This window comes from Primulina tabacum, chromosome 7 (assembly GCF_025594145.1).
Source record: "Primulina tabacum isolate GXHZ01 chromosome 7, ASM2559414v2, whole genome shotgun sequence".
Lineage (NCBI taxonomy): Eukaryota > Viridiplantae > Streptophyta > Magnoliopsida > Lamiales > Gesneriaceae > Primulina > Primulina tabacum.
Window position 1 is genome coordinate 40024971 of NC_134556.1, and position 124347 is coordinate 40149317.

At 34.8% G+C, this 124347-nt stretch overlaps 20 protein-coding genes and 2 pseudogenes across 46 annotated transcripts; 10 read left to right on the top strand and 12 right to left on the bottom strand.

The window, feature by feature from the left end:
• Nucleotides 1-1142: 1142 nt before the first annotated feature.
• Nucleotides 1143-3561, top strand: LOC142552033 (calmodulin-7-like). The gene is made up of 2 exons (XM_075661614.1): nucleotides 1143-1391; nucleotides 2945-3561. Exons 1-2 carry the CDS (start codon nucleotides 1316-1318, stop codon nucleotides 3316-3318), a joined length of 450 nt encoding a protein of 149 aa, XP_075517729.1. The 5' UTR covers nucleotides 1143-1315; the 3' UTR covers nucleotides 3319-3561.
• Nucleotides 3562-4434: 873 nt separating this feature from the next.
• LOC142552030 (ubiquitin-conjugating enzyme E2 22-like) lies at nucleotides 4435-8140 on the bottom strand. Of its 8 annotated transcripts, XM_075661606.1 has the most exons (8): nucleotides 7866-8140; nucleotides 7603-7682; nucleotides 6853-6985; nucleotides 6403-6547; nucleotides 6253-6330; nucleotides 6023-6135; nucleotides 5791-5894; nucleotides 4435-4920 (listed from the first exon to the last, which is right to left on the bottom strand). In XM_075661606.1, exons 3-8 carry the CDS (start codon nucleotides 6853-6855, stop codon nucleotides 4590-4592), a joined length of 774 nt encoding a protein of 257 aa, XP_075517721.1. In that variant the 5' UTR covers nucleotides 6856-6985; nucleotides 7603-7682; nucleotides 7866-8140; the 3' UTR covers nucleotides 4435-4589. The 8 variants fall into 8 exon arrangements, with proteins under 8 accessions (XP_075517721.1, XP_075517725.1, XP_075517719.1 ...); XM_075661610.1 differs by lacking the exon at nucleotides 7603-7682 and having other exon boundaries at nucleotides 7903-8140; XM_075661604.1 differs by lacking the exon at nucleotides 7603-7682.
• A 1655-nt stretch (nucleotides 8141-9795) lies between these two features.
• LOC142552031 (proteasome subunit alpha type-3) lies at nucleotides 9796-14986 on the bottom strand. The gene is made up of 9 exons (XM_075661612.1): nucleotides 14714-14986; nucleotides 14532-14615; nucleotides 13951-14024; nucleotides 12427-12513; nucleotides 12260-12344; nucleotides 12016-12062; nucleotides 11557-11622; nucleotides 10759-10849; nucleotides 9796-9980 (listed from the first exon to the last, which is right to left on the bottom strand). Exons 1-9 carry the CDS (start codon nucleotides 14855-14857, stop codon nucleotides 9909-9911), a joined length of 750 nt encoding a protein of 249 aa, XP_075517727.1. The 5' UTR covers nucleotides 14858-14986; the 3' UTR covers nucleotides 9796-9908.
• A 1035-nt stretch (nucleotides 14987-16021) lies between these two features.
• On the bottom strand, nucleotides 16022-18194 carry LOC142552035 (magnesium-protoporphyrin IX monomethyl ester [oxidative] cyclase, chloroplastic). The gene is made up of 5 exons (XM_075661621.1): nucleotides 17656-18194; nucleotides 17337-17401; nucleotides 16930-17257; nucleotides 16745-16843; nucleotides 16022-16450 (listed from the first exon to the last, which is right to left on the bottom strand). Exons 1-5 carry the CDS (start codon nucleotides 18121-18123, stop codon nucleotides 16187-16189), a joined length of 1224 nt encoding a protein of 407 aa, XP_075517736.1. The 5' UTR covers nucleotides 18124-18194; the 3' UTR covers nucleotides 16022-16186.
• A 277-nt stretch (nucleotides 18195-18471) lies between these two features.
• Nucleotides 18472-23175, bottom strand: LOC142552034 (histone-lysine N-methyltransferase, H3 lysine-9 specific SUVH1-like). Of its 4 annotated transcripts, XM_075661620.1 has the most exons (4): nucleotides 23045-23170; nucleotides 22515-22542; nucleotides 20040-22429; nucleotides 18472-18796 (listed from the first exon to the last, which is right to left on the bottom strand). In XM_075661620.1, the coding sequence occupies exon 3, from the start codon at nucleotides 22130-22132 to the stop codon at nucleotides 20090-20092; it is 2043 nt and encodes a 680-aa protein (XP_075517735.1). In that variant the 5' UTR covers nucleotides 22133-22429; nucleotides 22515-22542; nucleotides 23045-23170; the 3' UTR covers nucleotides 18472-18796; nucleotides 20040-20089. The 4 variants fall into 4 exon arrangements, with proteins under 4 accessions (XP_075517735.1, XP_075517730.1, XP_075517734.1 ...); XM_075661615.1 differs by having other exon boundaries at nucleotides 20040-22542; nucleotides 23045-23175; XM_075661619.1 differs by lacking the exon at nucleotides 23045-23170 and adding an exon at nucleotides 22997-23018 and having other exon boundaries at nucleotides 20040-22542.
• Nucleotides 23176-23779: 604 nt separating this feature from the next.
• Nucleotides 23780-26564, top strand: LOC142552036 (transcription factor IIIA-like). Its single transcript, XM_075661622.1, has 6 exons — nucleotides 23780-24015; nucleotides 24149-24280; nucleotides 25205-25481; nucleotides 25612-25847; nucleotides 26013-26156; nucleotides 26270-26564. Exons 1-6 carry the CDS (start codon nucleotides 23887-23889, stop codon nucleotides 26426-26428), a joined length of 1077 nt encoding a protein of 358 aa, XP_075517737.1. The 5' UTR covers nucleotides 23780-23886; the 3' UTR covers nucleotides 26429-26564.
• A 501-nt stretch (nucleotides 26565-27065) lies between these two features.
• Nucleotides 27066-32458, top strand: LOC142552037 (putative methyltransferase At1g22800, mitochondrial). 3 transcript variants are annotated; one of them, XM_075661625.1, is made up of 11 exons: nucleotides 27067-27227; nucleotides 27347-27427; nucleotides 27846-27976; nucleotides 28522-28663; nucleotides 28746-28815; nucleotides 28985-29049; nucleotides 29132-29210; nucleotides 30110-30197; nucleotides 31282-31346; nucleotides 31485-31574; nucleotides 32172-32457. In XM_075661625.1, coding segments are annotated over exons 2-11 (846 nt in total). In that variant the 5' UTR covers nucleotides 27067-27227; nucleotides 27347-27425; the 3' UTR covers nucleotides 32286-32457. The 3 variants fall into 3 exon arrangements, with proteins under 3 accessions (XP_075517739.1, XP_075517740.1, XP_075517738.1); XM_075661623.1 differs by having other exon boundaries at nucleotides 27846-27924; nucleotides 32172-32456; XM_075661624.1 differs by lacking the exon at nucleotides 27347-27427 and having other exon boundaries at nucleotides 27066-27227; nucleotides 27846-27924; nucleotides 32172-32458.
• Nucleotides 32459-33237: 779 nt separating this feature from the next.
• Nucleotides 33238-35528, top strand: LOC142552039 (E3 ubiquitin-protein ligase RZF1-like). The gene is made up of 2 exons (XM_075661629.1): nucleotides 33238-33770; nucleotides 34383-35528. Exon 2 carries the CDS (start codon nucleotides 34505-34507, stop codon nucleotides 35384-35386), a length of 882 nt encoding a protein of 293 aa, XP_075517744.1. The 5' UTR covers nucleotides 33238-33770; nucleotides 34383-34504; the 3' UTR covers nucleotides 35387-35528.
• Nucleotides 35529-35795: 267 nt separating this feature from the next.
• Nucleotides 35796-37908, bottom strand: LOC142552040 (nascent polypeptide-associated complex subunit alpha-like protein 1). Its single transcript, XM_075661630.1, has 4 exons — nucleotides 37760-37908; nucleotides 37073-37145; nucleotides 36435-36562; nucleotides 35796-36339 (listed from the first exon to the last, which is right to left on the bottom strand). The coding sequence occupies exons 1-4, from the start codon at nucleotides 37814-37816 to the stop codon at nucleotides 36007-36009; spliced, it is 591 nt and encodes a 196-aa protein (XP_075517745.1). The 5' UTR covers nucleotides 37817-37908; the 3' UTR covers nucleotides 35796-36006.
• A 397-nt stretch (nucleotides 37909-38305) lies between these two features.
• Nucleotides 38306-42548, top strand: LOC142552038 (pentatricopeptide repeat-containing protein At4g13650). 2 transcript variants are annotated; one of them, XM_075661626.1, is made up of 3 exons: nucleotides 38306-38462; nucleotides 38592-38729; nucleotides 39716-42548. In XM_075661626.1, the coding sequence occupies exons 2-3, from the start codon at nucleotides 38609-38611 to the stop codon at nucleotides 42421-42423; spliced, it is 2829 nt and encodes a 942-aa protein (XP_075517741.1). In that variant the 5' UTR covers nucleotides 38306-38462; nucleotides 38592-38608; the 3' UTR covers nucleotides 42424-42548. The 2 variants fall into 2 exon arrangements, with proteins under 2 accessions (XP_075517741.1, XP_075517743.1); XM_075661628.1 differs by lacking the exons at nucleotides 38306-38462; nucleotides 38592-38729 and having other exon boundaries at nucleotides 39717-39839; nucleotides 40316-42548.
• Nucleotides 42549-44090: 1542 nt separating this feature from the next.
• Nucleotides 44091-46331, bottom strand: LOC142552041 (pentatricopeptide repeat-containing protein At5g27110). The gene has a single exon (XM_075661631.1). It carries the CDS (start codon nucleotides 46325-46327, stop codon nucleotides 44225-44227), a length of 2103 nt encoding a protein of 700 aa, XP_075517746.1. The 5' UTR covers nucleotides 46328-46331; the 3' UTR covers nucleotides 44091-44224.
• Nucleotides 46332-49216: 2885 nt separating this feature from the next.
• Nucleotides 49217-52420, top strand: LOC142552042 (SNF1-related protein kinase catalytic subunit alpha KIN10-like). Of its 3 annotated transcripts, none has more exons than XM_075661633.1 (10): nucleotides 49217-49476; nucleotides 49818-50014; nucleotides 50140-50324; nucleotides 50427-50609; nucleotides 50685-50816; nucleotides 50900-51085; nucleotides 51281-51370; nucleotides 51446-51598; nucleotides 51685-51873; nucleotides 52148-52420. In XM_075661633.1, the coding sequence occupies exons 2-10, from the start codon at nucleotides 49825-49827 to the stop codon at nucleotides 52253-52255; spliced, it is 1416 nt and encodes a 471-aa protein (XP_075517748.1). In that variant the 5' UTR covers nucleotides 49217-49476; nucleotides 49818-49824; the 3' UTR covers nucleotides 52256-52420. The 3 variants fall into 3 exon arrangements, with proteins under 3 accessions (XP_075517748.1, XP_075517749.1, XP_075517747.1); XM_075661634.1 differs by having other exon boundaries at nucleotides 49217-49451; XM_075661632.1 differs by having other exon boundaries at nucleotides 49218-49456.
• A 2573-nt stretch (nucleotides 52421-54993) lies between these two features.
• Nucleotides 54994-61651, bottom strand: LOC142552043 (protein kinase and PP2C-like domain-containing protein). Of its 8 annotated transcripts, none has more exons than XM_075661638.1 (13): nucleotides 61310-61416; nucleotides 60920-61189; nucleotides 60430-60592; nucleotides 59305-59372; nucleotides 58934-59166; nucleotides 58029-58163; nucleotides 57835-57904; nucleotides 56946-57483; nucleotides 56540-56609; nucleotides 56244-56463; nucleotides 55986-56090; nucleotides 55748-55843; nucleotides 54994-55405 (listed from the first exon to the last, which is right to left on the bottom strand). In XM_075661638.1, exons 2-13 carry the CDS (start codon nucleotides 61022-61024, stop codon nucleotides 55211-55213), a joined length of 1998 nt encoding a protein of 665 aa, XP_075517753.1. In that variant the 5' UTR covers nucleotides 61025-61189; nucleotides 61310-61416; the 3' UTR covers nucleotides 54994-55210. The 8 variants fall into 8 exon arrangements, 7 of the variants coding, with proteins under 7 accessions (XP_075517753.1, XP_075517756.1, XP_075517751.1 ...); XM_075661636.1 differs by having other exon boundaries at nucleotides 55005-55405; nucleotides 60430-60596; nucleotides 61072-61189; nucleotides 61310-61651; XM_075661637.1 differs by having other exon boundaries at nucleotides 55007-55405; nucleotides 58934-59154; nucleotides 60430-60596; nucleotides 61072-61189; nucleotides 61310-61651.
• Nucleotides 61652-62057: 406 nt separating this feature from the next.
• On the bottom strand, nucleotides 62058-67579 carry LOC142552044 (CDPK-related kinase 1-like). The gene is made up of 11 exons (XM_075661643.1): nucleotides 66340-67579; nucleotides 65539-65669; nucleotides 65245-65286; nucleotides 65049-65157; nucleotides 64265-64343; nucleotides 63884-64180; nucleotides 63629-63741; nucleotides 63337-63444; nucleotides 63185-63247; nucleotides 62881-63048; nucleotides 62058-62525 (listed from the first exon to the last, which is right to left on the bottom strand). Exons 1-11 carry the CDS (start codon nucleotides 66829-66831, stop codon nucleotides 62388-62390), a joined length of 1740 nt encoding a protein of 579 aa, XP_075517758.1. The 5' UTR covers nucleotides 66832-67579; the 3' UTR covers nucleotides 62058-62387.
• Nucleotides 67580-72723: 5144 nt separating this feature from the next.
• LOC142552045 (auxin efflux carrier component 1-like) lies at nucleotides 72724-75619 on the bottom strand (annotated as a pseudogene).
• A 5487-nt stretch (nucleotides 75620-81106) lies between these two features.
• Nucleotides 81107-83584, top strand: LOC142552047 (uncharacterized). Its single transcript, XM_075661644.1, has 3 exons — nucleotides 81107-81594; nucleotides 82431-82660; nucleotides 83240-83584. The coding sequence occupies exons 1-3, from the start codon at nucleotides 81234-81236 to the stop codon at nucleotides 83516-83518; spliced, it is 870 nt and encodes a 289-aa protein (XP_075517759.1). The 5' UTR covers nucleotides 81107-81233; the 3' UTR covers nucleotides 83519-83584.
• Nucleotides 83585-87568: 3984 nt separating this feature from the next.
• LOC142551014 (mitotic-spindle organizing protein 1A-like) lies at nucleotides 87569-89553 on the top strand (annotated as a pseudogene).
• A 5444-nt stretch (nucleotides 89554-94997) lies between these two features.
• On the top strand, nucleotides 94998-98435 carry LOC142552048 (putative mediator of RNA polymerase II transcription subunit 26b). 3 transcript variants are annotated; one of them, XM_075661645.1, is made up of 9 exons: nucleotides 94998-96014; nucleotides 96275-96343; nucleotides 96466-96548; nucleotides 96873-96928; nucleotides 97021-97145; nucleotides 97258-97285; nucleotides 97394-97662; nucleotides 97761-97848; nucleotides 97923-98435. In XM_075661645.1, exons 1-9 carry the CDS (start codon nucleotides 95544-95546, stop codon nucleotides 98048-98050), a joined length of 1317 nt encoding a protein of 438 aa, XP_075517760.1. In that variant the 5' UTR covers nucleotides 94998-95543; the 3' UTR covers nucleotides 98051-98435. The 3 variants fall into 3 exon arrangements, with proteins under 3 accessions (XP_075517760.1, XP_075517761.1, XP_075517762.1); XM_075661646.1 differs by having other exon boundaries at nucleotides 97764-97848; XM_075661647.1 differs by having other exon boundaries at nucleotides 97027-97145.
• Nucleotides 98436-101875: 3440 nt separating this feature from the next.
• Nucleotides 101876-104943, bottom strand: LOC142552049 (tubulin beta-5 chain-like). The gene is made up of 4 exons (XM_075661649.1): nucleotides 104796-104943; nucleotides 103726-104150; nucleotides 103402-103624; nucleotides 101876-102731 (listed from the first exon to the last, which is right to left on the bottom strand). Exons 1-4 carry the CDS (start codon nucleotides 104905-104907, stop codon nucleotides 102049-102051), a joined length of 1443 nt encoding a protein of 480 aa, XP_075517764.1. The 5' UTR covers nucleotides 104908-104943; the 3' UTR covers nucleotides 101876-102048.
• Nucleotides 104944-105974: 1031 nt separating this feature from the next.
• LOC142552050 (uncharacterized) lies at nucleotides 105975-109867 on the bottom strand. The gene is made up of 4 exons (XM_075661650.1): nucleotides 109559-109867; nucleotides 107221-107836; nucleotides 106444-106720; nucleotides 105975-106229 (listed from the first exon to the last, which is right to left on the bottom strand). Exons 1-4 carry the CDS (start codon nucleotides 109713-109715, stop codon nucleotides 106179-106181), a joined length of 1101 nt encoding a protein of 366 aa, XP_075517765.1. The 5' UTR covers nucleotides 109716-109867; the 3' UTR covers nucleotides 105975-106178.
• Nucleotides 109868-111066: 1199 nt separating this feature from the next.
• Nucleotides 111067-114298, top strand: LOC142552051 (bZIP transcription factor 17-like). The gene is made up of 2 exons (XM_075661651.1): nucleotides 111067-113048; nucleotides 113687-114298. The coding sequence occupies exons 1-2, from the start codon at nucleotides 111149-111151 to the stop codon at nucleotides 114136-114138; spliced, it is 2352 nt and encodes a 783-aa protein (XP_075517766.1). The 5' UTR covers nucleotides 111067-111148; the 3' UTR covers nucleotides 114139-114298.
• Nucleotides 114299-114621: 323 nt separating this feature from the next.
• Nucleotides 114622-117424, bottom strand: LOC142552052 (psbP domain-containing protein 6, chloroplastic-like). Of its 3 annotated transcripts, none has more exons than XR_012821677.1 (4): nucleotides 117037-117424; nucleotides 115925-116241; nucleotides 114905-115125; nucleotides 114622-114811 (listed from the first exon to the last, which is right to left on the bottom strand). XR_012821677.1 is itself a non-coding variant. In XM_075661653.1 (4 exons), the coding sequence occupies exons 1-3, from the start codon at nucleotides 117335-117337 to the stop codon at nucleotides 114955-114957; spliced, it is 789 nt and encodes a 262-aa protein (XP_075517768.1). In that variant the 5' UTR covers nucleotides 117338-117423; the 3' UTR covers nucleotides 114622-114811; nucleotides 114928-114954. The 3 variants fall into 3 exon arrangements, 2 of the variants coding, with proteins under 2 accessions (XP_075517768.1, XP_075517767.1); XM_075661653.1 differs by having other exon boundaries at nucleotides 114928-115125; nucleotides 117037-117423; XM_075661652.1 differs by having other exon boundaries at nucleotides 114622-115125; nucleotides 117037-117423.
• Between the last annotated feature and the right edge of the window lie 6923 nt (nucleotides 117425-124347).

The following is a 124347-nucleotide window of genomic DNA, read 5'->3' on the forward strand; positions in this document are numbered from 1 at the left end:
TCACACAAAAATATGTCAATTAAGCACGTTGAAAGTGGTAACAATGAGATATATGACAACAAAAAATGTCAACTATTATGAGCCTATCAAAATCATACACAAAACAGTATTTTGTAATAAAAAAAGAGTAGGTTTTTTGTGAGACGATCTCACGAATTTTTATCTGTGAGACGAGTCAACCATACCGATATTCACTATAAAAAGTAATACTCTTAGCATAAAAAATAATATTTTTCATGGATGACCTAAATTAGATATCTGTCTCACAAAATACAATCCATTATACTGTTCACACAAATTTTTACCAAAAAAAATAGTTTAAAATTTTAGTCAAATTTTCAAATTTCGAACACATATATTATCACAATTTATAAAAAAATATGTAGCGCCACCATTTTGGAAAAGAAAACTTGGATGACTCATTCAAACTGGCAATTAGATTTGGATCTATTTTATATTCACAGGAAAAAATTAATATCTAAACATAAAATTTTTCATGGTTTAGATTGAGATTGATACCAGAAAATTGATCGATAAAATGATCTCATAGAACTTTTTGTATTATACAACATCTCGCTTCATGCATATCTTTAACGCATCATGTTTTGACTTCACAAAAAATTATACACAAGATTATAAGATTTAGTTCTGATTTGTGTCGAGCTAAGCCATGATCAATATCTATAGTACTTATATTTCAAAAGCACGTGTTGCATATATACAATATTTTTATATAGTAAATATTTGTATATAATTAGTATACATAGTAGTTGTTTTATTTAAGTTTTTTTATGGAATTGTTTATTTTAATGAATATAATTTGTTGTTTTTCTAATTGTTTTGAGAATCATCGATTTTTGTGGTTCAAGAACTATTTTGGAAACAAATAGATAATATATATATACGAAGAACGACGCATGCATCAAATCAGTTTTTCAAAAAGAATATTTTCAAGAAAGTTAATTATTTTAGTTTTTTTTAAGAAAAAGTCGTAAATTTATTTTGAGAAATGGAAGAATGGCAAAGCGGGAAGATCGTAGCGACAGAAAGCCCCAGCCAATCACGTCCGGACACAACGGGATATCATTATTATTTCCAAAAAATTTAGCAAGAAAATTAGCGGATCCTAATTTAATGTGCTAAATTTATCTCTGCCACTCAATAATCTGAGTCTTCTGTATCTGATATATTTAACGCTGATAACTGGTAAACCAGAGGCCCCATCTCATCGCTCTTTTCATTCTTTTCTTCAATTCAGAAAAGCCCACAAAGCAACAAAGGATATCAGAATCCAAGAAAATTTTGAGTTGAAGAAATGGCGGATCAGTTGTCGGATGACCAGATCTCTGAGTTCAAGGAGGCCTTCAGCCTTTTTGACAAGGATGGAGATGGTTCGATCATTCTTCTCTTCATTTTGATATTGAGAAATCTATTGCATTTGCTTATCTTTATGTTAAAAATATGGGATTTTGTGTGGATTCGGGATTTGTTTTCTATGGAAGATCTAGTTTTTCTAATTTTGTTTTGAATTAAAATATTCCTGATCTGAAAACATAGTTGCGGTCACTGTGGTCATCTTTTGGAGTTAAGTTGTCAAGAAGTAGTCTTGGTAGTTTGTTGCTCATCAAAAATAGTTAAAAGAGACTGAAAAAAGTTACGATAGGAACTAAATTCTCATTAAATAATTGTACGACTTCGTGCAACTTCGACTCTACAAATTTAGAGATGTACAGGGAGGAAATGAAACATACACCAGATTGGAAGAATTTAGCATGTTTCTCATGTTCTTCATAATCAAGTAATTTGGCCTTTATAAGGCTATAAAACATGAAAATACCACATTAGGTCGAAGTAAGCCAAACTTGAGCTAGGATTGTAACAAACAAGTGTGAATTTGATGTACAAGGATGTGCCTACATATAGTGATCCCTTCAACTGAATACAATTCTATTTTTCGGTAAGTTCTTTAAAAGAAGTAAATGCCATCTTTTGATACACATGCCCTGAGTAACTTCTTTTTGCAATTCAAGTTGCCGATTTTGGGGAAAGAAAGAAAGAAAGAAACGCATGAGTGTGGACCATGTTAGCGTAAGTGATACGATCATAAGTAATGTTGACATATGTCCCAATTTCAGCTTATTGGTTTTCTTTTGGTATCCTAAACGATATCACAATGGGGTAGCTACAATAAAATCTTAAAACCATTTTAATTCTTGTACCTGTCATCGAGGTTGCCTCAACACAAACTTGGAAAAGCCTAACATGCACTGATGTACACACTCGATCAAAAGATTGAATCTTGAGTACTTGTCTTAATTTCATGACAATCACTTTGTATTTAGAACTTATTCTGTCAGTTGTATCTATTTCATCATTTTGAAGTTGTATATTCATGTGGATTTTTCGATCTATTCCTGGATGATGATTTGGTAACATGTCCAACTTGTACTAGTAATTTTTACTCATGATCGTCACATCCATTAAATATTGTACTATACATAGTTATTAGAAACTTAACCCACAATAAGATGTATGGTTACCATAAGGGGGAACTCATTAATTATTAGTGAAAATAAATGCCTATTATTCTGCATTTGATATTTTTTATCTAAATATGTAAGGAGTGCCTTGAAAAACATGTTGAGCCTTAAGGTTTACTTAAGTTAGGGTTTCACAGTTAAGACGGACGTCCCAAGGAGTAGGTCTCACTGATCCTTGAGCCTAGATGGTTGGATTGTGGGTTTTTCTACATCTATGTACTTTATGTAATAATTTGTGTTTGATTTCTTGACCATCTGTTTCAATTACGTTTTTGGTTTCAATAGATGTGAAGTGACTGAATTATCACCATCTCTTTGGATGTGTTTTCAATGAAAGTACAGTTATGTTGATTCCCCGTATTTCTTACTCTTTTAGTTACCTAAATAGTGAAAACTATGTGCAGGTTGCATTACAACCAAGGAGCTCGGTACTGTGATGAGATCTTTGGGACAGAATCCAACCGAAGCTGAGCTCCAGGATATGATCAACGAGGTGGATGCTGATGGTAATGGGACAATTGACTTTCCTGAGTTCTTGAATCTCATGGCGAGGAAAATGAAGGACACAGATTCCGAGGAGGAATTGAAAGAGGCTTTCCGTGTCTTTGACAAAGATCAAAATGGTTTCATCTCTGCGGCTGAACTTCGCCACGTAATGACAAATCTTGGCGAGAAGCTGACTGACGAAGAAGTGGATGAGATGATTCGGGAGGCGGATGTTGATGGGGACGGACAGATTAACTACGAAGAGTTTGTCAAGGTTATGATGGCCAAGTAATGTTCCTACCTCCAAAAAATTACATGAAATTGTGAACGCGAAATCGGATAAAAATTCATCTTGGGAGAGAAGGATGAACATAGGGTGGAACTGGTGTTATCAGTTGCTAGTTTCCGTTTTTCATCATTTCTTTTTTCGGTTTTGAAGTTTTTGAAAAGATTAATGGCTTCTTGTGATGGTATCTAACTTCTATGGAAATATTCAAAGTACTGTGTGGAGCTTATTAAGAAACTTCCGTTGGTGGTATGATTTTTCATTTTACCAGCATATGCAGTAGCAGCGACCCAAGAGACTCATTGGGTGAGGCAATTTTATTTATTTATTTACTCCGTTCATGTTTAGTCCAAATATTTAGTTTGCCTTCAAGATTTTATAATATATCCTATAATATAATTGTATTCAATTTGTTTTCCATATATGATTAAATTAGAGTTGTATAATCTGTTTTCCAATAGCACTTTTAGTCTTTGTGAAAAAACAAAATGGACTATATAAATGTGATGGAGAGGGGTATTTTTTAGATGGTTGTCTCCTTGCTTTTTCACAGGTGTTACCAAAATTTTGGTTAAACTGAAATAACACTCTCTTAGCTTATATAGCTAAAAAATGATTTATTCGATTTAGTTTTGGTGATTTTCATGAATATCTGTAAATTGGATATACTAATTTTTTTTTTTACTTGGAAGTTGGAAGATTATAAAATTCAACTTGGGCCATAGAATCGGAAAACCACAAAATTTGGAATTGATAATATATTTTATTTAGAAAAAAAGTTTTTTGAATTCAATTTCGTATTAACTAATCAAATTATTCTCTTAGTTAATCGATTTTTAATTCGATTCAATTTGCTTGGCTTTAATGAAAATTTTCCATCGATCTTGTCCTTGCCTTCTATATGGGGTGGGTCTACTATAGACCTCACATGCTTGGCCAAACACAATACATCAAGGATCATTCACAGAAAAAGAATTTCAAGATATGATTTTTAGTTGGAAGTTGGATCGGGACGACTCAAATCTGCAACTTTCGTTTCACTAAACCAACTATTCCACCACAAGCCAAATTGATTGGCACGGCGCCAAGAAACGTCCTCCACTATTAGCAGAAACAAACAAATCGGTTGAAAAGGAATATCATATTACACAGGAAAAGCAAGAATGTAACATTCCACAGTTCCAACTTCAAAATGACGTGAAAAAAGCAAATCAACAATTCCCTTACGTCCATTTAAAAAGATAACATAAATGTAACATGGTTGATCCATTGAATCTTTATAATCTCTTCAGGCTTTTCTTTCTAGCATCCATCTTCTTTTTGCCTGCAGGAACTTTAGTCAGCCCCGATTCTCTCTTTTGTGTCAATGTAGCTAACCCACTAACTCCTGTCTCACTCGATGAAGTTAGAGCAACTAATTGCTGATCTTGGCCGTTTCCAGGTTTTGGGGCCAGTGGTGAAGGAGGTGCAGCAAATGATGTGGCATTCTTGTGGTCGACACTCTTTACTGAAGGATTTGTTTGGTCTACGTTTATAGTGGTGGACTCAGATATAGTTCCAGTTTTGAACTTCGGCTTCGGCTTGAGAGCATGAATTTCCGTGTAAACTCTGTTGATTTTAGAGAAGTCGGATAAGGAAAAGAATATCATACAATATGTGCTGTAATCAAAACTGTAACAACTAACCACCCTCCCAAATTGTACCGTGGAAAAATGAAAGCATCTATAAATTCACAAAATGAATTTTTCACGCATGTTAATCATTTTCATAAAACAATAATGGCTACAGATTAGCCGCTAGAGGAATTCATTTTACAGAATCTTGCCTAAGGTGCTTGTGAATAGCCGCTAGAGGAGTTCATTGGGGAGAATCTTGCCTAAGGTGATTGTGAAAGATCCCCCCAGACAGACAACTCTATGCATGAAGTATAAGCTTCAATAAGGTTAGAGTAGTGTTATTTTAAGGATGACGGCAGGAGGATTTCTCGCTTACGAAACATCCGAGTCTTGTTTTTCCACACAAATCCACATTACAAAGTGAATAGAAAATCTCACATATGTTAATTATTTTGAATCCTTCTATTAATTGCAAATCAGTAAACGAAAAGAAAATGTATGGGGAAAGACTGCATGAGGACTCTGTAGTTTTAATTTTTGAAAGTCTTTAACTTGAAGTAGGCAAATTACCGCCAAAAGAAACTGATCCTTGCATCAATCATCATGTGATTCTTCAACAGATTTTTCAAATTCTGACAGAGTTTTGTTGCTTTCATACACATCAAAGGAAAGGAAATGCTCTAACTTTTCTAGGCTTGTTCTTAAAAGAGAGTCCTCGAGTAAAATTTTAGTTGGCAAATCTAAACTTAGACTTTTCATTCCATTATCATGAGAGCACAGTACAACCAGCTGCATAGTTCATAATAAAAATACAAGTCTTTAAATAACTAAGGCAGTTTAGCAACAGGGTAGCACAACTTACCTAGCATGTTTAGCATACTCGTCATAATTCTCGAGTAGCATCTTGCCAGCCTGATCATTTAGAGCTGATTCTGGAAATGGCTCAATCAATAAGCATCTGATAACCTATCAAAAAAAGAGAGAATGAGATAGGAAAATAAAATTGCCCTGAAATGCACTAAACATTGATAAAAAAATCTCTAAAGTGGCAAAATACAAACTCTATGAAGAATCGCCGAATTGACTGAACTTACTATTAAAACATGACGTAAACCAAGATTTGGGTTCCAGTCTTTCTTCAGAGCATTGACACATATTTCACCATTAGTTGCAATATTTGGATGAAAAATATTGGTCAGAAAGTAGCCTGGATGTAAAGCCAAGAGAGAATAAAAAATAAATCAAAATGGTAGTATATAAAGTATGTCTTCTGATCCATGATTGATAAGAATGGAATGTGTATTCAGCATAAACGAAGACAAACCTTTTGGAGGGGATTGTGGGAAATCATGAGACAGAATCAACTTCATTCGAAAAACTCCATTTTCATATGGAGTCCCAGCTGCAAGATTACATAGTCACAAAAAGGAAATGACTTTCTGAAGTGCAAGAGGATCATGGCAAAGAAACATACCAGGGCCCTCAATGTCAGCGAAGATAACTGAAAAGTTATCATCATTCACACCTACTTTAATTCCTTCTGGGGGAGTTTCATCAAGGTTCTTCAATTCCTTTGCTAGTTGTTTAATGACGTTCGGTGGGAAATTCTCATTAGTTGCCTAAACAATGTAAACACAACAATTATGGAGTCTCTCTCTAAATGTAAAATCCACTGTACAATAAGAAAGACATAAATATCTCGCTCCCTCTCTTTTTTATTCTTGAAATGTGACACAGGGATGCAAAGCGTAACTGATATGAATTTATTTATTTAACCAACTTGCATAAATTTAAAATATCTGCAACTCCTTGCAAACCAAACACAGTAAATAGAGTAAATAGTTTCAAATTCAGTATCTTTTTTAACTCAATGTGTTCTTTTATTAGACATTCTATATCCACAAGAAAAGGAGGGTAACATTACCATAGCAGGCTGTGTAAGAGCAAAAAGTTCACTCTTAACTTTTGTGGAAAGATAAAGGTCCCTCAGCAACTGCTTTGAGAACTATTGTGCGTTAAAAGTTTCCAGAAAGATAATCGGGACACAAGGCAGGATCCTGCGTATCAACAGCATCAGCACCCCAATTCTATTTATATATAGTTTTGCACTTGGGAAATGAGATGAGTAAGATTTATACAGTCAACCAGCCATTTAAAACACAGGGTAGCTTCAAACACAAACTTGATGCACTATTTGTGTATTTCTCAGGAAACCAGTACAATAGCAAGTCACCTGATGAAATATTGGCAAAGAAAGCTCACAAAAATAGATTAGTATATGATGAAGACGAGCAAAACAATCAAAGAAAGGTATCTGCCATATGCAATGGAAAAATGTTTACCCGTCTTACTAAAGACCTAAAAGCAAAGAAACACAAGAACTGAGAGGGGTGATTATAATAAATTCAATATCAAACCATCATAAAAGAATATGGCTTTAGAACCAAAACGTTGCATATCACCTCGTAGGTACCACCAATTGATCCCCTTTCAACCAAAACTTGAGAGAAACTTTTGTTTTTTTTTTTTGGTCAGGTGAATAGGTAATACAATAATAGTAAAACGAATCTGATCTTTCTACAAAAGAAAATAATAACAGGAAATTCAGACATGTTAGCCTAACAAGAAAGTAAAGTACTTAACTAACAAAAATGGAGCATTAAAAGGGCCATACTTTACGGATCAGAATCAAATGAAGCAAAGCATAAACCCTACGAGTGGACGACTCGAGAACCCACCATAATGGTATAATCCCTTACACATTACCCAAAAAAACATAAACAAAATACAATCATTTCAAGAAAAGACAAGAAAACCTCTTCAGAAATATGTCCGGGAAACACAATTGCGCAATTTGAGATAAAATCCAATCTATCCCAAAATCACTTAACAAAAGGTACCATCAAGAAGCATAGAAACCCATGTGAAGAACATCACCTAAAAAGCAAGCGGGCGTAGAGGGGTTGCGACGTACAAATGTGGGTCGGTGCTCGTTTTTCTTGGCTTTCGCTTTCTCCGAAATTACAGATAAGATATGCACAACGCAAAAGACCGCAGATAGATTTGAGTGCGATCCAGTCCTGCAAATAATTGACGAGTGGATTTGAACATGCACCACAAGTGAATCAAAGAGTGGCCGCGATTTTGAGACGGAAATGTTGAATACAGGACGCTCCAAATTAATACATCAACCAACACTCTTTATGCTGTAACGTTACAATGTAGATCTTGGGAATTTGATTTGACCTATGAGTTTCATTTTTAAATGTTTATTGTCCTTGTTGTTATATTTTAATATTATTTTTTATATAAACAAAATATCAAACATAAATTGAATAGTACGTTAATATTTAGGATCCAAGTTTTTTTTTTTTTTACAAAGGATGCAAAAAAGCGAAATTTGTTCTAAAAAATATGTGGTTTAGTATTTAATTTTAGGCCGAGAGATGATTTTAAAGTTTTTTGAACATACGTAGACTTTATGCAAAAATTTAATATACCTAAAACTTATACTTTATATTTATTAAAATTTAATATATATGTACATATTGTGTGTCAAGAGATATTAATATTGTTTGTAGATAACAATTCGTTCAGAAAATCTATAATTTGTTTTTGAAAAAAATTCCATGTTTTTTTTTTTAATTTTCAATAGCAGCAAATTAGCCAAGGATATTTATATGTGACGAGAATGGTTTGGAATTCAAATCTTAATCGGGTGAATAGTAGTTAGATCAAATAAGCAACAGTTTCGAGGCGAGACCCAAGGCCCAACTCAAGAAGAATAATGGTGAGAGTATTTGTATTGGTAATTGATACCTATGGATGAGACCTACTATCCCTGGTTTATCTTTAGCCTACTTGGAAGACAGACTCAGCATGAGCCCATGTTATCTCTTATAAATATCAGGTTCAGATGTATAACTGATATATTTACTATATTATTTTTCAGCAGCACCGCTACTCTCCCTTATATTCTCAGTCTCTAACTTGAGCGTCAGAGGGGCTACGCTAGGACACCTTCCCGGCCCCCTTCTATTGGTCTCCTTCGTGATTTCAGGCTCAGGAGAAATTCGAAACCTGCATCTGGACTAGTATCACTTGCTGGAATCGGACCCTAAATTTTAAGTGAGTATCAGTAATCATAAGCAATGCGTAAAGCATGGCTTCTAAAATCCAAAAAAAAAAAGTAGGGTTTTATGACAATTTATCCTTTGAATTGGAAAACCATTCGCCTAATTGTCAATTGATTTATTAAACATGATATTTACATTATCATTTGTTAATAATGTATGGGGAGAGCAAAGTGTAGATGGACAGATACAACCACTGATAGTTGTTTCATCGTGAGTTGTTAAGATAGAAATTTGAATCGTAATTTAAACGATTTAAAGAAATAAAATGCTCTTGCTTTCAAGCCTCATAGGTAATTCGGTTTAGTCTGTTCGAATCCAAGAGATCCTCAATTGAAGGATTTTGGATTTTGAGAAAGTACTCGAAATAAAATTTTGACTCAAAATAAACACACATTTGAAATGACTCAAATTAAGTACCTATATATAAAAGAAATCAATTAATCCACAAAGAATAAACAGATTGCAACTTAAACGTGGAGGTATATTCTTGTATAGTAGTATAACAGAGAAGCTGCTGAATATACCTTCTTCGATACAGAGCTTCTGTCCTAGGATTTTACACTAGGCGTGTCATTTCATTAATAATTTAGCGAGTCATTTTATAATCATAAAGATTTACTTCTTTTTTCAATTGCAACTCATTTCATACATTAAAGCAAATATAACATGTATCAGGATAATATTTATCAAACTCACGTGACAATGAATTGGTTTGTTAAATTTGAAAATGGGACCTCGAGTATAAATTCATCTCTGAAATGCAAGAACAGTGATCAAAGGTTCCAAATTCAAGGTTATGAAGATTTTTAACGGCCCAGAACAAGAAAAGACTATTTTAAGAGATCTAGTCAGCATCCATTTCCTCAAGTGCCGCTTTGGCTGCTGCTTTGGCTTCTTCTAATAGGTTATCTGGAACCTGATTAACCAAAAAGACGAAGGAATATTATTCACCCATTCACATATCAATGAAGAATTCAGTTCAAAGCCCAGACATATAAACATCAAAGAACTGATACCTCAAGTCATAGAGGGGGAGGAGGGGTGAGAAATGCCGAGGAAAAACAGCAGAGTGAAACTGAGGAACATTCTAAATACTATCTATAACAAGGTCATTTGAGGACAGGTAGGGGTGTCAATCCAGGGATCTGGGAGAGGGGAGCGAAACAGGAGAAGGGAGCTCGCAATTCAAAGGATTTTAGTGGGCATATTATGCAGTTTTATAAAAATTACAGGTAAAATTTAAGAACAAGAGGAGTCGATTGCCCCCTTGCCCCTGAACTGGATTTTTCCAATTCAAGAGTCCTTAGAACCAGTCCAGCCATAAACTCCCTCTAATGCATATTTCAAACAACAGGCATACAAAATACAAAAAGTTTTCCATTCAGTTTTGGATCCTAAAATAGAGTTTCTCAAATTATTTTGACCAATCCTCCCATCAACCAAATCCATATTTGGAGGCTGGTCTGCTGGAGCTTTAAAGATTAACACTTAACAACATTTTAGCGGAGCATCCAGTTACTTTCGTCTCAGAGTTCCTAATTTGGATTTCATTCACTTCACTGACGCTGATGAAATATCTAGGAAATTAACATTATCACCAGAAGTGTCTTTAAGACAACAAATAACATCAATCAAATGCAAGTGGCAGCACAAAGGATTAGTACATCCAATATCTTAAAAAAATCAATGTTCACCTTTTGATGCAGGCGGTTGGACTCGTCACAGACCCAGCTCATTTCCAACTCAAATGCTTTGTCCTTTGCTTCATCATGTACTCCATAAATACTGCTTATGAAAATGGCAGCACATCAAAATATGAAAGATGGGACTTTATAAGTGACAGAGAGAAATATGAAGAAAATAGAAAAACAATATTATTTTGCACATGCTACCAGTCTCAAACTAAAAAGTAACGCTTCTATAGCTCAAAAAAAGGGGAAAAAATTAAATGGATGTAAATTACTTGGCAGTACCGTAAAGATGCTCGAATTGCTAGATAAAAACCTTGAAGTCATTATCAAAATTGAGACATCCCAATGAAATGAGTCTCGACATAAACTAAAATGCATATGTAAATAAGAGCGAAACTAAGATGATACAATTAGTACACTTCCACGCTACAAGATCCCAAAAAATTGTACATACATTTTTGAAGTGGCGGTCATAAAGCACAAAAATGAAGATTATTTATTACTAGAAAGCATTCAAAATGCTGGGAGAAATTCAAAACACATTTGTTTGTGTAAAAAGAAGTGATAACATTATTTTATGGTAGGTAGTAGATGCGTCGAGCCATATGAGAACTTAATACTAGAGTTTGTGGTATGCAATGATTTTTTATAGTTAACCAAATGTGCATCCATTTGACAGGTATTTAGGTATAACATAAACAACAAAACCGATCATAACAAGGTTAATAGCCAGGATAAAATTACACACAAAATAAATAAATATATGTAAATTCCAAACATAAATTAGAAGTTATAACTCACATCTTGGCCACCTCAATAATGCCTTGCCGACATGTCATTTCTGAAAGCTTTAATTTTTCAATCTCCCTGTCAGCACAACATGGTAGCTCAGAAGTTTCACACTATCAAATATTACTGCATAAAAAGAAATGTTAAATAACATAAAGATGTCTTGGCAAAAGAATAAGAGTGTTTTCATGAAAGAAAGATTACAGGTTATTTTGGCGGTGGATAATAAAAAGGAAAAAGAAAAAACATCAACCAAGGAGTCTTCAACCCTAGAATTCAAACAAAGCCAGTCTCATTTACCTCTTAAAGAAACTCATTACTCACATCATAATAACCAAACAAATACAGGGGAAAAAAGAATGTAAAGGCCCATTTTACAACTAAATATCTTCAGATTAGGAGGCTCCAACTATACTTTGTTCTTTTTTACTTTTCAAGTTCTATATCTAGGATGCAAAATATATTGCTCACGTTTTTGCAGCCTGCCTGCCCTTTCCAATGGCAGCACCAAAGTATCTCTGCATCAAAGAGATTATGCAAATGATAGAAACATACATAAAGAACCAAAATATTACAAATTTAATACGAAAATACATAGTATCCATTAAATAAATAGACAAAAGAACATGACACTTATAACATAAGTATAAAATTATAAGACTAGATCATTGAATGATATAACCATAATTTGATATCAATGCAAGAAAAAACTAACATAGGAAACTCCAGACGGTTCAACCAAGTACAGCTGCGGTCCATCCCTATCATAACCCCCCAAAATTACTCCACATCCAAAGGGCCTACAAAATTCAATTATTGGGTTAACGTGCAGAAAACAGACCAATGGAAACGACACGTGTGAAAGAAAATGCAAAAACAAACCTGAGCCACCAATAGAGTGTGCACAAATGCACATAACTAGCAACACGTTCTGCAAGTTCTTTCACAGGAATTTGTTCACCATACACACTGAAAATAAAAGGCATATAATAAGGTAAAAAAGACGCCCAATGAATTCAATGCCAGCACAACAGACATTTATACTGCAGCAAAAATTAGTCATGAACTGCTGCTACATGATAAAATCATCGGAAAATCCAAAAATTTCTGAAATTCACCAGGTAACGATAGCAACAAACTGCTAGAGCACTGGAAGAGTTATTCAATGATAGTATATTATATGGTTCATGCAGGCCTTTAGCAAGCTGCAGCCCTTTGTGAAATGTCATGCATAATTTTACATTCTTAATTAGATCAAGATAACCAGTACAAGCTCCAATAGCCGAAAGGCGTTCATGGCTGATTTATATTGTTTAAGCTCCTTCATTTCAATGAATATTGTCACTCTTCAACTAGATTAACCAGTAAATAATATTTTCATACATTGGCAAAGCCAAACATAGGCCAACGATTTCATTTGCTCCCCATCCACCATCCGGACCGGTCAACTCCAGACCAATGTTTCAGATTATCCAATTTTATTGGAGGCCCGACCAAGAGAACATTTGAAAAATCCAATTTTTCTGACGCCCTAGATCAAATTCCTAATCCCATATATATTGTTCCGCATCAAAACTAAAGCATGATCAGTTCTAGTTTCCCCAGGTTGACGAGGAACATGGAAATGGATATTCTGGACATAGTAAGAATGCTCACACAGGAGGAGTAAAGAAGGGGGAAGTATGGGGTGAGATTAACTGGGCAATGACATGCAGGCATAAAAGTTAAATACGGTCACGACGACCCGACCAAGAGAACATATGAAAAATCCAATTCTTCTGATGCCCTAGATCAAATTCCTAATCCCATACTAGTGCACCGACGCACGTGTTGCGTGCTTGTATAATATTTTTTATAATTCATTTGATTTACATTTAAATGATGATCAAAATATAATTATAAGAAATTGTGAGGGACTACACTGTAATTTTGATATATAAATTAAAAAATAAAATGAAAAATAAAAGAATAAAAAAATGAACTCAGTGAGAATTGAACCTATAACCTAAATCCAAATAAACAATAACTATATCCACTAAGCCACATATAACTTGCATTAAAATTTTAACATTTTATTAATATATATAATTAATAAAACAGACCATGACACCAAAGTTAGTTACTCTAAGTGTCTCAAACTTAATAAAGTAGTATAGATGTATTGTTCCGCATCAAAACTAAAGCATGATCAGTTTTATTCTCCCCAGGTTGACGAGGAACATGGATATTTTGGACATAGTAAGAATGCTCACAGAGGAGTAAAGAAGGGGAAAGCATGGGGTGACCAGGTGAGATTAGCTGTGCAATGACATGCAGGCATAAAAGTTAAATACTGTCGTCGAGTCCCCGTCATATTTTGAGCACGAGAAGGATGAAGATAATCAAGCAAGACATGTAAAAGCAAACCTCTCATAATTAGCTGCTTCAGATTTCGCCCGTGTTACAATTTGTCTGCCATCTGCAGCTAGTCCAGCAACAGCCTGGAAATGGAAGGTGCATTAACAAAGACACAATAAGAACTTAGACCGAATAGTAGAGAAATTAAAATAGTTTCCACAAATCTGCTAACATTAAATATGTATATGGATACATATGTATGTAAATATGAATACGTGAGTTCTAATACCAAATATCGGAGAGGGACTTCGAAAAGTTACTGTTTCTAAACTTACTGAGTCACGAAATTTTTTTCAATACCATAGGTCAGAACCCTCAATCCACCTATTAGCTTAGTTTTACAACTTCACCGAGCTTGTGACCAATTTTTTCCAATTCCAGTAATTTGTAATACCATATAGTGCTGTCAATCCTTCTCTCTGTCTGTTCTAGAAATTTGAACTAAGGTTGATTGTACCCCGTAATTCTAATCATAATGATGCACAATCAAAGTAACCCAAATTACCACACATAGGATTGAATCCGAAATGCCCCCAAAAAATAAAAACGAACAAGCATTTCATAAGGAAGTAAGAGTGATGAACGGATACCATGCCAGAGTGGCGGTGAACTGCATGGATCCTTCGATTAGACCCTGGCAACATCATCTTCGAAGCAATCAGCTTCTCCACTCCCTGTCATAATAATTTTTTTTAGAAAAAAATTCGAGTAATGAGACAAAAGCTCCAAACACAACAAAAAATAACCAAGCTTGAAACTTTCTCGCACATACCATAACCACCCCGTCTTTGCATCTGATGGCAACGACGGTGCCGCTGTTGTCAACCGCTTTGGCAGCGTACTCGATCTGGAAAACGCGGCCGTCGGGCGAGAAAGTAGTCACCGAAAGATCGTATCCTGTGCCTATGCTGCTCATCTTTCCTTCTTACCCTCTTCTGCTGCTGATTTATGCACTATGAGCTCTCTCTGTTGGGATTGCCTTTAGGGGTTAGTGAGTTTTCTTTAGTTACAAGACAGACCAGGAAGAGGAGATGAAAATGGGTCGGGTACGACCGAACCGAGTCAGATCTGCTTTATTTGGATTGGGTTTGTGCATCTCAATGGTTTTGATTTTTTCTAACCAGATTCGGTTGGGTCCAATAATGGGTTATAGGATCCTAATTTCTACCCATATCCCACTTTAACAAACCATATTTGTTATATCATGTGACCACAGCCCGAAGAAATTGTTTTCCACGATCGAAGTCGTTGAAATTCAGGATAACGTGAAAGTTATGGATATAAAAAGACAAATCTTTTTTGAAAAAACTAAGGATGGGTCATGACCAAAGCATCGATTAGACGGCGTATGAAAATTTTCACTCATTTTCAATTTACGTCCCGAACTACAACGGATCACGATCATATTTCGGTCATCCAAAAACAGTACATTCGGGTTCTTCTCACAAATATTTACTATATTATAATTTTGTATCAATATGATTAAAAAGGTGATTGTATATTTGAGTTGATATTATTTATCATTAAATATTTTTAAAATTAGTTGTACAATCTTGAAAATAAAAAAATGTGTGTCTAATTGAATTTATTGATGGTAATTAGATTTAAAAACAATTCAGGTTAAGGATAAAATCGACTTTTTAGCTTGATAATGTTCTAATTTGCTAATTTATAAACATTTCATATACCAATTAAATCATTTATAATAGTTCATGTAGCAATTTATCAATAGTCTGTCTATCTAAATAAATTTACTGTAAAAATTTGTATGAATATTGAAATAATGATAAATTTAAAATGAAGTGGTAAATTAAGTAATGACAAATAATTAATATATAGACAAACTAATAATTAATAATTACAGATTGGATGTAATAAAAAAATGATTATTAATCCATTCAAGCTAACTAAACGATATCTAATCTAAATATAAATTGATTATATAATCTCTATCATTCGACACGGAGATGTCCTTGCTTAGGAAATTTAGACTTGCCTTTTGTTACTTTCAATTCTAACATGCTGTATTTGATTTCTAATTGTGGTTGTGCATGTCTCAAAAAGTAGCCACGGAAACAAATTAACAAAGTGGGGAGGACTTCAGTTTCCTGCAATATTACTACTTAATCAAGCAATATATTGGTACAATAGTTGAAATCGATCTGACAAACTTGTTTGTACAATGAAAATGAGATAATTCCTCAACAAAGTGCAACTGAATTTCGGACTCCCTTGGAAACAGAAACTAGTAAACAAGCTGCGGTTCAAATTCTGCCAAGTCCACTGAACCAGATTCAACAGGTTTCATCAGATAAGCAGCGAGCAGCTCGGAAGCCAGAGCAGCAACAAGGGGAATCCTCTTCAAGTTCTTCACCAATGGAATATCATCACCCTCGCCTATTGCCAGTATTTTCTCGTTGATCTCCACCATCCGGTCTAACTTCCTCTTGAATTCTGGATTCTCAACGTCCAATACAGCCGGGAAAATCCTGGCAGTAGTGCGGTTTGTCTGCGCAAAGAGTCAGAGTTCGATGTTAAGAAAATGTTTGTGAAAGAGCCATCAAATGTAAGTATGCCAAATCATTTGTCCGCCCTTTTCGACATGAAAACCTGTTCAACATGGAGACCGATACTTGCTAAGTCAGTTGTAACTCTAATCAAAACAAAATCGAATCTATCTAACCTTTTGAGCGCAGAGGTCGATATTTGCCAAGAAAACAACAACAATAAGTAAGATAATGAGTTTATCACAGTCTACCCCTTGAATGTGGAATGATAGCAATTATTTAGATGGAACAGTCACCTCAATGATCACATGCATATCGAATTCTTTTGTGTTGAGTCCAATGCCCTCATAGAAATCTGTTCTTTGGCAGTCATTGAGATACATTGTCACATAGACCTGTAACATTACAAGTAACGAGAATTACATACCTAAAGGCACGAAGAAATGACTAAAAGTAGACATAATTGAAATCGCTACTATACCGAAAGACAGAAGAAACGTGACCACAACTTTGCCTTCCAGTCATTGAGGAACTGAGGTTGTGCCTTCATCAGTGCAGAGAAGAAATCGCCATGACGATTCTCATCCTGGCACCAGTTCTCAAAGTACTTGAAAATTGGGTAGCACTGGTACTCGGGGTTTTCCTTTAGATGTCTATATATAGTAATGTATCTCCAGTATCCAATCTTTTCAGACAAATAGGTAGCATAGAAAATGAACTTAGGCTTGAAAAAGGTGTATTTTCTGGCTTTTGTTAGGAATCCCAAGTCCAAAGCCAAATTGAAGTCAGACAGACCTTTGTTTAAAAACCTGTTCGAGAAAATACAAAACTGTAACATCAAACGGATTAGACTAGATTGCATCAATGAATCTAAAAGTTATAACATACCCTGCATGCCGGGCTTCATCCCTTGACATTAGAGAGAAAATCTCAGCTACAATAGGATTGGTTTTCTACACAAGTAACAGGAACATAAGTGGAGCTCAAACGAATTCTTAAGCGTTACTGCTGCTATATATGTAAAAAGTACACACCCACACACACTCTTATATTAATGTATGTGTACACTACATGGCTCACATTCAGTAAAACAAGCAAACTAGAAAACACAGAATCCCACAAACCAAAAACCAAAATTTTTCACAGGAATTCAGAAAACAAACGAAGGATAAATTAAAGAAAAGCGAGAAGTAGCTAAGCCCTGTACCTTGAGCCTCCTTCCAAGTTCCTTATATAGAAGAAAGCCAGAGAACTCAGCAGTGCAAGACCTCTCCAAGAACTCCACAAATATTTGCCTCAATGGTCCCTGTATCTTATCAGCAGCTTCCTTAAACTCCTTATTCCTCACAAAATGTGTCTGGTTAAAATCAGTCTTGAACTCCTGCAGCAAAGCCTCAAACTCGTCCATGTTCAGATTCTTGTTGATTTCGGTGTTGAAAAGCTGCTCCATTTCATCGAAATCTGTGGTGTAGAATCTTGGGGTCAGAAGGGACTCCTTTATCTCGGTTTGCTTCCCGCTTTTCTTCTTCATGGCCGCATTTGAAGGGGGGGAAGTGGTCGAAGATGACATTTTTATCGTGACGAACCTAATGTTTGGAAGTCTTGGATTCCCAATTCTTGGTATCGTGGTGCTGAATTTTGAAATGGGCTTTACTAAGGCCATTTCTGCTGCCATTTTTGAAAATTTTCTCTTAACAATGTTGGGAGTCGAAGGTTGAAAGAGATGAGTGGTAGGATATGTGTATTATATCACCCGGGATGAAATTTATCGGAGCCAAATCTCATCCGATGAAATCTTGGGGTAAGTGGGAGCATGACACGTGGTGTGCTGTGATTAGTTTGCTTGATTACATTGGTTTTACGCCAATTGGAGAAGAATTCTTGAGGGCTATATTTTAAAAACAAAATAAAAAATTGTTGGCCATATTTTTTCCACTGAAAAATATTATATTTAACAACAAAATTATTATTTTTCTCCCTAGATACATAAATCTCACAGATATCTCTTCTAAATCTAATAATCTACCACTACAGGAGTTTAAATAAAATAAATGAAATACTTTTAACGTCAGGACCACATAACGGGATAGGCAACAGGAAGGTTTTAAAATTACATGGAAGTGAGTCAGCCTAACCAAGGTTCCAAAAGTAAACTCTAACTATACTACATACCCTTGAGTTGCAACAAATAACAAAAGTACAGAAGAAACGATCAGTCCACGGGAGTACGGCCAAGAAAACAATTCTGATTCACATGAAAAATCCACTGATTCTTCTTTTAATGTTATACAATACAGCTATTTTAAATCGAGATCTTTCCTACCATCCTATACAGCAACTTTGATTAGCTGCAAAAGCCAACGAATGAACAATGGTCAGAGTTAGTTTAAAACACGACATGAAGCATACATTTAAATTCATGTTGCAGTAGAAAGGGTAAGTGAATGTGTTGTTTAACTAGTAGAATAAAATATGACACATTATCAAGCAACTTAACAGGGGGGAGGGAGATGTTTGGCGAAGAGAAGTTTCTTAGGTACGTAAATTTGCAGGTTGAAAAACTAAGCTTACAAAAAACTGAGAAGGCATAATTCCAAGTACCAAAGAATTTATAGACTAATAAAAGATTGAGACCACCGTTAATTAAGTACATTGTTAGCATAACAACCACAAAATTACCAGAGATTGGTGAAAGCTCCAAGGAGATTCAAGAATTTATGATGTAAACTTGAAAATAGAGGTATATTCTTCTCCACTCACGGGAAAGTAACATGGAAGTTCAAAACAGAGAGTACAGGTGCAATGATGAAAACAGAACCCTCCCTATCCATCACATTATCACGAGACATTGAAATTATCATAACACACAGCAGGAAAAGAGAACTGCAGATGTTAAGAAGTTATGGCACTCTAAGAAGATAGCATGGAAGCCTCGAGTTTGCTCAAAGCATAGCACGAGCTTCTACTACCACGGCAAGCTCAAGAAGCAGATAAAGCGCCCGGGAAGGGATAGTAAAGAACAGTTACAACCTCACACAATTTGGTACTCATTGATGCGAGATGCAAATGCAGTAAAAAGATCAAATGCGAGACGAAAATGCCATACATTTGATAAGACAATCAAATAAAGCAGCTCCTAATAAAATAAATTATCATGAGAGGAAGAAAAACACCAGAAAATAAGCAAAGAACCCACTTGAGAAACAAATAATACATCATGCACTCACTAGTTCACCAAAGTGTATACATGCTACAGATATTAATAATTTCAAATTTTAAGAAAGATTTTGGACATTTTTCCATTGTAATCCATGGGAAATAAGCCAAATAATTTTTATAACTAATTTACTAAGAGGAATTGAAAGATCTTATATATTGCTAATGCCTGCAGCTCATAATTTTAGTGAGATAGAGCTTTCCAAGGCGTGCATTTCATGATTCGCGAAAGTGGATAATCACATGCACACACTGTACATACCACAGAGATGAATCATAAGATTCCAGGAAATTAAAAATATACACGAGAATGACTTGATAAGAATAGCCAACATTTTTGCCTAATATATTTAGGGCAAAATAGAAAAAACTAACCTTTAACGGGATCAAGAACCAAATTTAATTTATCACCGAACTAAACATCATCAGTAAAAGAAACCCTTACACTTCACAGATCCACACAAGCACCTTTTCCTCCCCTGGTCCCCTTTCTCAGGCATAACCGTCCCATAGTTATATGTTAGCTCTTGCATTGGTGGAATATGTCGAATGGCAAAGAAGGCAATATGTAGAAATGAGTCACTGTTACTTTCATGTAAAACCGGCTTCCAGAACACATTTGGTGAACAGCTATGATTCATGAAACGTGCTACATTTCCACTGTTCTTTGCACTTATCACAAGGGGAAATGTTGATTTTGTAGAACTGGCAGAATCATCGCAAACGGCTTCTAATGGCTCATAGTAGCGGGTAGCATAAAAAATGTGATTGTCATCAGAATCAATAGAACTAGGTGCCTGGATGATATCGCCTGCATACTCACAGATATAACCCCCTGCACGGATTGGGTCCCAAGATCTAAGTCCCCAACCCCGGGTCTTTGTCTTGAAAACCTCAAGATGGACCTTTAGACCAGCTTGAGAAATGCGATTCCTGCAGTTTGGAGGGCATGTGCAGGATTGACCGCATTCACGTATCAAGGATTTGTCGGTGAGAAGAACCCCAGATGAAGTATATGGTAGCAGGCCTCCATTTTCCTGAATGCAAGAACAATTGATATCACCTGGTTGACATCCACCCTTGCATTGACAGCCCATGGAAGGTTTGGAAGTGGAAAAAGGTTTCGAGTACCTGAGACTAGAAGTATAGGTGAAATGAGCAGGCCCCTTTTCACCATCAACATCGTTCACAAGAGTGACAGGTTGACTCTCTGCCCCTGAGGCTAAATCGGATATAATAACGCCAGCCCGGGTAACAGTTCCTTCCTTCCATTGCTGAATTGATTTCCACAAAGAATAAGCTTCTGGCTGACCAGGTACTCTGACCAACTTATACTTAAAAACATTACACCCCGACTGATTTTTCTCAGCCCATGACTCCTGAATTTTGTATATGCCATCATAGATATACATCTTGCCGGTTATACCAGCTGCATCCTTCACACCCCTTAAGACTCTCACATCATTAGCACGATGCAGACTCTTTTCTAGAGCAAGATTCCCTTTTTCGAGTTTCTGATCAAACATCTGCCCGTCTCTCCTCTGCACTCCCCCATGGCCACTATAAACTAGCACGTCCGGATCATCACCTTGATCATCATATCCTCCAGATGAAACGATGCTTACAGCCACGGGTTCCTCATCTGCGGTAATTTTGACGCCCATGTAATCAATTCCAGCCATACTTGGAGAATGTAACCCTACAACACACAGCTCCATTCTAAAGAAAAAGATATCACCAACTTCAACACCAGTCACATGCCCGATCCTCTTACCATTGTTTGTGCGAACCCCTTTACTCATCAAAAGGTTGGCAGCTTTCAGATCCGGACGTTTAGTAACTGTTATAACCAAATTCTTTGATTCTTCAAGTTGCGTGAGCTTTCTCCGCAGCAAATCAAATACCAATAGTATGGTTTCAACAGTATCCTTGTCCCCGTTAGATCTTCTAAAGTCATCAAATTCCTTAAGCTTAAATGAAGTCAAAAGGCTATCGACTAGAGAGTCAACACCAAAATCATCACCCTTCCCAGCTCCTCTCTTCCTTGACTGACTCTTTCTTTTACCAGAATTAACATCTTCTACATTAGCAAACCCACTCAAGTCCCTCTTACGTTGAGCAGCATTCCCATTCGCTTTTGGTGTTGGGATTCTAAATGAATTAAGTGGTGTGGGAGCCGGTATGTTGCTACCAAAACCCAAATTACCCGGTTGGCTAGTGGCTCCAAAAGTTGCTTGCTGCGAATTATTGGAAACTAGAAAAGGGTAAAACGGTTGAACACCAGAAGGGAAAGGACCCGAGGGTGGAACACACACAAAGGGTGAAGGTTGGGGAGTAGTAACTGAAGACATGCCTGGTGGATTTGGGAAAACTGGAACAAGACATCTCAAGGGCTTTACACGTAAGATTTTAGATTTATCAACAGAACCAGAGTGAGGATCCGACTCAGATCCCAAATCTTGATCCATTTAACCACCAACAGGGCACTCTTATGACAAGTTTTAATCAACACAAAAATGTCAATTATTTGACGAACAAAAGGAACCAGAAACTACCTCAAAAAACTCAAACTGGCTTATTTAAATAAATGACTTTGTTTGACCATGAATTTGAAATCTAGTTTTCTCGAATTTTTCCCTTTGGGTAATCTTTGTATTTTTTGTATGTTTGAAGGTCATTTTGCAAAAACTTGTTGAAGAAAGGTCATAAATAAAAAAAAAAAACTACTGGTATTTTACAACAACAATTGCAAAAATTAGTTCCGCCTGCATGAAGTAAAACATAATATAATTCTTCTCCAACAGATCAATCAATCACAGAAACTGATCCTAGTTTGAACGGTAGGTTTACCGTATAAACACTTGTAAGAACCTGTTTCCTGCAACATACAAAAAGAAATCATCAACTGACTCAACATTTCCAAGGAAAAAAGATAATCATAAGCCTAATTCCAGGAAACACTAAATATTAAATCTTCAAAAAAGACTCGACACGTCAATCAAGAAAAAAAATCGGAGATGAATCGCTACGACTCCAACAACAGTTAACAAACTAAAAGACCCATGAACAAATTCAGAAGTAACTGAAATTCAAACGCACAAAGATACAGGCAAAGCCACGAGGAGTAAAAACGAACTCGCGAAACTGAATATGGACTGATCTTTTCGTTTGCTTTTGATTTTTTCTACGCTACAAAATCCCTCGAAAAGCTACCGAATGGTTCAAAAAATTGAAAAACGAGAAAAAGAAAACCCAAAAGAATGAACTTTTCGGATTGAAGCATACAGTTAGGTAAAAATAAATAAATTTAACCCATGAACAAACACAAAGACCTCAAATTGATGAAGGTAGGAGACAGATCTGGAAACAGGGAAAGATACCTCTCGGAGCCTTAGTTTCAGAGTGAGTGTGGGTTCGTGAGAGAGAGCTTCCTAAACTGGAACAGAGGCTTTGTTAGTGCTCACTGCATTCGATGCACGACTTTGCATCTAATGTTAGTGTTTTTGGGTTAATTATATATTGTCCGCTCAATCATCAATTTATCCCAATTAACCCATTTTTGAGCGAACAATATATAATTAACCCAAAAACACGAACATTAGATACAAAGTCGTGGGTCGGTCGACCCTACCCCTGCAGGCACTGTCTGCAGGGATCGATCCAACGGTTCGGATTTTTTCGAGCCAATGGTCGGTATTATCGCAAGATAAATTAAATAATCACCATATAGATAATTATAAATAAACATTTAATTTCTATATTTAAAATTTTATATTTGCTATAAAAATCATTTAAAATATTTAAGTCAAATTCAAAGTTATTAACTAAAATAATTTTTATATTTAAAATTTAAACAGAACCAAGTAAACTGTTCATCGAATAAACTCGATGGAAATTAATACGGTTAATGGAATGTGTTATTTTAATGTAAAAATCTGATACAATATATTAAATTTTAGTTTTTTTTAAAACAAAAGAAAATATTTCAACTCGTTAATTAATTAATTAAATGACATAAATACACCAAAAAGAATTTTCTGCATCCTGAAATGACAAAAAGATCCTTGCGTTTGCCTATATAAGCCCGGACTAATCTATTTTGGGGATCATCTTGCCAGTCGCGTAGCGCCGTGCTGAAATAGGGTTCTCGCTGATTCCCTTTGTGGTCTGTATTTATATGAATATATTGTTTTTGATATAAGTTCGGTTTTAAGTCTAGAGAATGGAGAAAGACGGAGAGAAAGCTCGAGGGCCGATTTTCAGGGATATTAGGAGGTATCATTGCGACTTTTGTGGGGTTTGCCGATCCAAGAAATCATTGATTTCATCTCATATTCTCGCTCATCACAAGGTGTGAATTGAAATTTTAATTTCGAATTTCAGTTATAAATCTTGTAATCCAAATCGTTGTTTGATATGCCGGAATTGTTATATATATTTTTTCGTGGGTGGGTTCTTGTGTGAAGTGGAATTGGCGATTGCAGGAGGAAATTAAGGAAACAGAAGGAAATAAAGAAAAAGTGAATGAGGAGAAACAGAATACTTGCGAAGATTGTGGATCTAGTTTCTCGAAGCCTGCTTATCTGAAACAACACATGCAAAGTCATTCTCTTGAGGTCGTTGTCTGTTTCAGTTTTTTCTGGTTGTTTATCTCCTCTGCTACTATGCTTTTGTTAACTTCTCGTCGTTTGATGTATAATTTGAAGCGTCTAGGAACACTAGAAATTAACTTGGAAGAACCGATGCTAACGGGAGGACCACACAATTCACTGTTTTTAAGGGGCAGTATATCTGAAAAGCTTTTGTGAAATTAGGCCTGAAATTGAAAGGATTTTTATAATAGTGCATTTTGATGTAATGAATTGTTGAATTTCTATCCTATCAAGTTCAGGTGTTCAAAAGTGTCTTTTTATTTGTTTCAAAGATGGCTATATTCTATAATCAGATTTTGATGCCTTAGATCCGAAAATTATAAATTTGAAGAGATGACGGATTATGGTATTGTTTGCAAGGTGTAAAGTGTGTCTTGGAGCTAGTAACCGGAATTGGTAGTGAAATTTTAAATTAGAGTAGTTTAGGATTGGATTATGACAATTATATATTAGTTTGATTTAAAGTTAAAACTTATCATCCTCTAGTTGAATACAGTTCTTTGATCACGTGAACAAGGGCCTCATCATTTTTTATGTTAAACGTTAAGGCCTTCGTTTATTTTTTTTTACTAATTTTATGTGTGTGCACTGGACTATTCTGATTATGAAACATTGCAGATTGATGATAATAAAGTGTGTTGGTTTTTGGTTGTGCGTGAGCATTGGATCCCACACTAAGAACTCCAAAATGCACGAGGCAACAATATTACCTTGAATGGATCAGTACCAGGTGGGGGACCACCTGAGAAGCTCCATCAAGTGAGCCTCTGTCACGCTAAGGTTTGGAGATTTTTTTTGTTCTTCTGGAATTTGTCTCTGGTTTCTTCAGATATGGAAGCCATGTGAATTTTTTTTCTTTTCCTCTCACAGCATATTCTTATGTTACAGAGGCCTTTTAAATGTCCACTTGAAGATTGCCAATCCAGCTACAGAAGGACGGACCACTTGAAGAGACATATGCTACAGCATCAAGAGAAGTCATTTGAATGCCCTGTTGAGGACTGTAAACAGAGATTTACATTTAAGGATAATATTAATCGGCACATTAAAGAGTTTCACAGTGAACATGCTTATGAGAAGCCCAAGGAATATGTCTGTGCAGAACCTGGGTGTGGAAAAGTGTTTAAATTTCCATCTAAATTGCGGAAACACGAGGACTCGCATGGTGAGTTAGTTTTTGCTGTGGAATCCTCTATAAGTCGTATTTCAGTACCACGCTGGAATTTTCTCTTATTTTCTATTTTTTGAGGTATTTGCTGATTGTTCCCTTGTGAAATTCTTGGCTGATAATGTAGTAAAGTTGGATTCGGTGGAAGCATTATGTTCAGAACCAGGCTGCATGAAATATTTCACTAACGAGCAGTGCCTCAAAGAGCATGTCAGGTCTTGTCATCGGTACGTTGTTTGTGGTGAATGTGGGATCAAACAACTGAAGAAAAACATTAAGCGTCATCTTAAGAAGCATGAAACTGGGGTTTCATCAGATAGAATCAATTGTGGTTTCAAGGGATGTCAGCTTCAATTTTCAAATGTAAGGCCTTTTTCATAAAAAAACAAATTCTTGTAGTTTGAGCTCAGTAGACTGGCTTCTCATCTACGGGAACAGTTAGTTGATCGCCCTTGTAGAACTTGCAATTTTTCACTTGCCTAATCATTGGATGTTTTTTTTTTGTGGTGTGCGCCTTCTCTTGTACAGACATCAAATCGGAATCAGCATATCAAAGCTGTTCACTTGGAACTTAAAACACATACCTGCAGCATTCTTGGTTGTGGCAAGGAATTTGCTTACAAACACGTGCGGGATAAACATGAAAAATCTGGTTGCCATATCTATATTCCTGTAAGTTTCGGTTGGTTTTACAATAATTTCAACTTCACGTCCCTTGACTTGTAGCGGCTCGTTTCGCTTCTAATGGTTGGTCAGTTACACAAATCTTTTGCATTTGTCTTCAGGGAAATTTTGAAGAGTCTGATGAACAATTTCGATCAAGACCAAGAGGTGGAAGAAAAAGAAAGTACCCAATTATCGAGACACTGATGCGGAAAAGGGTTATTTTGAACGAGGGGCCTGGATTCCTCTCATGGCTGCTTTCTGGCGAGTCTGAACATTAGATAACATATATACCATCTTTAGACATTATGTAAATTCGCCCAGTATGTAAATCCAACAACTGTCATTTTATTATACATTAAAATAATTTAAAGTTTGAATGTAAGAAGTTCGAAGCAATTAAAAAGTTAGAAAGAGAAGTTGGTGTGTTTTTTTATGTCTTAAAATTGTGTTACACATTAAAGATTGGTGGATTAAAATCTAATGGATAATTTAATTTGGCGTGAGCCTTCTTCCTTGGGACTCAGGAACCTGTAATTTGCATTATTTGAGATTGCATATTTATTACATATGCAACAACTTATTCTCTATCTCTGTGTGTGTTTCTGGTTTGACTTGGGATTTGATTGCTGAGTTCTAGAATAGCTACGTACTTTGGTGTCGAAATACCCCTCCCTTGCGTTATCATTTTTTAAAAATAAAATGAAATACAATAGAATAAAATTCCAAATATTAACTTAAATAAAACATAACTTAACCTTGCTGAATTTCACATAAAAATTTATTTTATATAAGTATTAAAATTTCAAATATTGTATGTCGCTCCCATCACTTTGGGCTGATAGCCAACCCATTGGAGGCGCATGGGCTATCATAATGGGCCATTTTAAACTTCATCGGGCCCAACGATTTAGTTGTCTAAGCGCACTTCCTGATTTAGAATTTTGGTCGAAAATGAGAGCTGTAGGCGAGCTTGGCCGGAGGATCCCGTGCAGTTATCTAAGGGGAAGCAGTAGATTCTACTGTGCGCAACAAGGTTCCAGAGTCAAAATCTTTGACCGTGATCTCAAGCGCAAACAAGTTAAGACTCGTCCACGTTATTTTTTTTTATTGTTATTAATTTAACGTGGAACTGATGCATTTAGTTTCTCGATTCTTTCCATTTTTTTAAAATTTATGCTAATGATTATCGTTTACAGAGGGATAGGGCTGCGTGGTTGATGCGTCCGAACGATTCTTTGCTGGATGCTGTAGCCGAAAATCTGCTGGATCGTTTGGATGTATATTTTGATATTTGTTTATGATCGCATGCTATATGTATTTTGTATGTGTTGACTGTGGAGCTCCGCTAATTATCCCATAAAGATTGCCTCATTGCTAGTGCCATCATGGCGAGAAAAGACTGATATAAACTCCTTTAATTTTTGGTTTTAGCTTCCAAGAAAGCAGTTGATTTAGTTGTCATTGCCTATACTGTTAAAACAAACAATTAATTCTCCTCCCGGTACTTTTTACTTGGTTAACATATGGATTGCGGAACATGTTTAAGTTTCGAAGTTTTACTGTAAAAGATTGTGTTTATTGAGAGGAAAATGGTTCCTGGATGCCATTTCTGCTTGCCTTAAAAGGTTTTCTGAAATTATAATGAATACATTTCGCCTCTTGCTGTTGTATTTGAAGTACTCCTGTTCTCTGTAGGATTGTAAAAAGGCTTTTCCCTCAACATTATGTTTGGGGGGTTCCTTGGAAGCAATTATGCGTCTGTTGCCTGGGCGTGGTGAGAGTTAACATTTGTTGCCCTCAATCTGTCTGTATTCTGTTAATCCTGGGTATGATTTGACTCTTACATTGGATTTATGAGAGTTTCTAAATCTGAAAATTTTTATGACCAAGATATCCAATGTGCTGATGGCATCAGTTGAGATATATTAATTTGATTTTCTTCTGTCTAGCAGTTCAGTTTAGCTTTAAATATGTAATACGATATTGATATTGGAGATGGTTGATTTGAAAAGAAAAATGCTGTGTGTTTTTGAGACAGAATAACTAGAACCGACAATCACTGCTATGCGTAAATTTAGAACGGGAAAGGGAATTCATTTATAAAATGGAAACGAGGATACTTTGTCTTGGTGATATTTCATAAAACTCTATTTTTTAGGTGAAAGGATGCATGCATAACACGAGATCTCATCAAGTGCACTTTATAAGGTCTATGGTTGAAATATTTTAAAAGATTTATGCGATAATACTGCTTTGAAAAATCATTCAGTTGATTGCATATGCCTTCTTCTCATATGCGTGCATCTCTCTCATATTCCAATTTATGTCTTATTGCTTTCTCAGTTCACTGTATTTTTCTTTTAAATATTAGGTGGTATCGAAAAGCTAATGATGATGGATACTTCACATGACATGGTGAAATTGTGTAAAAAGAGAGAACAAGAACTGTCAAACAAAAATATTGAGACCTCATTCGTTGTTGCAGATGAAGAGTTTTTGCCTGTGAAGGAAGGGTATATATAATATGAACGCCTTGCCAAGATTGTTGTAGAAAAAACTAATATTTGTTCTACTCAATTCTCCCTGCTTGTGCAGTTCTCTGGACCTAGTTATCAGTAGCTTGGGACTTCATTGGACAAATGATCTTCCTGGAGCAATGATTCAGGTTTCTTGTTGCTCATATTTTATCTCATCAGGCGTTTCCAATGGTTTTTACTCTTTCTTGTTCATTCATTTTTCAATTTACTTGCCAATTACCCTTTTCAATATCAAATAGAGTGTTATGCTATATTTGCATTATCAAAGACATCGTTTCATTTTCTTGCTTGTGGCAGAGTAGATTGGCATTGAAGCCCGATGGCCTATTTTTGGCTGCTATTCTCGGTGGGGAAACATTGAGGTCATATCTTCAAAGTTTTGTGCTGCACTTCTACTTTTGACATGTGATAGAGGTCTAACTGTGTTACCTGTCATTACTCTAGGGAGTTGAGAATGGCGTGCACTATTTCGCAAATGGAACGTGAGGGAGGCATTAGTCCACGGTTATCGCCTTTGGCACAAGTGTGTTCTTAACTATACTCTGTGGCATTACATTGTTCTCTGGAAATATTTCGAAATTTCGGCTGTTTTTATCTGGACATCTGATACAATGTTCAATTCTTATTAGAGGCTGGGCAAAGAAATTTTTTATTTGTTTAATTAATTAACAAATGATAAACAATCATTCTATTTCTGAGGTACAAGCTACAGACAGTTGGCTATATCACGATCAAATTCTATCATCCATTTCATTTTCTCTAATCTGTCAATAAGGCAACTGGCGGCAGGTTACACCTCTGCCAATCTCAACATAATTGGATCCAAAATAGATGTAATCTTAAGTTTTTGAGAAGCGACCATGATCTTTAAATTGAATTATTTGTGCTCCGTGTGCAGCACATTGGAGTTCTCCGAACGCATGCATTCTACTTATTTCAACCAACTCTTGAGGGTTGTATTTGGTTTGAGTTGATTTCATGATATCGGGATAATGGATGTTCTTATAGTCAGACAAGCGATGTTTTATAAGCAATACTACTTTATTACTCAACTCGTTGATGCTATAGTGTCATACCTCCCAGCTGTCCTTTTTTCTATGATTGACAACTTCACAGAAATGTCAAAAGTTTCTTTTGAGACCCTGTCTACAAATATTTAATAAAAGCAATACAAATGCACTTCTGTTACTTTAATTGACATTCACATATGTTTCATAGTCGGTGTTGACTTGCTTATCAAGCAAATAATCTTATGTTCTCTGATCATGCTGTTCACGAACGATTTATTTCTTTATGATTATTGTGATTGTGCTTTTCATGATGGATTTATCCAATAATAAAATTATTTCAGTGGCATTTTGTTGTGTTATGTCACCATTATTGCACTCTAAAGTTTACTAAATGGTTTATTATCTCTTATAGGTGCGTGATGCTGGGAATCTTTTGACTAGGGCGGGCTTTACACTTCCTGGTGTTGATGTTGATGAATACACTGTGAGATATAACAATGGTGAGTTATTAGCCTTGATGTGTTCTGATTCAAAGCTTCAAATTCAAAGGCATCATAAAATTTTCTTAATTGTATAAATTATATGGTGAAGTTTCAATTGATATAAACTTATAGAAGGTTTTGCAATCTCATTTTTCTAGCCTACTGTTTCTCCTTAATTAGACAACACTAGAAATATGACGCATGACTGGAGTGTCAAATCAAGCATGTGGTAAAAATATTTCATGTCCTCGTCTTGAATCTTAATGATTCCTAATGGTGCTACTTCTGTATATGGTGCTGATTTATAGTTTAATACGCGGGTTCAGTCTTTGTAATGTCTCCTTGAAGAACTCTGATGTACTTGTGGTTTTTGCGTCTAGCCTCTCCATCTCTGATTCTCTGTTCTTCGTTTTCGTTTGTGCTCCATATAACTGTTATTATTTATTTGCTGTGTGAATCTATTTCTGTTCTGCTAAAAGGAGGAAAATAATGTCCTAGAAAAGGCATAAGATTTATCAACAACACAAGAAAGGGGGTCTGTGTTTCACAATGTGTAGAAATTATGAATGCCTCTTTTATAACAGCATTCAACATTTTTATCATACTCTATAAAAATACGACCTCAGCAATTAGATCCCATACGAGAATTGGCTAGAGAAGCGAAGGTAAAATTTTAATGGGAATGCCACGGGATTATAAATGAAGGTATAATTCATTCCAAGAGAACGTGAATGGTTGGGGTGGCTTTGATGTGCGTATTCATGTCAAATATCATCCCACGTGTATGTGTAGTGCTTGACCCATTCAACCTCTGATGTTACCTCCTGCAGACCTGCCATACCCTTTCTAATTATTGCTAGAACAGATCTGGTTTGACATGCTTGATTCTTGCTTAGTTGAATCGAAAGGACAATTATGTCATCCGTATTAGTGAACATACTTGGATATACTTTTCTGAGATTGTAATACGATTATCTTTTTTTCCTTCCGATCACCGCGTTGAACACAAAGGAATCTAATATAATGATGGGATTTATTTCTTCAGTATGTAAAATGTGTTGTATTTTTTTAATGTAATGCATGTTCTCTTTCCTCAATGCAGCTCTGGAGTTGATAGAGCATCTTCGTTCTATGGGTGAAACTAATGCTTTAGTACAAAGAAGCAAAGTAAGACCTTTAGTTCTTTTCCATTTGTCTTTTGTGCTTCGATATTGATGTTTAGTGGATAAAACAGCATATAATTTTATATTCTTTTACTTACCTTTTCTCCTTCTCGTGACAAAATTTAATCTGAAATGGAATCAGGTATTGAAGAGAGAAACGGCCCTGGCAGCGGCAGCTGTGTATGAGTCAATGTTTGCTGCCGATGATGGTACCATTCCGGCAACATTCCAGGTGAATTTGAACAGACTGATGATTTTCCGGATACCAGTCGATTTGAGTTGTGTGGACCATGAGGGTTTTATTATATTCACCGCCACTTTTTGTGAAACATCGATTTTGCCTACGTTTGCTAATGATTTTCACTCCCCCTAATGTTTTCACTCTTCATCATCCCGACTGCTAATCAGATGGGTTTGGTTTAATATGAGCAGGTGTGTTTGTTCTACAAAGATGATCCGGCATGAACTTTTTCCAAAAAGAACTCCCCTTTTATGTCTTCTTATATTAATTTTTAAAATATTCCTACTTACGTGACAAAACTATTAATCGGGTAATATTTAACTAACAAAAAAATTTTTTTAGCATGTATTGTCTCATTTTTTTGTAATTTAATAATAAAAAATAACAGCCCGCGACGGATTTTGACCGAGCATGCTAGTTTCATGATAACCAGGTCCGGTTAAAATTGAGCTTGAACCCAATTACAGTTCCTGTTGACACCCCTGCTGGCTAGACCATTCACACATAATTTGTTTTATTAGATTTTGGATCGTTTTCGAAAGCTTTTTCGTCCGACCCGACTCTGAATGCATCACCATTTTTGTGTAGGTGATATACATGACAGGGTGGAGGGAACATACTTCCCAGCAGAAACCAAAGAGGAGAGGATCCGCCACAATATCCTTCAGCGACATCCAAAAGCAATTCGGTGGGCAGAGTTAGCTGCTGCCGTGCCTGTGATTTGTAAGCAAGCAAGTTCATGTTATTCAAGAAAATGTCATATTATAAAATTTTCAAACCAATATTTTCTAATTTACTTAATATTATTCGGATGGATTGGAGTACATTTTTGCTCATTAAACTTTAAATTGATTGAAATCTACATACAATCTATATGGTTTATAGCCTATATTTGACACTGATATCTTGAGCTTCAATTATAATAAATTCATTTCAATTTTTTTTAAAAAATGTGTCATCTCCTTCAACTGAACCAGCAAATCAATAGATGGATAAGAAGAAAATAGTAAGCATTTTTTTTTAATATCGTCTAAACATTCGTAGTTTAATATCGTCTAAACATTCGTAGTCTAAATTTGCGTGCATAAATATTTTAAATCGTTAAAAGTTTGATTCTAATTTCTACTGAAATTTATATATTTTATCTACAAATCTAGTTAGTATGCGGGATATATTTTAAAAAAAATTAAGTAACTGTTGTTAATTAATTGACTCACAGAATTCGTGGACCCTGTAGTAGGTTGAATCATTAGATTATGTGTATTCTCGACCAGTCACATGTACTCGTGCCAAAAATTTCTTATTTAAATTATCACTCATATGGAAATCGCATTACCCAACAAAGAATCCCCTTCGAGACACTTTAATGAAAATTGATATGAGGTACACTTTGTAATTTCTATGAAAAGGATCTTTCAAATTTTTGTCCATGTAATTAATTAATGAAAACAAAAGAAGCAGATCTTATAACGTATAAACTTTTTTTCATCCGTGGTTTATTTTAAAAAAAAAAAAGATATCTTTTTCAAGGTCCCAACTTCCATGTTTGGAAATTTTTTAATAGATTTAAAATAATTTAGGCAAATGACTTATGTGAAATTAAGATCTCAACTTTCATATTTGAGACGTAGTATCGAATTCGAAATTTAATTTTGATAAATCTCCCACCCTTCTTCTCCTACAACTTGGGAAAATGTTAAGAATTTATTCATAAGTGATTATTTATCTTCACATCATTAGACTAAAATGCACCTTGATCTACTAACATAGGGTCTGTTTACCCCATTTGTAAATGAATTATTAGACTGGAGAATGAGCAGAGATTTACATTTTTAAATTTACAAAGAATCACGACTTTATATTTTTTTTAATCAAATTTTTAATGAAATTTGTGGCTTCCTCATTAATCAAACAAAAATTGACAGATAAGGACAGCACACACATCAGATGACTTGTACATTGTATGTCACTTCTTTTAAACTAAAAAAGCACTGTTCGTTTTGTAAAATCAAGAAGGAAAAACACACACACACACACTAGTCATCTTGGCTACAAATCCTCCAATTTTCAGCGTTCGTTAACTTCTTCTCTGTTTGCATATCCTTTAAACCACTGCATTACTAACTTTTTTCCATTTGGGTCTCCTCTATTCTCTTACCATTTCACTTTTTATCCACTGGATCAAAGGTATGTTCATTCTTGCTCATCCATTTTCCATTTTTCTTGCTTTATTTCTTAAATATTGTTTCCCCTTTTTAATGGTCTCTGTTGCATTACTGTAACTTTAGTCTTTCGCGGAATGTAGATTCATTGATTTGTTGTTAACATGGGTTGGGAAAAAAGTCGATTTTTTGATATGATCTTTTGATTTAATTTGGATCATAATTTTTTAGAGCGAACGATTGTGTTGTGTGAAGTGTGAAATTATCTGAAGTTGAACGATTGCTTTATTTTTTGCCCTCGATCAGTGATAATTGCGACTGACATTTAAAAAAAAAAAAAGAAAGTAAATTCAGGTTTGAATTTATAATTTCTATGCGTTCTTTTAATGAGTTAGTGCATACTTCATACTTGGAAATCCACTTACGTTTTTTAATATATTTGGGTAGTCGGCATTGCTTAAGAGTGATGATGTTTCTGTATAGAAGGAAAGCCTGAAATCCAATATGGATGACTGTTTATTTTCCTTTTTGATTAAAAGTGAAATTATTATTACAATACTCGAATGTTTTGAGGAAAATGACTTAGGTTAATGGTTTCTTGATGATCCTTCTGCTATCTGCTTCCTTTATTTGTCAGCATTAGTTACAATTTGTGTTCTGCCTCGTGCAATTGCAATTTGCGTTCTCTCAAATCTTTGAGAAAGGTAAATTTTCCGGGTAGATTTGGATGTAATAGAAAAAGGGCTAAAGTGGGTGAAGATGTCAAGTGAGAGGGGCACCCATTGGTGTCATAGTTGTGGGGAACCAGTGACCCTGAGAAGACAAATGGTGGCGTGTCCCAGTTGTAATGGAGGTTTTATTCAAGAACTCGATGAAACATTAAGCATGTCTCCTGAAGAACACACCCAAAGACCAAGATTCTTGCAAACCATCTCGAATTTTCTCAGGCAGCAGATGTCTGTTAGAGGCGGAATATCTCATGTCCGAGGGATAACTGAGAGGGGCTCTCAAAATGCTAATCCTTGGAACACGGTCCTTGTTTTCAGCGGTGACATGCCAGTCAGGATGCCTGGTGGTGGCGGTGTCCTAGAGTTTCTTAACGAAGCTATTGGATTCAGACAAGACAATGGAGGCGATTACTATATTGGACCAGGAGTGGAAGAGTATGTGGAACACGTCACACGAGATGATCGACGTCCCCCTCCCCCAGCTTCAAGATCTGTGATCGAAGCCTTACCAGCAGTCAAGATTTCAAAAAAGCATGTTCGTTCAGATTTAATGTGTGCTGTTTGTAAAGAGACATTTGAACTGGGTTCTCAGGCAAGAAAACTTCCCTGCAAACATATATACCACCCAGATTGTATCGAGCCATGGTTAGAACAATGCAGTTCTTGCCCTGTTTGTCGCCAAGAGCTAAATGGTCAAAACTCGAGCTCGCGTAATAGAAGCAGGGGCCTGGAGTCTAGCAACAGCGACAACATAAGTGGCAATCGGGCAAGGGGAAGGCGTTGGTCTTTCTTGTGGCCATTTGGTTCGTCACGTTCCAATTCGCGCCAAAATGAAACGGTTGAACCAAGTTCAGTTCCATACCATCAACATGACAACCATACAGGATACTCTTATTGGCCTTTCGAATGTTGATGTTTCTAAATTACAAGCAAACTTGCCATGTTTTTAAATTCTTTGTGATTATAATGTTCCTCTGTTGAACAAATAATAATGTGTAGCGAACAAGATATTGGTTGGTGTTTTCTACCTTCTTAAATTTGTTTTTTATCTTTCATCCTTGTTGGATTGCATGTTCTGTGTTTGGAGGATCAAAATTTCATCGGTAAAATACCATCGTGTATCCAATAATTCAGTTTGAGATGATTTCATGTCCCCCCCTCCCTATCTCATTCTGTCCCTGCCATATGGACTATGGAGAAGATCATGACACCATGTGACGCTCTCGTCGGTTGTATCAGTCTCAAACCTTTTCATTGCTCTGGGGTACTATTTAAATTTTGCAGATTGTAGAAAGCAGCATACGTAAATATTTTCCATCAGGTATAGAAACACAGGCATCATGAATACAATACAAACTGCAAAATTAAGGAAATGTCAAAAAATGTAGAACATCCGGGACACTGATTCAGTGCACACGGCCTCGCAAGAAAAGAACAGAAAAGATTACCGCAAACCTCTGAACTCAAAATTCGGGGATGTTCAAATTAAAGCAGACATTGTAATAGGCATACAATCTAAATGCCAATATCTATCTAGTTTGTGAGTTCCATAATGGCCGAGACGATATCTCCATCTGCATCCTTAAGAGATTTGACTGCTCTGGCTCTAGAAACCCCAGCTTGAGTCATCACAAGCTCTACGTCCTTCGGTTCAACTCCAGTTTCATCTACATCCTCATCATCATGATGTGCAATTGTTGGCTCGATCTTCGGTGTAACATTGCTGATATTAGGAGCCTTGAACTGCTCTGCAGCTTGAGTCTGCAACTGTGAACTTAAATCCTCGATTTTAGCCTCGCCAAAAATCACGTATGTGTCTGAATTTGGGCTTTTGAAAACATCTGGCTTTGAGATGACAAATAAGATCTGAAACCAACAGTTGGAGAAATTCAATTATCTGTGACAATGTCCATTTGAATTCTTGGTTGGAATGGTAAAAAAGAAGTGCCAAAGAAACCAACATTCTTGCTCTTCTTAACAGTGACTCGGCTAACACCAGGAATACACTTCATTCCCAGCTTTAGCATTGCCTTGCGGCTCTTCTTCTCGCTACGGCTCTGCTTCGACTTACCACTAGCATCTTCTTGTCCTACAAAAAGAAATGAATACATTGTTTACATACGCTTAAGCTGATGCAAACATACACAGAAGGATTTCAGAATTAGAAGTGAAACTTGACCAAAATCGTATTCTTTTGGATCCACCACATCTATCTGAAACTATTTGTTAAATAATTAGCAATACTGCTCCAGCTGTAGTGATGCTCAACCAGAACTTGAAAACATTTACTCATCCCTGACTTGAAAAACAGAAACTCACAAATTTAGCAAGTTCAAAACCAAATAAGGTTACCGTTCGATAAATATTGTTTTGTCAACTACAACTGATGCTAGAACCTGTTGAATGTCATTTCCAAAATCAAATCTGATAATGAAAACAAAAAAACATGGAGCTTAAAATCTATGAATGAATGCCTAGAACCATAACTCAACAGCCCACTAAATTTTGGATTAAAAAGGTAGAAGAAAAGTGCATAGATCAGCAAGCAAATATCTTAATCAAGCAAACAACAGGGTCAAAATCAAGGTTGACCATCTACCTTCTACATCATCTTCATCCCCTTCGTCATCTTCCTCGTCGCCATCATCATCCTCGATCAAAGGCCACTCATCCTGCAAGAAGCAGTTGAACCCGATAAACAACCAATTATGATTGCACACTTTCCTTTTGTTTTATTTTAGGCACGTTAAGCTTTATTGTCCCAAAATCAAATCCTAACAATGACCACAGTCCACAAGAGTGGTATGGACCATTATAAGTTCACAAGTTGCCTAAAAAACAACGAGGGATAGAAACCACTTTAACAAAATCCAAGTTGGAAATAAATGTTTGACGTGATGATAAATTTGTATCGTAGACAACTCAACCCATCAATAGCTTAGAACGCGTGTGGAAAAAAAAAGAAAACAAAATTTAGATAGATGGTTAAAATATGACCCTTTTGCTTTCAGATAAACCCAAGATCAGAAATAAGAATATACAAGCAAATCAAAATTTAATTCCACGCTTCCTCTCAGTACCAGATACCATATTCAACATGTTTCCCCACACCGGTTATAGCAAAAAAAAATCTTAAACAAGCTACAGAACAGTGACAGATTACTTCAGTGAACTACATCGAAGAAAAAAAAACCCATTTCACCGCCAAAAAAAAAAAAAAAAACTCAAAACGCTAGCACGAATCCGACAAAAAAAAAACGTGGAGGTAGATGGAGTGATAGCTTACTTCAATCTTATGTTGCTCAAAATGGGCAACCAATAACTCTTCTTGACATTGAGTCATGATTGATTAGGATAGAAGAAGGAAATGGGTCCGAGTGTAAAACCCTAGAGAGATAGAAAAACAGCAATTACAGCCAATTCACCGTAAAATAGGGGACCATGTAACAAGGTTAAACCCAATCACAGCCTGCACGCTAGCAACGACCACACCCATCTTGTTGACTGCAGACTCTGCCTTGTTTCTTTCACCCCGCTTTCGCCAACATTCCCAGAGGCTATCCGCGAGCTAAGTGCGCAGCTCAGACCGCAGCGGCTGGTGATGATTCCGCTTGTTAAATTTATGTTCCTACTGTTCGATTTTCGTTGAGCGTTAACTGCGTAAAGCATACGCCACGTCCTGTATTTGTTCGGTGAAATGCCAAACCTGTATTTCTCCAACTGTTAGATGAAATACCACAACACCAAAATACCATTGTCCGCACTCATTCTCTGCCATCAATACGAATAATCCACCAGTCCATAAATCCAGCCACTCTCGAATTATCAGCAGAATCGCAGTCAACAAACACATGAATCTATCTTGTATTATTGGCACCTATACTGCTAATGAACCAGCGAACATGAACTAGTCAGCGGCTTCTAGCAGCATCCAGTATCGGCGAGGCCAAATGAGTTTCCAAATTCTTTTATTTTTAACGATTGTACAGGTCATTTCTCATCTTCTTTGACCAATGACTCTATCTTTAGATATACTTCATTCTCACATATTATACCAAAGTTACACGTATCATACAAGCATAGCCTAATCATGTTTAAATTTGCTGCTTGCCTGATAGCCACTCAAAACATATTTATGAGGATCTCAAGAACTTTGCCCTTGATCTCAATCAAGGTGCATTTACTCCTCGGGAAAGGATGGTCACTCGATACCCATAATGTTCATGCTGAAATATTGACAATTGCATTTGCTAAAGGTATTCTGACTTCTAGTCATCTTGTTTGTATGCTGTTTCTTGAAACTCCAATCATGCAGTGTTGATTCTGATGATGTTTTTGAGGTTTTTAAAGTTCAACCCATTTTAAACCTTTTTTATCTATTTGGTTAATTTTTATCATTGACAAAAGTTATATATTCTTGAAGTACCGAGAATTATATGTAATAAATTATGAACAAGAAGAATGATTAAAGTTGTAAGTAAGACAATGGTATTTAATCGCACTAAAAATGCAAACATCTGTTGTGACATTTGACATAAACATTACACAACAAATCAATAACATATAATAATCCCCATGGCCACAATTGAGTCTTGGCTTTTTATGGCGACCTTTTTGTGATGGATTACATTTAGTCGGAAAGCATACACTGAGTTACAACGTGTACAACTAAATCAAAATCTAAACTAGTAATGTTTCAGAAAACCTTAGGGTAAAACATAACATGATGGTAGAATGAAGGTGATACCAAAGTGAGATATCCGATCTTAATAAAGCTCATGGATCTTGTGGATCTAACTAGAACGATCAACCTCTGACAAGCTAGTAGACCTCTTGCTTTGATCTCATTTCCATTCCACTCGTGTTATGTCTACCCTATGCGACCTTTCGGCACTTTACAAACGACTAGATGTGATTGTGTTTATGATGCATGTTTTGTGTCTCCATACATAGTTTTGTACTACCAATGATGAAAGACAAAGAGGTCAATGCCAGAGGCAACAATGCAACAACTATAGTAAAAAATTAAATTTTATCAATTTGTTAATAGATAAACTGATTCCTCTATGAAAACACTTCAATTCAAGTAATAAAATTATTTTAACCTGGTAAACTTTTCGTGTACTTTATTTTGTAAAATGGTGAAAAAGAAACTGGATTCGGACTGTGGAAAACCATGTTCTGGGCTGTAGAAATTTTACCTCCTGGAAAAAGAAATGATATTTCTTGTGTGGTTTTACAGGTAAGAAGTTACATGCTGAAGCTTTTAGCTTATGCTCGCAAAAGTTCAAAAATAATGTCGCTCTGGATGAGGTTGTTGTGGCTAATGCCTTGAGGGCTTGCGGTGGAACTAAAGTTTCTGTTCAGTATGTTCAGCAGATTCATGCTAAATGTGTCCATTCTGGTTTCCTTGCAAGTCCACTCGTTTGTAATTCCCTAATAGATTTTTACTTGAAGAATGAATTTGTAGATTGTGCATTTCAAATTTTCAGCATCATGTACACGAGGGACAGCGGTACTTGGGTTGCCATGATATCAGGCTTGTCCCAAAATTGTTGTGAAGTGGAAGGTATTCTCCTTTACAATGAGATGAGAAAATCTGGAGTCTTCCCTACCCCGTACGTCTTCTCAAGCATTATAAGTGCATGCACTAAAATAGACTCCTATGAACTCGGAGAACAACTTCATGCTATAATTTACAAGTGGGGATTTTCATCAGAACTCTTTGTGTGCAATTCTCTTGTGGCGCTTTATTCTCGATGTGGGAATTTAACAGCCGCTGAACTGATTTTCATTGAAATGCAACAAAAGGATAAGGTTTCGTACAACACTCTGATTTCAGGATATTCTATGCTAGGATCAAATGAGAGATCTCTCCAGTTATTTGAGAAAATGCTGATGGTATCCTTGAAGCCTGATAGCGTTACTGTTGCTTGTATCTTGGCCGCTTGTGCATCAATGGGGGTTCTTCATAAGGGAATGCAACTGCATTCATATGCAATAAAGGCAGGAATGTGTTTGGATGTAATAGTCGAGGGTTCTTTACTGGACTTGTATGTAAAATGCATGGATGTTAAAGCAGCCCATAAATTCTTCTCCGAAACACAATCCAGTAATGTGATCCTCTGGAATGTGATGCTAGTAGCATATGGACAGCTGGGTGATCTCCAAGAGTCATTCCGTATTTATTCGCAAATGCAAACTGCTGGTTTGCAACCTAATGAGTACACCTATCCGAGTATAGTGAGAACCTGTACTTCTGTTGGAGCTCTTGATTTAGGAGAGCAGGTTCACACCCAAGTTATAAAAAATGGATTCCAGCCAAATGTCTATGCATGTAGTGTGCTTATAGATATGTATGTTAAACTTGGAGAATTGGGAACTGCTTGGAAAATATTCAAGCGTTTTAGTAAAGACGATGTTGTTTCTTGGACATCCATGATTGCTGGATATACACAGCATGACATGTTTGTTGAAGCTCTTAATGTTTTTAAGGAGATGCAAGAACTAAGGATTAAAGCAGATGGAATTGGATTAGCGAGTGCAATTAGTGCATGTGCTGGAATTCAAGCTCTCAATCAAGGACGTCAAATTCATAGTCAGTCTATAGTCTCTGGCTACTTAATGTATCTTTCGATTGGTAATGCACTTATATGTCTCTATGCTAGATGCGGTCGTATACAAGAAGCATACACAACATTCCAGAAAATCTGCAATAGAGATAATATTTCGTGGAATGGATTGATATCGGGTTTTTCACAGAGCGGACTGAATGAGGAAGCGCTGAAGGTCTTCTGCCGAATGATTCAAGCTGGAGAGGATGCTAATGTGTTCACCTATGGGTCTGCAGTTAGTGCTGCAGCAAATTTAACAAATATAAATCTAGGCAAGCAAATTCATGCTAATATAATGAAAACTGGTAACAGCTCTGAAGCTGAAGTATGTAATGTGTTGATTACATTATATGCAAAATGTGGAAGCCTACATGGTGCCCAAAGGATGTTCATTGAGACACCTGAGAAAAATGAAGTTTCATGGAATGCTATGATTACGTGCTATTCCCAACATGGATATGGTGGACAAGCCATAAAGCTCTTTGAGGAAATGAAAAGGTTGCAAATCATGCCAAACCATGTAACATATGTAGGTGTTTTGTCAGCTTGTAGTCATATAGGATTTGTAGAGGAGGGGTTGAGCTACTTTGAATCCATGCATGAACAGCATGGGTTGGTACCAAAACCAGAGCATTATGCCTGTGTTGTTGATATTCTTGGGAGGGCTGGCCAATTGCGACGTGCAAGAGCATTTGTGGATTCTATGCCAATTCAACAAGATGCAATGGTCTGGAGAACCCTCTTAAGTGCCTGCACAGTTCACAAGAACACAGAAATTGGCGAAGTTGCAGCAAAGCACCTTTTAGAATTAGAACCTGAAGATTCAGCTTCTCATGTACTCACGTCAAACATGTATGCTGTTACAGGGAAATGGGAGTATCGGGATCGAGCAAGACAATTCATGAAAGAAAGAGGTGTTAAGAAAGAGCCTGGCCGTAGTTGGGTCGAAGTAAAAAATATATTTCATGCATTTTTTGCTGGTGATAAACTCCATCCTCTTGCAGATGAGATATACACCTACTTGCTGGATCTGAACGAGCAGGTGGCTGCAATTGGTTATGTACAAGATCGTAACAGCCTATGGAATGATTTGGAATTGGAGCAGAAGGATCCATCAGCACATATTCACAGTGAAAAGTTAGCTGTTGCATTTGGACTTCTAAGTTTGAATAATAATATTCCCTTGCGTGTGATGAAGAATTTGCGTGTATGTATTGATTGTCACAATTGGATTAAATTAGTGTCAAAGGTTGTCAATAGAACTATCACTGTAAGGGATACATATCGCTTCCATCACTTTCATAATGGTGCCTGTTCGTGTAAAGACTACTGGTAACTAGGACACATGCAATATCAATTGGCTAATTCTTATGGATCAAATGTACATCTGAAACAGCAAAGCTCTTTCCGGTCTCTTGTTTGGATGCTGTTGTCATTGCTGTTAACATGTCGATTTCTATAATCAGAGGGTTCATTTTTGATAATTTTCTTCAAACTCCTGCAAGTTAGTGAATATTATTGGAGGGTGAAAACTTGTGTGAGACGGTCTCACGGGTCGTATTTTGTGATACGGATATCTTATTTGAGTCTTGCATGAAAAAATATTACTTTTTATGCTAAAAGTATTATTTTTTATTGTGAATATCGGTAGGGTTGACCCGTCTCACAGATAAAAATTCGTGAGACCGTTTCACAAAAAACCTACTCTTATTGGAGTGAGAAATGTTCGGAAAAAAGGTCCCTTTGAAATGGCCACCATTCGGATGATAAATGACACTAGATTAAATTAATGTTTACAAAAATTTATTTTAAGTGTTTTTCAACTTTTATATATAATTTTCAAATATTCATTGTCTAAAAGCTTGAAAACATTAAAATAAGTTATTACAAAACACTAAGTGTATCTTGTCAAATTTGTTGTTGTATCAATCTCGAATCCATTATAATTTATATCAAAATTATAATTAATAACAAAATGGAAATTGAATATTTTAAACTACAAAATCTATCAAGTTCTGAGATTCAATCATTGAGCCACTTATACAACTATAAATGTAAGATTGCGAAAAAATATTGAGGATTTCGATATATCATGCTTACTGTACAAAAAAATACTGTACATATCGAATTTAACGGTATACCATAAATTTAGGTATGATATAAATTTATATCGTACCAAATTTTTCTATATACCAAAATATCCAAAAATATGTATATTTTAAAAATATAATATAATGTTAATTTTGATATCGGCATGACATTAAAAAAAATTCGGTATTTCGATATCGGCATGACATTAAAAAAAATTCGGTATTTCGATGTGAATAAACCAACCTTTTTTTTAGTTTCGATACAGCCGGTATTATACCGATACTGTATCGAAATTTCGATATACCAAATTTTTTTGGTAAGAACAATATGGAATTTATGTCATACCGAAATTTGATATTGTATTGATACTCATTTTTCAGCACGATATATGATATCCTTTTAAAAATCCGGTATATCGTACCGAAATAGGCCTTTATACATGATACTTGGGCAACTGCTGGTTAGCCAGACTCAACAATCCCACTCTTGGGCAACTGCTGGTTAGCCAGACTCAACAATCCCACTCCCCGACATTATTCTTGCAACTCGTTGCTCAAGTATCAGCCACAATCTAATCGTTCAATTATGCAATTGAACCCAATTTTTTAAGTTGGATATTGAAGCACCATTCAAATTAGTATACCGATACACATGTTGCTTGCTTGTACAGTATTTTTTTTATAATTCATTTGATTTATATTTAAATAAAAATTAAAATATAATTATAAGAAATAGTGAATGATTACACTGCAATTTTGATTGAAAATAATTTTGGTTAATTTGTCCATAATAGAAGGGCAAAAATAAATATACATATTTTAGTGTCTTTGACGATTTTTATCATATCCTCAACTTTAATAAAATAGAATAGATATCTATGTCACGTAGACAGCCACACAAGGCAATTGCCCACACAAATCCAACAACAGTAAACAAATCCACGCGGATAACTTTTTTGTTATGACCATCTGAGGTGTCTACTAAGTATTCGCTGCTTATGCTTACCGTCAGCATACCCTACTAATTACTAGCTTTGCTTTGTTTATTTACAGAGCTGCTTGATTGACATTTTCATCCTTCTCCATGTGACTATACATCAAACTTAAACAGTCAAAAACAGACTCAGCACCGGGGGATGTGTTGTCCTCGGCTAAAAATGACCGGATTTCCCTATCAACTTCAATCCAGCTACACCCTGGATTCTTTCTCAACCCGACTTCTTTCATTTTCAATCTAATCTTGCGAGCTTCATTCCAATTTTTGGTTGCAGCATACATCTTCTCTAGAACCACATAAGTCGATATATCGTCTGGATCCTTCTCAATAAGGGAACTTGCAATTTTCTCCCCTAAGTTTATATCCCCATGCAAATGACAAGCAGCAAATAGTGTGCTTAACAACTCGACATCCTCTTTCATGGTAGGTGCATTCTCTAGCAGCTCATAAGCTTCATGTAGCCTGCCAGCACGTCCTAGGAGATCCATAAGACAAGAGTATTCAGCAGATGTAGGCTGGATACCATAATCATTAATCATCAAGTTAAAAAAATGTCGTCCCTTGTCAACTAAACCTGCATGACTGCAAGCAGAAATCACTGCAAGAAAGGTGACTCTGTCTGGCTGTATACTAGATTGTAACATTTCCTCAAAAAGTTTCAAAGCTTCGAATGATCGACCATGAGAACCATAAGCAACTATCATCGAAGTCCATGACACTAAATCTCTTCTAGATAACTGATTAAACACTCCTAGAGCTTCTTCCACAGCACCACACTTGGCATACATATCAAGAACAGCGCCCATCAATATAACATTCGAATCAAGCTTACTCTCAATGATATACTTGTGTAAATCTTTGCCCCGTTCTAGTGCATATACTTGTGAACAAGCTGAAAGAGTACTAGTGAATGTTATCGCATCAGGGCTTATTCTTGCTTCCCTCATGTTATTGTATATATTCAGCGCTTCAAAGTAACAGCCTGCTGATACATATCCAGAAATCATTACATTCCAAGAAACAATATTTGTTTTAGGCATCATGGTAAATACTTTCTCAGCAAGCGTGATGCATCCACACTTGAAGTACAGATCAACTAATGAGCTTCTGATGAAGACGTCACATTCCACATTTTTTCTTAATATGTAGCCATGGATAAATTTTCCGTGAAGGAGATGGGCCGATTTAGCACAAGACATTACCAGACTGCTTAGAGTTGTCGAATTCGGCATAAGTTTTTCTTGGTTCATCCTCACTAGAAGTTTAATGCATGAAAAACTATCCCCAACCTGACTATAACCTCCAATCATTGTATTCCATGAAACCAAGCTCTTGTTTGGAATTTCATTGAAAACTTCTCTAGCCTTCTCTAAGCATCCACATTTACCATACATATCCACAAGGGCAGCGCTCACATAAGCATCCAATGCAACCCCACTCCTCACCAGTTCTTCATGAATGCTTTCCCCCTTTTCCAAATCCAAAAGCCTAGCACATGAAGATATGGCTGTTGTAAAAGACACTGAATCGGGTTTATACCCCAAACTCCTCATCCTTTCAAAGTACTCCAAAGACTTTTCAGACTGCCCACTTTGATAGTAACATGAAATCACATTATTCCAACAAGCCAAATCCCTTTCGGGCATTTCATCAAATAACTTCACAGCTGCTCCAAACAAACCACACTTGGCGTACACAGCAATCAAAGAGCTAGAAATGACAACATCTGATAAAAGGCCAGATTTTGTCAAATCTGCATGAATCCTTTCCCCGAAATCAACTCTCCTCAATCCACCACAAGCCTTCAACACGCTTGGGTATGTGTAACTATCTGGTTTCAAATAAGGGAACTGAAGCAAATTTTCGTACAACGTAAGTGCCTCTGTATACATGAAATTCTTCGTATACGCTGCCAATAATCCATTCCATAACGTAATATCTAACGGGTTTTCTATGCTCAGAAAAACTGAATTTGCTGATTTATATGCTCTGCATGAGATGTAAAGATTAATGAGGTTTTTACATAAAGCTAAGTTCTTTTGCAAACCTGAAGAAATTATTTTCTGGTGAACTGTTTGAATTTTTTTCAATGATCTTGTGTGACTGCAAGAGTTTAGCAGAGAGAATAATATTTCTATGGTGGCAGTGTTCATGCCGCAAATTGGAGGGAATGTAATTCAAAAGTGCAGACTTTTCCCGTTAATAAAGGACCCACCCTTAAAACGGGCCGGGCAAATTTAAAGGGTCGGGAAAAACTTTGGGTCTTACAATGGGCTGGGCTGATCCAACAGACGAATCAGGCCCATGTAGGTATCATCATATTTTATTTTCTATACATTCTTATCATAGGTCAATGGTTTTTAAATATTTTCATTTTTTTAAAATTGAGACACTAATTGTCTAAGTAATTTAGACATTTAGTTTATAGGATTGATTTTCGACGCAAAAAATCCAAATACGATCTTATTTGTGTTTGAATTAAAATTTTATTGGGCCGGTGGTTCGAAGATCGATTCAAATCTCATAAACGAATTTTATTTAGATCTTGAATTTGATTTAGAACTCAAGATCAATTTATATCATATGAAGTAGATTATCAAGATGTGATATCTTGTTAGTCAATATTGAGCATATTATATATTGATGAATATTAAAATATTGTTAATGGTTTGATTTGTTAACTATCAAATTCATTTAGTCATTTGATTTTGAAATAAATTTGAACGTGTTAGAAATTGGCTCGAGTTCAATAACTTATAAGCAACAATATGAATCAGATAGATTCAAATTGGCTGATAAAACTTATGATATGTAGGCAACTATATGCTGGTCTTGAGGTAGATGTGTGCAGTTGTGGTGTTATTTTATATGCCATTCTATGTGGGAGACTCCCTTTTGCAGATGATAATCTTCCTGGCCTATATGCTAAGTTAAAGGTGATCCAAATTTTGATTTTTTTTGTTTTGTTTTTATAGTTTATAACAGTTGAATATAATCACTTGATTCAAGTCATTGAATGGTGGAGTGGAGTATACCCTGTTGGAAATCACTTGTCTGAGAGTGCTCAAGATTTGATTTCAAGAATACTAGTCGTCGACCATATGAAACGAATATTGATCCCTGAAATACGTATGCCTCCATGGTTTATGATGTGTCTTCCACCATTTATCGTGAATCCATCACCATAGTAGGTAAGTGTTTTCTTTTGGATAGTGTAGTACTCGATCCCGGTGTAAGAAAAGTGTGAATGTGTTTTCAAGACCATACAATATTGGTTTACTAACTTTGATTAATTATTTTTATCAAGTTCAGAATGAACACAAGGGGAGCCATTTTTTCCAACTTAAGGCTGACATTTTCTTTTAACTTTTTTGATATCGATGTCGTGAAAGATATGGTTCAAATGGGATTCGATGTTCGAGAAGTGATGTGATCCCTTCAGAATCAAACGTCAAAATTACACCTTCATAGATCTTCATTTGTAAGAAAACGTCTTCTGGCGTTTCAGGCCACTGTTACGTACTCTTTGTTGTTCCATAGCAGCCTTCCAGTACAAGTTTCTAACCATATTCTAAACCAAGAAAGTTCAAGCACGGATAATCTTCAGACATATTCAGAATCGGCTTCACACGGACAAAGTAATCGGACCCTTAAGCTCGAAGGTAGTATTTATCACTGACTTGGATATTAGGAAGTCTTTTATCAACATGCCAATTAACGTTCCATCGTTCTGCCTGTATGGTTCCGTCATGTTCCTTTAGTCTCAGGCAAGTCCAGGAGAAACGATAGCGGAAGATCTAGACGTTTTCCAAGGGTAGAATGTGAAATGGAAGAGAATATGAAGTTATAATATGAAGTGCTTGTGGTCACCACCTCCTTCAAGGTATTCAACATCTGCAAGTAGAGGAATTTGTATTGGATCTGGAGATGCTATTAAATTCGAAATCCAGGTGAGTGTTGGTTCATTTTTTGTATTCTAAAATCGAGATTCTTGGCTCAAAACTGCCCAGAGAGAGACACATGAAATCATGCAACCCAAGATTTGAACTTTTCTTTCTTTCTTTTTCCTGTAGTCATATGGTTTTGGACGATTTAATTCACGCTTCATTTTTCTGCTAAAATTTGATGCATAAGACAAAAAGTATGTGAAAATATATAGTAACGGTTTCCCAGCTGTAACAAGCGAGTGGAGAATTGTATTTCTATTCCTTGAAGTGTGTGCTGCTTTCAGAGCTTCGGTGGTGTCAATGTCATGGATGCAACTGTGGATGACAAGTAACTAATTTTGGCCTTCAATTTCTAGCTAGATTTCCTCTATATTGTACATCAAAACAGGTGGCGGTTCTGTGAAAATTAATGGTTAGTATTCGAGTTTTTTGTAATTCATGCAAAACATATAGTTCCATGTGTGCATTCAACACAATAATTTTTTTCATATATATCCATTATTTAGTATAATAAACAGGGGACAAGGCCGCATGAATCAATACTTTAATACAAAAGTAAGGAACAAACAAAAGATCAAATTTTCTTATTCTCCAACTAACTGTGTGTGTACCTGTACACCCTCAAAATCAGCTTTGGATAATTCCACCCTTGACGTTTGATTCGCCATTTTTTTTTATAATTTAATGCAGATCAGTATTATTCCTATTTAATGCATATAATAATCAAAGAATACATCCAATCAAAGGATCGGAGGCTTATACTGACCAATCACACAACCAATAAATTTCATCTTAGATCCGATGTTAGAGTTGCTGAAGTATATGAACTTCTAGCCGAATGATTTTGTAAGTTATCGGGGTTATAACAGCTCAATGTATCTTATCGACAAACAAAAAAAATCCGTTTTCTATCCGTAACTATGCAATTAATTTGAATAACACGGAATTTAAAATCATAATGAAAAAACTCGAGTTTGTGGAGTAATAAACCAATTCATCTGATTTCTATATATGACAAAAAAGTACAATTTCGCCTTGCTGTCATATTTTTCATAAGTTTGGTTTGATATGTTACTCCCACGAAGTAACTTTTGTTTGTTATAGATTCGTCAACGTTGAGTCCAAAGAACATTCACTTTGTTTAATGGTGTCCGAATCAACTCGCACTTTACTTGACGGAGAACACAACTCGAGTCTTCGTTTAATCAAATATATAATTCAATCTCTGCTGCTATTTTACGCTCACTATTATTACTTTGTAAATACATTTAATACGAACAAACAAACAAACAAAAAAAAAAACATCACTATAGCATGTGATTTTGTTCAAGTGAGGTACCGATCATATTTCAGATGTATGATTGCCGCATAATCTTTAGATTGATGATTTTGTCTATGTTTTCTTCAAGTTTGCATAAATTTTCTTGAATTAGCCTCATAATTTGTATAAACTATCTCGAGTTAGCATCTTTATTTTGTTGAGGATTCTATTGTGTGACTTTCTTACTTTAATCATAGCTTGGTTTAATCCGAAAACTTAACATGGTAGGTGGAACCGCATGTTTATGCTGAATTTAACTCGAAATTAATTAAGCTGAGGCTTTGATTAGTGTATGTGAAAAGTGGTTTTTTTTTTTTTTTTTTTTTTTTTCTGGGTATCAATGAACATTTCATCTTTATGCATATGTATTGGTAGTCCTAAGATGGATGGAGGAAGTTTCGGAAGGCGTGGCAAATCGAGCCGAAACGTTCTACCACGTTACAAGCTCGGAAAGACTCTTGGTATTGGCGCTTTTGGTAAAGTAAAATTAGCAGTACATACTTTAACAGGGCTTAAAGTTGCCATAAAGATTCTTGATCGCCAATCAATTGATAATTCTGAAGCAGAAAAAGGTATACAAGGCCTACTTTTTCTGTGCATTCTAGGTCATGGATTAATTGAATATGTCAAATTTGTGTTTATCGAGATTCTAACACTATGATTCTGTGTGTTTTTGTGCTTCTTCATTATGTTTCAGTCAGGAAAGAAATCAACATTATGAGACAACTCTTTCATCCTCACGTAGTTCGACTTTTCGAGGTGATAGATACACCGACAAAGGTTTATGTGGTGATGGAGTACATGAACTCCGGTGAACTGTTTTACTATATCACAGAACATGGTAGACTAGAAGAGGACGAGGCTCGCCACTTTTTCCAACAGGTATATAGGATTCTTGTAAAACTGGTATGAGGCCGTGATACTCTGTTGTAGTTGAGAAAGATTGTTCTAATCAAGACAGCATGTTACTTGATGTCAGAATAGATCATTTCAGGAGTCGAGTACTGTCATCATCACATGATTGTGCATCGTGATCTGAAGCCTGAAAATCTAATCCTTGATTCGAAACATAATGTCAAGATCGCTGATTTTGGTTTTGGAAACGTTATGCGTGATGGACATTTTCTTAAAACATCCTGCGGAAGCCCAAATTATGCAGCTCCGGAGGTTTTTCAACCTATGCAAAACTAATTCTACCTTGTCATAAACTTACTAGTTTATATTTACATTATTTTCTACTAGCTCATATGTAGGCAACTATATGCCGGTCCAGAGGTGGATGTGTGGAGTTGTGGGGTTATTTTATACGCCCTTCTTTGTGGGAGGCTCCCTTTTGATGATGATAATATTCCTGGCCTATATGCTAAGATAAAGGTAACTGAAATTTATTTATTTTTTTTAAAAAAAAATTACAGCGGTTGAAAGTTATTTCTTGATTCAAGTTATTTGATTGGTAGAGTGGAGTATACCCTGTTGGGAATCTCTTGTCCGAGAGTGCTCAGGATTTGATTTCAAGAATACTAGTCGTTGATCCTATGAAGCGCATATCTATCCCTGAAATACGTAGGCACCCATGGTTTATGATACGTCTTCCCCCATATATCGCGAATCCATCACCAGATTATTTAAACCAAACAGAAAAGGTAGGTGCATTTTCTTGGATAATCTTATATTGAGAAAAGGATAAGCACATCTAATAATACACGACCCGATTCAGTTTGTGAGAAATGTGCACGTGTTGCACGGGCCATGAGCCTGGAGCCTGGACCTTGACACACCTACTGATCTTATAAATGATTGAACTTAAGAATGACCTTTTCTCGTGACTTTTGGAAAAGGTCGATATAGATGTTGTGAAAGATATGGTTCGAAAGGGATTTGATATTCGAGAAGTCATTGGATCGCTTCAGAATCATCTGCAGAACGAGGTGTTGTAGCCGACTTAAACGTTGTAGTTTTTCTTTTATTATTTGGCCATAAGAAAACTTCTTTTGGCATTTCAGGCCACGGTTACATACACTATGTTGCTGCATAGCCGCCCTCTGGTTCAAGTCACTAACCATATTCAAAACCAAGAAAGTTTGAGCACGGATAATCTTCAGAAATATTCAGAATCAGATTCGCATGGACAAAGTAATTGGACTCTTGGGTTGAAGGTAATATTTGTCGTGGGGCTCGGATCTTAGAAAATCTTTCAACATGCTAGTTATCATTCTTTCTGTTAAATTTTGTTTATGTTCAGTCACAGGCGAGTCCAGGAGAAACAATGGTAGAAGTTCTAAATGTTTTCCATCGGTTGAATGTGAAATGGAAGAGAATTGGAAGCTATAATATGAAGTGCTTGTGGTCACCACCTCCTTCAAGGTGTTCGGTATCTGCCAGTAGAGGAATTTGTATTGGATCTGGAGATGCTGTCAAGTTCGAAATTCAGGTGAGTTTTGATTCATGTTATCTATTTGAACTGGCGATTCTTGGCTCAATGTTGCTTACAAGTAAATGAGAGATGGCACAGACAGATAGAAGTGGAGTATAAATTATAATAAACTTTCAAACGCTGCAACCCCAATCTTTTATTAAAAAAAATTCATTTAGTTAAAGAGAACTCTTGTAGTCCTATGTTTCCGGACAAGTAATGATCAAAACTTCATTTTTCTGCTAAAATTTTGTGCACAAGACAAGTATGTAATATAGTTACAATTTCCCAGCTATACAAAGCAAGTGGAGAGTTGTACGTATTGGATTTGCAACAGTTAAAGGGACCTCCATTTCTGTTCCTTGAAGTTTGTGCTGCTTTTAGAGCTTTGGTGATGTAGCTTATTACAATTATATGGATGTACCAGCCTCTGCCTGTGGAATATACATAATTTTGCCATTTCGATCTTTTTAGTGATATATGTGTATGTGTTGGAACTTATACTTTAAATTGTGACTTGTAATTTTAAGTAACCTATTGAAAGAAGTAAAAATTTTGAATGTTAGGATGCCAAATGCTGCAAGTATCTGTTTGTATTGCAGAACGTCACAGCTATCAGTTTGATATAGAGTTGTCACTCAAGATAGCACTAAATTTCTCTTCCTGATTAGGATGCAAACAAACCTAATTGCTAATTCCTTCTATTCATTTTAGAATATCTCAAAATCCACAATGCTGAAAAACATTGTCTTGTAATTGCTAATTACTCATAAGTAGTGCTTGAGTTAAACTCGAGCTTTAATTTATCAGGCTCGTGTGCTCCTCAAACAATCGAGCCCAGGCAATGAATATTATTAGTATTATCATTGTGTGAATCTGATTTAAATTAATATTTTTGTCGTTTGTCCACAATTACATATGCAGTAAAGGGCATTTTCGTGAATTTGTAGACAAGCTCGAGCTCGACTCATGCTCAATTAAACCGAGTTCAAAAATCTCAACATGCTCCACCTCGATTTGGCACCATGTGCAGATTCCCGACTGTTATTACCTATTGTTTTCTCGGTGAAGTCACCTGCATATGACCAGTACAAGTACCAGAACCAAAAGTATAAATGACAAAGGTGAAAAGAAAAAACATCCGGGCAGGTTGGTCATTTTTACACTGATAAAACAGAGATTAATGGACTATCAGAAGAGTTGAGAAAAGTTACCAGAAGGAAGAAAAGACTTTCAACATTTCCAAATTACATACACATAATTAAATGCTCTACAGCATCAGCTTCTAACTATACAAATGTTTCCGCGAAAAAGGAGAAAAAATTAGGGAACTAGAAATGTAGCAATATCATTTTCCCACTTGCCGTATCTTGAGCTAAAACTACCACCTCCCCTTTGCTCAGCAAACTCCTGAAACACTTCGCGAGCAGAAGTATCCCAAGTTTTAAGCATTTCTTTAAGTGGTATAGGCTGCGAGCATTTTCTAAGTGACAAACTGAAAATGGATTTTGCCTTCAACCAGAGATCTTTCCCTTCTTCATCTCCACTGTGAGATAAAGCACACATGTCAGACACATTTTTATGTCAGGCTGCGATAAAACCTTCATTTTTTATTGTGTTAGATATATCCTCTAGTCAATTTGTTTTGAACTCGCAAATCCATACTCATTTACGCCGTTATTTGAAAACAGGGAGGGTCATTAACACGTTATGGGACTGTCATTAGCAAGCAAATGAATCCCAACAAGATAAAGCTTTTACTAAACAACGCATGTAACAGAAAAACTTAGTCACAAAAATAATGTATAATAATTGGTTTCTCACCTAAAATCAAGAGGCAATGCTTCCGACACGACGGGAGAAGATTATCAGGTGTCACAATCAGTTCCAGAAGCAGAGTGGGAAACTGTAAGCATGGAATAATATTGTTTAACTTATTCACTGGAAATTCCAGAAAGCAAAGGAAGAAAAAGATCCAAAACGCGTTACCATCTTTTCTGATTTCATTAAGCATATGGTTAATTTCCTTGATCTCTTGTAAGATGAGATTACTAGGCTGTGATTATACATTACAAAATTTTAGATATTGGAGTACAAGATTATAATTTTTTCAAAATTCTGCACGCCAAGAAAATTTATTTTGATATGGGAGGTGAAAAATTAAAAGGATACCTCTTTTTTCAAAAACTCGAGTAAATGCAATCAAATTTTTTTTAAAAAAAAATCTCAAATACCCAACAAAATTTGATAGTGTTAGTTTTAATATCTTTTAAAAGTTTTTTGTTTGTACGCAAAAAATCTTGTAAGACAGTCTTACATATCACTTTTATGATGCGAGTTTCCAATATGATCAAATTCATGAAAAATTATATTTTAATGCCAAAAATATTACTTATAGATCAGATCGACCTGTCTCATTAATATAAGCTCGTGATCTCATAAAAGACTTACTCTTACTTTTAATCATTATATATGTATAATTAGGACAAGGAATATGGATGCCATATAAATGATTTTGATGATCTCCATAGATAGTTTAAGTTATGGTGTATTAAAATTTATTATAAGAAATATATAATATAATTTTGCGGAGAATGAGAAGTAAAAGTTCATGTTTATAGATAACAAAACAGAGCTGCTGATTTCTTTATATCTAAAGCATCGAAATACGTCAGATGATACAGAATTACCAGAACCCCTCCACCAGGCTTACACGACATCATGGAAGATATAATAAGATGAGAATTGACACTTGCAGAAGAATAACAATAACTTAGTTGGTCAGTTGCGAGTGTCCAACACCCATGAATTAAAAATATATAATAAAATTAATTAAGCATTTATTAAAATATATGTCAGACAAAATTTGAATGTTTTTTTTTCCCTTTATAATTAGGATTCGCTTAATTATATATAATATGGACCCATATGATCGACGAATTGCATTTCGATTAAAAATGTTCAAAATTTATTCGTCCCTACTACAAAATGGAAATCTTGAGTGGTTGAAAGAAAAAGAACATTGGGAAACATGGAGGAACCACTAAAAAAAAGAACATTGGGAAACATGGAGGAAGCATATTTATTGCTGTTTGCACCTAAACATATCTCATAACATATCCGTCAATTGACTTGTAACTCATCTCAAATTTAGAGAAAAATATAAGGTTCGAGACCCAACAATACAAAAATAAAATAAAAAATATCCTCCCCAACTCAAAATAAAAAAGAACACAACTTGTCCGCATCACCAGTAATTTATCATTCTGAAAAACTAGTTCGAATTCTTCAAAATCACCACCTACAGTTCATTTTTTACAAATCAAATTTACGCGAATAAAACATAATATCACAGCTAGTAAATTCTCTCTGCCGTAGATACTGGACGTAAGAAAACAACGATAACTGTAATGTTATCTTTGCTGCCTCGTGCTGCAGCTTCAGTCGCCAATCTCTTCGCGCACATTCCAGCCTCTTTCACCGTGTCTCTGATGATGCTAACGACGTCTGTGTTTCTCATGACATCCCACAGCCCATCACTGGCCATCACCTGCAAAATTAATTACACATATTATAATCAATAGAAAAGAAAAAAGATGTAAATATTTATTTAGGAGTGATTGGGAAAAAATATATATTATTTGGATATACACCATGAATTAAAAACCATTTTTCCTAAAAGTTTGATTTCACAAAAGTGGTCCGATAACAGCTTTTAATATGCCTCAGAAGTATGCATAAGACCAGAACACATTACACACACCAGAAATTAATTAATAGTTCCCATTACTTGGATTCTAGGCAACAATTATCTAGACTCTAGAGTTTAGGCAACAAATTATGTACACCCAAATATCTATTGCAAATGGCTTCCCAAATAAATATGACTTACTACATATTCATCTTCTGCCGATAGTAAAGTTTCATCAACCTCAGGTTCTGCAGTTACATAAGGCTTTAGATCATCATCGCCAATGGATCGTGTCACCTGATAAAAGAACATAATGACAAAAGACAAAGCAATATCGGATACAGAAATCACAAAACATTATAGAGACAAAATGCACATATTTATATCTTGTCCTTCATCAAAAAAAATTGTTAACACTAATTTTACTTAAGTGAATTACCTGGAGAGCGGCAGGACCAACCCTCCATGTATCAAGCTGCCATTTAACCTCTCCACCAGCACTAATGACTCGCTCTCTCTCTTCAAGACAACTAGCAACATGGTCCTACTATATTGAAGCCGTCCAATTAAAAAAAAAAAAAAGCACACACCTTGCAGAGGTGGACCGAGGAATTCTAGGGAAAGAGGGAAAAATGGGATTGAGGTAAACTCAAAGGAAATCAGGAGGACTTATATAATTACATAAATTCCAGCTCACCCTGGTTAAAGCATAGGGATTCCCTGTACGACATAAAATCACTCTGCAATCGCCGGCATTAGCAACAAATAGCTTGTTTTTCACTATAAGAGCAGTGACTGCAGTACAACCAGGGTGGAAGTCCTTTTGAATAACTCCAGTTAATTTACGCTGAGAGTTTATCTCATTCCTGAAGACAATATCGGTCCTAACAAAAGCTTCTACTAGTGCTTTAGAAGGACTGCACACAAGCCAGATACATAAAGATAAGTAACTCTACAACACTCAAAATTAGATTATAAAGAGAAGGGTTTTACCTGCACGCTGAAATCTGAGTCCTCAAAAATTCAGGTAGAGCCCCAGCTGAAAACTCAGCAGCAGCTGCACCTGCACATAATACAGGAGCTTGTATTTGTTTCTTGATGCCATTTGCACAAGTCAATTGCAAAATATTCAAAAGGTCAAACAGCTATAATAGCTGAACCTAAAACAAAATACTGAGTGACCAGGCAATTGAGAAATCTTGCCATGAGAAAACATTCGTTCCTCTTCCCCCAATTTTCAACCAGAAAGGCAGCTTTTGTCTCTGAAAGAGATATTTTCTAACCTTATTTTCTTAATCTATTTACCCTTTCTCCCCAAATGAACAGGAAAACAGTAACTCGAGAGTTAATAATCCCTAGAGTTTGCATTGATGTCATTAGAAAGTGGATTTACATATACCTCGATGACCATCAAAAATCCCAAAAAAATGGACATCCTTTTCATTACAGAAATTGGGTATTAAAAAATGTGAATCCTCCATGGTTTCTCTTCTTCCACAAGTTGAGAAGGAACCCCAAGAGAGAACTGGGTGGTACACCAAAGAATTGTTTGAAGAGTGAAACCACGTGCCCCGAACATTATGAGAAGTAAGCAAATCACTTGGTGAAAACCCTTTGCCATGGGCAAACCAGTTAATTGGTTCTTGATAACTTTGCATGGTTGTTTCATGGGTATGCCCACAAGATATACGAGAGTTGACAAAGGCGTCATCTTTATTCACTCCTTTTTCGCGTTCAAACATTACATCAAGTTCTGAAACAATCTCATTGAAAGATGGCCTCTTTTGAGGGTCTGCATCCCAACATCTCTGTATCAAAGAGATGAACTTGGTTGAAGCACCGGACTCAGGGGTAGCTAGAACCGGTCGCAAGCCTTCAGAAACCACAGCAGCTGTAAGTTGCTGCCCGGTGTAGTTCATTTCCAAGACTGTATGCGCCTGCCACCAGCATGTTAAATGTAATAAGCCCAGAAGATCAATAATGACCCACCAATATAAACAACAATTAAAAAGGAAATAAAATACAACGTGGCTGTTTAACACGAACTCAGTATGTTTGAGTATTATTTATCTTGAACTGCGTTTTGAGATTACCGAATTATATGATTCTGTTCTGTAATTAAGAAGTTCCATGACCAATACTAAGAGAGAGGCTGCTCAAAAGAAGACTGGAAGAAGTGTGCGAGGGCAAAACTCATGGGAATACAAGATGCAAGGATTCCTAACAAACTAGAAGTTGATAGTAGTCGATTTTGCAGTAAATACAAGGTAAAAAGTGCAAAATGTCACCATCACTGTACAAGCATCATTGATTTTCAAAACGATGTTTTCTCCTTCGCAACAGCGCAGGCAATAGAACCTGGCATAATTTGCAAAGAAAAAATATTTGATGCCAACTTATCCTTTCTATACAAATTAGCTGACGCTCTTTTTCTTCAAACGAGTATGCGTAAACAAAGGAAAAGGAAAAGGTAAATTTTTACTTTATTTCTCCACCTTCCACCACATTAATTTCCCTTTTTCTCCAGTATTCTTGGTACAAAAAAGCAAAAAAATAAGTGATAACCTGTGCCTCTGCTCGAAGATCGGTATATGGGATTACACCAGTAAGAAGCTCACTGCAACATATAGAGGTTCAAGTATCACAGAATTTGGGGACAAATAAAGAGGTAAAATTACATTTCAGTAATAAATTAAAAGAAGTAAAATTGTTCTCCAATTACGCAGGCCTATCGTATAGTTATTTTTATCGTTTTCTTCATGCTCAAAATTCATCATTCCTTAAACATGGTGCAGCTACAATAAGCAGAACCCAATCATAAAGTCTTGATATTGAGGGGCCGCTAGTCAAGGCTCTTAGAGGTCTCTTGTTGTACCCATTAGGCAACTGCAATAGATAAATTCACCCTAATCGCAGAACTTCAATAAATTTCATTTTTAAAGCCAAACCCGTAATTTCCACTTCATAACATTTCAACTCCACCCAACTAGACATCTACTTCTCAAGCAAATAACTAAAATAGATACAGCAAAAGGTGAGATCAATTTCTTCGAAGCATCAGCAGCACAAAATGCAAGGCTATATACCCAATCCCAAGCATCAGTAACACCTTGAATTGGCCAACAGCTCTTATAACTCAAGCTCTAAGTGAATTTTTTATTTTTATTTTTTGGAATCAGCTCACGTGAATTTTAATAATAAGAAAATGCCACAGATTAGACCTCAAACAAATTGTTGAAGCAATTTTGCTTCTCATGATTGCTAAACAACTATTATCAAAAAAAAATAATATGCTCCAGAGAATCATTTCAAGGAATTAGACGAGCATAAGAACAACATTCAATTTTCGTCAATCAAAGACATAACAAATCATTGGGAAGTTCTTACTTAATTGTGATTCCAAAACTATAAACATCAGATTTTTCGGTGTGTATCTCTTTTCTCAGCACTTCAGGTGCCATGTAAATAAGAGTACCGACCATATTTCTTTTGTGGAAGCCACCTGTTGGCTTGCCAGATTTCCAGTCTGCTGCGGAAACTTGTTTAAGATTATTCTTGTGCTCAGCTAAACCAAAGTCTGCTAAATGCGGATGAAAATTCTCGTCAAGCTGCACAGAACACTGCATAAATCATCATCTCATTCAAGATAAGTGCAACAGATGCCACATGCAAGTAAAAATATTAAAGTTCACAAAAAATTCAAATGTGTAGTTAGTGTTATAAGTTTGGATGCATCAAAAGATCGTCGAAGACGTTACAAGAATATTTGCTGGTTTCACATCCCTATGCACAATCCCAAGGTTATGAAGATATTGTAGAGCTTTTGCTGCAAACAGAAAACAAAGAATCTGCCATCTTGAAAAGGTCAAAAGAGAAGAAGAAAGAAAAATTAGATCACTGAATAGATAGTTCAGAAACCAGCCAGTCAACTCATCAAAGGATCAAACCATAATGGCATAAAAGAGGAGGATAAAACATAGTCGACATAGATCTCCAGTGAACCTTATTTTGGATCTACTTGTTTAGAAAAACAGTTGCAATTCAGGAGCACATCATCCACCCCCACGCTAATCTGCCATCTCATGTATTACATATTCGTCAAATAAATCCATTTCCATCTACTGAATTTGGCGTGCAAAACACAAATTCATTCAAATTTTATGGCAGTTTCGAGAAGAAAATCATATTAGAGGCAGCAAAGATAAACTTTATGATTTCTAATTAATGGCATGTCCTCTTCCAGTTCGACTACCAAATTTGCATTTGTTGATCTTCGAAAAAGAAGATAAAAAATGTACAGACACTCTGCAAAACTAGAAGTCAGATACCATAATAGACACGATACAATAACCTTAAGTGCAAGTTAAATTTGCCCACACCATGAAACTCACCTTAAATCCATCATTAAAGGAATAAATTCAGAGAAGTTATTGTTCGAATTAGCAATAATTGGGGATTGAAAGAATAAGAATCTGCTATGCATATTCATTTTAATTTGTGGTCACAGCATATGATAGAACAAATTTGCCTGACGCGTTGTTTTTACCAAGTTTAGTTATCATATGCACGTGCAAGAGTTACAAAAAATAAGAATATATTACAATTTCCACTTTGCTGATTGACGCTGCCAGCTATTTTTAAATTTTTTTAAAAAAAATGAATTATTAACCAAGATAGAACAAAGAACTTGAGGCAAACAACACTTAAGCACCAAATGTAGTTCAAAAGGCAAAGCATCAACCACGTCACAGTTAAGATGATACTCTATCATGCCATCAATTTCTGAGATAGTTAATGCCCCCCTGCTTTAATCATCAATATACCAAGAAAATTTATTGACACGCCAACTACTACTAAGATTCATCAGAGACGCGTGTCTGTACCTAAATAAAGGTTGATTTTAACTGCTTGACCAATGCTTGGACTCCATTCTTCAACGTGTAGTTTCTGGGCTAGATTTCCAGCCTCGTAAAATTCCAAGAAAAACATGTAGTTTGGCGGTCTTGCATGCGCCGCCACCAACTTTAATATTCCAGGATGATCTACCTTGCTTCAGCAATCATATCCCAAGAAAAAATTATAGTGCGCCAAAAATATTGTTTCTAAATACAAATGAGCATTACATGATAATCACAAAGACTATCAAATTCACTCTACACAAAGGATTCTAATTTTATCCACGGGAGCTGAATTCCACTCAATCGCATGCATTCATCTGTATAACCAAATCTTGCAATATTTGTGAGTTTAAAAAGTTGTAGACGGTAAATCTAACAAGATAACCAAGGTCTGTCATAATGGAGGCAAAAATGCTAGAAGTGACAAGACCAAGCAAAACTACATATAGAAAGGAATTGTGTTTAGGGAATTGACCTCGAAACATGCTGATACCGCAATACCGCGACCCAGAAGCTCAAGAAAGAAAAATATGCCAACAGTAGTTTTAAGCTCATACAATATTCGGAATTTTTTTCCCATAACCTGGTGTTTTCCCGATAAATATCATAAGAAGAAAGAAAAATAACCAGAGTATTTGCAATTCTTTGTGGAATTTGTCGAGGTCGTCGGAAGTGGATAAAATCGGTTTCTTCACGGCCACTTTCGTACCATCAAGAACGGCTCCGTAAACCACACTCTCCGCCCCTTGAAACCAAAAATCCAGAAAATCCCAGTTGATATTTAAGCAAAAAGTATACTCATAGCTGATATACGAATATACGATCCTCGAAAAAATAATGTTGCGTGGATTATTTCCACACATACCTCGGGCAATTGGGGAAGCAATGGAGTAAGAAGAAGGGCGGAGATGAAGAGGGATCGTCTGACTGTGGCAGCAACCTCGAATACAATTGTTTGGTTCCATAATTTCCAATACCATTTTCTTTAATCTATGTTTCTTGAGGGATCACCAGGACGTAGAAATGGAAGCCAGTGAATTTCTTGAATTAGCTACACCACACAATACGCCATAAAACAGAAACTGGAATTATCCCCCGAAAAATTCATAATCCAGTTATCCCAATTTGGAAACGGAACCGAAATAGCTGTGATTTTAGTCGGTGAACAAGATCGAAATCAAGCCAAAATGGAACAATATTTTTTCGATGGAACATATTGTATATGACTTATCTAATATGTTTTAATTGACTGATATGGTTTATATGATATTATATCAACTACCATGGTTTACCAAAAATAAATAATAATCGTCGTCTCACACTCTAGTAAACTACATGATGATATATTTTTATCTTTATAATTTTATTTATGTCATGTCCTCATTATGTCGCGTATAATTTACTCCTTGTGCATTGTTCGTAGCGGCAAGCTCTTCAAGGGTTTTGGCGCCATGTTCAGATGGACAATTCCGTAAGATTAAGTTAAATGTGATGTTGCATATTTTTTTGCACCATGTTTTTCTGAATGTGTTTATTTCGATCTATAGCAAGAGTTGGCAATGACTGATAAATAGTTTTATATGAATTAAAAAGTGGTAAAGCAACATCTGATAAATGTGCATAATCATCACAACCATGATTTATTAAGAAACTAAGAACATAAAGAAGACATGGGAGTACACCAAAAGATACTAAAACCACTTCACATTTCAACTTTTCTCTAACATTACATACACATCTGGTTATCTAATCTCATCTGTACTATCCTCTACATCTCATTTCATTGGCATCAAATATATTGGAGAGAAAAAAATAAGGGAATGATTTCACAGCAAATGGCTACAGCTTCGAAAAATGGCTAACACCTTCGCGTCTGAGCCTATAATTCTTGGTTCTTGGAGATGTTTTCCAGGCAACAGCCGAGTAGTTGGATCGCATTTCATTCATGCTTTGTGGTATGCACGAGAAGAAACTCCGTGCAGAAGTCTGATGAACCCCAAGAAACTGAGATTTCCATCTGAGTGTCGAATCCAGTCCTGCAGAACCACATGGACAGGTACGGATGGACCAAGTCCAAGCTCCTGTCAAAAGGCGATAGAGACATGAGAATTTGTAACATCGTCGATTAACTATTGAACCAATCTAAACAGGGGCGGATCCAGAAATTAGGGAGATAGGGGAAAATGGAACAGACATGGCAGGCTACATGGATTTTGAGGAGCAAAACTTGCAATTTTATAAAAATTAGATACAAAATTTCAAAAAAAATTCTGAAATGAGGGGAGGATTGTCACCCTCATCCCCAAGCTGGACTCCCCCCTGTATATAAAGTCTTGAAACAACGATACAGGAAGATCTTTATAATTTAAAGAAGGCTAATTTAGTCCCTAATTTGTTTCAAGCAGAGGTAAGGGCATAGAACAAAGGGAGGAATACCGGGGCAAGTTCCTCTATCTTTATGGGCCTGTTTCCATCCTTCTCAAACAATTCATAGGCAAGGCGTGCGTGTTGCTCCCAGGTTTCCATTCCTTCCAGCTGATGTACACTTGTGGCTGCTGCACAAAATTCTTCAAGATCCAATTTCCCAAATTGAAGAGAACTCACCTGATTGACACATGAAAATATGATTTAACCATTGTCATCACCAGTATAATATCAAGTCTTGTAACTATATATGATATGTCAAAAATCCATGACAGAACTAACGTTTGAAAGAGAAATGAGTTACCAAGAGTATTACCATATTGACATAATCCAGAACCCGTGAGTCCTTCATTGCATCGGTGGAGATCTTTGACATAGCCTGCGACCAAAGTAATAAAATCAGCGAAGTAAGATAAGATGATTAAAAATACTAAAAACAGATACAGAGGGCGGCGAGAGAGAGATGACCGTTTTAAAGTTCTGTGGGTATATGAATCCGCTTTTACCCGGTCCTAGCAATTGGAACTGTTCCCTTAGATAGGTTAACTGAGGTACCGACAACGTTCTTGCAAGTGCCTGTTTCAAGAACAGGTTTCTTAGTAAATCATATCTGCAACGAGTACCATTTTCACTGAAGATAAACTTGAAATGAAAAAAGATGGTACAAGAGACACAAATTGTCCAAGGAATTGACAGAAAATATCATAATTAATAGATTACCAGTGAAAGTTATTTCTTATTACAGTCAAAATATACATACCCTTAAAGCTGTCTTTCTCAGAGAAGAGGAACATGTATAAGCTTTTACTAGCTTATACACAATCATATCCAGCGGGATGTTCATAGTGTGATTGCCAGCTAGCCATGGATGACCTATAAATCAAAAACTTCATCAACATATTTGGGTACCAAGTTATTCCACTAGATTTTCTTGGTGGACTCGCTGGAAAGACCAGTTTAGAAATCCCATTTTGGATAAAACAGAATCCATTATAAATATTTCCACCCGACTTACAAAGAGCCTGAGCTGCTGTTAGCCTTTTCCGGTAATCTTTGTTCAATAACCTCTTCACGAAATCTACGGCATTAGAGGACAGAGAAGGCCATGGATCTTCATCAAAGCTGGGGTCAGCCTTTAGAACATCGCGGAAGATTCCAGACTCTGTCCTTGACCAGAACGGTCTGCTTCCGCAAAGAAGAATATACGCGATTACACCGATACTCCACATATCGGCTTCCGTTCCATATGATCTATGCAAAACTTCGGGCGCCACGTAGTAAGCACTTCCAACAATATCATTCAATCGTTCATCTAAATTATCAATCCATCTAGATTAACACCACAAAAACATTGAAAAGAACACAAAAAAAAGTATTTCATACCAATAAACTCAACCTGGCTTTACATAATCGGACAGTCCAAAATCGATGGCTTTCAGAGTGGAATGCTCGTCATTTGATGTGAATAGAAAATTCTGAGACAATGTAAAATTTTCATTTTAGTTGTATCTAGTTATCATATTCTCCACAAAAGCAGGAAAAAATATTCATGAAGCGTATACATTGAATTGTACGAGTGCTTGTGTTTTAGCTGATATATATTTCCTGGAAAATGGAAAACCGACAATTGCACAGACAAGCTATCAGACTATCTAAATGATAATCATGGCATTCGTGGAAGAAATATTATAAGTTCAAAGATCAGTTGATTAATTAAAGACACTCGAAGAATATTTGTGCAATATAAGTTAAAGTTCACCAAATAAAGGAAGCTCCTGTTAGAGTAGTCCATAAATCAAAGAATATTTTCGAACATATTTCACCTATATAAAGAGGTGATGGTTGTAATGCAAACTAGTAGAGATTAATAGAGTTCTAGCAGTCAGATGTGAATGTAGACCTTTTATGGCACAACCACGCTAATCATTAGTTATACCGCATTCATTCATTGATGTATTTTTACTACTTTAGAATATAGCCCTTACCAGAACTATGACTAAAGAAAATAAGACCAGAGTTCTCAATACATGGCTTGATGCGGCAAAACTAATAGATTGATTAAACGGAATAACTTTCCTTCAGGAGTGGGCAAATGAGACTATTTAATGAAATAAAGGTATTGCACTATGATATATTTGCTAGAAAAAGGCTTGTATAATAGTGTGTGACAGTAGATGTACCTCGGGTTTTAGGTCACGGTGAACCACACCTTGGAGATGACAATATGCAACCACGCTTAAAATCTGTACCATGACCATTTTAGCATCTTCTTCCGAGTATTTGCCACCCCTTGATCAAACAAACGGAAAATTACATAAAAGACCAAGAATGAAGAGAGACTCATAAAAATGGAAAGGAAAAGGAATTAAGCTTTACCTAGCAAGAATTTTATCCAGTAATTCTCCTCCTTCACATAACCTGCGGTGAGGAAAAAATTTTAGGAGGTCAATATTCAGATTTTAGATAGGCCGTGGCCGAGGTTCAGAGGGGATTTGAAACATGGCAGTTGAATGAGACCACAAAATGCCACGAAAAAGTAAGATTATATATCTCTCAGTGTCTAAAATATACTTGAGAAGATCGTTTCTTATAAATAAATAAATAAATATATACTTGAGAAGAGCCTTAGCTTTGCCACCAAGTTAATTGATGTTAACAATCCAAACTTACTCCATTACAACATAGACATTTTCTTCATCCTCGAAGGCATCATAGAATTGTACTAAGTTCTTATGTCCTGTCAGTGCACGGAGTATCTTTACTTCTCTTCTGACGTCCTCTATGGCAATAGCTGTTGTCATCTGCAAAATAATATTTAGAAGATTTGGTCAATAAATAAGAGCTTCAACTTTTTGCTCATCCTTTACATCAATTTTTTTTATCATACAGCAAGTATAACTTTTCAAATGAAAATCTTGCATCGCTTGAAAACCATCAAAATAGTGGTATTTCCGTCAGAAACTTGACGAGAAAACAAAATCTTGCAAGCCAATACAGATATGATCGCCACAAGCAAAAGGATAAAAAGCTCAGGGTCTATCAATTAAACACTCGTATAGACCAAACTCAAAAGAGAGAAACCTGGCCACGGAAATTTAGTAAATATTTGAATTTAATAATTTTCAATATCTACTAAGTGTTACAAATTACAAAGTTCATGATACAATTGCTTATATACATGCGAAGATCATCTGAATTAACAGAAAACTACTCGCAAGCATTAACAGCAAATAATCTATTGATTTGATTAGTAATATAATGTTATAACTGTATCTTGATCCAAAAAAACCAATATCAAGAAGACAAAAACATCGAAAACATCTCCATAAACAAATATGTCAATTTATGGACAATACGACATACATCCTGAGATAAATAACTAACAATTCGAGATTAATTCGCTTTAAACACACAAACTTCTAATAATTGATAAAAGCAAGAGATGGATTTTTTATCCATTTCAGATTGTACCTTTGATTTTGGAATGACTTTGACAGCCACATCCTGCCCTTTCATACTACCCTTCTTCCCCTTAGCAGCGCAAGTGTAACCAAAATGACCTCTGCCCACCTCATCCTCAAGCTGGTAGTGGCTGTTAAAATTTTTTAATAACCCAAAATTCTTGTCTAATCCAATGATCTCACACTCACTACCCTCTGGTATGGTGGCCTCATTAGGCTTCAAAGAGCCATGCCTTCTTGCAAGCAAGGCTTTTATGTGCTTAGCTGGCGATGGAGGTGGAAATGGACGCTTAAGGAAGCGCAAAGGAGTTGAAGGAACACTAGTGGAATGCGCTGGGGAATTCTTGTATGCACTAGGAAGTGGACTCGGGCTGTAGAATGAGAATTTGGGAGTTTTCCCAGTAAGGGAATTGAGTGTGGAATCATTGTTATCACCGGGGAGTATTGAAGTTTCAGACAGATTTTGTGGCGGTTCAACGGGTTTTCCATGGCAAAGTCCCATTGAATCAAGAACCGTATATACAGAAGATTGAATACGTTATAACTTATAAGTGAAGCAAGAGTGGAAAAGAGGGTAACTTGTGATCACAACGGCATATTCCAAGGAAATTTTGAGTTCCAAAGGGAAAATAACAAGAACGGTACACTAACAATACTCAAAGACTCGATCTTTTCGCATAAAACTAAAGAAAAAATTTTAAAGCTTGATCAGCAGAACCCAGAAAGGAAAACAAGGGAACTTGACAAGAAAACGGAGTCCAAGACAAACCGACGTGGAAAAGAGAAGCATCAAAAGGGAAAAAAAGGCGAAATAAAATATACCTTCTTGAGACAATGAGATAATGGGAATGGATTATACTTTTCCTTTCAATGTTGAATGCAAGAAAGATATGCAAAAATAAAAAAGAAGAATCGCAGGAGGGAATAAACTAGCTGAAGACGTGTGTGGAGATAAGAGCTTTGGAATCACTCAAAGCATGAAATAGAGAACACCCTATAGTAAAATATGCCGCAAAAAAATCAATAAGGGAAGGAATATGAACCAGAAAAAGAACACAAAAAGTGAGAGAAGAACTAATCAGAGTACGCAAGAAAGCAGAGATAAAAGGGTCGCTGAGAAAGAAGCCCAACGACTTCTCTTCCTTTGCTTTTTCAAGCCAATTTGCGATTAAGAATTCACCGATTTAATCTAGAAAATTTATCTTTTATACAATTGAATTAATCATAATAATGGGATTTTCTTGATCGTTTTGTTTTGGATGATTTGAGTGAATATTGTTAGGAGGGGGCCAACAATTTAATTAATGAAGTTATAATAATGGGAGTGGGGTTTGAGTTTGGATGGTTCCAGCCTGTCCTTTACTGAGAGAGACAGTGTGTGTGAAGATGGAGAGGGATCTGTAGACATCTTCCAACAACTCAAGCTAACCACCATTTCTATTTCCTGTTGGTTTTTTTAGCTTTGACCGACTTTTCTACATTTTTAGACTTTTTATTTTTGGACTTGTGTTTAACAATATTTATTTGGTGGAAAGTTCTTCTAGCTCCAACTCCACAATTAGGAGATGGAGGTGGATGATCTAATTTATTTTTTTTTAAAAAAAAAGATAATTTTTTAAAAAATTAAATTTATTTTTTTATATATGCTTTAATTTGTAAATTTAATCATACGAATTTGTATCAGATTAAAATTACTTTCATTACATCAAATACTTTATTTCTATATCAGTTTGGCTTATTTGCTCAATATATTCTTTATTACAAATTATAAATGTATATCAATATAACTAATCAATTTCTCACGAACGAATTATAGACCACATAGTAAAATTGAATACAACAAGAAGAATTTGTGTCTTGTGAGACGGTATCACGTATCTTTATTCGTGAAGCGGGTCAACCATACTCATATTTAAAAAAAAAAATCTGACAACCATACCGAATAAAAATATTTATCTCGCAAAATTCATATGTGAGACTGTCTCACGTAAATTTTTATGTAACAATAATTAATACATCACCTAAAATCTATGTGTATTATTTGACAGCAATTAAACTCCACATGCCCATATTGCATTATGTAAGTACTTAGGCTCGTATAATTTACAACCTAGCTACCCATATAATTAATTATCAATGCCATGGAAAAGAATTCTTCGTATTTCCTACTATATTTAAACATTTTATAATTTTTTTAGAATCTGACATATTCAAAATTATCAGTTTTCTCGAGAGAAAATTATAATTTTAGTTTGATAAATTGATATGTTTTGAGTTTTAATCATATAACATGTCCATGTTTGATTTTCACATAATAATTTAGATTTTTTTTGTACTTTTTTGCCAAAAGCCAATAAATCATCGAATATTGTTTATTTAATTTTGCTGGTCTCCTACTAACTCGTGTAACGAGAACAAACATTACATATTACAGATAAATTTAAATAAAAAAAACAAAGGGAAACAATAAGATAAAACGACATTCAATATTTCAAACTACGAAATAATAAGTTTGTTGTTTTTTTTAATTTTTGTTTAGATGGATTTTAATGTATATAATATATGTTATATTCTCGTCGCACGAGCTATTTAAAAGAGCATCGATGTCAAATAAATAATATTTTGTGAATTTAATGGCTTCAGAAAAACAAACAAAAAACAAGTTATTTTACAAAAATAAAACATAGACAAATTAATCAATTTACAAGATTAAAACAATAATTTTTAGATTTTCGCCATTTTTGACAATGTAAGGCCATGGTCATCGTCAAGCACATTTGTTTACCTTGAAAAATACATGTCTCTAATTACCTTAGTCACACGAAATTTCACTTTCGAATTTAAAAATGACTTTTTTGGTGAGAGATTTTAATATTATCCAATGGGGTTACACGTTGCTAATAATCAATTGAAACTATTTTATTTTTATTTTCTTTGGTATAACGACTATATATATGTGAGAGGAAAATGACTACATCTTCTCCTCGTGGAATTCATCGGTCTGGCATGCTAAGTCGATAAATTCCTTGTATTTTTTGTAAGTATGATATTAAATAATTCGATATTCCTCCTCTTGCAGTGATTCGTATTTAAAAGTAAACTTTAAAAGAGTGATGCTTTGGAATTTATTCTCCATTATCTAGACGGGAATTTGTTCGATTCTCCTAACTTTTCGAGCATCACCGCAGATTGATCCAACGTGAATTTCAGCACATATTTATGCACTGCTACTGGCTATGGGCCGTAAGTTGGTCCAGCAGGAACCGTAACTCATGTTCATGCATTGCCACTCGTTGAATATCTCACTTTCTGGAAAGTGATTTCTTTCACCTCTTATAACAGTTAACACAGAATTTTAAGACTTAATTACCTAGATTCTTAAAGTGTTGCATGACTAATAATGATGCATGAGTGAGTTGAGGCTCACGTTGAGCCCTCCTACTACTCATTGTCGTTACAAAGTCCGTTTTTTTTTTAATGATTTGTGGAGATATCTATGGATTCTAATGCGATTGACAAAATCAAATTATTCATGGTACAAGAATTTTTAACTAATTTATAAAATAATAAATTTTGAAATTTTGGATAGACGGAAGGAATGTTTAGCAAAAGAACTTTTAAAGATATATGAAATTATGATCTTATGTATTTCATTTCACTCTGACGCAAACAAAAAAAGTTAGAAAAAGACAGTGCTTTATTAGTTTTATATCATAATATTCACATTACCTTCTTTCAAAGGCGCCTCCGCTTACATGTTAATTAATATATTTTATGTTTATTTTTTAAGTTCGAATCGATGAAGCAGATTAATATTTTGTCAATAATTATAAAATTTGGTTCTCCTTTCAATATTTTTTTGGACGAGTTTATTGCATATGATTTGTCCAATGTAATTTATCTGACTAACGAATTTGATGACTGCTGTATTAGTTCGAATATTATCTAATGTCAACCAAAAAATACACATCGTAAAATTTATTTATTATTCTTTTGAAAAAAAAATGTATCTTTTTCTTAATCATTGCCCTCTTTTCAAGGTCTCTATGCTCAAACGCTAATCAAATATTTATTATTCTTTTGAAAGAAAAATCTCTTAATCATTGGAATGGAAACAAAATTTTCATTTACTCCTTTTGTCTAGTGATGACATAAATAAATCTTTGATTATATAATATATGTGTATATATAATTTAAAATTGATTAATGAAACTCAAGTCCTTTGAAAAAATTGTATTTATAATATTTTATTTTCGACAAGGACTCTACTATTTGTCCCCTCTTTTGGCATAATCGAGCTTCGTGTCATGCACACAAAAATAAATTAATAAATTAATCTTATTTTAATGCCCTTCTCTCCTATATTTCTTTATTTTATAAGGAATATAGTTAATTTATAAGACTTTTGTTCTCGTATTTATTCTATCGGAATTTTATTTTATAACTAAAAAAATTTGTACATGAACATGCATGAACATGGATTACAGATGTTTTTTCCCTAATCATTACAAATAATTCCTTAATAACCGCGAACATTAAAAATAACAATAATAACAAACAGACATGCATTTTGGCCAATGTTTATTCATATTCTTTTTATAATTGAGAATCCCATGGAAATTTGGGGAGCCAATCACCATTATTTCCACTTATTTATTATTCATTATTAGTGTTTAACTGTGTAATGTACGAAATATTATTTTATATAATTAATAATTAAAATTAGTAAGTGTAGTGTTCAAATAATTATTAAAATTATTGATAAAATATAATAAATATATTTAAATTTAATTATTATTATAAAAACTATTATATTAAAATATTTATATTATTTTAGATGACACTTAAATATTTTATTTAATATAATAAAGAATAGTGATAATTAAATATATAAAAGTAACACAAAACTCAAATATCATAACTAAATTAAATGAAATAATATAATCAATGTAGACATTTAAATATAGTTTATATTTTTTTAAGAGAAATTAAATTAAAATTTTAAAAATAAATTAAAAATCTTGACATTTAAATACATATTTAGTTTCTATTGTTTTCAAATATTTAATGTAACACTTGGATAAAACCTGTATACAATTATTTTTAAAAAATTGAATAAAATATGAATCCGTATGAAAAGGGCAAATTGTATCGTAAGACTTAAACGCCTTTAAACATTATTGAATCATCATCAATTATGACTTTGACCTAGATTTTTATTTGTAGAGTTTCACGGATTTATATCATCAATAAGGACAAATCGGCTAATTCATTTTTGTAATGCAAAGTAGCATTTTTCGTATAAAAAATAATAATTTTTCATGGAACGCATCGAACAGGAGATATGTTGACAAAATTTATCCGTAAAAAATAATCTCATAAAAATTTTCGTCTTCACCTAATGTGTCGTCCTTGGTCAATAGAGTTGATGTTTTGAAGATTGGGGGTTATCGGGTCAAAATGACCAATATGGGCTCCCTTTTGTGGCTGGCTCTTATGAAAAATGATGCTGAATTGGCTCAGTCCAGCTTCGTAAGGAATTATTACGATTACTAGTACTACATGTAAATTTGACATCGATTGAAAATAACAAACAAAATGTAAATTTATGCTTTATAATTAAATATTATAATTTTTAAATTAAAGTGGTGAGAAAATTAAATAGATTATGAAAGAAAACTGAAAGAAATTCAAATCAATTAAATTCAAAGAAAATTATGGAATCTTCGAGTTGGTAAAATTTGTGTGAGACGGTTTCACGGATCGTATTTTGTGAGACGGATATCTTATTTGGATCATCCATGAAAAAATATTATTTTTTATGCTAAGAGTATTACTTTTTATTGTGAATATCGGTAAAGTTGACATGTCTCACAGATAAAAATTCGTGAGACCGTCTCACAGATAAAAATTCGTGAGATCATCTCACAGGAGACCTACTCCTTCTAGGTTTAACTTTTAAAAATCAACCCCTGATCCTTTTGGGGTTGTTTTGGAAAAAGATTTCATTGAAAAGATGATTGGGAGCTCTGGGATTTATAAGTTTGTTTTGACGGACTTGGTACATCTTCAACCCGTTCCATTATTTAATTGCATTCTAAATTCAAAATAGCACAAGTTTGCATACCATCAAATCTAAAAAGAATATTCTTAAAATATTTCTTATTATTTTATTTGTAATAGTTATATTATCTCACAAATTACTTAATTATATATTAAATGTAAATTTTATTAATTTATATAAATAATTTAAGAAATATCTTTAAATAAATTAGATATAAAATAATATTATTAAATAAATTGAAATATAATTATTATCCAGATTCCCAAGCCACGCATGACACACCGCCACCCATTGGTGACAGGAGGGTGGAGTATGTCAACAAATGTACCGACAACTCAGTAAAACCTTGTTTTTAATACCTAGCTGTGCTTGTCCCCTCGTAGGATACAACTCCTTAGCCTATAACATAGGAATACGGGTACATAGGCTGTGTAATTTTGTTCGATGAGCTTTATTTAATCTAGAATTGTTCGACATAGATTCAAAGTCAATTTCTAAATTCTTAAAGAGAAACGCGAGACGCTGACATGAATAAAATATAGAAATCAAGCTAAACAAGATTGCCCTTTTCTCCTCGCAGCTAAATCTTTGCAGATGTGAACTGTTCGGTTAAACTCCTAAATTTACCATTGCAAAAGGGTTGGTTCTGTGTTGATTTCTGATTCGGTTCAACTGCTGCAGCTTCAACAGTTTGGCTTTAAAGTCCCAGCAAGATGTAGTAAACTAGAGTGATTGGTAGTGCTATTAGCATCCCGAATATGACACTGCAAAAATTTCATTCAAAAACTACTAAGTGGCCGATTCTTGGTTCCTGTTGTATTATATCTGCTGCTAGATACAAGTGTTTTTGTCACTAACCCGGTGCTCAGTATATCAGGATGGACATTGTATTCCTTCGCGAAAACAAAAGGGACGATTCCCTGTGGAAGCGCCGCCTGAAAATCATCAAAACCACGGTATTCATCAGCCAAGAGTGGAATGTATCGACTTGGCTATTATAGCAGGCATCTCAACATGCCACCTGCAAGGATCACAAATTTTAGATGAGATCCATGAGTTCAAGAAATAGGCAAATAATTCGATATATGAGTGAATCGACCTTACTTGAATGAAACCAAAGACCATGTAAGGCCGAAGAGGCTAGAGTAAGTATTTGGATTCCTAATTAGCTTTCGCCACACCATAATCAGTATGAGCCTGGTCATTACACTGGTTGGTGGCATAGTAATTTTCTTGTCTTCAACACTAGTTTTCGGATAAAGCACCGAAGTGGAGCCTGAACCGAGCTTGGACAGAACCGGTCCTCTTTGGTCTGTCCCACTCGGACCCTTTTCATTTCGGAACCTAAAATTTTCTCCTTCGTGGTCTACGACATCAAATATATGAAATCATCGATCATGCAAAATTATAAGAGTGAGAACTCTATATACCAAAATTTCAAGCATGTTTTATGGACAAACAAATAGCAAGAATACGATGCAACAAACAAGACACGCTTAAATGAAAAGGAAATAAAAGTGTCCAAAGTTCAGGAAAAGGTCACCCTAAATAACAAACAGTTACACCAACAGAGGATGATTTGATGAAACATGAGTCAGATATTACACATGAAATGAAGCTATTAAATGAATATAACCTAACGAGGACGAAATTAGAATCCACGAGTTCTTCAATAATGGTGTGAAATCTCATTTCTGGTCATATGTCATGCTGAAGAAAATATTCAATTTCGAAAAAAAAAATTAATATGGAAGGAGGCGGCTACAGTGTTCGCTTCATCTGTATCTCAAGATTTAACTTGTAGAATCGTGTAAGAACAGCATATACATGATTTGACGACGATAAACAAGTGCCCAAAAATACCTTTGGAGTTAGCTCCAAGGTGAAGCTCATTCCCACAGTCACCTCCTCTAAACACATGAATACCACCTTCAGAAACTGGTGAAGCACTAGAACTCCACACAAACATGTGAAGATCTCTACCACCCTCGACACCATTGATCTTCTTCTTCAACAAAGGCCCTGCAACAGGAGAGAATAATCCAGCACTTGAAGGTGCAGGGTAACCCCCATTGGTTCTTGATAAATTCCCATGCCCATTCTCTTCATCATATCCCAAATGACCATAATTTGACTCCCGTGGACTAACATTGCCAAAATTCTTCCCATTAACAACTGAATAAACATCATTATTATTAAAATTTGAACCCCTAGGAGTTGGATTTCTTGATGACTGCACAGAATAAATCTCTGCATTGGTTAAGTTCGACGGTCTAGGAGTCAAAGAAGCACCGGAAATGTTGAGCCCGTTTGATTTTCTGGAAAAGATTTCGGACATAGAACTGGTGGATTTTCTTACAGTCACGTGAAGCCTCCCATTTTCACCAACCTCGGCTTCAGTTTCCAAGGGCTCTTTCCCATCCAAAGAAAGCACGTCAGAATCAACTCTAAATGAAACAATGGAGCCTGCAGTGTCTGGAAACTGCTCACTGATAAGTGTTCTTGCTCCTCTATACTCAAACAAGAAAAGCATCAAAGTGTACCAAATGATACACCTGAAGCACTACAATCTGAACCATTAAACTTCCCGAAAAATTACCATACATTCCTTTCAAGAGAGGGATCCCCATCACTAGAGTGTTAGGCAGTGTGGAGATCGAGAAAAGAGTTATTGACCATTCAAGGGATCCCGTGGAGCTAATCCTGGACCAAAGGGCAAGAACAAAAAGTACAATGATTTTTTGAAGTGTGTCAGCAAAAATGAACCTGTAGTTCATGGCATAAGGATTGTTGGAGGAGATGAAGTGAAACGAGAGGAGAGGGACTGCAAATAACGCCACGAATCTGTTGATGCCTGAACATTGATCTGCGCTGAAGATTTTCCACCATTTCACTGAGCCATAGGCCAAGATCATGGCCACATAGAGTGGAACCACGGCTGTGAGAACATGGTATAAATCTGTGATTGTGATCATCTTTTTTCTTCGTGTTCAAGAGGGTTTTTCGGGGGTTTTCAAAAATCACAAAGATGTGGTTTTTAATTTACTTTATTTTGCTCCAAAAAACCAGTTCCTTCACAAGAAAAACTGTTGCTCGACGCTACAGCCTAAGCTGATTTTTCAGTTAATGTTTCAAGGTTTTATGAATCATGACACCAGACAAAGCTAAAGGAAAAATAAAGTGGTATTTGCCTGATTTCCTGACTTACTTTGGGAGAGAGGGACAAACTTGGTTTTATTTCGAAATATTGTTATCATGGAAGAATAAATGGCAGACAAAGAAGTTGAGATCTTTTTGTATGTGTGTGTTTTGATGTGAAAGGAAAGGAAGCAGGGAAAAGAGTGAGCCGATGCAGACATTTATGCATGCAGCTGTAGGCTATGGCTATGCCAAAACATTATTTTATTCTAACAAAAAAAAAACAAAAAACAAAATTATGGTTTGGTCTAACTGAAAAAACTTATTGGAATAAAATACAAAACAAAAATATTATTATATTATTAAAAATTATAACTTATTTGCTCTAATTAATATTTTTAAATAAATAAGATTGAGATAAATCTCATTAAATTGAATCGCGAAACGATCGTTTATGAAATTTAAACGTTAGATCGAACCAAACGGTCCAATAAGTTTTATTTGTATGGCTCAATTAATAGCTTATAGTTTTTCAAAGGCACATGATTATTTACCCCCTCTATTTTATATTCTATATTCTTTTTATAAATAGATATTGTATTTCATACAGAGTGTGACTGATATAATAAATGGGAGTTTAGATCATATTTATAGTTTAAAAATGTCCTTTATTGGCCTCAATTATTTTCTTTTTTACTAATTGAGAAGAGACACCGCCGCTATCAAACATGAATCGGATCATAACACTACTGGTTTCCCAATATATCAAAGTAAAGCATGCGATATATATTATATCTCACAAAGTATTCCACCATTTCGTCTCAAAAAAATTAGTCCTAAACTAACCTTTCATAATTGTACATCTCATACTTTTAAAGCACTTTCATAGATTGGATGCAACCACAACAATTCAAGCCATAAAATTTCATTCTCCTTTTCTCCATGCACGCACCACCGGCTGGCAGAGTATATTTGAAATTTATGCTCATCCCTAGATCAACCTCCAATCTAGCATTGCTTCGGTAGGGCTTTTTACGAAACACATGCTTTGCATGTACTACGAACCACTAGCCGTGTGTTATATAAATACGAATTGGATGTAGAAAATGACAGAGAACCAGCAGCTCCATCACCATCCACGAATAAAAAAATATATGTCAACCAGCATATCTGAGGAATGAGAGAGATGGGAGTCAGGAGGAAACAAACATTCACACACAAAAATTGATGGACTTGAAAAAATTCTCTCCCACTTTGTGTAATTTCAACATTTTAGGCCAACATTAATAACCAATTTTCATTTCAGATATTTCCATTTCTCTCAGACAAAAGATTTTCTCTTTTATGCATGGTCGCATTCGCTTTCCTAAATTCACGCGTATCATGATGAATAAATTATAATTATCCATCAGTCAAATAATAAAAAAAAACTTTGCTTTTTGTGTGAATTTAACATGGGACGTGCACGTGACTTATTTTTGTGACATTTGCACCATTTTGCTGTTACTTTAGGTGACTAAAAAATTTTTTTTAAGTTTTGGTGGTCTAGCTAAAATGAATGAAATACTAAAATACTTGAAGAAGACTCATGGCCCGTAGGCCTTTGGTCCAGTGACATATATCAACGTCTCAATATGTATCGAATTTGAGAGAGAGAGCTTGGCAATGTCGTATTCGTGCTTTCTTTAATACTAGGTATAGGGACCTCAAATTTTTTGAGGTTTTGACCCAAGGTTTTATGGGGTAAATGATAAATGTTGTTAGGTGTTTGTCCAATTTGGTATATGGTAAATGGTAAATTTTGTTTATAAGTAAAAACGCTAAATATGTATTCATATTTGTATATATGTATTTATATAAGCCTTTTTTAAAATGGGTGACATTTATATAAGTTTTTACGTTCGTTAAATAATGGAAGTATGTAAAAAGCTTTGTAGGTACCTAAAGGATTTTTTTATGTATTTATAAACCAAAAGTTTCATTTTTTCATTTTTTGTGAATATTGATATTTTTAGGAAAGCTAAGTGACAAGCTATACGTTATTGAATATTGTTATCGAAATATTAATAAAGTTTAAACATCATAATAGCATGCTAATTTACATAAATTCGATGTACTATATTTAGATAGCACATGCCTAGGAAAAACAAAAAGCTTAGTTATGTTTCTATTACTGCAAGATAATTTCATTCCTGGTTTCTGCTCGTGGGATTGGACCTGAAGAAAACAAAGACAGAAATAAGGTGAGTTAGAATCGAGTTTATTAGTTGGTGTGTATTCGTAGAAATTTAATCTATCATAAAAGAAAAAGGCTAGAAAATCTATTCATACTATTTTAGATTAATAGAAATAAACAGCTGGTGAAAATGTGGGGGATTTGATTAAATTTTTTTCCCCCTAACGAACAGAAATTATTGTTCGTAGGTAAGATTAAGCAACAATATATTTGCAAAAGCTATACCATATGTTGAGATTTAGTCGGCATAACTATGACTGAAAGGTTATATATGTCATTTATTGACTAAAAGTATAAAGAAGCGAAACAAATTAGCTAGTAGTTAAGTCATTAATAAAATGTTAAATTAGATATAGCCTGAAATAGTTAAAAATAGATATATCAAACAGAAAGAAATTGTATACCAAGAACATTAGAAAAGTTATTTAGGCATTGCAACGAACGCACATATTAAACTCCTTTGTATCGTCATCATTGCCAGTATATAGTTGTATCAAATCAGAAGGCATTTCTGAAGGTAAAAGATTTATTTCTCCTGAAGATCAACAAAATGTCGGTGGTTTAGCATATATGCGCTTGGCACCACAATATTTACAATCTGACACAGCCGGTAGTTCATCTGGACCATTTGTTATACACAATAATAGGTCACCCATAGTATTTTCTACATCACCCTTTTGCAAATTATGGCTTTCTTTTTTTTATCGTCGCTGAATTTTTTTTCTAACATATGATCATTTGGACAAACAAATTTTCGTTTACGAGAGTTATTAGGCCTGTTTATATCTACTGAGATTTCTTTTTTTTGCCGCGGCATCATAGCTAATTCATAATATTAAGCAATATGACAAGGTAATACCAAAAACAATTTGGGCTATGAACTATGATTTAGTAACACAAAAGATAATAAATAAAAGCTCTCTATAACAAAATAATAATAACAAATATGAACAAAAAAACCAACATATATAACAACGGAAGTAAGAGTGATAGAAGATGAACTAATAACTCAAAAATAAAAGATTGAACCTGAGTAGAAGAAATCGCCATAGGTTTCAGTTGGTTAAGCTTCTTAATGAAAAAACAGCTACCTCAACATAGCAAATTCAAATTGAACCTGGATATGTCAACAAAATAACAAATTAGTTAAACTAACCAATCTAACAAATCAGTAGTAGGCTAAGCAAACAAAATAATTCATACCCCGAAATCATAAAGCAATCTAAGCCTGAGTTTTTCAATGTTTCCTAAAAGGATTGTATTTTTCCTTTGTAAAAACAAAGGGAGTCGAGCTTTTTCTCTGTAAGGGAAATAGAAATAAACAAAATAATTTAAGTATGTGTGTTCGTTGAATATAATAAAATCAATTCTTGCGAATGAACAACAAAAAATATACTACAACCCTTTGATCAGCATAGGTGAAACTATAATTCTTAAATTAAATCAAAGCTATATGGTTTGGCTGCCAGAGCTAGGCGTTAAAACAGATAACCGGGGGAAAAAAGCAAGTCATTCCAAAAAAACCGAGCGTGGAACACCAGATTCAAATTAATCCTAGAAAGCTAAGCGTTAGAACAGGCAAGAAAATCCAAAAACCGCAAAGCATAAGCAAACAATCATTAAAAACAACAACGCTACAGATAGTTGAGGGATCAAATCCTTATGGTCAATAACAAATAAACTAAATCCCTTTAATAAGCACAAAAAAATCGCATGGCAAACCTAACCTAGATATTTGGGTGCCGAGGCTAAGCGTTAGATCAAAAACAAAGTAGCCGAGAAAATCGTAAAGCAATATTTAAAAACAACAACACTACAAATAACCGTGGGGAAAAAGCAAGGTCTTTCAAAGAAAAACCGAGTGAGGAACACCATATTCGAACGAATCCGAGTGAAAAACGCACCTAATTGACACTGTTCAAAGCAAATTCAAAGTAGATCGCGCCGTTGGGAGAAATTCTAAACAAAGAAATCCGGAAGATGGACGGTGACCAAAGAAGAAGTTAATAAATATTTACGGATAAAATGAAAACAACACACAAGCAAGACGAAACACCAAAAAAAAAAACTGGAAGTTAGCCGGCGGTAGAAAAGAAGGCGAACAACGAGCACGACGGATAAAATGAAAACGACGCACAAACAAAGCGAAACACCGATAGAAAATCGAAAGTTAGCCGGCGGTAGAAAAGAAGACGAACAACGAGCACGGTGGAGGGGGAAAGACAACACGTAAGCAAAACAGTGCGCCAAAAAAAAAACAGAAGGTAATCGGAGGTAGGGAAGGAGACGTACAGCAGAGAAGGTGAAGGGGAGAAGAAACCTGAGAAGAAAGGAGGAAAACAGATAGGAGCAGAAGAAAACAAAGGAGAAGGGAAACCGGCTACAACAACTGTGGGACAAACAACCTACTCTTGACAACGAATGCTTTAGTTTGGTGGGAAGCTCAGCGTATAACACGTGTTTTTTGGGATGATCGGGAACCGTACAAAAACAGGACTGTTTTACACTTTTCATGCTTTCATATATGTAGATATTGTCACTAATTAAGATAAAATAGCGAGTGCATTTCGCTGGGGGGGAGAGCTTGGCAATGTCGTGCCGTATTTTGACCAACATTTCCATGTGTATTAAAGAAAAAGTAAAATTTTCTGCAGACATTGCTTCATTGGGTTTATCCTTGGCCCAATTAAATACGAGTGATTGTGTGATTAAAGAACAAAATTGGTCCAAGTCTAATGCTTTATCAAAATACAGCCCAATGCTTTTGGGATTAGATTTTATTCGGTTGGGCTCCATGATTAAAGTTTAGTGTGGGCTCTAGCCAGATTTTTCTCGGGTGAATTTGTATACAATTTTTGGTAACTTGACCCGTGGTTGAACCGATATACTTTAAAATAATCAACCAGTTAGATAACTTCAAAATTATTCAATGAAGCTTCTTCATAAGTAGTAGTGGTGGGAAAATCTCCGCATGACTTGAAGCTCAAGGTCGCGGGTTAGTGGGTCGTCCGAAAAATTTGCTTTATGAATCAATCGGCGTCGCCTTTTTTTTTCCCTCTTGTGGTTTACGTTTCGAATAGGTCTTGTAAGACGGTCTCACGAATCTTTATATATGAGACGATGTCACGAATCTTTATCTGTGACACGGTTAACCCTACCGATATTCACAATAAAAAGTAATATTCTTAGCATAAAAAGTAGTATTTTTTCATGGACGACCAAAATAAGAGATCCGTCTCACGAATTTAGAAAGATTTCTGTACATTTTTTTTTTTGTAAAATTGATATATGTATATATAACAGAACCACTTGGGCGTAAGAATATTGATATATTACTTTCTTTTCCAATCAATTAGTCATAATTTCTCACGTTCTTTTCAATCTGGAGTCTTTTGTGGTCGTTTCTGCTCGCAGTCCTCCAAATAAATAAATTCCGCAACTGTTCGCGTACTATTTACACACACAAATGCAGAGTAATAGCGGAGAGTCGAGCACCTTGGAGCCATGGCTTCGGCTGGAAAACAAGGTGGCGATGGTGACCGGGGCGTCGTCCGGAATTGGCCGAGACTTCTGTCTGGACTTGGCCAAAGCCGGCTGCAAAATTATAGCCGCGGCTCGGCGTGTCGACCGGTTAGAATCGCTGTGTACTGAGATCAATAACGGGCTCGGCTCCTCCGCCTCGGACGAGCCGAGCCGGGATCGACCCAGAGCAATGGCTGTGGAGCTGGATATCAGCGCAACTGGACCCGTGATTGAGGCGTCGGTGCAGAAGGCTTGGGAGGCATTTGGAAGAATCGACGTTTTGATCAACAATGCTGGAGTTAGAGGTCACATAAGTAACCATGGACAAATAATTTTTATTTTTATCGTTAATTAATCTAAATTCTCAGTTCCTTATTCCTTTCCTTTGAATCAATTTTGTGAAAAATTGAAAGCAGCACGGATTCTTGGGGGGTTTGTTTGTGTTTGATAACCTTTTTCGGAAATGTTTATTTTCAGATTTAATTATAATCTCAATATTCTCATTTATGTGAAATGTTTCGTGGAGCTGGATTGAAATGATTTTGAACTCGAAGACACTCGTGAAAAAGAATTATTATACATATGCATCTGATGTTGTCTAGATGTTTAAAACTCACATGCTCAGACGGCCCGGAGGTAAGCCATTTAATAGATTGCTAGTGATCTAGCCAAAAAGATGAATATGTATCTAACTATGCAACTCTTTGAACAACTACGGCCTCAGATTTTATTGAGTGGAGTGACTTATTTGGGAGAAGGGAAACTTTGTTTTTTTTTAAAAAATTAGTCATTGTATTTGAAATTGTTTTGGAGTGGTTGTAGTAATTACCATCTAAATATGACCTGAAAGTGCTAAAGACGAGTTGTTAGTTGTATTGAAAAACCAACAATATTTTTGGGAAGCATATGCTGCGAGCAGTGTTAAATGAATGGTGATAGTTGGCATTCTGCTGGTGTTGATATTGACTGTTATCTAACCTCTCTGCATTTAGGTTTGGTATGCCTCTTGTATTTAAATATTATTCGAACAATCACACCAAAGCTCCTACATTTATTCATTCAGATCGATTTAAAAGAGTTTCCATACCTAGGCTTGTGCAAGGGCTAAAAATCTGCCTAATTCTTGAAGTTTATTTTGTAGGTCGTCTTCACACCCCATTGGATTTGACAGAGGAAGAATGGGATGATATAATTAAGACAAACTTGACTGGAACATGGTTGGTATCAAAGTATGTCTGTTCGCATATGCGTGACGCCAAGTGTGGTGGATCTGTGATTAATATATCTTCAATTGGTGGTCTGGATCGTGGCCATTTACCTGGTGGCCTTGCATACGTTTGTTCCAAGACTGCCATCAACTCAATGACAAAGGTAATGTGAAACATTGTCATAGTGTACGTGATCATAAATCCTTCCCTGTTGTGCTGCACCGAGAACATTGAAACCGTAGGATCATGGAATCTTATAAAAAATTCAAAATCATACAAGTGACTTCACCAAATTCTGATATTTACCAATATAGGAAGTTCGGTAAATGCTTGGGGTGTAAGTTGATTCGAGTAAAAGCTTGACATGTGCTCAAGCTCAATTTAAGTTGTGTGAAATTTATTGAGCCAGCTCTAACTTTAAATTTTAATAAATATAAATTGTTGTTAATCGTTTTATGTATGAAGATCATTATCACGTTTATGCATCCAAGCTTGCAAAACAAGCTCTTGACTGAGCTCGCAAACATCTTCATTGGACAAAACTTTTGAGTCCAAGCTTAATTTGCATCCCGAGCTTGAGCTTTTTGTTTTCGAGCTTGTGAAAATTCACAAGCTCGACTTGAGAATACTGGTATTTCAGTTCTTAACCCCTTGAAATCCTGTGTCTGCGCATCAAAGATAGGATCAGATTCTATCTGGTAATGTGGATAACCTTCTTCATTTTTCGACAACTCGTGTTCAGGTCATGGCCCTGGAACTTGGAGCATACAAAATAAGAGTGAACTCCATATCTCCTGGACTATTCAAATCAGAGATAACGCAAGGTCTTGTTCAAAAGGAATGGCTCAAAAGAGTGGAATGGAAAACAATCCCGCTTAGAACTTCTGGGACAGCGGATCCTGCATTGACATCGCTACTACGGTATTTAATCCATGATTCTTCTGAGTATGTCACTGGCAATGTGTTTATTGTTGACTCGGGTGTCACTCTACCGGGCGTCCCGATATTTTCATCCCTTTGAATTCACAAAGTTTAATTGTCTCCCTTTCCTTTATATGCACGTTACATATACTTATATATCATATATCTATAGCCTATTACTGTGTGAGAAATAAGAGTCATAATACCGGGGTGCCCAAATCGAACATAGCGTTTTGCTTTGTTGTTCCGAGTAAAACCTAGTTTGTTGACGGATCATTAAGTAATTACACAACTTTGTTTCATCCGACATCTGATGCAAGTTCTACATTTGATCATATTCATAAATCTTTTTGTTGTTAATATATATTGATTTCCTTATAGTGCACACGTATTCATCTCATGCATTCCACGAACCAAATGGAGTCATATATATAGTCTTATAGTAAGTGCGTTTATTTTTAATGTAAACACTTGATTCTTGAAATGAATTCTCCAGACTCCATTGGCAACTCATGCTTGTCAAATCGTCTTGAGATTAAGTTTCATGTTGATTTGCGCTTTCAGATGATTAATTTAAAATTCATGTCAATTGAAGTGAAGATTATCCACTTTTTCAAATTTCAATATTAAAAAAAAAAAAAACTCTACTAAATTGAGGTTGGTCATCAATAAGCGTAGCTAGCCTACTGCTGAAAGTTAAGGTGGCGGGTCCCCGATTTTGAGAAAAGTCGAAGAAAATTAATAGCATGCATGTGTGCTTCCTGTTGATCCATTCTCAAGTGTCGCAAACACCAGGCCACGTATGACTAGTGGTACCACGCATGCGCAACTAGTATATAATTCCCAATAAATAACTTAATTGTTTTAAAAAATTTATATCACTCTTATAAATTAAATATACACAAATAAGTTGTGGAAAATTGTTGGAAAAAGTCGAATGATGCTTCCATCTCTTGAGGTTGATGTTATTTTTGGAAGTGTACATTTGAATTTTAAAAAATATCATAACACATGAATTATGTGTAACTTCTATAAATAAATATTATTTATTGTAACACACGTTATTTTTGTATTTTCTTCGCGACTTCACCCAAACAACTACTATGACCATGTCTACTTTGATAAATATAGATATAGATAGGTACACATACAATAATATAAATAGATTTCAAATTAAGTTAATAATACTTCACCAGTTTTCTTTTATTTAAAGAATACTAATTTTAGAAATTCATCTAAAAATATTAAAAAAGTAGTTTGTCATCTAATATAATTGCTTTACAATACAGCAAATATAATATATATTTATACGAATAAAATTAAACTTTTACTCGATAGCTGAGAGGGGATGCATTCATGTCCTCGATCTACATAAAAATAGAACCAAGAATTTTAATCACCCCTAGTCGACCTCCGCTCCGCTCCATTCCTCCACCACTAATCGTAGTCCATTATATGCTGTCTTGCCCTCCGTGCGCTTGCTTGCACACACACACACACACACACACACACACACACATATATATATATAAACTGAATTGACTATATATATATGTCTGCTGTGTTGTGTTGTGTTGTGTTGTGTTGTCTTCTATATATATGTGTGTGTATATATATATATCGAGTCCGATGCTGAAATCGGACAACTGAACTAAATAGGAGCATGAGTGGAAAAGGCCTTTTCGCAAGACATTCCTTCTCAATGCTTTTAAGAGGAAATGCAGACAAGAAAACTTCTCGAGGCTGATGTGATATCATTCATTACACCAACAACCACATTAAATGGCATAGGTACTGTCAAATTTTGGACTTCAAAATTTCAAATGATTCTTCATATACAAACCAAAATTAAGTTTAGAAAAGAATATTTAAATCATTACTATGGTGGAATTAGGATATGCAATAAAACAAACTCTCATGCAGCATTATTGGTAAGGACGGATGATGGGGTTGAAAAAGCTAGCTCAAGAAAAGTACTCTACAAGACTGATAATGAATTGAGAAATTGATAATAATAATTTCTTCAGTAAGAAAATCAAGGTTCAAGATTAATCTTTGATTTCTTTTTCTTCTTTTTAATTATCTCAAAACTACTTATCTGTTGTGTAGAGGATTTGGACCTGTGCGAACCCTCCTCTTCTCGGCACCCAAAAATGCGTCTCCATTTTCTTCCGTTGCGTCTCCTAATCTGGAGCCATTTCTATGTGTATTAACAGCGTTCATGGAAGAAAAGGAACCATATTTATCTCTGGATAATTTGCTATTTCCATCTCCAAAACAAGGGTTCTTCAACGTCAGCAGAAGAAGGATTGTGCACAAGCCGGCCACTTCTTTCCCCATTAAACCTATGAATTTTTCTCTCGCGAGAAGCTCGATAAGATATGGAATCGGATCCAATAGCACAAACAACAGCTTCTTTCTCACCTTGCAGTACTCTATGTTGAAGGCTGAAGGTATGATAAGATTAATGCTTTAAGGTTTATATGTATAGATTTGAAGTGGGAGTTTTACAGGGATTTTAATATATACAGTGGTAGAGCTTTTTGTTTGATACTTTCGAGGGACTACATATATTGCATGGATTTTGTTGCATTTTTTTCCTTCTATTTTTAATATTTCAACTTGATCATACCATTTCTTTACTTTTTTTTAAAAAAAAAATCCCATATTTTTATATGGTTAAAAAAATATAAAAATTATTTCATCATATACGTCACCAAATCTCGGGTCCTAATTAGTGAATAATTTCCCTACAAATTTATGAGCCAATTTGCTGCTCGAACATGCACACGTACATTTCGTCGAATGGAATAATTATCTCATCGAAACATAAAATTCGAGCTGGTGTATAATTTAAATAAAATTTGAGTTATATCATCACAACACGTTGTAACTTTTTGATGAAATACATTAGTATAATTTACTTTTGAATTTTGTGGTGGCAAAATAATCTTAATGGTCGTATTCATCATTTGACAAAAGACTAGGGCAAAGAATGGAACATTAATATTAGAAATATTAAAGCAATTATTTTAATTGGTACAGATTAATGATGTTGTCTTTACTTCTTTTTTCATCTTGAAGTGACTCATAATTAATTTTAGAATTTTGTATTTGTCTGAACCAGTGGAAATTTTAAGCAAAATATTGCAATATTTGGGATAGAAAAATCATCTGTCGGCCATCCTCTCCGGGTATGTCGTTTAAAGGGATTTTCCATGTGTCCAATACATAATTTATTTAATTCAATCATAAAAAAATTTAATTCTATCCACCATATTTGAATATAGCTTGAAGCATGCCATCGAATTTCCACAACTTTCTATAAAATAAAAAATATCTGATTAATACTTAAAATATACGATTTTCATCAATTTCTTTTCAATATTTATAAGTTTCATGCAACCTATACTGCAATATCGGTTTTTAGAACGTTTTTTCAAATTTTAATGTCTCAAATAATACTAATAAATTAATAAAAACAAGAAAAACCATAATAATAAGCAAATAACTTATGAACCTGGCAATCTTTTTTAAAATAAAAAAACAAAATCAACCGACGAATTGAAATCGATTGTTTCAGCTAGTATTCGAAATAACCGTATTGTCAAAAAGATTAAAATTTCGAAGTTTTATTTTAAAATCTAATATAAAATTGAATTTAATAAAAAAAGTAAAACGTATTTAAAAACAATTTATTTAGTTTGGCTGATTTCATTAGAAAAATTTTCGAAATTAAATTGAGTAAAATAATCAATATATATTTAAAAGAGTAGCTCTCTGGTAAGACGGTCTCACGAATCTGTATGTGTGAGACGGGTCAACCCTACCGATATTCACAATAAAAGATAATATTCTTTGCATAAAAATAATATTTTTTCATGGATGACCAAAATAAGATATCCGTCTCACAAAATAGGACTCGTGAGACCGTCTCACACAAGTTTTTGTCTATTTAAAAAATAAAATCAAACCTTGTTGGATTCAATTTATGTTAGAAAATTAATTGAGAGGGAAACATAGATCTAATAATTTTTGTAGAGTAATTATAATTTATTTTGATCGGGTTTGGAGTTCTCGGTCCCCTAAAAATGGGTTTTTTTTAAATATATATATATATATATATATATATATTTCTTTGAATTTTTTAATTATCTCTCTCATTTGGCGAAATAGTTCCAGAAATTTCTCCAGAACCCTAGTGCTGTTATTTCTTCTTGTTCCTCGAGGAAAAACAACGGCGAAGCGCCTGTTACCACTCCTGAACCAACCGTGTTCTAGTTGAAAAAATTACTCCACCTGCAAAAACCAATGCGGGTATTCTTATTCCTGAGAAGACAGCTAAGGTAATGGCCATCCCCTTCTTTTACAGTGTTTTTATGTTACTTTAGAATTTGTATTAAAATCAATTAACTCTTTTTGGTTTTATCTGAATTAGAGAAATTCGGTTATAGTTGTTTGTAAAATCAGAGCAAAATGTATTGGGAAAATGGTAAGACAAGGAAGGAGACGGGAAGAAAATAGCATAGAGGCTACTGTTGCTTGTTTGACTATTAAAAAATGAATTTATTGGGGTTAATTGCATGTGAATGAGAAACAAAAGGGTTTTGTTTTAAAAAAAATATTATCAAGCGGTGAGGATTTTTTCGTTATCATCGAAAAATAAAAAGAGATGTTTATGTCAATGCATCACATTAAGGCGACATAAATTGAGTCTTGAAATGACGATTTTATATGCTGAGGGTCTGTATTCTTGAGCTTAAAGTCGTTTACAATTTGCTTGATGTGATGATTATACGAAGTCTGGATAATTTGTGTTTGATTTTCCACTGTGATTCATAGAACGGTTGTGTGAGGATATCAATTTTTTTTTATTTTTTTGTTAGTTTTATTTAATACGATATTCACATTTAGCCAAACAAACATATGGATTGGCTGGCTCATTTGGGGATTAGGGTTCGTCAATTTCTATTCACCAACTCAGTGAGCTATATAAGCTGTTATTAAGAAATGACAGCAAGAAATTCAGTCTTAACTGTTGCCAAGAAAACTCATAGGTTAGACTTATCTTCTATCCACTGGTGAGTCAAATCGATTTTACCTTACTGAAATTGTTTAACATCTGTAGGAAATTCGGTTTCTAAATCCTGATTTACCTGTAAATAATGTCTCAAAATTTAGGGATTTCGATTTGTATGTTGTCCTTGTCCATGTGCAATCGCCATGAAGTTATACTGGGGTTGAAAAGGGGAGATTTTTTGGATGAGAGTATTCAAACTAAAGCTGCACCACCTTTAGTCGATTAATTATAGCCACATTTCTCTCAGTGATAATTTGTTTCATGTGCCAAGTTGCGAGGCAATTGAATTTTCACCTTGTTCTTCTTTTGCATTTATTGCAATGCATTCTTGGCCGAACTGCTGTTGCTCTATTTTTTCCCATCTTTTCTTGGAGATGATAACATGAGATATAGTACAATCCGGTACCCAAATAAATCATCCTTCTAGGTTTTTTTTTTAACTCTGTTGACTAACACATTTTTATGCAGAAAATGGATCCAGAAGCTGCACGAACTGCACGAGAGTCGCTGGACTTAGTGTTCCACATGTCGAACATTCTTGAAACTGGGCTCGATCGCCACACATGATCTATTTTGATAGCTCTTTGTGAGATGGGTCTCAACCCAGAGTCACTCGCTGCCGTGCTCAAGGGGCTTCACAAAGAATCCCAAGCTTCCTCTTCCTCTACATTCAATACATTGTTATTTTTTAAAAATATAATCAGATAAATCCCTATCCAGATCAATATTTTTTCAAATAACCAGTAGCCACGCAGATATGGGTTCTGTATCGGAAGTCATTTACAGTTGTTGTGTTCACAATAATGACTTCTACACGTTTGATTTGATTGGGCCCTTTAATCGTATTGAGTTTGGTAGCATTCCTCCTCTGCTTGTTTTGTTTCCTTTGTAAGGGAAAAAGGATCAAACTTTTGAGAATGGACCAAGTTTGACTTTGAATCCCATCTGAAACAGCGAGCCTTCAACAAAACCGCGGCAGTGGTAACTAATCCTCTATTTGATAACGCGCTTTCTAATGATATATATTTGCCTTTGACTCTACTTTGATCAACTCTATCCAATTCAATGAATTTGTTTCTCCTTTGTTTTTTGTTTTAAAATAATAATAAATAGAAACTATATTGCTGTATATTATAATAATAATTCGTTAAAAATGCAAATGTGCAGCTTCGCTTCACCAAGACAGCTGACCAAATTTCTAAAAAAACGTATACGTCTCGAAACATTCTCGAACCTGAAATTGGATTAGAACAGGTCGTTAATTAAAAATTAAACACTGTTTAAAGATTAAACGTGACATAATGAAGATACATAAGTTGTGGTAACTTGAACTAGCAAATTGTCAAGTTTGATTCAGAAGTTAAACGTTAACTACCATTTACATGTTTATCGTGTCCTAGATTGTAAAGAAGTGAAGAGTCAAATTCTTTATTATTATTACCTAAAAAGTCAAATTTTTCATGTGTGAATTGTGTCAGGACAAATCTCCGACATGATTTGATCTACGTGAAAAACATTATTTCTTACTGTAAATATAAATTGATATTACCGTCACGCGGTCGTTTTTTTTAATATCATTGCGTCACGAAATTCATTAAATACAATGATTAAATATTAGCTGGAATTGAATTGGGATATTGGAATACATGTGTTTCCATACAGTTGAAAAAAGAGAAGAAATAATGATGAGGTTAGGATGAGACTGAGTCACTCATTGCTTGTGTGTTTTGTGCAGTTTGGTTTATTTTATATTAAAAGTGTTAGTTTCGATACAAGAGATCTATATATGAACATCTTAATTCAAAATTTTTTTTAAAAAATAAGTCCTAAATTATTATAAATATTACAAAAAATTTTGTGAGACGGTTTTACGAATCAATTTTATGTGACAGATTTTTTATTTGATTAATCAATGAAAAAATATTACTTTTTATTATTAATATAAACATCATTGATCAATATCACATAAAAAAAAAATATATAAGATGATCTAACAAGACTCTACTAAATAAATATTTTGTATAAAAATCATCCTCCCAACATAGAAAGTAACGTTTTGTGTTAGATTTCTATGTTAAAAAACGTGTCCCTTAGTTTTGTGGCCAATACCGCCTTTCGGATGCTTTCGCGATAATAATTTCAGTTTTGTTGCTTTTATGTCGTAATCATCACCAACCATTCATTGTTTTTTTTTAAAAAAAAAAAAATCTGCTATTTTTATAGACGAGCAAATAAGATTTTAATTCACCCAAAAAAATTTTAAGAAAGAAAACTTACAAAATGGGCCAAATATAAAGATTTTCGTCTCTCTTTCGTTTTTTTCTAAAAATTTCCAATCATTTAGTTATATTTGAATCGAACTCAAACTCGAAATTTTACATAGAAAATATTAAAATGAGTTACCCTACCTCTAGTAGAAACATACTATCTACTAAGAAATTAATTAAAAGTGAAATAATAAATTAAATCGTTATTTTGTCCTAGTCGTAGTTTCAAATATAACCGTCTTAAAAATCAAGATTAGAACCATTTTTTTCTAATTTTGGGAAGGGAAAAAAATGAACGGATAAAGATTGTATAATCGAACGGTGGGTCCCATGATACAGTGGAGATTGCTTCACCTCCGGAAATTCAGGTCGCCGAGTTATTATAATTTCCAACGAATCAATAGCGTGCTGCTAGAAACACGACTTACTCGCCATTTTTACATGTGAAATGCGAGTCATTCTAACACTGAAACAATGAAAATACAATCGACAAATGAGTATTTCATATTATTACATAAAAAAATAAGTTTTCTATCGTCAAACTCTTTATATTTTCACGCCAAAAAATTAAATAAGTTCAACTTGGCACGTGGATGTGGGGGCGGGCTTGTAGCGGGAAAATTAGTGAAATCGAAACCTGAGACGAAAAGAGAGATAAAATTTACAAACGACACAATCAATTTTATTAGATACCATTTTACATCTCAAAATTAGGGTTTTCACTACTGATTATTGCAACAATTTTAACAAATATATCCATAGGAACCTAGTGTTGCTTTAACGGCTACGAAATATTTTTTAAAAAGGAAATAAAGCTCTTCCTCTAGGTCAAAACCCCGGATCTAAAATATATTTTTTACAAGAATAAAGGTTTACCTATATATCGAACTTTTATATATTTATTTATTGAACTCTTTATCTTCTATAAAATATAAATTTCACATAGGTGTCGATTTATAGTCCCATATAAATTATAATCTAAATTTATCGGTAAACTGGTGACAGCGCGTCCTCTTCAAAAACATTCATGTAGCAGCTAGTGTACAAAGCACATGTATTGCATAAGTATAGAATATAAATATTATTTAAAATAAAATTGTATTTTTGTAAATTTGAATTTAATTAAAATATTTTATTTCATGTTTGGTCAATAGTGAGATAATGGAAAAGCAAAAGAGAATGTGGAAAGTTTTTTAGTGAACTGCTTATTTTTTGCATTTTAATTATTAAATATTTTGGAAGAATGATAAGTATAAATTTGTATAAGATGTTTACATTTTATAATATAGTAAGTATATACACACACTCACACACACATATACATAAATCAGAAAACGAACTGATTATTTCCATAGAGACTAATGAGTATATCTTTTATAAGACGGTCTCACGAATATTTATCAGTGAGACGGGTCAACCCTACCGATATTCATAATTAAAAAGTAATATTCTTAACATAAAAATTAATATTTTTTTATGGATGACCCAAATAAGATATCTGTCTCACAAAATATGATCCGTGAGACCGTCTCACACGAGTTTTTGCCGAGATTAATTTCGTTACTTGACGATTTCAAAATGTATTCAATATAATTTTCGAGTACAATTGTTTAGAAATTGAAGATATGTTGGGATATAATAATTATTTCAACTAAAAAATTATCGAAACACGTTATATTTAGACTGTTGTATGAATTAAAAAATTTAAAATTGCACAACTATAGGTATTGAACTTCAAACTTCGGAGATATGATATATATGAAATGACATTTCAAGATTTAGTACCCCATATTAATTTAAGACCATAATTTTTTTTAAGGTGTTATAACTGTTCGGACTTAAGGATGTCAAAATCAAACATGACCCATCAACTCGACACGGTTCAACCTGAAAAAAATCAGGTTTGGATTTGGGTTTTTTGGTTCGGGTCAGATCGGTTTGGATCCGATAGCTTACCCGAAAAAAATGATCGGGTTGGGTTGGGTTGGGTTCGGGTCAACCCGACCTGCGTTGACCGAAAATTTTATTTTTTAAAAAAAATATATAATTAATAAATATTGCCTACATTTTTATATATTGTACGTCTGAAAAAATAATTATTATATATTTATATCATAAGTTTATATAATTTAATATTTATTTTGAATTTTTTTATTTTAAAACAATTGTTTATTTGATTCAGTAAATTTATTTTATTTTTCTAGAATTAGACTTTCAAATTTAAATCATATATATGAGGGAGATTTTGTTATTATGTGTTTAAATTAAAATTTTATTTTTTTCGAATTTTATTTAATTTATTTTTAAAAAAATCAAAATCGGGTTGATTCGGGTTCAGTTTCGAGTTGAGAGTTTTCGGGTTGGTTCGGGTTCGGGTTGGGTTCGAGTTGATCAATTTTTGAATAGTACTATTGCTCAATCCAACCCAACGCTCCCGACGCACCTGAATCGACACCCTTATTCGGACTCAATGGCGAGCCAAAATAGAATAATGAGAATGAGATGATGAGAAAAAATATAAGAAAAATTATTAAATATGTATGGCGAAAATATATGCAAAATATATTTTTTTTCTAAAAAATGGAACATGCTAAACAAATGAGCATGTTCAAATGAATGAACTATTACCCAAAAATTATCCATTTGGTAGGTTATTATGAGTCAGTGCGCTCTAAGAAGTTCCAAATAATGTATACATTCGATCTTCCCAATCTATGCCACATATCCGCTCAATATTATTGAAGAATGATCCCTTAATAATCAATTTTGACACTTTTAAAGAATGCAGATAACAATATCCTTTGTTTCTCTTGCATACAATAATGACAAATTTTGCTCGTCTCACAAAATTGATTTTTAAATTAAAACTCTCTCTCACTTTAATGTTTGCTTTGTAAGATCGTCTGACTGATATTTATTCGTGAAACGAGTCAACCATGCACATGTTTACAATAAAAAGTAATACTTTAGTACAAAAAATAATAAATTTTTATGGGTGAACCGAGTAGAATATACGTATCAAAAAATTGACTCGTAAGACCGTCTTACATGTGTTTTTGTGTTTTATAAGCTAATTATTTTACTAATCATTCTTACAAATGTATTATATAGGCTATAACTAACTATGTATACACAACGGTGTGACAATATGTATTATATAGCTATTATTAAAGAAAAACTCATTAGAGTGCCCATAAGAAGTGTTTGAGAACATTTGATCAATTGACGTGAGTTCATTTCTTCTTAGCATAGTATTTTTACGTGAACTTGTCTCGTACATGATAAAGACTTGTGTGAGACGGTCTCAAGGGTCGTATTTTGTGAGACATATCTCTTATTTGGGTTATCCATGAAAAATTATTATTTTTTATGCTAAGAATATTATTTTTTATTGTGAATATTGGTAAGGTTGACCCGTCTCACAGATAAAAATTCGTGAGACCATCTCACAAGAAACCTACTCCTCTTATGTTACCGTGGTTTGTATGTTATTGTATTAATTTAGTTTATCTTTGCACAACGAAAGGTAGGATGTTAAATTTCTATAATAGATTGATAACTCTTTAATGAGGATTTTTATTTATATAATAAAATTTATTTATAAATTATCTCGTTATTTTTCGCTTTAATATTATAATCGACTGCAAATTTATGGCCAGATTCATTGGAGAAAATTGTATTCGCAGGTTGCCAAAATTATATGTTTTGGAAAATTATATCTTTAAAATCTATTAACGGATAATATAGATAAGCCAATGGGAAAAAACTCTAAAAATGGCTCTCTGCTCTCTAAGTAAATGTTAAGAACTCATTATGGATTTTAGAACTTTCAAAACAGTTGAATTTAAAGTAAAAAAAAAAAAAGAGTATATCTTATGTAACGTTTTAATGTTATTTATTGAATAATATATTATTGAATGAGACACCCATATGATAAATATAATAAAATAAAAATTTATAGAAGTAAAAAATAACTTCAATGTATTATATTCAATATAATTTTTTTTTACCTATTATTATATAAAATTTTTATTATACTCATTATTATGGATTTCTCCTCGTTCAAAAAATAGTTACTTGTTTTTCGACGACGTAACAGTTGCATTTATTAACCTATTTTTTTAGTAATAAAATAAAATGTGTCCTAATCCGTTTAACCCACCCAAAATCGGATAAACAAATAAAATATGTTTTAATAATAATGTTATTCTCTTCTCCTCTCTCTCTCTAGAGAGAGACCGAGACGGAGAGAATATCTCACATTACTTTTTTGACAATTTTAATTTCCTTAATCCTCACATAACTTTCATCCGAATTTCTCCATTGTTTTTCAATGGAATGCATCTAATTCTTTCACCATCACACTTCGCAATAACGTTTCTGGATTATTTACTTTTTTTCTTCGTCTGTTTAGAGAATCTCCCTGGATAGCTTACAGATTTATATATCATTTTTTTCCACTTGTTTTTCGATTTTTTCTCGTTGTACTCAATTCCTGTTTATAAATCCGATCATCGGCTTAGGGTCGGATTTTCTTTTTCCTTTTTCTCAATCGGATATAAGAGATGCCCATCAAAATTCTTGGGCCAGAGCCGATGAAAAAGGAACACAACTTTTCAGATGTTGCGTTAAAAAATCCGGAACTTTTGATATCTGGGTGTCATCAAGATTAAATTTTCATCCATTATCTGTGATAAAAACTAGTTTTTTTTTTTTAATTTATCTGGGCACTGATTGAAGTTCCCATTTAACAAGGCCTTGAGAATTGAATATTTATCATGGCCAACAGTTCGGTGATTCTTGATAAGTGGAGGGAGTATTTCAGGACTGCTAATTGTGATATCTTCAGTATAATCGAGCAAGCAATCATGGTTGCGGCCTCTGATTGCCCTTACAACTTCAAATTAAAAAGGGATCGAATTGCTGAGATGCTATTCACATGTAAAGTTACTAAATGTTTTGGCTGCGATAAAATTGAATTGGCTGTGCCAAATGTAAATGGTGCTGAAAACAGTGGGGAGAAGCGTAAAAGTGGGATTGAGGCCGGAGGGAGTAAAGATTCAAAAGAAAGCAAGGTAAATAGCTGTGTAAATGATGATCAGAGGGAGATAATGGAGATGAATGCGAATCAAGTCAGTAATTACAGCTATGGGGAAGCTGAAGCTTTGACTGATGAGATTGAGGAGGAGTCTCACTTGTATGATGAGGTCATGAGGATCAAGGAAATTCTTGATAATAGTGAAGAAGAGGTTTGATTTTGTTTCCAAATTATTGTTTTTCATCAAGATGCTTTTTTGTTGACGATTCATTTAATTTTACCCGTAATCTTTTGCTGGTTCTTGGATTGGTTGAGATTTCTGGTTTATGAGATTTATGCTAAATTTTGTAACCAAGTGAATCGATATGTTAATACCTTTGTTATGGTAGAATTTTGAAGCGTGTTTGCTTCTATATTGATTGCTTGGTTTGGTTAACTATTTTGATCCTTGGCTTTTTTGTTTCTTGACAGTCTGATTTGTTATTGTTTGATTACCTGAGGAGGCTTCAGCTTCTACCTTTGTCTGTGGAAATTCTCAAGGTTTGACTGGAACTATTGTCGGATATAGATTGCGTTTCGAGTTGTTTCAGAGGCGTAAATGCTTCTCTATTACTGTTTCACATTTTACGAGTGTTATTTTAACTTTCTTGTTTCAACTTCAGGCTACCGAGGTTGGAAAGTCTGTTAATGCTCTACGGAAGCATAAATCAAAGGAAATTCGGAATCTTGTTAGGACTTTAGTTGGGTAGGTGCTCTTTGCTCTATTGTTATTGATGTTTGATGCTTAACTTGGTTAGATTGATCTAATACCAGATTGCTTTGACATACATGTATTTATTTAATTCATTCGTGTTACATGCTTGTGGACTGTGCTGGTTAGTCCCAAACGTTCAGATTGCATCTTTTTCAAAATTTTAACTTGGAGCTGCGATTTGGGTATATGGAAAAGTTTGAGTGGTTCCTTTTGTCCCCTTTTGACCATTGATAATAATTTGAAATTTCATCTTGTATCTTATATCTTATAAAATCTCTTTTGCTTACTGCCTATTCGCATTGTTCTGAAATTCAGGGATTGGACGGTCATGGTCGATGCCTGGGTTGTTAGTTCGACAGAAGCCATTGCAGGTAGCGACTTGAAGATATTTCTACTGTACATTGCATCTATAATTTTCTTTCTACGTCTTGTTTTGGATTAGTAAATTATTTATGTCTCGAAGGTGCAGAAGTAGTGACTGAGTCTGTGAAAACTTCTGTCGTTGAAGAAGAGGAGGAAGGGCTTCCATCTCCTCCACTAGATGTGGGAGCTTTCTTTGCTACTCCTCCTTCAATGGAGCTTTCACAGGTGTCGTGTCTTCTCTTTTATAATTAGAAATGTTCCAAAGTATGGACTTTTTCGTTGTGGACTAACAAATCTTTGTTTATGTTGCATTGTTCCTCGGTTGCGACTGGTGCAGTTCTTTGATGGCATGGATGATGATGGAAGTGAGTTTCTTTGTTTGATTTTGCTATATTCAGTTCTTTATTTTTATTCCCCGCAACGAAGTGAACTAAAGAGGTTCATGATTTTTAATGGGAATAATGTTATTTCAGATCCAAGAAACGGTGGGGCTTTCAAGGAAAACCGAGAGAATGGCAGAAGGTCGAGACTTGAGAAGCGCGAAATTCCCAAGTTCAAGCCTCCGAATCTTGATGATTCGGGGGCTCCTGCAAAAGACAGGAAAGATGAAAAGACGAGAAATCAAGAACCTAGGTTGATTAAACAACCAAACAGGCTTCACAGTACTGAATCGGGACTGGGCAGAACAAAACCAGACAAAGGCGCAATTCGAAAGAAACCAATGGAGCCTCAACAAGAGATGGTATTTCAGATAGAGTCGTGATTATCAATCATATTATAATTGTGTCCTAGCAGTTCTGATCTTCATCCTACTGCATTAATCGTTTTGTTATTCGCCAGAAGTCGAGTAACAATGAGGATTCAGTTCAGATGAAACTGGAAGCCGCAAAGCGTAAACTTCATGAGCGTTATCAAGAGGCAGAAAATGGTTAGTTCGCCTACTCCGAGCCATATGATTAATCATTTTCATCACTGATTCAATCATGTTGTACTTGTCAACAGCCAAGAAACAGAGAACGATACAAGTCATGGAGATACACGAACTCCCAAAGCAGAATCTTGCACAGAGGAGTCAGAACATCAGGCCCGGTAACCACAACAGGCAGCATTGGGCAAACGGGCGGCGTTGAATTCCTGAATCTAATCCAAATTTCATCAACCTTCTTAAACCCTCACCCATAACACGCTAAAGGGTATGGCTAACTCTCGGATTCATATTGTTTCGAGTTGCTTTAGAACTGTATATTTTGAGTGGTCGTTCGGAAGAGCATGCAGGCTTTTGCTGTGCTGGTAAAACTAGCCAACACCGCAGAAACCTTATTTATATGGTCGGACTAGTAAAGAGTATAACGACGAGTCGGAGTTAGTTTTCGAGTCTCGGCCATTTTTCTCCCCTAACTTTATTTGCACGTAGTCAAAGTACACTTCATCTGGTTACAATGCTAATGTTACATCTGAAATTTCAAAAATAATGGAAAAAAATTATTTAATACTTATTTTAGTTGTTGAGATGAAGCAGACTTGTTATTAATTTTGTCTCGCTTTCAAGAAAATAATTTTTCATAGGTCAAATTTTCCATTCAATGATGCATATGAATATTATATAATATAATAATTATTTTTCTTGAAACATATAAACATAACTTTGGTGATATAGGTGGAAGTTGTGGTTAGGTCAACTTCACCAGAGGGAGAAAAGTATGGTTTTGACAATTGACCAATCCCTCCTCTCTTTAATACTTTAAATAAATTAAATAAATGAATAAACAATCAATCAATTAATTAAACTCTTGGAATTTTATATTCCAATAAATAAACTAAAATAAAACTTTGTGTCAAGGCAATGACAATACCAAGGTGACTTAATAAATATATAAATTTTTTTTTTGAGGTAAACGTTCAAATGGATATAACTCTTATTACCTTCCAAAAGAGCTGCTCCATTATTTTTTTGTCGTATATGTAAATTTTTAGCTTAAAATTCAATATCTAATTTGGTCAATTTTGATAACTAATAATGGTGAAATAAAATACAATTAAATATACATGGTTTTATGTATATATATATATATGAGGTCCCCTACTTTTCCAATTCTATGCGTATCAGATTGACCAGTTCCGCACCCATTTTGAATCAATTCATCGGACCCGCTACATATATGGATTTCACGAGTCCAACTCCACGACATAGATAAATAAAACGAGACATTGTTTGATGCGAATGATAAATATTGATTATATATATATATATATATATTTGTTTTTTATTTAATTTTCGATTTGATTTTTATGATAATTGGAGTTATATATTCTTCAGTTATCCACATTTTTAAACTTATGTATAATTTATAACCTTATCCCATGAATCCAACTAAGTTTTTTCATGTCATGACCATTCTTTTAAACTTAGATCTATGTTCATTTCAGCATTTGTATCATTTATTTCAAAAAAATTGAAATAAAACAGAATTAGTCTTTTTTTTTTATAGCAAAACGATGTGCAAAGTGTGCGGCAATTGGCATGGAATTATTTGATTCCTCCCAAGTGATAAGATTGTATTCCTATGCTCCTGTCCCCAATCAACTAGTTGCCCCTATCTATGAATAGTGATTCCATATTCTTTGTGTTTTTTATTTTTTGAAAAAATAAAAATAATTTCATGTTAATTGAAAAATCGAATCCCATGTCACTAATTTCATGTAAGGATAAAATTAAAATATTCAACATTTGTTTATCAATCAATGATACAAAATTTGAGAAAACAATAAATAAAAATTCGTGAAGTCGGCAATATCAAGTGATTCTTTTTTTTTTTAAACATGTCTTTTCAATTAAATGGACCCAATTTTGAATTTTCCGTCCCAGAAAATTCAATTAAAAATAGTGTGAACATATTAATTATTCAACGATTTTTTATCCTCTCCCATCCGGAATTAATACCCCGTATGACTTTGATTAATTTTTGCTCCATAACCAATAAATAAAAAATAAATAATGTATATTTAAATTACATATAAAACATCAGAGTTTATATCCGTCGTTATTAGGGTACTTGACAAATTAGACTGCGCAATTTTTGGATCCAACCAATTGATCCCACAAATTCCCTTTCCTTCTTAATTTCTAAAAAATGAATTATGTATATGTAACGTTGATTAAAAGAATCATAATAATAAATAAAATATAATTATATTAGTTCAGCTCTGTTTGACTTCTTCGTAATTTGTTTTCATAAAAAATTATATCAGTTCAGCTCTGTTTGACTTCGTATTTTATGAGACGAATATCTTATTTGAGACATCCATGAAAAAATATTACTTTTTTGTCTAAAAGTATTACTTTTTATTGTGAATATCGGTATGATTGACTCATATCACACATAAAGATTTGTGAGACCGTCTCACAAGATACCTATTCGTTGGAGGAACATGAGTACTAGTGGTTTAACTTCAAAGTACCTAACAGTTGACTTTGATGCATTCGGTGTGGGCCTAACTCTTGTCTCCGTCGGTTTACCAGTTATCACAATCGAATATGCACCATATCTTTTTATTTTTCTATTTCCAAAGTAAATAAAATCATAGACCGTAAATTTAAGTTAACGATCTTTGAAAAATGTCAAAAGTTTGAAACGAGTGATTGAGATGATGCCTAAAAAAAATTAAATAAATGAGATGCATGCGAGGAAATTTGTTGGTGACAAACAAGTTGAAACGAAGTTGACTGGCTACCTAGTGCACACACAATAAATGACATGCTTTTTAAATGTTCTTTTGTTTATTTTTATATAGATATAATTAATACAAAACTAGGTATGATTTTATGAGACTTTTGTGAAACAGATCTCGTATATGATTTGTTATATATAATTATTAATTTTTATGTTAATATTAATATTTTTCATTCTAATTATAAATCGAGTCGAAGGTTTTTGAGAGAGACTGTCATAGAGAACCTACTCATTAATTTGCTATAGTGATGCGATACGGTTTTACCGTCGATAGTAATTGGTTAATAATATTAATGATATGAATAATATCAAATAAGAAGAAACAAATTATAATTAATTAAAATAATAAGAAATGATAAATACAAGAGAAATAATAATATTTGTATTAAAATATAAGAATAATAATAAATAACAAGATTTAAATAATAATAATAATAATAATAATAATAATAATATTTAATATAAAAATAATAAGAAACAATTTGAATTCAATTATTTATTAAAGGAATAATATCGTTAACAATGAGATAATATTGCATAGTGAAATATAAATTATACCAAACATTATGAAATATTATATTATGAAATGTAATACGATTTTATCGTCGATAGTCAACATTTACAGTGAAATATACCATTTGTATATAATAAATAATATTTTTTCATAGATCGGATCGGATATCCGTCTCACAAAATTAATCTAGCAGATGATCTAATAAGAGTTTTTGTACTAATTAAATATTTGCATATGACGTGTATATGTAAATTAAATTTGTTTAATAAATAATTTTTTTTATATATAATGAGACTGAAGTATTTTTATTTAACATTATGTTTTTTTTTTAATCACTATTTTTATGCTTCGTTTAATTTTTTTTTTTAAAAAACAATGTTAGTTATGAGGTAGGGTATTTTGGAAAAAAATTGTCATGACATAAAGTAGTTATTACTGATATCACAATTTTAATAATAAGTGGTAACCTGTTCACGCAATAATTCCAGTGCCTAGATTTTTGGCCTAATTAATTATTTTTAGAATCTTTAAATCATTAATTATGATTAACAAATTATTTAATTATTTTAAGAATATACTAAAGCAGAGTCTTGAAACAAATTTTACTGAACGTAATCAGGGGTATTTTTGTCCGTCTGACCAAGATAAATAGCATCATAACCAGTAGTAGTATGGTCTACAGCATATAATTAAAGATCCAAAGCAACATCACTCCAAACCAAACATTAAATAGAAACTTCAAGTCCCAATAGTGATTCCTCCCATTTTCTTGTAGCTACTAACAACGGATATGGAAGGTTTACGAAACAGAAGAACAAGATATTATATTTTCCAAACAGAGATAACATAGAAAGTTTGCGGAAGACAGTTTAGTTTTCATCTCTCACATGTGCGTCTCTTCCCCCCCTTCTTCCTCATCCACATAATCCTCTTCATCATCAGCCGTAGCATCCTGGTACTGCTGGTACTCAGAAACAAGGTCGTTCATGTTGCTCTCAGCCTCAGTGAACTCCATCTCGTCCATTCCTTCACCTGTATACCAGTGCAAGAAAGCTTTCCTCCTGAACATAGCTGTGAACTGCTCACTCACTCGTCTGAACATCTCCTGAATTGAGGTTGAGTTGCCAATGAAGGTGGATGCCATCGAAAGTCCTTTCGGTGGGATGTCACAAACACTTGATTTCACGTTGTTTGGAATCCACTCCACAAAGTAGGAAGAGTTCTTGTTTTGCACGTTGATCATTTGTTCATCTACTTCCTTGGTGCTCATTTTTCCCCGGAACATGGCTGAGGCAGTAAGGTAACGTCCATGGCGAGGGTCAGCAGCACACATCATGTTCTTGGAATCCCACATTTGTTGAGTGAGCTCTGGAACAGTAAGTGCACGGTATTGCTGGGAACCACGAGAGGTAAGAGGAGCAAAGCCCACCATAAAGAAGTGCAGACGGGGAAACGGAATCAGGTTGACAGCTAGTTTTCTTAGATCAGAGTTAAGTTGACCAGGGAAACGCAGGCAGCAGGTAACTCCGCTCATAGTTGCAGATATTAAGTGGTTAAGATCACCGACTGGATTAACAAAAGGAAAGAAATTAGGATATAAGCTCAAGAATACGGAGGAGAAGCTGTCAGCAGAATTCATGCTTTTCAAACGACACAAGATGTCGTAGCTAATTAACAGGCCATTAACATTCAACAACACATAATTTTCCAAATAGAATTCCATGTGATAACCCCAGCCAAAAGGAAGTATGTAGGTAAACACACAAACGGAATAATGCCAAAATGATGCTTTGGTTGCATGAAAATAGAACAAGCACTGAAACAATGTCAAGAATGCATCTACCACCAATGGTGGGACTCATTCCAGAGAAAATGTAATAAATCTCATAACGATCGACATGGTCAATCGCTAGTGGTAGTGTTGTCAGAACATTAATTGTAGCATGACAATGTTGCGGAAATATGAAGAATATCCCTACACTTCCCAACAGCATAAAACTATTCCAATCCTCCGGATAAATGGTTCGCTCATATTACTAGTTTTGAATGTGAAGACAACGAACTATAGAAGCAAGGGACAAAGACATGCGCTGAAAAAACCAGAAACATTGAAAATCGCCAAGGAATGCCCCCTTAAGAATGAATTAATAGCAGATCAGGTATTCTTTTTCCAAATAAAAACAGTTAAAGGGGTAGAAATGCGTCATGGAATGCAGTTTCGGTAAAATATACTCACAGCTAGGAGTGGTAAGTTTGAGTGTCCTGAAACAAATATCATATAAAGCTTCATTGTCAAGCACCATGCATTCATCTGCATTTTCAACAAGTTGATGCACCGAAAGAGTGGCGTTATATGGCTCGACCACCGTATCTGACACCTTTGGTGAAGGGAACACGGAGAATGTCAACATCATCCTATCAGGGTATTCTTCTCTGATCTTTGAGATCAGCAAGGTAAACTTTCAGGCAATGGCCCATAAAACGTCAGCAAGTTGTTCCAAAACTAGAAAGCTCCACAATTTATCAGTCCCAGTCGTAACTGACAGACAAACAAACAAACAAATCCAGACAAACTTAATAATTTACCTTGAAGGCAGTCACAATTTTCAGCTTCCTTCCTCACAACATCAAGAACCGAGTCAATCAGCTCGGCACCCTCAGTGTAATGGCCTTTGGCCCAGTTGTTCCCAGCACCGGATTGGCCGAAAACAAAATTATCAGGACGGAAGATCTGGCCGTATGGACCAGTGCGGACACTGTCCATGGTTCCAGGTTCGAGATCCATGAGCACAGCACGAGGCACAAACCTCCCACAAGACGCCTCATTGTAGTAAACATTGACACGCTCCAATTGCAAATCAGATGTCCCAACATATCTTCCAGTTGGATCTATGCCATGCTCATCACAGACAACTTCCCAGAATTTTGAGCCAATCTGGTTGCCACATTGGCCTCCTTGGACGTGCAGGATTTCTCTCATTGTTCCTATAATTCATAAAAATTGTCAGACACAAACACATGATCATCTATCGCATCACAAAGTTTTAATGGATGTATCAACTTATTAAGTTGTTTGTCAAGATAAAACTTCAATAATTGAATGATAAAGGAAGGAGCATCTACAATCCCGATAAATGATATAATTTCCCCACTGCACGTAACAATATTTTCAACGCGCAATCCATCTTACAGATCCGAGATCTAACGTGGAGAAACCAAATACAAACCTTAATTCGCAAAATAAAAGGGCTCGTCACATATATAGGCACTCATATCCATCCTACCGGAAGTGAAAAAAATAAACAATGTGATACTTCACAGATCTAACCATACAGCAAAACAATTGATGCCATTGTACCATAAAATTCTCAGATACACGTCGGACTTCAGACAGTGCGATGTCAAAGTCATCAGAATCGATTAAAAACAACTGGAGACTACGGAATGCTGACAACCGTCTCGATCTACCCGAATTTCGACGTCCGAACATACAAAGTTTCAAAATCGACTTAACAAAGATATCTAAGCCTAGAATCACGGAAATCAATTAATAAACACAAAATGACGAGAACTTCTTTCGGAAAACACAACAATCGCGAGCAGATCTGGTCTAGATCTTACAGAAAATACCTTCGAATTCGAGAAGATAAACTCGGAAACTGTAGAGGCGATCGAGTAGGTGAGAGAGCGTGTGAGGAAAATGGCTACCCCATCGGCTTTTATCTTTGTGGCAGAGGGTCATCAACGGTACAGTTGTTTCCCTCCCAACACTATTGATAATTGGACGCCGTACGATTGTATCAATCGACGGACGAGATGAAATCGGGGCTTGAGAAAAGTGAATGTGATTTTTTTGAAAAAGTGAGATGAACAAAATATTTACTAGCTTGTGGTTGAAATACACGCTATGATTTTACTTGAAGTAATATCAACGTGGGATAATTTGATTTGTTTATGGAGTGCGCGTGAATCAGAAGCATGATTTAGGCGAGTGAATCAGGCTAGTACTGTTGGCGAGAAGCGGACAACTATAGTCGCGGGCGGAGTAGCGAGGTCACATGATATGATCGACAACTGTCGGCATGTGCTGTGTCCGCCCAGAATAAATAAATTATATTTATTACTATTAGTTGTTGTATACAAAATATTTTTCCTTCAAAAAACAACCCATAATTGCTTGAAATTAATTAATTATAACAGTGGGTCAAAGTTATAATTATCTCTCAAAATTAAATCAGAAAGTTTTAATTTAAAATTTCGAACAAAATTCGAATTATGGGGTGCTTTCTTGAATTACTTAAATAATTAAATTTAATCAGTTATTAGTTTTAAATATCTTTCATAATGGTATTAACAATTGATTTTTTTTTGTTTGATGCAGTATTTAATAATGATTTTCAACAATAATACAATGCATTAAATTTTGTAATTTGTTTATTATATATAGAGAGGGACAGAGAAATAATTGATTTGTTTATGAGTGCACTAACATGTGATTTGAAAGATAACCTTCCCTAATTTTAAGTGTTGATTCCGGTCCGGTCGTGGTTGTGATTTACTTTATTATTTATCGGAGGTTGCGTAATTTGGATTTCAAGCATCATTATTATCATTCATCATCGTCATTTAACTTAAATTAATAGAAGGTTATGGTTTGAATTAGCCCACATCATATGGAAAAAGAAAAGAAAAGGTTATGGAAAGTGACATTCAATCTCTAAAGGGATACTTCTTCAACCACCTGGCTAGCAAATGCCAGAGAGATTGCTTGTTTTTGTAAACTTCTTAAATATAAAAAAAGAGAAAAGCTTTGAGAATTTTCCTGCCATTTCACCGATGACATGAAACATAAAGATGCAGTCTCTTCTGCTACAAGCGAAAGGTTTCAAAGAACTTAAAACAAACTTCAAATAAAGCCACAAAAAATAAATTACAAAACCAGAAGTTCAACTGTCTTGATCCCTTGCTCTAAATCAATGTACCAGGAGTAACACCGACATCATACACCAACCATTATCTATTCTGGGAGTAATCAAAACTAAGAGGCTGCTGACTGAAGGGTTCCTGTGACAAATCAAAGAAATGTATCAGCTGTATCATCTAACCTTCTTGGCCATGTCAAAATCTGGAAATTGGTGTTCCATGCAATTTAAAGTAAAATAGTTGCACATGTTAAAACTATTAATACAAAAAAAGAAGAAGCAAAACACGACTGAAATCGCCGTCTATAATGCAGACTGTAAGATGAAGCAAAATAACAAGGACTTGAGATGCATACCTGGAAAAAGTTATGCCTCAGTTGATCATACGAATGTGTATACATCATGGTCTGCATGGGCCATTGCATGTACAGAGCATCCCCATACTTTTGACTCAATCCTGCTGCACAATAATGATTCATCACTGGGTTCTCGTAATTGAGAGCAGCTAGAGGTACTCGCATATGAGCTAGCCGAGGGTGCAAAGACTCGTATTGGACAAATGGAGGCTGAATTTTCTGTACATTAAATTGGGCCTGGATAAAATTTTGAGTGCTTGGGGTGTTCCTAACATATCTGCACCAAAACATAAAAGAAGAAGAAACTGAAACTAATTATACTATATGCATGCAAATCCCAACAGATAATGGCAAAAGACTAATCAAAATGAAATTGGCAGCATCTGAGAAAGCATTACGAACCACATCATAAGCACGGTTACATTAATTTCCTAAGCTAGTACAGACACGTGTATATCTTTGAAAACAGACTTCTGATACAATTATTTACTCAAAAGCATGTTGTCCATGCAAATTTCCTCAAGCATTGGCATCAAAATTCAAAACCAGGGAAATTTGTCAATGAATAATGCATCACAAAGAAAAACTTCAAGTTCAATCCTGTTCTTGAGCATGCAGGTTAAGGACTACTGTAGCTTGAATACAAGCAATCAAACTAAAACCACTAACAGGCTCAACAAGGTACGGAAAAGGCAAAAATTAGAACAGTAACAAGATATTATCAACGATTTCACAATTCATAGCTACTAACTCAAAACCAAGTTAGTCATTAAATACCTTTCATAACTGCGATCATAATCAGGGTCAATCCGATCCTTCTCCCTGTCCCTAAAAGTAGCTACCGTAGAAGTACTGAATTCCCTGCTACAAACCCTATTGTCCCCCTGCACACACAAGTTCCTTAAGACTTCATTGTCATCAACATTTAAGTTACTCTCAACATCAGCAGCTTGAAACAAAGCATCCTTTGACTCAGGATTAGCTTGACTACTAAAGATACGAGCTCTTGCTCTGTCATACTCCTCCTTCCTCTCTTCTACAGTTCTTACTGGATTGCGTTTATGCTCTGATTCCTTGGCATCATTTGAGTTAAGCTTAGAAGATCTCGGTCTAATGACAATCTTGATTTGATCAAGATAGTCAGTTTCTGAATCTTTTGCTGGTACATCTGATAAGCAAAAAGCAGGGAACTTGCTCTCTGGCTTCTTCAGAACCAAAATTCTCATTCCTCGACCATCTACAACATTGTCTTGAACCATGGTATGCAAACCATAATGTTGAGCAACACGGTGAGCAGCAAGCCGCAGGTATGAAGTAGGAAAGTGTTGAAACTCAAACTTATGCAGATCGGAATTCTGTATGAACTTCTGAATATCGATTTCCATTCGCAAAACTGATAAATCACAAGAAATACCAACAAATATTATCAACAAACTAAATAAACATAAAAATCTTAAATCGTACCAGGCTTAGAACTGACATGTCATACATAAAGGTTCGCTTTCAACGACATAAAAAACGGAAAAGCCAGAAGATGAGCATTTTTTAACATTGTGCCTCACATGATCACACACAACTTTCTGTTTTAAAGGTATCAAGGAAAGATCAACACCAACATAATGCTTGCGATTTTGGTTTTTAACAATTTTCAACATCACATGATTATAAAAATTGAACTGGACAGAATAACTTGATTACAAAAAAAAAAAAAAAGATAAACATTATTAAAAGGATGTTTGTTGTTCTAAAGCATCTAAATGATCAACCTAAAAGAAACTCACATAAAAATGCTTCTCAACACTACATCCACACAGGATATTTAGCAAACTATAGACGTACCATTAGTATTAGCAAAGAAGACTTTTCTCAACCTAAGGACATCTCCAACCACATTCTCCATTTTTCCATCCTCCATTAGAGATTGTATTCTCTATTTCAAAAATTTTCTCCAACCCATATTCTCTACGTTGCAAAATTCTTTATTTTTCTATTTTTTCATTCCTATGAATCCCATTCCCAACCATTAAATATATAAAAATTATTAAGTAATTACGTAATGTATTATTAAACTGAACTCAATTAAACGTGACTCAATTTTTTAAAAGTAATGCATATACTTTGTCATCAAATTGCAAGCCGCACACAATATTAAAGATACATGCGTAAATATTTAATAATTGTCTATTTTTCTATATTTCAAAGTGATCGCGTGTTTAATTCATCTCAAGTTACTTTAATTCGATTTATGTCCATAATAAAACATGTAACGTATTTTTTTGTCACGACCTTGTTCATTATTTCCTTCCAAATAGTTCGATTACAATAAATAAATGAAAAAGAGAGAAAACTTGAAATAAATTTAAAAAAGGACCAAAAAACCACTAATATTAAATAAAAGGCAGGAAATGAACCAAAAAAAAAAAATTACACAAAAGGTTCATTTTGCAATTTTGGAGAATGTCATTATCGTAAATAAGGCAATTAGAGAAGTCATTTGAAGCACTTTTGGTTCTCCATTTCGGAGATAAATGGAGAATCATTGGAGACATGGTTTGCAAAAAACGATAGTGGCGGCGATTTCGCAGCTGTCGTGCCGTTACAGAACGATTTTTGTAATTTTTTTCAAATCTTTCCTAATTTTTTTATTAAAATTTTTCCAAATTATATAATTATTTTTATTTTTATTATAAAATACTCAGCAATGATAACCACGACCGCTTCGTGAAATATCAATAGAACAAGAACAGCAGCCTCTTCGCTTGCAGACCATGTTATCATTCTATGGCTTCTATAAATTTCACAAATTTGAAAATCTATATCTAAGGTCTAACAACATGACGTGCAATTCAGATGTTTATTTAAATCGATCCGCATCAGCAAGTTCCGTAGCTTCTTGAATTACACAGCCGATGAATCAAGATAAAACCGAACCATTGCCCTCACAGCCAAACCCCAATTACACCTGATACAGCTAAAGCAAACTTCCAAATCTTCCAAAGCTACTCCAGCCCCGGAAAGAACAGTTCTCAATTACACATAAAAAAACTGGCAATAAATTCAACTTAAGATATAAAAACAACGCGACCAGAAAAAAAAAGGAAAAAGAAAAACAAACCAGTTAAACGATGACGTGGGTTCCGAAGAGCTTCTATGAGAAATGAATCCACCATAGAAGCGTATGCAGGTGGTTCGTTCTCTTCCACCTTTTGCTCCAAAATACCACCATTCTCACCAGCTTCAGCACTGGCTCCAGAAGTCAAACCCAAATCCATACTCCCAACGCCCTCTTGTATATCTATTGATGCATGTGCGGAGACCCCTGCCCCTGGAGCGTAGGATATTCTCTCTCTACAGAGAGAGAGAGAGGGGCGATTGGATCAAGAGAAGAAATGGGTAACCCCTTCTTCTTCTTCCACTCCGTACGAACGGGATAATAGATTGATTTTTATTCCTGCTTCGTGACGTAATAAGTAAAATATAATAAAAAACAATAAAAGAAATGTGAGAAAAGTCTTCGAGAATATCCATTATGGTTAAAAAAAAGATGATATTCCATAAAAATACAAAAAATTAAATTATTGCCAATTAAAAAATAATAAAAAATTCACGTGTAACGCTTAACTAATAGGCCAAGTCGAAGTTGAAAGTCAAAACCTAGAGACTTCCTTACACACGTACTTGCACCCAATCACGCGCTAACAAATCATATTAACTTTTGTCATTTTTAGGGCACCCACATTGGGTGTACCCACTCTTCAATGTGAGTGACGTTATAATGTCCACTCACATGAGAGAGGAGGTGAGGCGTTCATATGTATGAACGCATATGAACGTCCCTGTGTCAGTTTTTTTTTTAAAAAAAAATTGGATAATTAGCGACGATTTTGAACAAACCGTCGCTGATTTGCTTACACGCGTGTTTTGAATTATTTTAATTTTGTTTTCAAATTTTGAATTTCGATTTTTTTTTAAAAAAATTCATTCAAATTTTGTTTTTAAATTTTGACTTTCAGGTTTTTTTACAAAAAAATAAATTTGTAATTTTTTTTAATTTTTATCTGTAAACCATTGTATATATTTTATTTTTTATTTTAAATATTTAATTAATGAATTTGAATGTTTAAAAGAATGTGGGTAAAAGAGATATATTATTATAATGAGTATGTGGTAGTGGGACCCATAAATATTGAGTTTGAATGTTAAAAGAAATGTGGTTAAAAGAGATATGTTGTTATAATGATTATGTGGCAGTGGACCCTATACTTTTTGATGAGTTGGTGGGTGTTTAAACACCCAACTAATGCGGATGCTCTTATGTCATAACATAATGAGGCAATAGATTTAGAAAAATCTTATTATGATATTTGACATTTATGTATTTTGTGTACAGTTGATATAATTGATAAAGACAAAAATTTGTGTAGCATTTTCACCCGTTGTACTTTATTAGATAAATCTTTTATTTGAATCATCCATAAAAAATATTATTTTTATGTTAAAGATATTATTTTTATTATAAATATCGATAAAATTGATCATATCACATATAAAAATTCGACGGTCTCACGAAAAATATGCTCGATTCGTAAATATGTCTCAGAACACGTGACATCGTTGCCACGTGTTCTTTATTCGAAGTCAGCGAAACTCTACCCGAAGAAATCCCCAATTCTCTCATCTCGTCTCACAATTAATCACACACGGAATGTCTGATCCAACGGAGGTCGTCGTCCCGCCTCCGCCTCATGATGCCGATTTCAGTTCCAGCCTTGCGATTCCGCCCCTCGACGATTCCTTCTTTTCCCAACAGTTTATGGAGAGTAACGGCTCGGGGGTCAATCAATACGACGACGCGTTTCATGAAGACGTTGATTTCGATTTCTCATTCGACGACCTATGCCTCCCTTCTTCCGATCTTGACGAATTACTCTCCGATCCGATCTACAACACCAACCATTTAGAAAATGGCAATTTGCTTGACGAAGCCAATGCCGGATCAGGTCTTAATTTTGATCAATATCATGGTGTTTTCAAATCAGATTGTCCAAACTTGCGTCATCTGCCCGCAGGCAGCGACAAGAGCTCAAATGGGTCCGGGGTTCTGGATTCGAATTCTCCAGGTCTAGAATCTAATCAGATCTCTGATTATCTCAATGTCCCGTCGCCTGAATCAAATGGGTCAAATCCAGGGAACTCTGTAAGTTCTGGTGCTGAAGCTAAGGCAACTTATTGCCCTTCCCCCGAATCACAGGGTTCTGGGAATTGTTGTTCCAATGTATCAAAGAACTCCGAAAATTGCGCCAGATCGGTAAATTCTATGCCAGATGCTAACTTCGGTTTGATCAGTTCTGATAATGTTGATCAAAAGATTAAATTCAGAGGGTCTCCAAACGATAATGTCAATAGTTCTATGTTAAAGAGGAAAAAAGAGAGCAATGATTTAGCAGTTTGTGATGTGGATAATAATTTAGGTTCCAGGATTAACAAGTTTAGGAAATCCGAGTATAATGTTGAGACTAACCATAATAATTGTAGTATCAGTGGTTCGAATGAAGATGACGATAAAAAGAAGGCTAGGTTGATGAGGAACAGGGAGAGTGCGCAATTATCAAGACAGAGAAAGAAGCAATATGTTGACGAGTTGGAGGATAAAGTGAGGACAATGCATTCTACAATACAAGACTTGAATGCAAAGATTTCATTCTTTATGACTGAAAACATGACTCTACGGCAACAAATGGGCGCTGGTGGGAGTAATGGCGCAGTCCCACCTCCTCAATTGGCAACTCCTCATCCTGGGATGTTTCCACACCCAACCACGATGTATCCATGGATGCCATCTGCTCCCCCGTACATGATGAGGCTACATGGATCTCAAGTGCCACTGGTTCCAATCCCAAGATTGAAATCACAACAGCCAGCCAACGTGGCAAAGGTCAGTAAGAAGGTGGAAGCTAAGAAGAGTGGGGGGGCAAAGAGCAAGAAGGTTGCAGCTGTTAGCTTTATCAGTTTGCTGTTTTTTATTATATTATTTGGAGATTTGGTTCCAATTATCAATATGAAATACGGAGGTGTTAGGGAGGCATTTTCCAGTGATAACAGTTATGTTGGAGGTGGATATTATGAGAATTACCATGGGAGGTTGTTTGTGAAAAATGGGACTGAGCATGTTGAGAAGTATGGTGGTGGAAGAGAATCTAGTTGTAACAGTGGTGGTGGTGCACATTGTAGTCAAAGAGGTCATGGAAGTCGAGGGGAGCCAGGAACTGATGAGATTGTTCATTTGGGAAATGGGAGCAAACCCCTTGTTGCATTATTGTATGTTCCTAGGAATGATAAGCTTGTTAAGATAGATGGAAATTTGATAATACATTCAGTGTTGGCAAGTGAAAAGGCCATGATATCGCAGGGTCAGGGAGGTGGTGTAAATGGTTTAGCAGTTCGTGAAGATTTGGCTCCTGCTGTTCCTGTCCCTGGTATGGGAAGAAATGGTGCTCGGCTCCCTCACCTAAGGGAACTAGGCTCTGGTTCAGCAGACAAAGATAGTTTGAAGTCGAAAGCCAATGATGGCAGGCTTCAGCAATGGTTCCGTGAAGGCCTTTCTGGTAATCATCGTTTAATATTCTCTTGCACATGGCTTCTTTTTGTATGTGTTATTCTGAGTTATAATCCTACCATTGACTATTCATGTGGTTATGTAAAGACAGATTTGATCCTACGCATGCAAAAGAAAATATTGTAGTTTTATAGGAATTCTGTGGCATCCAAAGTTGTACACATGGTTTTTTTGCTCATGCTAGCTTATGTGCGACTCATGGCTTTTCATTCCTGCTGTTTTCAAAGGCTGGTATCTCACCTCTTTGTACATATTGATGTAGTACAAAGTGTTGTGATTTTAAATGTTTCGTTTGCCTTGACTCCCCTTATGTATGAGACGACTCAAGTGCATGCAACTCATATAAACAACTCGCTGGTTCAGAGTCATGTATTTTCCATGGCTTATAAACATCATCCTCGGCAAAAAATATTGGATTACAGATTAAAAAACTGAATTATGCAGTTCTAAAATATATATCTCTTGTTGATAGATCTTCTGTTTTTTTTCAAGTTGGTTGAATAATACTTCATCATTACCCAAGGGAACAAATTTTTGCTGATCCTCAGAGAAAATATTTGCACTATTTTCTTGCTCATGGGGCACGCGGTCAAATTTCAGAAAGTATAATGCTAAGGTTTCCTTCAGGTCCGATGCTGAGCTCGGGGATGTGCACAGAAGTTTTCCAGTTTGACGTGTCATCAGCTTCCACTTCAGGAGCCATTGTCCCAGCTACTGCCTCAAGAAATATTTCTGAACAGCAAAATAAGAATTCTTCGCACCTCATCAAGGGAAGGAACCGCAGGATCCTCCGTGGTCATCCTATTCCCTTTCCTGGATCCGCTCATAACATTTCCGAGGAACAAGCTGGAAGACATTCACAAAACAAGAACCTGAACTTAAATAAGTCAGCATCTTCTGTGGTTGTTTCTGTGCTCGTGGATCCTAGGGAGGCAAGTGATACTGATGTTGATGGTGTGATGGGAGCAAAGGCCCTTTCTCGAATTTTCGTAGTTGTTCTAATTGACAGTGTCAAGTATGTCACTTACTCATGCATGCTTCCTTTTAGGGGAGCTGCTCCTCACCTAGTGACTACTTGAGAATTGGAAACAGAAGCAAGTGCTGAATCAGTTTTGTAGATATTACGCGGTGACTGTTTATAGTTTTTTTTTTCTCGTAAACTTTTATGGGAACTAGTCGGCCCGATTTGCTTGTGTTTGACTGTAAACATTCACTAATCACCAGCAGCTATTTCTGAAAGTGTTGAGTTTTTGTTTCTCCCGGGCTCTCCTTTTACTCTCTTGAGGTTGGGAATTGATTGATTCAAGTATTGCATAAATCATTTCTTTCATATGTGTTATATTAGTCAGATAACATGTAGGACGTATATTCAATTACCAGGGGGACTGGGTTTAATTTTGATAAGAGTACCTTTAGCTCGAGTTGTGTAGTTGGAAAATGAGAAATCCGTCGCCTCAATCGAGTTAGATTGATTTCTAAACATGCAAGAATTTACCACAAGGAACTTGGTGACTCTTACGGATTGTTTTGTCGAGCCAAGTCTTGTGTCATATGGACTAAAATTTACGTTATGTAGCAACCATTGATTTATCAATACATAATAAGTCTCCGTATATATTTCAAGTGGGACTTGTAGAATTCAAAGATATGTATGATACCGTGCACCATATATTTTACCCATTAGCTGAATCACCTCCACCCATCTTATGATGTAATCTTCTATATGCATTTGTAACGCAAATATTTAGTCCTCTGCATACGGAACAACACAAACTTCAACTCTCTAACATTGACAACAATTCAGATGACCATAAAAGCTAGAAAATTTCACAAATGAAAATACACTATTCAATGAAACACAGGCTCACGTCTCCCAATATTGTCGTGAACAAAGATCACACCACGAAGGATTCCAGAATAGCTTGTAACGTTTTCTCTGACGTCGGCCATTGTTTATCGTTGGCACTGGCCACAAACAAGACGACCGTGCTTCCTTTAGCTGTCGCCTTCGCAAGATTGTGTGATCCCGTGAGAGCAAACGGAGTCTCCAGAACGTATTTATAGTACTGCCCGATTAAGTTTCCAAAAGATAAATCATAAAATGGAAGCTGAAAATGAGTAAGAACACAACTAATGGCAAAACCACTCTATCACGAATCCACAACACGCAAAAAATAGAATGTTAGTCGTAAGCACGACAGCAGCCGAGCAAGGAACACGAATTCAGGTGGTGGACAAAACTAAAAAAATATTTGCTTTTTCATACATTAGGGGGTATGTTTTTTATATATAGTTCATGAAAATAGTTCATGAAAATAAATTTATCTATAAAAATTTCGGTAGAAAGGGGGGTGAAAACACATGCTGCACCACACCCCCACCCCCCGCAAAATGCAAACCCTTCTGATGTAATATGGGTCCGAATACAAGACATATAATATGTGGAGATCAGATGAGCAATCTGTATACAAGATTTGATCAAATTGAATTGTGGCCTTGACAGGCAGATATGGATCTTAAAAACCCATCAAGCTCCAATGACGACATGTTTGGTCTTATAGCACCACGTGTCTTATTCGGGAGAAAAAAAAAATCTTGGTTCGGCGGACATGAGGGTAAAACTTAGCATTCTTTTAAAGAACAATACAGGTGAAGTGGTGTGCATACGCTTTGCTTAGAGGGCGATTGATCGTGCTCTTCTCCCATTCAAATAATCCATTTTGGACACGTTGCCATCCAGTTCAATTTCAGTATATGTTTAACTGTGTTGTTAAAAGCTATGACAGAATTCATAAATCTATTGATCTCATTTTTCCTCTACAAAAACTCTATATGCCAAAAATTTATATAACAAGAAGATCATACCGTTTGATCACCAATTTTCTCTACAGAAGTTTCGAGTAATTCATCAGGATCATATGAATTTCCGGTGACAAAAGGGCCAAGAGACGCGATGAGCTTCTCTGGGGTCCCTATCTCTTCGATTGTTGCATTGGGTTTATTCGTAAGGCGTATCAAAGGTGAAGCCACCACCTGAACTTTTCCTTGTTTTTCATCCTCAAACTTTACCTCCACCCACGGCTCTGCACACTTAGGTTGGCAGTAGTTGCCCGATAATATATTAGCCACTCGCTGCTGTTTCCAAGTCGGTGGAAGCATAAACTGGTAAGGCTGTACATTTCCTGCAACCAGCTATATTCAGAATTTTCATAAGCAAAAACAGAAAGAAGTGACGTATTTTAAAGGAAAACGAGAAGATTATGAGTTATAACATCAATATTCTGATAAGGGATAGAGTCTTCCGTTTGCCATTTCTTAAAATGGGATTTTTCAGAGAATAGAATACAATCAGAGTCAATTTTTACATCTTCTAACAAGAACCTGTGAGCGATGATCAGGGACCGAAAAAATCTGCAGCCACCGAACATTCTAACAACACTAGATTGAATTTTGAAGAATTTTCCATCAATTAAATTTAATCCAGGAAGCTAAAAAGTATTCAGGCTACAAATTTCAACTAGGAAAGAAAGAATTGAAATCCAATGAGATATTACTTTTGGCATGCATCAATCACGTAAACGTGGGCAACTGAGTTCATGGTTTTCTATCCTTTATCCATTGTTCCCCTGGGTAGGACCCAAAAGTTCAACGGGGCATCATTGTACTGAAGCAAAAGAACTAAAAAGTCCATTGAAAAATTGAGATTGAGTCAGACACAAGTCTCAGTCCTAACATAACTAAATGCTATCTTCAAAGTGACATAAACAAAGAACCACTCCCCCATCAAATTATAACATTGACAATCAAAAAAGTTAAGTAGACTTGTCACACTTCAATTCACAATGCTTCTCTAGCAACTACGTCCCTATTCGTTTTGAAAAATTGATAAACTGAACGGAAACTCTTCCAACAAATAGTCAATCACAGGGTATTACACTACAGTTAAGCATTAAACTCTAACAATCTTGATATATTACCTGCACGTAGAGCAGGGGTGTCTTTAGTGGTGGCTTTGAAAAGAACGAACGAGGAATCCGTAGGCGATACGGGGAGGTAGGATCCCACCTCAACTTCTCTGGCTTGTGAAGGTGAAGGAGGAGAGACCGCTAATGGAAGCAAAGCAACTGATCCGTTCAAGAACTCTCTTCTCGAAAGATTTGGCAGCAGCAAATTGAGATTTTGATGGGACTTGCGAGAGGATGACTGGGAGGAAATTGGGTTGGAAAATAGGAAATTTGATGTTGGATTTGGAGTGAAAAGTGAAGAAATAGCTGCCATTTTTTGAGATGTACGGGAGAGTTTTGAAGAGGCAGTGATTTGGGATAAATGTGAGGACTGTTCGTTGGTCAGTTCGTTGCCTCTCTTTGTTATCCATTTTGGATATGGTTTATTATATATTAAAAGAAAATAAATAAGAACATAAATTGACCAATATATATTAAAATAAAATAAATAAGAACATAAATTGACCATAATTTGGACATAAGAACATATATATATATATAGACACACACACATAGATATATACATCTTTAGGAGATATGCTGTGAGAGAGGATATCGTTTGATAACGTTGTACTCTATCTTTTCCGTTAGGTGCTTGACATTTAAATGCATTATTATTCAATCATTAAGCATGAACAAACTATATACATTTTTAGGATAATTTCAATCTTATTAAATTAGTCAATAGATTAAAAAATACATTGTGAAGGCAATTCCCAAAAACACAAATACACATTTATAACTTAAATAAAATAACTGTACATTTTTTTAAAATGAGATTTTCCATCCAAACATAATTTTTAAGTAATTTTTTTTCTTTTTTTAAATGATTTTGACTATTTAGTTTCCTCGCACTAATATTCAAGCTACAATATACTATATAATGGTAGTAATAATTTACTATTAAATTATCATATAAAATCCCAATGTTGAGTTTTGATTAAGGGAATTGAATGTTAGTAAAAATTTATAGTTCGAGTTTGGCTTGAGTTACGTATATTCGAGTTAAAACGTAATTCAAAACTCTGAAAATTTATATTTTTTTGCTCAAGTTCGGATGGAAATGAAGATCGATTTCTGATCGAAATATTCGAACCTATTCGCGAGTTATTTGAACTATTGCTTGAATATTAAAGTTCAATAATGAAGGTTCGGAAGTTCGAAATTCATAAATATTAAACATATAATTATATTACATTAATAAAATATTAAAGTTCGTGAACTATCAAAAAAAATAATTTTTACTTGAATTCGGCTCGAAAAAAGTTTGAACATATTTGAGCTCAGCTCGAGTTCGATAACTTCAAATACAAATCAAGTATTTATCGAACCAAATCAAAAAACTCGGGAATCTGCTCAATTCGTTAACAACCTTGTTTTGATTTGTATAAATTTGTTTATATAATAAATTTCGAACATATTTTTAAACTTGGGCTATTTGTTGTGTGAACATAAACAGTTGCGAGGCCCACTTTAGTGTGTTGGTTGTCTTCGGGAGTCTTGGGTTTGCATGGGCAATGTATACCGCAGAACATGCTCGTTCGAATGGCCTAAGCCATAGGTGAAAAAATGTTTGAGTAGGTCTTTGTGAGATTGTCTCACGAATATTTATTTGTGAGACAGATCAATCCTACCAATATTTACAATAAAAAGTAATACTCTTAGCATAAAAAGTAATACTTTTTCATGGATGACCCAAATAAGAGATCTGTCTCACAAAATACGACCCGTGAGACCGTCTCATACAAATTTTTGCCAAAATGAGTAGGTCTTTTGTGAGACGGTCTAACGAATCTTTATCTTGAGACGGGTCAACTCTACCGATACTCACTATAAAAAATAATACTCTTAGTATAAAAATTAATACTTTTTCATGGATGACATAAATAAGAGATCTGTCTCACAAAAATACGACTCGTGAGATCGTCTCACACATGTTTTTGCCCCTATCAATATTCTTTTAATTACTTAACTATCAGGATTAGCAAAGAAGTTGCTTTTGCTACCACTTAGACAGACAGGCTATAAAATTTTGGCATTATCGTCGATTTCATGCTTTTTAAAGACAAATTTTAGTGATTTAATTGCTCCATTAAGAACGCATTTTCCAGGCTCTTGCTTCAAAAGCGATTTATATTACTTTTTACAATTAAGTAGTGTTCGTAAATGTTTTAAAAAAATTATTATAGATTTTTTTTTAATAAAGTTTTTACAAATTCGTAAATGAAAAGTTCATAATAACTTTTTAAAAGCATATGCAACATTATCTTAGTCCACTGACAAATATTTTTTGATTGTGTATTTCTTTAATGATACCGGGCTCGAAGTTAATTCCTTCTACTAATGTTGATGATTATGTAAATATTAAGAATTAGTGAATGAAGTAATTATTTATTTCTTGTCAATGCTTCGTTAACTTACTTTGATAATACTTGCTCAACCAACAACCAGGGCTCTCCGTGTAAAAAAAATAAAAAAAATAAATATTAAGGCAAAAACTTGTGTGAGATAGTTTCACGGGTCGTATTTTGTGAGATATATCTCTTATTTGGATCATCCATGATAAAATATTACTTTTTATGCTAAGAGTGTTACTTTTTATTGTGAATATTTAGTAAGGTTGACCCGTCTCACAGATAAAAATTCGTAATACCGGCCGTCTTACAAAAGATTTACTCAAATATTAAATAAAGAATACGAAGCATAAATTGGATATTTAATTTTCTAGAGATGTTAACAGGTTGAATTTTGTCGCATTTGGTGAATGGTGAGGTAACTTTTGTGTCCAACATGTACGTGCACTCAAGCTTGGCATCACAAATTCAGTAATAAAGCATCCTCCAGTTAGTAAAATGGATGCCTCTTACAAAGAAGAGACCGTGATTGGATTGATAGATTTCGAATTTATTAATTTTAAATTCCTCGATGAACAAAATTCAAGTGGATTTAGTACTCGGTATCTATAATTTGAGGCAAAATTTTGTGTACAATAATTACAGAGCGATCGACCCGTAACAGTTGAGTATACACATTATTATTGCACTTGCTCCAACGATAAGATCCAACTTTATCAAGTGGGCATGGTCACGCAATTATAATACATTGCATGGGACCTCGATGGATGCAGAGAAACGAAACCGAATAACCTATTTCCCATTAATAATAACAAAGCTTTTTTGTGGTTGTTCTCGAATTGCTACCTAGCATACCATATATACTCTATATTTTTATGCCCATTAATAAAGTCGCAATAAAGTGCAATGGGCTGACTCGACAAAACTTAGGCCAAAATTATATTGACAACAGATTGTGAGACGATTTCACGAGTCGTATTTTGTGAGATGGATCTCTTATTTGGGTCATCCATGAAAAAATATTATTTTTTATTGTGAATATCGGTAGGGTTGACCCGTCTCACAGATAAAGATTCGTGAGACCGTCTCACAAGAGACCTACTCAATTATATTATATTGACTCTTTAATACAAAAAGTAAAATTTGATTCTTAGATGTTTTCATGGGGTAGACGAATAAGCATCATTGACTACGTTGATTCTCGTATAAACACTCGAGTAACACCACAATGCTCTCCGACCAACACCGTTGCTCCGGCAATCCCCAAACAGATCCCTCCAAAAAAAATTGAAACGTCATAATTTTTGTTTTTGAAAAATTAAACGACCATCTAATTCCATACCTCGGTTGGATATATCTTGCACTACAGCTAAGTTCGCATCAGCAGCCGCGCCCGGGCAGATGATCGACGCGGCGGAGCCCACATTGCAAAAGCTTGCACTAAACTGGCCTTCGTGGTGGTACCTTTCGGATCACTTAATCGCCCACTAGCAGTTAAAATATTGGAACCATTATATATTTATTCCGATTTGTCCTTCCTGGATTACACATAACCCGTTAATGGATGTACTGATTAAATTTTGTGACGATCACACTTTATTTTATTCGGATAAAAAATCCGTCTCCTAAAATATTGATAATTTTTTATTTTGGTCATTTAATTTCTATAGGAGTTTTAAATTAATTCAATAAATTCGTCGTTCTTTTTAAAAAAAATTAGTTTTTTTCGTCGATGAACTGACGTGACAGTTAATATTATCGACGTCATATCGGATTCTGCTTACATGTCAGGCTCCACGCCAACATTTAGTGAACAAGGACTAAAATAGTACTAAAAACAATGGCAAATTTATTACTAAAATTTAACGATTTGTAAGACTAAAAGTGATAACATTACCACTTATATGATAAATTTTGTAAATTTTCCAAAATGTTTCTAGCAACATATGAAAGACTTGGCCGTTTCTAAAAAGTTATCAAAATAGAAACAAATATCGCATAATCTCTTGGTGCGTTTGAACTTTTATACTAAAAAAAAAGATTAGATATTTTGTTAGACAGTCTCACGAATTTTTATCTGTGAGACAAATCGATCCTACCGATATTCACAATAAAAAATACTGCTCTTAGCATAAAAAATAATACTTTTCCATGAATAACCCAAATAAAAAATATGTTTCACAAAATACAATCCGTGAGATCGTCTTACATAGATTTTTTCTAAAAAAAAAAGGATATTGGCTTGTTTATAGACATGTACCTTGTGTGAGGTACGTGAGTTGATCGCGTCAGGGTCCATACCTCAAAGGGCCCCAAATAAATTTTTATATGTATTATTATGATATTTATTCTATTGCTTCAAAAAATGACAAAATATTATTATTCTACTATATAATTCCAATAATTTCTAATATAAAAGAGTTTCATTTTTCTTAATCTTATATTCATATCTAGATATATTAACAGTGTTAACTGTTTATTGGCTCCTTCAATTTGATATCATAGTAACATGTGATTAAATTTAAACAAAAAAATTCACTTCAAAATAATTTCTTTTAAAAAATTGTGTTTATAAAATTCAATATCCCTATGTTATATATTATGGATTATGCTTGAAATTTTTCTAAATTTTATGTTTGTATTGACAAGACAATTAGTAATTGATTTTAGAACTAAAAAAAAAAAACCTTTAAGCTTTGTTCAATTCACGATACGAATTGGTTACTCCTGCCATCATGTTGTATGATGTTTTCGATGAATGAATGCTAAAATCATACAATTGAGATGTCATATTTACATATATGGAATGAAAAAAATAAAGATAACAATAATGTTGAAACTTGTTTCTTTTATGGATGATAATGATAACTAAAAAATGATTATTCTAGTTTTTTGATGTGAACAAATTAAATGAAAATATAATATTTGATAAAATATTAAAAACTTATTAGTTGAAAATGAAACAAATAAAATTTTGTTGGAAAAAAAAAAGTGACCTGTTTATTCGAGGGGTTATTTTTCGAGTTCGACTCAAACTTCCAAACTCTCAGATAAGACACTGCTTATTTATCTGAAAGAGTTCATCTGATAGAGCTCAAATATGAATGCACGTATTATACTACGTACACTAGTAAGAAATAATGTTTGAAGATCTTAAACTCTTACTCTCTCTAATAATATCATAATTTCGTTTATATTATGTTTACATATTGGGGTAACTAAGACCAGGCCAATTTTTCTGTAAGCTTAATGACCTAATAGCCTAAGCATGACGAGTCAGATAGTAACGGAGCCAATAGGGGATGGGTGGATGCGATCGTCCTTCAATTTTTAAATTTTATTGACTACAAATCTAAAAATAATTATATTCATTTGACTTTCCTTCCTAATATTTGCTATTGTCCCTCTTAAAAATATTTTAACCTCCAACCTCCATTTTCTAGCTCTGTTCTTGAAGTCAGATTCATTGACAACGAATGTTTATGCAGTTCAATTGACCAGTTCCGAACATCAGTTATAAATCAATCAGTTGCAGAACACGACAAGCTTATGCAATGGAATCCAACTGTGCGCACTGAGGAAAAGCTTGTGTCTAGTCAAAAGATAATAATGGACGTTGCAGCAGTGCTTAAAAACAAAACGTTCCAGAATGACTGTCGGAAAGTACAGACATATTTCGAGGAAATAATTCAAATTGAAACGAACATATTTGATGAGTCTTGGTGTACGATCTCAATGCCTCTATAAATACTAGACCAAGATCATCAATATAAGTGTGGAAAATACACATGTGTGCGGAAAAACAAGAGAGAAGAAGGGCACGATCAACGCATATCAGCTTACAAGAAGCAATCAGCCAAGATTTGACAGAACACTTCAAATTGTTATCAGCTCAGTTTAGGAGCATTTTTCTCTCAGTGCGTGAGAACACTTTCGTGTTGTAATCATATCAGTTCTCACACGCACGCACACACAATCACTCACATATACAGAGAGTAGAGCTTATTGAATAGCTGAGTGAGTTTTGCACAAAGACATTAAACTTGTGTATGTAGTCTTTAACACATAGACGTTAAAGAAGTGTTGGTTGGAAGGTGCTGACTTCAGTCTAGACTAGGAGTTCAGTTAGACAGTAGAGTAAGTTCTAAATTGAATGGATTTGTACAATGTATTGTATAAATCAAAGTCTTCTAGTGGATCCTAATCAAGGTGGTAGAAGGGGTGACGTAGGAGCAGCTGAAGTCTCCGAACATCCGTAAACATACCTTGTGTACTTAACTGTTTAACTATTGTTTTCAAACTGGTTTGATCAGTTCAAGCTGTTATCATTTCAGTTCTCACCATAACTGAACTGATATATGCAAGAACTGATCCTCCTTATATCAATTAATCAGTTTACACAACTTAAAAGCTTTAAACTTATTAGTTTTCTTAATAAAAGATTATTTCGAGTATTTTTCGCTTGGTTTAAAACCAAACTTGATCTAATTCACCAGTGTTTACATTCTTAGAATACGAGCTATTGCAGTTCAATGAGAATATTGTTTTTGAAACACCTTCGCAGGTGTTCGAACCGATCCATCAATGTTACCTATTACTTTAAACTACTTTCGTACACAATTTTTTTATATTTTGTGTGTGTATACGTAATACGCTGTATGCATATACCTCACGTATGATATGTCGAGTAATTGTAACTGCTTAGGCATTTTAATATTATGGATATTTTACTTCAAAAAAACTAAAAAGTATGCCAAATCATACGAATTTGTAAAGATAATAATTCGTTTTTTTTAACTGAGTGGATATAAAATCAAAGATATATATATCCATAATATTAAAATGCCAAAGCAGTGTGTGTGTATATATATATATATATATATAAAACCAAAAATGAATAAGAAACAATTATCCATTAACAAAAAGAAAG

Bases quoted from the DNA above. Each gene is read 5' to 3' on its own strand.
- LOC142552033 (XM_075661614.1), top strand. From the start codon at position 1,316: ATGGCGGATCAGTTGTCGGATGACCAGATCTCTGAGTTCAAGGAGGCC. The intron at 1,392-2,944 runs GTTCGATCATTC...AACTATGTGCAG, and splicing joins TTTTGACAAGGATGGAGATG to GTTGCATTACAACCAAGGAG.
- LOC142552030 (XM_075661610.1), bottom strand. The intron at 6,331-6,402 runs GTATGTTTCTTT...GTAATCTTGCAG, and splicing joins CGCTGACATTGAGGGCCCTG to CTGGGACTCCATATGAAAAT. The intron at 6,136-6,252 runs GTTTGTCTTCGT...CTTTACATCCAG, and splicing joins CCCACAATCCCCTCCAAAAG to GCTACTTTCTGACCAATATT.
- LOC142552031 (XM_075661612.1), bottom strand. From the start codon at position 14,857: ATGAGCAGCATAGGCACAGGATACGATCTTTCGGTGACTACTTTCTCG. The intron at 14,616-14,713 runs GTATGTGCGAGA...TTATTATGACAG, and splicing joins GCAAAGACGGGGTGGTTATG to GGAGTGGAGAAGCTGATTGC. The intron at 12,514-13,950 runs GTTTGCTTTTAC...TTTTATTTTCAG, and splicing joins GAAGCAGCTAATTATGAGAG to TGTGTATGGTGAACAAATTC.
- LOC142552035 (XM_075661621.1), bottom strand. From the start codon at position 18,123: ATGGCAGCAGAAATGGCCTTAGTAAAGCCCATTTCAAAATTCAGCACC. The intron at 17,402-17,655 runs GTACAGGGCTTA...TTACTTGTGTAG, and splicing joins AACTTGGAAGGAGGCTCAAG to AAAACCAATCCTATTGTAGC. The intron at 16,451-16,744 runs GTGACTGTTCCA...CTCTTTGCGCAG, and splicing joins ATATGCATGTGATCATTGAG to ACAAACCGCACTACTGCCAG.
- LOC142552034 (XM_075661615.1), bottom strand. From the start codon at position 22,132: ATGGATCAAGATTTGGGATCTGAGTCGGATCCTCACTCTGGTTCTGTT.
- LOC142552036 (XM_075661622.1), top strand. From the start codon at position 23,887: ATGGAGAAAGACGGAGAGAAAGCTCGAGGGCCGATTTTCAGGGATATT. The intron at 24,281-25,204 runs GTCGTTGTCTGT...CTTATGTTACAG, and splicing joins TGCAAAGTCATTCTCTTGAG to AGGCCTTTTAAATGTCCACT. The intron at 26,157-26,269 runs GTAAGTTTCGGT...ATTTGTCTTCAG, and splicing joins GTTGCCATATCTATATTCCT to GGAAATTTTGAAGAGTCTGA.
- LOC142552037 (XM_075661623.1), top strand. From the start codon at position 27,102: ATGAGAGCTGTAGGCGAGCTTGGCCGGAGGATCCCGTGCAGTTATCTA. The intron at 28,816-28,984 runs GTTTCTTGTTGC...TGCTTGTGGCAG, and splicing joins TTCCTGGAGCAATGATTCAG to AGTAGATTGGCATTGAAGCC. The intron at 29,050-29,131 runs GTCATATCTTCA...TCATTACTCTAG, and splicing joins CTCGGTGGGGAAACATTGAG to GGAGTTGAGAATGGCGTGCA.
- LOC142552039 (XM_075661629.1), top strand. From the start codon at position 34,505: ATGTCAAGTGAGAGGGGCACCCATTGGTGTCATAGTTGTGGGGAACCA.
- LOC142552040 (XM_075661630.1), bottom strand. From the start codon at position 37,816: ATGACTCAATGTCAAGAAGAGTTATTGGTTGCCCATTTTGAGCAACAT. The intron at 37,146-37,759 runs GTAAGCTATCAC...TGCTTCTTGCAG, and splicing joins TTGAGCAACATAAGATTGAA to GATGAGTGGCCTTTGATCGA. The intron at 36,563-37,072 runs GTAGATGGTCAA...TTCTTTTTGTAG, and splicing joins GGATGAAGATGATGTAGAAG to GACAAGAAGATGCTAGTGGT.
- LOC142552038 (XM_075661626.1), top strand. From the start codon at position 38,609: ATGAGGATCTCAAGAACTTTGCCCTTGATCTCAATCAAGGTGCATTTA. The intron at 38,730-39,715 runs GTATTCTGACTT...GTGGTTTTACAG, and splicing joins GACAATTGCATTTGCTAAAG to GTAAGAAGTTACATGCTGAA.
- LOC142552041 (XM_075661631.1), bottom strand. From the start codon at position 46,327: ATGAACACTGCCACCATAGAAATATTATTCTCTCTGCTAAACTCTTGC.
- LOC142552042 (XM_075661632.1), top strand. From the start codon at position 49,266: ATGGTGTCCGAATCAACTCGCACTTTACTTGACGGAGAACACAACTCG. The intron at 50,325-50,426 runs GTATATAGGATT...ATGTCAGAATAG, and splicing joins CTCGCCACTTTTTCCAACAG to ATCATTTCAGGAGTCGAGTA. The intron at 50,610-50,684 runs GTTTTTCAACCT...ATTTTCTACTAG, and splicing joins CAAATTATGCAGCTCCGGAG to CTCATATGTAGGCAACTATA.
- LOC142552043 (XM_075661636.1), bottom strand. From the start codon at position 61,424: ATGGTATTGGAAATTATGGAACCAAACAATTGTATTCGAGGTTGCTGC. The intron at 59,167-59,304 runs GTAACGTCTTCG...TGATTTATGCAG, and splicing joins TGAAACCAGCAAATATTCTT to TGTTCTGTGCAGCTTGACGA. The intron at 56,464-56,539 runs GTAAAACCCTTC...GCTTGTGTGCAG, and splicing joins ACTCAGATTTCAGCGTGCAG to TCCTTCTAAAGCACTAGTAG.
- LOC142552044 (XM_075661643.1), bottom strand. From the start codon at position 66,831: ATGGGACTTTGCCATGGAAAACCCGTTGAACCGCCACAAAATCTGTCT. The intron at 64,344-65,048 runs GTACATCTACTG...ACATTGTCTCAG, and splicing joins ACCGTGACCTAAAACCCGAG to AATTTTCTATTCACATCAAA. The intron at 63,248-63,336 runs GTCATCTCTCTC...CTTTGGTCGCAG, and splicing joins ACCCACAGAACTTTAAAACG to GCTATGTCAAAGATCTCCAC.
- LOC142552047 (XM_075661644.1), top strand. From the start codon at position 81,234: ATGCAGAGTAATAGCGGAGAGTCGAGCACCTTGGAGCCATGGCTTCGG. The intron at 81,595-82,430 runs GTCACATAAGTA...TTTATTTTGTAG, and splicing joins CAACAATGCTGGAGTTAGAG to GTCGTCTTCACACCCCATTG. The intron at 82,661-83,239 runs GTAATGTGAAAC...ACTCGTGTTCAG, and splicing joins CCATCAACTCAATGACAAAG to GTCATGGCCCTGGAACTTGG.
- LOC142552048 (XM_075661645.1), top strand. From the start codon at position 95,544: ATGGCCAACAGTTCGGTGATTCTTGATAAGTGGAGGGAGTATTTCAGG. The intron at 96,015-96,274 runs GTTTGATTTTGT...GTTTCTTGACAG, and splicing joins TTGATAATAGTGAAGAAGAG to TCTGATTTGTTATTGTTTGA. The intron at 97,663-97,760 runs GTATTTCAGATA...GTTATTCGCCAG, and splicing joins TGGAGCCTCAACAAGAGATG to AAGTCGAGTAACAATGAGGA.
- LOC142552049 (XM_075661649.1), bottom strand. From the start codon at position 104,907: ATGACCCTCTGCCACAAAGATAAAAGCCGATGGGGTAGCCATTTTCCT. The intron at 104,151-104,795 runs GTATTTTCTGTA...TATGAATTATAG, and splicing joins TTATCTTCTCGAATTCGAAG to GAACAATGAGAGAAATCCTG. The intron at 103,625-103,725 runs GTTTGTTTGTTT...ATTGCCTGAAAG, and splicing joins TATTAAGTTTGTCTGGATTT to TTTACCTTGCTGATCTCAAA.
- LOC142552050 (XM_075661650.1), bottom strand. From the start codon at position 109,715: ATGGATTTGGGTTTGACTTCTGGAGCCAGTGCTGAAGCTGGTGAGAAT. The intron at 106,721-107,220 runs GTATTTAATGAC...GTTTTGGTGCAG, and splicing joins TATGATCGCAGTTATGAAAG to ATATGTTAGGAACACCCCAA. The intron at 106,230-106,443 runs GTATGCATCTCA...GATTTGTCACAG, and splicing joins TGAGGCATAACTTTTTCCAG to GAACCCTTCAGTCAGCAGCC.
- LOC142552051 (XM_075661651.1), top strand. From the start codon at position 111,149: ATGTCTGATCCAACGGAGGTCGTCGTCCCGCCTCCGCCTCATGATGCC. The intron at 113,049-113,686 runs GTAATCATCGTT...GGTTTCCTTCAG, and splicing joins GTTCCGTGAAGGCCTTTCTG to GTCCGATGCTGAGCTCGGGG.
- LOC142552052 (XM_075661653.1), bottom strand. From the start codon at position 117,337: ATGGCAGCTATTTCTTCACTTTTCACTCCAAATCCAACATCAAATTTC. The intron at 116,242-117,036 runs GTAATATATCAA...AGCTGGTTGCAG, and splicing joins CACCCCTGCTCTACGTGCAG to GAAATGTACAGCCTTACCAG. The intron at 115,126-115,924 runs GTATGATCTTCT...TTAATCGGGCAG, and splicing joins AGAAAATTGGTGATCAAACG to TACTATAAATACGTTCTGGA.